Source organism: Uloborus diversus, chromosome 10, assembly GCF_026930045.1.
Source record: "Uloborus diversus isolate 005 chromosome 10, Udiv.v.3.1, whole genome shotgun sequence".
NCBI classification, from domain to species: domain Eukaryota; kingdom Metazoa; phylum Arthropoda; class Arachnida; order Araneae; family Uloboridae; genus Uloborus; species Uloborus diversus.
The window spans coordinates 86,710,152-86,832,047 of NC_072740.1; the positions used below are offsets into that span (position 1 = coordinate 86,710,152).

The 121,896-nt window shown below is 32.4% G+C and overlaps 2 protein-coding genes across 3 annotated transcripts; one reads left to right on the plus strand and one right to left on the minus strand.

The window, feature by feature from the left end:
- The first annotated feature begins 14,571 nt into the window (after window positions 1-14,571).
- On the plus strand, window positions 14,572-50,309 carry LOC129231265 (lipid droplet-regulating VLDL assembly factor AUP1 homolog). Of its 2 annotated transcripts, none has more exons than XM_054865545.1 (10): window positions 14,572-14,802; window positions 20,540-20,677; window positions 27,110-27,257; window positions 28,104-28,221; window positions 28,303-28,412; window positions 33,015-33,059; window positions 35,587-35,660; window positions 42,428-42,591; window positions 49,315-49,418; window positions 49,511-50,309. In XM_054865545.1, the coding sequence occupies exons 1-10, from the start codon at window positions 14,672-14,674 to the stop codon at window positions 49,640-49,642; spliced, it is 1,164 nt and encodes a 387-aa protein (XP_054721520.1). In that variant the 5' UTR covers window positions 14,572-14,671; the 3' UTR covers window positions 49,643-50,309. The 2 variants fall into 2 exon arrangements, with proteins under 2 accessions (XP_054721520.1, XP_054721521.1); XM_054865546.1 differs by having other exon boundaries at window positions 14,572-14,757; window positions 49,511-50,303.
- A 287-nt stretch (window positions 50,310-50,596) lies between these two features.
- On the minus strand, window positions 50,597-121,279 carry LOC129231263 (isobutyryl-CoA dehydrogenase, mitochondrial-like). The gene is made up of 11 exons (XM_054865544.1): window positions 121,091-121,279; window positions 87,784-87,884; window positions 85,305-85,474; window positions 81,443-81,552; window positions 80,564-80,778; window positions 78,853-78,988; window positions 77,296-77,393; window positions 70,605-70,757; window positions 58,982-59,084; window positions 57,257-57,309; window positions 50,597-53,089 (listed from the first exon to the last, which is right to left on the minus strand). Exons 1-10 carry the CDS (start codon window positions 121,188-121,190, stop codon window positions 57,257-57,259), a joined length of 1,239 nt encoding a protein of 412 aa, XP_054721519.1. The 5' UTR covers window positions 121,191-121,279; the 3' UTR covers window positions 50,597-53,089.
- Window positions 121,280-121,896: the final 617 nt, after the last annotated feature.

Here is a 121,896-nt window from a genome sequence, read left to right on the forward strand (position 1 = left end):
TTGTATTATTAAGTTAATATTTTATAAGTTCGTTGATATTCAAGTTTTAAAAATTATTCCTTGATATGCAAGTTTTGTTTTTGTTTTTTTAAGCTTATTAGCATAATAAAAGTTATCTTTCATGTTCCTTATTTAATTTAAAATAAAAACTTCATAATTTTGTTTAATAATCCATTGTTCCTTGAACGTTCTTCATTTTACATTGACAGGTTTCGTTAGGAAAAATGTAATTACTTCCCATAGGTGAAAATAAAAATAAAAAAATCGTTTTTAATTAGGAAAAAATACTCTATTGATTGCACTTGTCCCTTATTTTCTCAAACGGTTTTTTTAAAAAAAATCAGATAAGTGATGCTCTTGCTCCATTTTTATTGAGAAAGTGCGGCCCTAGAGCACAATAGTTTTCAAAAAAAATTTTCATTTTTTTTACCTGCAATGATTTTAACAGGCTCATGTCTTGGAAAACACACTAAAACAGGTAACATACGAAATAAAAATTAAAAAATTTGTATCAAGTCTTGTAATTTCTAGGCCTTAATAAAGTCGAACTGTACAATTTAAGGGCTGCACTTCCCCCCAACTCACCTTACACGAATTTTTCTTAATGCAACTTGAAAATGACAGAGTCAGAATGGTTCCCCCCAATAAATTTCAGCTGACGACGCCAATGGGTGAGGTCGAACCAGTGGTGGCTCGTGTCTTTACACAGCGGACCCATCCGCTAAATTAAGTTGTTACAATAATATTTATACATATAAAATGAAGAGAACTATAGTTAGTAATGCTGAACAACAAAACATAGTCCTTTTGCAGTTTCTTTATTTCGAGCTTCTCTTCAAGCGTCAAAGCTGAAATTTGTGGTTTTAGAAAATAATCCTCTAGGATTTTTTTTTTTAATTTCAATTTAATTTCAAGGTAAGCAATCTAAATTCAAAGACACCCAACCCATGCAATAAGTCATAAACAACACACAGCATTAATCAAACTACTATTACACTCTTGATACCAACACGATCAGTTGATCACGCAGCAGCATTAATTTTGATTTAGCCATGTTTCCTTATATCAAATTACGAAATTAGTAACAATATTTTTTTCTAGAAACACAAACAGTTTCCTGAATTACCAATACATTCTTCTTTTTCAAAATTAGAATTACCTTTAATTTTAATCGTGTGAAACCACATCACAATACTTAATAATTCAATTCATTTTTTTTTTTTTTGCATTTAAATAAAATATGTAATTTTTTGAAATCTTTATATGCGCTTACTTATTAACCAACATTTTTTTAATGCCATTAAAAAATCAAAACACTTAAAAACATTTCAGTTTTATAAAAAATTTATAAGACTTTTTTGTTTTCACACATATTTCAGAAATCTTCTTCGCTAAATGATCATAATAATCATTTCTAAAAAGCTGTGCATTCGTTTGCTTATCCAGTTAATTAAAAATATTATGTCGTTAATTATGTAAAAAATCATAAAACTTCCAAAGTAAATTTTGTTTATAAGGATATAGCAAACTCTCAACATTTTAGTAATTTATAAAGTGCTTATCCAATGCACAATTTCGTTAAATAACTGTACTGAATGCAAAAAGTATTACTTTGAAGCTGTATCTTCAATATAAAAAAAATCCTTAGCTATTCCAATAACATGGAAACACACGCATCAACAAAAAAAAAAAAAAAAAAAAAAAAATATATATATATATATATATATATATAGCTAATTTCGAGATCTTGAGATTAAATTATATTTTTTGCAATCGCGAATTGCAATAGGACCCTACTCGTTGGGTTTCTTATTTCTACTAATGGCTTTTATCGCAACCATAATTTGAATTCAAGATGTCAAAATTCCAATGAGTGACAGGGGCTGGATGTTGGATACTGTTTTCGTGTAAAAAGGATTGTGTGAAGTCGAGAAGGGTCGTTTAAAAATAATTCGATTCCGAGGCACATGGACACCTGATTTTATTGATTGCAATATCGGTATATCGAATACCGGTATTTCGAGCAATTTTGTTATACCAGTATTTGCTGAGGTAAAATACCGATATTTTTGGTATTAGCTGAAAATAATAAATAGTTTCAATTAATGAATTTTTTTAAATTTTCACTTAATAAATATCTTCTCATATTTTAATTTTTTTTTCTTTCTCCATGATACAGATACAAAATCGATCTATTTATGTAAAAAATTGGCTTCAAAAGCGCAAACTAATTGAATATCATTAAACAAAAGTTTATTGCAAACGCACTTGATACTTATATCATGGGCCTTTCATTAAACAAAAGTAGTGGATTGCAAAATGATATTTTCATTACTAGATAGATGAATCGTATTTTCATGCGCTTTTGTGCACCATGTTTTTATTTATTTATTTTTTTTTTTTTCATTTCCCTGATCACTCACTTTCCCTTTTGTGTAAGTTAATTTTCAGTGTAATTTTGAATGCACTTGTCCTATCATCAAATTATTCCAACCATCAATTGCAGTAATACTTTATGATTTCCTTTTTCATTATATGTCTCAACTGTATTAAATTTTGACAAAACTTTTTTCTTGTTAGAATAACAAATGGTAATTTGTTGTCACCAGTATTGGTTTGTTGTCCTGTCTCGCTATTTGGATTAATTTATACTTCGCAAGATAATATTTAGAAATTATGTAGTGCCTTGAAAATTTGCATAGAGGTAAAGCATAACACTGGTAAACAAGGTTTTTGTTCCTCAATAAGTAAGTGGTGACTTTTATATTTTAGGGGGCGTTGAAAAAGAATTAGACAATAAAAATATTCCATCACCCACAGATTTTTAAAAAATCCAAAATCTTTAAAATCTAAATTTCATGATATTTACTCAGCACATGTACAATATTGTTGTCATTTACCATATTATACCCTCCTGTTTGTGAAAATTGCAACACCACGAAGGACTAATACGAGTGAGCTGAAAATTGCAGGAAATGTAAAGTAAGGCATGATATGCAAATGATTAGAATTACAGACCGGTAGCGCATGCGTATGCTGAGCAGCGCCCACTGAACGGCGGATCAAATCGAATATAAATAGACGGCTGTAGCGAGGCGTGTATGATTATCGGTGGTTATATGCTAGAGTAAACGTTAACTGAATCTTTACTATGCCTCTTCGACGAAAGAAAGCGAAATTTGAGCAAATTTCGGAGTTTGAACGGGGCAGAATCGTCGGCCTTCGTGAAGCTGGATTGTCTTATCGTGAAGTAGCCGCTCATGTGCAGCGTAACAGCAGCACAATCATGCGTGTTTGGAAGCAGTGGACGGACGAGGGTCGGACAGCTCGGAAATCCGGGAGTGGACCCCGAAATGTGACGTCAGCTCGCGATGACAGACACCTGGTGCGCATGGCGCTGACAGACCGCACAGCTTTTTCTAGACAATTGGCAGCACAGTAGTCAACAGCTACAGGTGCTTCATTGTGTGCTTCATCAATTCGGAGACGTCTGCTGCAGCGCGGGCTGCGCGCAAGTATTCCTTTATACAGGATTCCTCTCACGCAAAACCATCGCCGCCTGCGGCTACAATGGGCCAATGCTTCTATTATTTCCTTAGAATTGTGTCACAACATTTTAAAAATTAAGCCATGCTGTTTTTCCTAAATCACTTAAACTAGCTTCAGAATTTTGGTCCTTCATAAGCTTTCTTATTTGTGGGTCAATGAAAATACCCTCCTTAATTCTTGCATAAGTGAGTGATGGGAACTGTTCCTGCAAATATTGAAATCCACACCCTTTTTTACTTCCTTTTACAAAAAAGGAAGTATTGTATTCGCGAAAAAAATTTCACTCAAAAATCAGCCTTAATTTCCATTTTTCTCACCCCCGAACGAATGTTGAGTTTTTTTTTCGACCCGACCAGACGTGGATAAGTGCCTAAGAACCTACAGACACCCGAAATATTCATTTTGACGACCCCAGAGTTAATTACAACGAATTTTCTCGTGACGTCTGTATGTACGTATGTATGTGCGTATGTGTGTATGTATCTCGCATAACTCAAAAACGGTATGTCCTAGAAAGTTGAAATTTGGTACGTAGATTCCTAGTGGGACCTAGTTGTGCACCTTTCCTTTTGGTTGCATTCGGATGTTCCTAAAGAGGTCTTTTGCCCCTTTTTTGGGGGAAATCATCGTTAATTTCGATGTAAACTCAAGTGGTGTTATAATTTGTCGGACACTTGGCGATATATCGCCAGTCTTTTGGTCGCCAAGTTTTGTCGCCAACTTGGCGACAAATTTGGCGGGTTTTTTTTAATTTTGGTTTTAATTTGGCCACTGTTGGTGATAGTTAGAGAGTAAACATTGAATCACATTAAAATAGCGAATAATGGGGAAATGACATTAAATTGGAGTCAAAGGAAGTCATGTGATGCACACATCAGCTCGTTTATACCTTGCTTTAACAAAATTCTTCATTAAACACACTATTCCCAATATTTTTTTTAAAATCAATTAGAGGGGATTTTTGTTTTTACGTGCAATATATTGTTTGCGCTCTGGTCATTTCTTTTTGATGTAATGTTCGTTTCGCCCTGCTGTCCAACTAGCACAGAAAATAGCAGTATTTTGTCTAACCTAGTTGCAGACCAATGATAATGGCAATTACTTTAAAAACTGTACGTATGATCCATTTGTATTATGTGAGTAGTCAATTTCATGAAGCAATATCTTCATATTTTCGTAAGATTCTTTCAATATCCAAAAATAAGCTATGGTAACCGATGGCAGAGTATTTCCACGCGCCGAAAGACAACTTCAACTGCTGTGATCTTGCGTAAAACCGAAATGATATGGAACGCCTAGCGCCACCTGCTCAAGGTCGCGAAAGATAAAACTTATCGCAGTGAATTCGGTTTCTACTCTCTTATTACGTACTCTATTGCTGTAATGAGTAAAAAAATATGTCTACGGATCAAATGCATCTGAAAGAAAAATGTAGTAAACTTATAACTGCTATAAGATAGCCTATATAATCCAAAACGTATACATGAAATTTCTTAAAATTGGAGAGTACAGTACATTTGTTACAGTTCTTCCTCACATCAGAATATAGATCGAAATTGTTTTAGGACATAACGTTTCTCAACATTTTTTGACCAGAGGACCGGTTTTTATTGAGGACTGTTATGTGTGTTATTCAGAGCTTTCATTTATTTTATCACCAAGATTACTTCAATGTTGAAGACAAGTGTGGACACCGGGGGGGGGGGGGCAGGAGGAATGGGACAACTGCATTCATAAGCCGAAATAAAATTAAAAATAAATTTCTAGCTTGTCCGGTAGCTGTACCAGCTTTAGACTCACTTAATTTTGAACTGCAACATCTACTGGACAAGGAAGAAATAATTTTTCACGCTTTATTACGCGTGCAGCTCTCCCACTCCTCCTACCGTCTTGTTTTTGACGATTTTCCCCTTAAATATTTTAACTATTATGCATAATTAAATAAACCTTTGAGGGAAAAAACCCCAGAAAATTATGAATTAACGTAAAAATATCCTACAAAGTAGGGGAATGTGGGGCAAAGTAAAATGGTGAAATATTTACTCTGCTTTTAGCACCCACCTATATAGTAATATATTAACTATGTAGTAGCACATGTAGTCTATTCCAATCAGGAACAAATACCGCCGAATATTAAAGTATATGATGATACAGGCAATTTTCAAAAATGTATGCTCTTATTGTAATGTTTTGTTGTAAGTCAAAAATTATTTTTGTTGTTATAAAATGATAAAGTTCTTATTTTTAACATTTTAAATATCAATTGAGACCTTCTAATATTTAGTGTTGTATTTATTAATTTAATGTTAAGCGTATTTGTATTTTAAATATTTTGTACCATTAGTCAAGTACATCCATGGCAAAATGAAATAGTTTATTTTATTTACTCACTCAATCATTTACTAAATCACTTATGTAATAATTTATTAATTATTTCATTAAAATTCCTTGATTTAGTTATTCACTAATATATTTATTCATTCATTCACTTATTTTCCCCTGGTCAGTTTCGTAGACATGCCCTCCTCCAGGGGCGTGCACAGAAATTTTGGAGCCCGTCACAAATGACTTTTTTGGGCCCCCTCCATATAGTTTACCCCTATTTTCATCCCTAGTTATAAAAATATTGAGCCCCCTTCAGGCTCGTTCCTGAACCAACAGGTGTCTCTTCTCCCCCTGTGCACGCCCCTGCCCTTCTCCCCCTAAAACTCTTATAAAACTTACACTGCACCAATTTCGAGCCGCGGACTCCCCAAGGGCCGGACCCCTAGTTTCCAATTAGGCTAGTATCTGGTTACCAGGATGTGCCAAATTCAGCTCCTTGATACATCCCGAGTAAAAAATGCGAAAATAATTATTCTCGCGTTTTTGTAGCACATTTTTCAAGATAAATTTTTGTTACTGATATGTTCCATGTTTTGTCATTTATTTAATACCGAATTCAGTATTTTGGAAGTTCTTTTGTTATTGCTTGTTTATATCTTACTTCATCTGCATATTGTTAATATCTTAAGCATGAAAAAAATAATAATAATAATAACACTTACTCTACTGTATTTCATTTTCTGCACTACTTGTGATTGAAAATAAAAAATGTTTGTTTTGAGAAATATTTCGTTACATTTATTCGTAACTTAAAACGGGTGTGTATTACAAAGTTATAATCATTTTTTAAGACTGTGCAATCAACTTCTGAAAAGACCAAAAAGTGCTTTAAATAATTTCAACCGTTCTAGAGTCTTTGAAAATTATGTAAGTTTTTGAAATTCCTTGAAAAGGTCTTCAATTTTGTCTCTTATCAAGAAAATAAAGTATGAATTGTCCAAATGGCTAGAATATTACTCTTTTGTTCTTATTTTCTGAATTTCTACACCATTTCTTTTAAACCATTTTGTACAATTTTTGTACTGTAGGGCATTTGATGAAAAGGTGGGGGGGGGGAGTGTTGGGGAAGTGATCAAAAACAAACTACACTGAAAGCCGATATGAGAAAATAACGATGTACTTCTCTTATCTCCTCTCACGTTTTTCCTCTCTGTCGATTAATGTCAACGATTTGTCGAGCAAGCAGTTTTTATTTTGATTGATCTTGATTTGCAAAAGAATGCATAACTTTTAAAAGACTTTGAGGGCCTATTTTTCTTCATATTTTCGTAGTCTCAACTACCCCCATATAAGGCCTCAAAATACAGATTTTAATATTTATTTTTCAAAAAATTTCTCGGGGGACAAACCCCCGGACCCCCTGAAATTATGGATGTTCTACATCCAACTTAAAGGGACACTCTCCTGTTATCCTTACCACTATAAGGTGAATAAAAATATAATAAGAAATTAAAATAAAAATAACAACAGTCCAAACAGTGGGCACACATTAAAAATTGAGACAAAAAACATCTTCTATTTTAAATATTTTAATGCCTGTATGTGTGTCTATATGTATATATGTGTATTAGGGTGAGCCGAAAAACAACTTTTTTTTTTTTCGATGATGGGTAGTGCGGAAAAGGTGCTATTGGTGGAACAAATTGCGCATAAGAAATTTGAATTTTTTCTGACAATTCCTTGGTCTGTCGCAACCGGGTTGAAGTTTCGAAAATATGCTGTTTTTTCATGTTTTTAGACAAAACTAGTAAAAATAGTATGTTTTTATTTTCGATGATCAGTCTCGCGGAAAAGTTGCCATTGGAGGCAGTAAACTCCCATAAAAAATTTTGGGGTGTGTGGCATTGCTCTTTCCTTTGCTACAAATGAGTAGAAGTTTTGTCAATTTTCAGTTTTTTTAACGCTTTCAATAAAAATTCTCAAATAGTAAAAATTTTGTTTTCGCCATATTTCTCTGCCATAATTCTATGGTTTAATCACATGTGATGAATTTTTAGATGCGTGGTGTGTTATAAATTAATTACTTATTGCGTATAAAGTTTTAAATTTAAAATATGCTATTAGAAAACTTAGTGCAGCTCTCTGATAAGCGTTCAAAATCAACGGGAGTAACGCAGAATTCGTTCTTAATCACTGGTAAATATTTTTAAATAAGAACGAAGTTATTATCTCTTAACTAAAAACAGTCGCGTGAAACGACACTCCTGTAAGAACATGAAAACAAAAACAAAAAACAATGGTGTCACTGCAGGTGTTTAAAAAAAGAATAAAAATAGAACTGCAATATTTGGTTTAAATTTTTCATACACAAGAAACTCCCGGTCTGGCACCTGATAAATAAGATAGAGAAAGGACTGAACCTAAGAACTTTTTGGACCAATGACCAATCGAACCCAAGCTGATGGCATGCGAAAACCTACTTGTGCTATCATTCTAGGTTACCTCTGTCATGTATTTCTACATTGACAAAAGAAAAGGAAAATACTGAAAATTTGAGCACAGGCCAAAAACACATAATTGATAGCTGTGCAACTTTTTGAACTGGACTGTGCTCTCCAGAGTTACAAGACAGCCAACCAAGGCCTATTACGTAGACTAAGTGGCTCACAGCTGCCTACAGAACTCTTTGCCTGCACTTAAATCACTCGAAACCCAAAGATGCCAACGATGTCTCGCACCGTTCGTAATATGAATTGATTTGCCCATATGATTCGCTCAAGAAACGACCAGGGTACGCAACAAAGATTTAGAAAAGTGAATAGACCTTCCTAAGAATTCACAACAATGCTACTACAGCAATGGAAACTGACGAAAACCAAGGTATGAAAACATTGTGATGAATATTAATTGAGTAAATAGATAGCAATTTAAAGAAGAAACAAGGATCAAGAAATTCGAGGTTCCAAAATTAAAATTCAGGTTAACTGAATACGACGATATGCTCGTTTGGTTCTCAACCAATGTCAGCCAACCTCGAATCACGAAATGTCTTTCGTCACAAGAAACATGAATAAATATAGTATCCGAAACAATTTTAGAAATTTAACTCCTACGCCAGCTGTGTGTAGTAAAAAGAAATACTACTTAAATAGCACGGAATTCGTAGATGGCCACGAAGGAAAATATGCTTTCATTGTAGCAATACCGCAACAGAAGTAAAAGCGCTAAAATGCAGAAATCCAACTCGAAAAAAGCTTTTATTCCCTAAAACAGTGAAGATAAAGACCCTCTGTTGAAAGTACAAGAAGAAATTTTGTGTTCATCCACACCATCTTCAGTTCTTTGTTGAGTTATGTGCTTTTTAACCTTAATTTTGAACGCAGATGCAAAAAGTTAATGAAGAGAAGATTTCAAATTTAAAATTTTATACGAAATATGTAATTAATTTATGGCTCACCACGCATCTAAAAATGCATCACATGTGATAAAACTATAGAATTATGGCAAAGAAATATGGCGAAAACAAATTTTTTTACTATTTTAGAATTTCTATTGAAAACGTTAAAAAAACTGAAAATTGACAAAACTTCTACTCATTTGTAGCAAAGGAAAGAGCTATACCACACACCCCAAAATTTTTATGGGAGTTTAGTGCTCCCAATGGTACCTTTTCCGCGCGACTCATCTTCGAAAGTAAAAAAAATACTTTTTTTACTAATTTTTGTCTACAAACATGAAAAAACAGCATTTTCGAAACTTGAACCCAGTTGCGGTAGATCAAGGAATAGTCAGAAAAAAATCAATTTTTTTATGTGCACTTTGCTCCACCAATGGCACCTTTTCCGCACTACCCATCATCGAAATTTAAAAAAAAAAGTTGTTTTTCGACCCACCTTCTAATGTGTATGTGTGTGTGTTAGGGCAATGTGCGAATCTGGGCCCCTTCCAAAAAATATTTCTGAATACGGCCTTGGACGTGTCCATTGGTAAAACTATTTATTTAAAAGAAAAATTCATTTTGCAAGAAGTTTGAGTCTCACATATTTGTTTTAAGGAAAAGCAAAGTTTTTAAAAAATGTGTTTGCAAACGTAGTAATTGTTTCTGAAATTACTGACGAGAACAGTCCTCTCTTCATCAGTTTTGGAAGTTTAATAATTTCATTAAGATAAAACCATTCATAAAACAAATAAGGATCTGAAATTTTCGGTCACTTCCAAAACTTTTTGGCCCCCGTTTCATGCTCTCATTATTAGCTCCTTCTTCTCTCGCATAAACAGCATCCCTGGAAACGTGAGCTCATTCTATTCTACAATAACAAAATTTCATAAACTTTTCAACAAATTTAACAGAATTTGTAAGAAGTAGATGCAAGTAGGTCAACGTTTTCTAAACCTCCTTCAACTTTTAGTTCATCTTCATCTTCCATAATAAAAGCCAAAGCCATGTAACTGAGCCTTGAGGAGTTGAATCTTCAATCGCTCTTTTAACCCGTGGCTGAGAATTCTTGGTTTTTTCTTGTGTTTTTCCTGTTAAGAGTTCTACTTTTTGCTTTTCTTTTCCAAATCTCTCTGAAGGTTTTTTTTTCCTCAATTTTTTATGCTGGGCCAAAGCAGGTTGTAATTTTTAGGTGTGGAGATGTATTGTAATTGAGAAACTTTTAACTAAAAACCTTAACAGAAATAAGAAGTACAAATATGCAACTACATAAAGTGTTGAATACTGTTCATAAATAGGTACTTAACAAACTCTTAGCTGATATAAAACTCCTTCTACGTGTAAAAGTCTGAGAAGTTTTAAAAACACATGTTAGCACAAAGAACACAAAACCAGTAGTGGTGCTCCTTGCAGAGAGCTATCAAAGTGCTTGGTATACATTATTGAGTCCTTGAGGCTACTCTCAAACGGATTATGTCCGAATATGATTAAAAAATGCTTCCTGAAGGTTTACAGAGAACGTTGTATCTTTTTCACCTTTTCGGCCAAAGAAGGACCCTAGGGCCAAAGTAGCCCCTTTTTACGGTACAATGTTCTTTCTTTACGGACTAATGGACCCTATTCGCAGTTTGGCAACGGTCCCTTCAGCTGTCGGTCTGCGGGTATTTTGACCAACTACGCAGTGTTAGTAGTGCTTAAAAAACTCGTTTTATTTAAGGATTACTGGACTTCATACGCATCACGAACATGCTTAGGGCTTACACAGACTTATGACTGCATGAAAATGCTGAGAAAAGGAAAAAGTAAAAAGAGAATTTTGAGTTTTTACCATGTTTCTGATGAGAAAGCAAAGAGACTTAAAACCATGAAAATACGTTTATTAAAGGGAGTATTTCGTATTAAATGAATCGTTCACCATGTTTTTGAATACAATTATTAAAGGGAGTATTTCGTATTAAATGAATCGTTCATCATTCTTTGTAAAAAATTTCAAAAAGCTCTTTTTTTTTTTAAATAGAAAGAAGAGTTTATAAGCCGCATAAAAACAAGTGTTATTATGCGCTGTAGCATAGCTTGACCACGAAAAGAAGGCGGATGTCCTTGAAGCAAAAACATCATTTGTATCATTTGTAATAGGTTGTTTGTTATTATTTTGGAATAGATAGGATTAACGAGGCCACGCCTCTTACTGTTCGGTGCTTTCTGGCAGATTCTGCCTATTACAAATGATACAAATGATGTTTCGTTTCAAGGTCATCCACCTTCTTTTCGTTGGTCAAGCTTTACCGGATTTTCGTCTGCTACAGTTTCCACAATGCACTGCAGTGACGTTTTATACCCGCAATGTCGTCAAGTGAATAGGGTCCATTTTCAAAACGATTTTCCAATTTGCTCATTTTGAAAAAGATCAGTCATCTTTACTTTAACGCGACTACGTAAAAATCACTCAGGAGCGGTGAACCATTGGTTGAGAATCCCTATTTTAGAAGACATCTAATTCAAGGCAAAACCCAAAATACCTTATAATATATATCGTCTTTTGTGACACTTTAAATTAAGAAACTCTACTGAAACTTAATTCTAAGACTTTTCTTCCTACTAAATAATAGTGATAATGCGTGATAATGGCCAATGATGAAAATCGATTTTGCGTCACCGAGCTTCTCAAGCAAGTCAGAATGATCCGTTTTGAAAGTAAACTCCTCACTTATAGATTTTTTAGGGGGATATCTTGTGTAGAAACTTGAGGCTTCGGGCAACCTTCCCCAGGATTATTTTAAAAATTTAAATCCTAAAAATGCATTTTATACTAATTTTGATGATGATAGGGAAAATTTCAAGGTTTGGGGAGAGTCCAGAAATTGTTGGGTATAGAATTTAAATATGTTGAGCGTTAGGAGAGTTGGTGGATGATTCACTATAGATTTGTTTTTAAATTACATTGAAGGCCTAAACATGTACATTTAGACTATGTTTTGGTGACGTAGAGAAAACGATAAGGTTCAGGAGCTCTGACCGAAAAATTTTCGACTTTGCTTACGTTCGACGACCTCGACCGATAGCCACCAGTCAGTGGATCACATCCCAAGTAACATAAATCACGTTACATCACGTTGCTCTGAAGCGTTGACATCACGTTACTGGTAACGTTGATAGAGCGAAAATATGTCTCGTTGCAAAACGCAAAAGCAACGGTTTTTAGTAACGTTACATCAACGGTTTCAGTAACGTTACATCAACGATTTTTGAAACGTTACATTAATCTTTATTTATCACGTTACATCACGTTGCTTTTAGACGTTGTATTAAAATTTTATTCAAGCTTTGAAAAAAAAATGTTTTTTCTTTTCTTGGTGAGAATGGAGGTGGGTTCATTGAACCCTTAATTTTTGATACAGTAAGTATTCTGCATTTTTTGTTAATGCAATTATTGTTAATATACTTTAATAAAATCTTCAATTTTTTTTTTATTTATAAAATGTCTCATGCCGTTAAAGGCGTTCGAGTATTCTCACACTGTTGCTTCATTTACAATATTTTGTAAGAGCAGTCCTGACATTTAAAAATAAACAGAGCATAACATAGCATAGCCGAATTTACATCAAGTGGAGTTCTATTAATAGTCAAAATTAACGATATTACTACAAATTAAATAAAAACTTCTTTCATAAATAAATCCTTAAAAAAATAATTATTATTATTACTAAAGAACTCCAGAAATATTTTTCGAAAGGCATGAAAGTTTTTAAAAAATCCTCTTACAGCAGTGCTTTAACAAAAATTTGCAGTATTATTACTAAAGATAATTTCAGTTACATGACAAAATTTTTCTCAAAAAATTGTTACAATTATTTCGTCAAAATCATTCTGAAAAAAGCCGATTAAATGAGTAAAAAATGGAATCATTTATCGCTTTTATAGCTTATTAATGGAACATATCCCCAAGCTTCAGCATCTTTTTAAGAAATCAATTAATAAATACTCAAATAAAAGCATCTAACATTATTCTTTCAAGCAATATTATAAATAAAAGTAACGGAGGGAAAAATACTCAAACTCCGACCAACGGCGGTTCATTAACTTCACAAAAATATGTGATAACACTTTTTTTTTAAATTAAATAAGTATATCAACAATAATACACTAACAATAATACAAAGTACTTACCGCTAAAAGTGATGAGAGATCACGATTGCGAAGCAGCAAAACAATGGCGGCATAGCAAGCCAGAAGTTGTTTACTGAAAATGGCCACTAGGGTTCGGAGGTTGCCGAAGACGAGGCAAGGTGCAACGAAAAGTAACGATAAGTAACGTTTCTTTTGCAACTGTTTGTCAACGTTACAAATTTAAGAAATTTACAACGTGATGTAACGTTTCAAAATTACACTTTTTGTAACGAATCGATAAAGCAACGTGATATCACGTTGCGTGGGAAACGGTAACGATGTTTCAACTAATTGCAACGTGATGTAACGATGACGTAACGTTTCAGTGTTACTTGGGATGACAGCTAATGCTTCATCTGCATAATGCTTTCGTCACCGATTTCTTGCGAAGACGAATAATACGCCGGTGAAAAGTACTTATTAGTCAAAAATATCACGTAGTTCAATCAACCACCTTAAACTGCGGTCGACCGGTAGATCAACCGGTGAGGATCAACGACATCGATAGCAACCAGTTAACCGGTAGCTCTCATTGAACGCTGCGGTTAGGAATCGGTAGACCAGTAAAGATCGGCGCTCACCGGTCAATCGGTGAGTAACCGGTAACTAACCGCAGCGTTCTATGATCAACCGGCTACCTCACGTGATCCACTAACCTGTCGCTACCGGTCGTGCTCGTCGAACGTAAGCATTGAGACTTTAAAAACGTGTAGGAATCCAGATGTGAATTGACACGTTTTGCATGAAACCAGCGAAAGAAACCTGATTTCTTCCAATTATTTTCTTTAAAATCTATCACGTGACTTGGGGGGGGGGTCTTTCCTTCACGAATGAAACTCTCTCCATTTTGGTTGCGTTCGACGAAACTCACCGGTCAACCGATGAGTAACCGGTTACTAACCGGAGCGTGCTATCATCTATCGGTTACCAGTTTAAGCTGTTGATTGAAGCACGTGATCATTAGCTGTCACGTGATTGGGTAACCGGTATCTACCGATTGAGCTCGTCGAACGCAAGCTTTATCTCTTTTCAATGGTTGATAGCATGTTGTTAGACACTGTAACTGTAATTGTCTTCCTCCGTTTCCCTTCAAAGTTGTTGTTGCCCTGTTGCAGTCAATTTTGCGTGCGTGACAGCTTGATTGCGAACTAGTTATCCCTGAAGTTTTAGTTCAGCCAAGAAGCATGTTTAAAAATGTCTGATATACAACAACAATCTGGTGTACCAGAAGAAGAATTACGGTCTAGTGTTAATATTGAACAGCTATTTGACATTAGCAGGTGGGCTATTTCTGATAAAAAAGAAATAACAAAATATCTCACCAAGTAAATAGAAAATATTGTTTTTTTCCGAAAAATTTCTAGATAAAAATATGTTAGAAGATTATTTTTCATCAAATAATTGCTTTTATCATTCTTGAAGCAGCTTCTCTCAGTCTTTTCATTTATTTTACGAAAGTGGTTCACTGATGTAGTTTTTCAGCAAACATATTTCTGTTGATGCAAAGTCTTGTCGATATCAGAATTAGAATTGAGAACTAAACCAAAGAATTTAATAGAGCGAGCATATATCTTGGTCACCATGTACAATGAAATATTTAATAGCTGTGACAGATGATGTTATCTGAGGTCTATCTTGGCATGTATACAAGAGAAGACAATATATTCTGTTTACAACTGTTTTGGGAAGCTCTGTTGAAAATATGTCTTGATTTACTATTTTACAGTGGAAATTGGTTCAAATCTATAGAATCAACAATAATAAAGCATATTAAAGCTTTGTTCTAAGATACCTTCTTCCTAAATATTTAAGTTTGGGGCACCCCTGGGTATGTAAGAGGACTAGAAAAGCAAAATATTTAATGATATAGCATTCTTCAACGCCCCTCCCCCCCCCCCCAAAAAAAAATCAGTATAATTTAGATCACCCTTTTTTGGTTGTTATTCAAGCAGAGTTTCCTTTTTCACAGCATGTGGCATTTTCTACAGCACAAATAACATGGGTGATTGAACTATTTATGCAAAATGAAAGTGTCTGAAATAAACTGTGACAAGCAAAAAAATACAATTTTTGGTGAAGTCACCTGAGAATTAAAATATAAGAGCATATTAACCATTTTTATATCAAAATTTACTCCTTTTCAATGCCAAGAGGTTGTGAGCTGACACCAGCTTTACATTTGCGGCAACTTCTAAACTTAATGACGAAAGCTATGCTTGTAACTCTTGTTCAATACTATTTGTCTCTAGTCAAAATGTTTCAATGCAAAAATGAATTTTTTAACTTTTTTATCAGTTTACTCATTTGCATTGTTAACTCCTCAATTAATCTTTAGTATTTCTTCTGTATGAGTCATTCTCACAGAAACAGTCATTTTCATGTCCTTGTTAGAATTTACGAATGTTTTATACATGTTTTTGTGGGTTTAAATACTTTTGAGGATAGAGTTTAACAAGATAGTTAAAAATGTAAATTTTTATATTTTATTTTAGAAGTCTGTAATGTTTGTCTAAAGTACTCAATAAGAGTCACTCTCACTCGTCCTAACTGTCAGTAAAAAATAAGCAACAATTATTTCTAAGCAAACAAACTATAAATTAACATTTTTGTGATTTTTATTTCAAAATATTGATGAATTTTAGTTAAAAAACTCACTTAAAATTAAATTTTCATTAAAAATTAGTGCACATAGTTAATTTCAAGTTTGTTGCCAGCGGTTAGTGTCATTCCCTCACAACTAGGGATATGCCTATTAATTGGCCACTTTTGCCAATTATTTATAATTGGTGGGAAACAAATTTTCCAAAATAATTTTTTTAAGCATATCATCCAACAAGAAACTATGATAAAAACATTTGTTAACAGTAAATAAATGTAATTTTCTGCATCATTATTATAACATGTAGTATGAAAGTGTACAGAGTAAAAACAAAGCAAACAGTTTAGAAATTACATAAAATTCAATAAAATTTTTAAGGATCATTTCCCCTCCCGATGCTGCCAATGAGTGTCCATATCCTACACACACAGATGCCTACACACACATGCACATACATACACACACTCATGATTGTGAAAAGCAATTTGAATTTAAAATGTCAAAATTCAAATTAATTTTTTCAGTTATTTTGTTACTTCTAACGATATATATATATAACTTCATCATACATTTTAGAACTTTCTCTTTAAATTATTGATTTTTGATTCAACAAAACATTAGTTATTATTAAATATCATTTGATTTGGAGGGAGGGAAAAAGTATTGTGGAGCAAAGTGAAACAGTTAAGCTAACTTACTTTTTTCAAAATAAACAAGTTGGAAATTTTTCTAAAAACCAACATAAAGAAAGAACAATATTTTATGATAAAATTTGCCTTGAAACATTATTTTTTACTTTTGGCAGTAAATCTATACCTCCAAAAAAGGTGGACATTTTTCTTTTTTTTTTTTTTTTTCATGGGGGCAAAGTGAAAAATAAAATATTTTTTATTCAATTATTAAAGATATTTTTGAATAACTAAATGAGTAAGTGAAAGAAAGAATGAATAAATGAAACAATAAACAAATTAATAAATGAGAGAAAAAAAAGGTCAATAATAGTGAATAAATAAGAAAATAAGTGTAAGGGAATTATTCAATGAAGGAATGTTCCTAAAATAATTATTAAATAAATACTTAAGTGATTTGATAAAAGATTGAATGTGTAAGTGAAATGAATTATTTCACTTTGCCCCACATGCACTTGACTAATTGTACAAAGCATTTAATATACAAATAAGCTTAGTATTAAATATATACAGCTATGAATATTAGTAGGTCCCAATAAATATTTAAAAGGCTAATAACAAGAACTGTACCATTTAATAATAACAAAAATATTTTTTTATTTAGAACAAAATATTAAAATATGATAATGAATTTTTGAAAATTGCTTTTAGTATCATATGCTTTAATCTTCTGCTGTATTATATTTGTTTTCCAGACTGGAGTAGATTACATGTGCTTTTTCACAGTTAAAGTGTTACCAAACAGGTGATGCTAAAAGCAGAGTTAATTTTTCACCATTTGTCCCACTAATTCACTTTGTCTCACATTCCACTACACATACTTTATTACAATTATTATTTTTTTTTTACAAACTTTTATATTTTTTCTATTTTGTTTAAATTTACACATGTATACAACATTGCAACATTTTTCCTGTATCCCCCAATAGGACTTTTCTCCTTTAGCATAGTACTTCTAGATAATCTTATAATTTTTGTAAAAAATTCTTGGTTTAAATGGTGACTAATAATTAAAAAATAGATTTAAATTTAAAAAAAAACTTTTTAAGTAGACTAATGATTACAGGCCATGCCCTAATGTTTTTACATTTTCATTTCTAGTTTCCATAATAAAATTTTAGTAACAATAATATGAAAATTGGCTTAAAGAAATTGGAGGAAATTTTGAAATTATTTTGGGAAAATTAGAAAAGTGGAGAAAAATAAATTATCTCAGCAATAAATTATTAACTGAAATTATTCAAGGAAAACTATAATGAAAAAATTTGTAGTGTTAAAAATAACTGTGATTATTAATCGGGAAACTGGTGTGATATACCCCACCCTTGGCGACTTTTTTCTGTTGGCGGCAAGAAAATGATGTATGACGACATATGTCATACATCGTTCTTAGCGATGCTTTTTTAGCGCCAAGAGGAAAAAATCAGGTAAAAAAACATGATCAAAGCACTTCAGAACACAATATATATAAAAACAACATAAAACCACAACAAAAAACATCACGAATATACGCTTCAAAAATACCAGAAACTAGAAAGTTTTTGTACACAAAGAACAATTACTAGAAAGTATTTAAAATGCTTAAATTGACAAATTACTATAACAGCTCACCAATGAAATATGTACCAATAGAAATAAAAGCTATTTTCCAACATGCATTTCATCGAACAAAAACTTTTCTCATACTCTGCTAAAGAAAAAAGAGCAAAGCGATTCAAATTGCGATGTTTAAAGCGGAAAACATCCCCAAAATCAATAACTATTTCAGCCAAAAAAGTGCTTAGTCACTCAAATTTCGATGTATGAAAAGTAGAAATGTCTCAACAGAACATCCTAAACATAAACAATACAAAAATACCATACATTTATTTGCTATCCAGACATGCTTTCAAAATACCTATTACAGTCGAACCTGTTTATCTCGAACCTGCCTATCTCAAAAGCCTCTCTATGTCGAAGTTTTTCATTTTCCCTGCATATAAAGTCCTAATTCAATGTTTTCTCCCATGTTTGTCTCGAATGAAATTTTCTGAAAACCTGTATATCTCGAATTTCGACTAAAGTGTCTTTCTTGAGTTCGATCCCCAAGGATCTTTATTAACTGGAATTTGGAGACAAAAAGCATTTTTCTTAATATTGGCAGTCACATAATCCTCCAGAATTAAAACTTTATGTACAAGAAGCAAGTTTTCTAGCAATTATATTCATTCGGAAACTGAGAGGAAGGGGACATTGTTGATTAGTAAAATTGCTTCCAAAGTTTTACTTTCGAGTCATTGCTCCAATTACTTATTTTAAGAACTTTTTTCAAAACCTCTGTATCCCGAAACCTCCATATCTCGAGTTTTTCTTCTCTCCCGTAAAATTCGAGATAGACAGGTTCGACTGTATATTTTACATAAAATAACACCTTTATATTTTTATAAAATGCTGGAGTCAACTTATTTTCAGAAATTCAGTACCTAAAGGAGGCACGTTAATAGAATGTCTAAATAATTCGTGACATCGATAAGAATTAACTTTAAGAACAAAATAACCGTAATATTTTTGTAAAATTAATTTACATACAGTAAAAATAAAGTTAAAAACTACAAGAACCCCTCAAGGATTTGTAAAAACAAAGAATTTCGGAAGTGAGAGTTTTTTTTTAATTCTAAAATAAAGAACTTACCTTTTTATGGTATAAATCCTCACACTCAGTCTAAAACAATACATCATGTGACAATGGCACGTTGCAGATACACACCACGTTGGAGTTAACTTTTAATTAACGTTCGAGTTTGGAGTAACTGCATTTTCTAATGTTTTTACTTCAAAACACAACTACTGAATTTAAACTAACACAAAATAAGCTTTCCTGTAAGGTATACTGCACGAAACAACACGTATCTCTCTGCGTGAAACCAAGTAAACAAGTTTGAACAGATCTAAGATTGCCTTCGGGTTTCAAACACAGGTTAGTTTCGCCAGGGATGCCATGCTTAAAAAATTATCGCCTCATTGGCGAGAAAAATATTTCAATTTTGTGCAAAAAATCGGATGTCGCCAAATGGGGGGGGGGGGGTATATCACATCTGTACCTTAATCGGTCCATTACCAGTAGCCGCTTAATCGGTAGTTGGCCAATTTTCTTATCAGCGCATCCCTACTCTCAACAGTTGATTTCTTTCCCAGGATTGCAACAAAATACATTTTTTAAGCAAAAAGTCTAGTAATTTACAGCTGGAAACCCACAGAAATATTACAGAATCTTTGTGTCTTAAATTTATTGGAAAGTTTTACTTGGAATCTCTAGATAAAAGCATAAAACCAGATAAGGTTTTTTGCATGCATCATTCCCTCCTATCTATTTTATAGAAAAAAAGTAAAATAGTGCATGAAATGCCCTGAACAATCATAAGGTAAACCCTTGTTTGAGAACATTTTTATGTGATGAAACTCAAATATCAGTGAGGCATAACTACTACAATAAAATTTAATGATTTTGTCCTTCCCTCACTAGTGAGGGAATAATGCTTAATTGAGGGTATAATACTGAGAGCATAATACTATTCAAAAAATATTTTCATTTTTCACAACCAATATTTTTTTCCTAACTCCCTCGCATATCTATAAGGTTTCATCAGATTCCACCCACTTTACTTAATTTTTCTGATCTTAATAAGCTCAAAATGACTTTTCATGAGAATGATCTGTATATCATTCATGTCCATTGACAAAATGTTTCAGGTGTTTTTTAGATGTCAAGTTGATTAAATGTGTGTAATATTTCAGAATTAAAGAAAAGAATGGAATCTACAAAGTTGCCTTATACTTCCCTTTTGGATTTCTTTTATTCCTCATGCGGTTAGTTGCTTACATCGTGGGGGTTGTTACTGTATCATTATTGCCAAGATCGTCATCTTTCAGATGGTATTGTATACTACACATTTCAAACATTTATCCAAAATTTTAATACATATAATGTAATATAAAATATTAAATTGAAATCATTCTCTAAAATTTTATCCACTTTTATAGTCCATTTAGCGAGAGCTGATAGTGGACGTAAACAAAGCAACGTGACAATTGGCGTTACCGCTGTCTGCTTGGCGCAGGGATGATTGAAAACAGCGCCAATCAGATAAGCGAAATGTCCGCGTGTTCAATGCGAATAGCATTGCCATCGGGCGAGTATGTCATGAAAGTAGTAACCCTCTTTGTTTACTTCCTCTATCAGCTCTCGCTGAATTGAGTATAGTTGCATTAGGAAAGAGTAAAATTGAATATAAAATTATTGAATGAGAAAGAAATTTTAAATTTTTGGAGGGGGGGTGCTAAGTTTTAAAAAAAAGCTATATCAATGCAAAGCTATATTCAAAGCATAAAAATTATGTAGATGCAGAAGAACGGTTGAAATAAGACAAGCATTACTAAAAAATGTTCCCTGGAGCTCATTTTTTCTAGGAGGTTATTGTTAATTTTGAAAAGACAAAAGACATCATAGATTTTTAACTCAAGTTTTACAATATTGTGTCTGATAAAGTGGCCGACACTTGTCCTAGTTATGTACATATTTCAGTTTTTTTTTAAAATTATAATGTTTGTTGAAACATCTCTTTTTAATTAAAGATGAATACATAGCTCTTAGTATAAAAATTTGTTTAAAAACTAATGAAAAAGAAATACTAATGAATAAGACCAGCTATGCCAGTAAATAAAAACCTGCATTTATAATTTTAATTGATTAAACTGTTCTTAAGAATCAAAATCCCTCTTTAAATTGCATGATTGTTGTTGCTTTGTGTTTTGGTCTTCAATTGAGTGCTTCAATGTTGGAATGTTTAATGGGTTTAAATCATAACAATTTTAAGGCCTCATAAATATGTCTCCCCTTTGTCAAACTCCAGCTTTTTGCTCTCTTTGTCTCTTTTAGGCAAGCCTTTGACAGAGTTGATAGAAAAGATTGGCTTCAGATTTACCTCAGCTAAAAATGCCAATAAAATTAGTCAATTTTATTGAGGTAACTCTAAAAGATGACAGCTGCTATTATACTAAATTAGCTTACTGAGGAATTCAGTATTAATGCTTTAGTTCAATAGGGAAAAGCTCTTTCCTCAAGCCTGTCCTTTCAAATTTTTCAGAGAGCAAAAGGTATGAATTCAATGCAAATCAAGAAACATACCCACATTATATGCTGACATATTGCAGCTATAATGAGTTGTGTATTCCTAATATACCCGGTAGCAGAAACTGCGAGACGCGAGACGTGCGTCGCAGATTTTTCGACGGCCTGCAGATAATTTTACCAAAAAACAAAAAGAAAGAAAAATAAATAAAAGAAAAAACAAAAACAAAATACAACTTGGCAAAGTCGTTTGGAGATCGCTTTTTGACCAAGGCGATGGATGCTTCAGCATTTCAGCTAGAAACATAGTCGCCATATTTGGTCATTCACAAAATTGAAGTAGAAAAGCGCATCAGTTCTCAAAAACAAAGATGAATCGGATGTTTTATTTTTATGCCAACAAATGAAACTAACTTAAAATGTGTAGAAAATCGTTTTTTTATTTTGTTAAAATAATTTTCTTGCGAAATAAAAAAATTTATGTGAAAATTTTACCTTATCCTCATTGCTTTGGACGCAAAAGTGCTAAAACTTTTCAACTAAAGTGTAGTCTCATGAGGATTTTTATTTTTAAGATATTTTTTTTTTGCAACAAATTCAGAAATTTATATCTTATAATTTAAATTTTAGCGTAGTCGCCATGTTTGGTCATTCCCAAGATGTTGGTACGCAAGATTCCTGAAGTGCCTACGTTTTCGAAAATGGAAATGGATGTTTAATGCAATGCAAACTGTTGAAAATTATGCAAAATGTGCTATTTTTTTCGGATAATTCTTAATTATTCTCTTTAAAATTGCAAAATTTTATATTCAGAATATTATCTTATCTTCATTGCTTTAGAGGTTAATGTGCTGAAAACTGACTCACATAAGTTGTAGTTTTTTTTTAAGGATTTTTGAATTTATTATTACTTTTATGTAATAAATTCAAAAATCTATTTGTAACCATGAATTTTTCGCTTAGACGCCTTGTTTGGTCATTCGCAAGATGGAAATAAACGATACTATTACTTACCTAAGTTTCGAAAAACAGAATTGGGTATTTACCTCAACACTAACCATTGAAGATAACATAAAGTGTTCAATAAATCATGTTTTTTCTTCTTTTTATAAATTATTATTATTATTATTATTGTTTTTTTTTTTTTTTTTTGTTGAAAAATGCGAATTATTATCTGCACAGTTGTATTTGATCCTCATTGATTTGAAGACTTTGCTATAAGCTAAATATTTCATCTAAAATGCAGTTTCCTGCCAACTTCTCATCTACTAATTTAAAAAATTTAAAAACCTATTTCATCGCAAATTTTTCATATTAAAATTAATATGTCTTGAATAATTGTTTTTCATAGTGTGTAGAGTTCTATTTATTTTTATGAAAGTAGTGAAAGCTGCTGCCTCCCAGGGACTGATTTACGGCGGGGCATTCGGGGCCCGGGGCACCAAAGGAAAGGGGGCATAAAATTTCTGTCATCATTTTTTTTTTTTTTTTTTTTTTTTTTTTTAAAGCAAAAAGACAGAGTGCAAAAAGACAGAAAAAAAAACCTCCAAAACAGTTTTATGATGGACAAATGTGAAGAAATCATATTAGACTCTAAGCAAAGTTTCAAGGTTTCCTGTTTTTATGTAATCTGTTATAATTCAATTACAAAACTAAAATTCAGGATGTCAGCCTATGATTGCATATTAAAGAAATTTTCTTGCTTGTTTGAATGCGACAAGCAAAATATTCGAGAAAGTGCAAAAGATCTTTAAAAATCTTTCTCCTGTGATTTAGAGGAATATTTTCCTGGTGAATTTATTCATATTAGTTCAATCATCGGAAAAGAAAGTTCAGTCACCGAAAAGTTAAAAAAATCCATAAACTTGGTAAATGGATACTTTTGCCAATGTAAATGGATACTTTCGCCAATTGTTTTTGACATTGAGAATCTCCAATTGTAGTGGAGAACAATCATTGTCGCTATTGAAGAGAACTAAGTGTCCTTTGCGTACTCTCATTTCTGATAGTAAATTAACTTCATTAGCTCTATTATCAATAGAAGGAAGTTTGACCGCAAAACTTGGTTATAAGGACATTATAGAAGAATTTACTACAAGAAAACAAAGGAGAAAACAAGAATGCACATTATGATTTACCTTAACCATCATAGTTTCTCCATCTGCGACTGTAAAAAAATTTCTTACATGAAAATCAAGAATTTATTTTAGAGTTTTCTTTCTATCAAAATAATATCCAAAAATAACCTTCATTTTTTTTGGCAGGGAGGGGGCACCATTTTTGTCAGTGCCCCGGGGCACCCAAGTGTGTAAATCGGTCCCTGCTGCCTCCCCGCCCCTTAATACTTTTAAACTCAGCGGCAGTGGTGGCCACTAAGTTTTTCGAGCCTAGTGGCCACTGGCCAGTTGGAAAATTGTCCAAGCCTTGACCTTTACAAAGGACTTTTGTATTTTATGAAAACTTAAAACTAATAATAATGCTGCAGATTATTTTCAACTACCCAAAATAGAGTCGCAGACTGGCTAGGAAGTTTCTGCTACTGGGCTAATATAATTCCTTTAAAATCTTAAAGTTTTTTTATCACCCTTTGACAACTTAGGAAATGAAGTAAAAGCTATCACAATGTTTAAACATGTGAAACCAATACGGATGCCATACAGCAAGCAGGCTGGCATGGCAAGGCACAAACGGCATCCACTCCAGAGCCCATCAATGACATAACACTCCTTCGATAAAAGAAGTCTGTCTCTCAATCATAATATACACCCTAAAATTTCTCGGAGTACACAGCATATTTTTTTTTTTTTACTGAGGGAGGCATGAATTGCCCTCTCCTGAATGATGGAGCTATCACTCCCTATGTTATTCAAGCTGATTCTTGAATTATGAGAGAATTAATCAGTTTAGGTGGAGAAGTTGCATTTGCCTTGAATTCTGAAGAAAAAAAAAGGAAAACACATGGCAAGATCTTGAACACGTATTCCCAAACTTTCTATGAACCTATTTGATTTCAGAAGATTTTAGTCTTTAGTTTGATTAATTACCAATTCAGTTAATAATTCAGACAAAAATATAGAATGGATTTTTAAAAGGTATCAATGTTAATAACTTACCACTGAATAAAAAATAAATTATTCTCAAAATCATTAAGAAAGTAAAATCATTAAACATATACAAGTGAAATTTGGACCATGGGGGTGGGGGGGGGGGGGTACCTTTGGAACAAAATACAAAAAAAAGAGATGGCTAGATGTATTGGAAGACCTGAAAGTGGATGAAGATCCAATGTTCATAAGATAATTAGCAGTTTTGTTTATCAAAAGATTTTGTAATCTGTTGAATTATTTATAATTTGATTTAACTATAAATGATTAACAAAATCAAATATTTCATTCCATCATGCTAAATTTTAAACAGTGGAACCTCAGAAATCTGAACCCTGGAGATCCAAAATTCCGGATAAACCGAACAGCTTGTAAAGTGACAGACTAAAATTAGATTCCAAGAAAGGAAATTAATAGCTATGGTTCAAAAGTTGTTAGTTTTTTAATGAAACCTACTTTTCCCAAACAAGTGAATACAATGTATAATGTATGTAATGTTGAATTGTGTCATTGTTCTTTTATTTTATCACTTATAATAGCACAGATAGTTAAGCCTGGTTTTTCTTCCACTCTCTGATTCTAGCTTTACCTACATTGAATTCAAGAGATGACTTTGTAGCAGTTTATTTTTGTCTAGATGTTTGAGCACTTCAAATTTTCTTTAACTTTAAAGGCACCATGTTAACGTCAGTGGCGGATCTAGACAATTGAGTAAGACATTATGGGGGGGGGGGGGGGAGGGGAACTAATAAAAATTTTTTAAAAAAAATTAAGAACTGAAGCATGTTTTTTTTCTTCAAGTAATGTGTATTGTTCAAAGAGTTTGAATGAAAGTCATAAGTGTTATGAGTACTAAGAATAAAGATTGAGAAAACAAAAAATAATTTCTACTAATATTCTGGATCTGTTATTTAAATTAAACCCTTCAGCTTTTGATTCGTTTCAGGACTCGTGAAGTATTTTCATTAGCCATTCAGGTCCTGAATTGAACTTTTTTTCCTTATAAAAGAAAGGTTTCAGAAAGAAGGATACTGAACATAATGAAGAGAAAGGTACATGAAGTACTGAAATTGCATTTGTAAATAAAATTTGAAGATAGTTAATGGATTTGTTTGTTGCTTGAGTTGTTTAATATTCGCGCCTAAGTAGGAGTGTTTGCAGGCTCTCAAACCATCTTTTATGACGTAGGGAGAAGGAATGGGGTTTGAAACTTTCCATCAAAAATTGTTCTAAATTGGAGCCTTGAATTGCTATGTTTGGTCCTGTTTGGTAGCATTAAGAGAAGAGATGGGTCCAAGAGCTATCCCTCTACTTTTCAATATTGAAGCTTCCAAAACGTTATGTAAGTGGGTCTTTATTGATGTTAAGGGACTTGAGATCGGGGGCTCTCCCACGGAATTTTTGGAATTGAATTTCTAAAAACGTTATTGAAGCATCCTTAACATTTTGGAAAAAGTTTTTGATTCCAACGATTTTTTTCGAAATTGAAGCTCAAAAAATTCAAAATTTTTGACGATCTTCAATGACATTGGAAAGAAGGGGTTGAGGGACTCTCCCCTGGAAAATTTTTGTAATTAAAATCATAAAAATTCAGTTGTAGGTGATTTTTTATGTGTTTGGAAAAGGGGGGGGGGGTTTGGTGACATTTTCCCGGAAATTTTTCAAATTGACAAACTTTTTGATGGGGAGGGGGTTGGCGCCTTAATCCCCCCCCCTGTGGATTCGCCACTGGTTAACGTTGTGCCAGACATTTCATTACCCAATTAATCTGTTATGAGCCGTTAAGGAAAAGCTTCCAACGCTGATATGTTATCAACATAAACGCTTCACACTCCGTTATACTGCACTGTACAAACCTCCAGTAATATTTCTACTATAATGGGGATTATATTATCAGGATACTATTATCAGGAGTGAAATTACTGAATTGTTAAATTAAAAGATGTTTATATCACTATGAGCTAATAACAAGAGTTTAAATAGACTATCTGGTAAAACCGAACTTTCCAGTGTCTGAACAGGGCTCAGCCCTAATTAGTTTGGATTTCTGATGTCCCACTGTACAATTTAAGTATATTTAAGAAGTGTATTTAACGCTTGAACTCTTGAAAAAACAGTCTATTTTATTTTTAGTAAAATTTCAAGTGGAATTTGCAAGGTCTTGGGGATTGTTGTAAAGATTGATGATAAGTATTTAGATGATTCAACTAAATTGCTAGTTGCAAATCATGTGAGCATTCTAGACAGAATGGCTGTCAATTCTTTCATCCCATGTAATATAGTAAGTAATTTAATTTTGTTTCTTAACCAAAATGTAAATTTATGCAGGTATTTTCATACCTGCCAACTCTACCGATTTTTTCGGGCGATTCCTGCATTTTGATCATTTCTCTTAATTTTGCATTTTATGTAAGGAACATTTTTTTTGTACTAAATATAGTAAAAAAAGAATAACAGTCCCTAAATAACAATGAAAAATCTGTCATAATCATCTACTGGATTTTTTAATCATCTACTAGATATTTTTTCAGTAGATGTTGGCAGGTTTGCATTTTCTCCTTGAATTAATTTCAATTTCTTGACATGTGCATATAAATGTCATATTTTTGATTCTAAAAGCATGTGTCATATATGTTTTATAAGGAATTATTTTCTCAGTCAAACTTAAAATCCTCAACTTTGAGGTTCATGAAATCAGTTTTAAGATGATTAGTCTGTCAAATTTTATATGTATAAATAAGTTTAGTTGGGACATTGCACACACTTACTTCCTTTTATAGAAAGTAGAGATTGGTCAAAACATTTGTACTTTATATACTTAAGCTAAATACCATTTATGTTTTTTTTTAACATTTAGAAGAAGAAAAACCCAACCTCTGGAAATACTGCAGAAATAATTAAATGATAAAAGGATTAAGTGAAATGTATTCTTAAAACATTAATTAAATTATTAAGAGAAAAACTTCCTGAAATGAATTTTTTTTCTAAAGCTCTTGAGTCTGGAGAAATTTTTTGAATGTTAAACATACAAGTTTTGAATTATTTTCATGAACTAAATTTTTTTAAATAAAATACACATCAAAAGTTTTGAGCTGTTCATTAAATATAAAAATTTTGAATGTTTTAGATTACGAATAATTTCCAAGTGGATACATACGCTCTTTTCTTTTGGAGAGATGTTGATACTAGCCAGCTGAGAGAACCACAAAGCAGTGATATTGGTATCCTGCAGAAGTGTATTGAAGGTATGTAAAAAAGCACTTATGAATAACTTTATTTGTGTTATGTTTGTTTATTAAGTACTTTAGTGCATATTTTTTCTTTAGAGTCACCTATACCCTCATTAAACTTCCCAGAATGTGCTACAACAAATGGCAGAGTTGGTATTCTTAAATTTCATCCAACTATTTTTTCATTGAATTTTCCTGTTCAACCTGTAAGTTTTATTACATTCTTTTCTATAGTCTCTATTTAGTCAGTGTTTAAAAATCTGTATACTGTTATTTATAATGCTGCTTTTTGGCTGATCCAGAAAATGTATCCATTTTTTTGAGAAGATAGTGAGAATTTAGAAAGTATGAAATCATAAATATCAAAAGGCGCAAAACAACTTTATCTCTGAAAAATTGCAATATTTGATAAAAATCCAACATGTTCTAAATATTATAAAAAATCTAAACTAGGATTACAAAAATAAGTATGAAAATTACTAAAACATCTCAATACTTTTCTTGACTGAATCTTAGATTGTTTTTCTTTTTAAATCATTTGCACCAAATTATGAGATTTTCATAGTAGTTATCGCCTATTCCCCCAATTTTGCAGGGATGTTAGTCATTGTCACACCAGGTCATATATCACTAGCACAGCCAAAATTTACATTTGGGGAGGGGGGACATTGCAGCAATGCAGATCTTAACTGCATGTAAACCTCCCTATCTGAATTAACAGTATGTGCCATAACCAAGAGCTCTGAGGGGGGGGGTTGACGCTTCATCTCCTGATGCAACTCTTTAATATGTGAAAGTTGTTTTTTTTTTTTTTGGAGTATTAATAGTCAAAAATGTAATAACTAAGCACATAGTTTCCAAACATTGATTTTTCAAATAAATGTACAGTACTTTCCTGGATTGTCTGTTGAATTGAGTGACATGGCAACTGAGAATGAACAAATTTCTTAGGTATAGACTGCAGAGTAGCTTACAAAAATCAGTGCATTCACACCAGTTTTATTAACTGTAATCTGTGCACATTTTATTTGGCATTTTGTTTTAAAACTAAGTTTGTCATCCTTTTTTAACAGCATTTTGTCGCAAAGCAATGAATCAAAACACAAATTTACTCTGAATTTACAGACTATAAATTATGTATAATCTTTCAAGAACTGTTTATTTTTCTATGTATCATAAGTTGTCATCAAAAGTATAGGTAATGTCGGACCTCCATATATCGAAGTTGAAAATTGCTGGGGGAAAATTCGATACAGTAAAACCTTTAAAGTTAACCACCTGTCCATATCTGCCAACTTGTATGATTTAGCCGTACATTGTAAGATTTTCGGGCGTTTTGTAGGATTGTACGGTCTTATGGCAGATTTGTATGATTTTTAGGTTTTTGGTTTCAATTGTATGATAAATTGCGATTATCCTGGAATCCTAAAATCACGAAAAGGACCACACTTTGCATTTTGCTCAGTTTGCAGTACAGATATCAAGATTGCAAACGGAGGAGCTAATGACATCAGACATCATATTTTCAGAAAAAACACCAACACCTGTTAAAAGTGCCATTATTAGGACATTTTGCCAAGAAGATAAGGACTTTGATGAAATAAATGCCGAATGCGTCTTCATGTTAGTTTTAGAACAAAATTTGCCAATTGCAGTTGCGGACCGCACTGGTCCATTATTCAGGAAAACTATTGTTTCAAACAAGTTTTTGATAGACAATTTTTGAAAACTGCAAAGTCAGCAACTTTTTAAAGTTTAAGTTCGAAGAAATAAAAGTTTATTCATTTACTCATCCTCAGATAAGTTTACTTTTTGTTTAATTTCTATGTCTAAAAAAGGAATTATTTTGGAAACCATAACATTGAACTTACCCGGATTTTATGGAAAATTTCTCTGGTTTTTGAAATTTCAATCTTTTTGCATCCTGCAAATATTTAAATATTTTGGCTAATCGAATGTTATTTTCGCATATGCTACCTCAGATTAGCATATTTTCTGTTTAATTTCAGTAAAAAATTAATAAATTTATTTTATGGGAAACATGCCAACGTTGGAACTTTCTCAGACTTTGTGGAAAATTGCTTCTCGTGTTTGAAATTTCAATCTTTTTGCATCTTGCAAATATTTAAATATTTTGGCAAATCAGATGTATTTTTATTTTTTAATTTTAGTAAAAAATAAATTAATTTATGAGAAACATGCCAACATTGAACTTAATTAGTGAAAATTTGCTTCTCTTGTTTGAGGTTTCAACCCTTTTGCATATTGTAAATATTTTTATATTTTTGGCAATTAGAAATTATTTTGACACATGCTACATCAGCTTTGCTTGTTTTATATTATTTTTTTAATAACTAAAAAATTAATTACTTTTGTTTTGTTTAATTACATATATACTTATTTAATTTTGCTATTTTGATTTTAATTTGTTATTAGCTAATTCTGGGTTATTACAGATTTTTTGAAAAAATTTATTATTTAACAATTGAGCACCTAACATTTTAACTTAAAGTTTGTATTTCAAAGATAAAGTTGAATTATACAATTTGTAAAGTTGAATTTATAAGTATGCCATTTTCTTTATGTCTGGTAAAATAATTAAGGTATGTAACAAGGGTTATTGGGTTTTGGTTATTCATTGGAAATCCAGTAGTGTTTGTTATGCTTTCAGCTCCCTACTTCCAATTTCCCCCCTTTACCTCAAATGTTCAAAATTACTACTTTTGTTGGGTTTTAGGCACTTGGGACAGATTACCAGAAGAGGCTGTAATCAGCAAAGAGGTAAATAGCTTAAGGAGGGTCATTGATCTTCATTGGGGTCTAATAAATTGACTAGGATCAGCCTAGCTAGGCCCCATTGCCTGTTGCTAGTTATCAACAGGCACTGGGCCTGGTGTTTATCTGTGCAATATTTTGACTTCATAAATTATTTTAGCATAAGAAATGAATTGTATGTATATCAAAAGTAATTGTCGTACGCATGTATAATTAAGTAATAGGGATCTTAGTTTTAAAAATTATTCCCCCTTCCTCTCCTCCAATTAGCTCTTTGAAACTTACAGGTGATTTTTTATGAAATCGCAATCACACCTGAATAATATCACTTCTCTAAATTTAAATTGTAATTTCAACAATAACCCATTTGTTCCCAAAATAAAACTACTTTTGTGATAATGTATGTCAACTTCTTGGGAATCTTTACAATTTGGAAATATGGCACTGTGAATCTGAACTTGTACATTTATTGACTATTACAAGTTATTCAGTAAAAGCAGGCTCAAGTTTACATTCAGAGTATTAGTTATCTCTTCTTAAGCAGCTTTTGTGAATTTTGAGGCTTGGAGACTGGACTGGGGATTTTCATAAAATGTTTTCTTTCTTGCTAATTTTTAAGTTTACTGGATGACAGTTGAAATGCCTTATTACCTTAACCGTTTAACCGCCGAACTATTGACGGAAGATCAAATTTGAGTAATTTTTTGAAATTATGGGGTTTATTAAGGGGTTTTTCGTTTTGATAATGTAATCAAGGGAAAAGTCAAAAATCAATCTACTCAACTTGAATGATTTTCACTGAAGCTAAAAAGACTAGGAATGATAATCAATCAACTAAGGGGGAAGCTTGAAACTGATTTTACTGTACTTGTGACTAAGATTTGAAATAAATTTTAAGACTCCAGAATGGATCAACGACCTAGCTACACACCCCTCAACTCCAGATTCCTTATTAGTTTTGTAGCAACCTTTAGTGAACATAATTTTCTCCCCTTACCTGCATTTTTCATGAGATAAACAGTCTAAAGTGGAAAAAAAACCTATGAATGTCTCGAAATTTTTTTCGATGCATAGTCTTTTTCAATATATAGAAACAATTTTTCTATATTGTGGTTTTCTATATATACACTTGGAAATTTGCTGGGATTTTGATATATAGAAAATTTTGATCTGTGGAAGATCAATATATGGAGGCTCGAATGTATTTCAAAAGATAATTCAGAGTGTGCTGTATTTGTTAATTATGAATTTTCTTATTTGAAGTTAATTAATTCAGTATTTTTTTTTTAGCTTTTTAAACATGCTTTGATTTTTTTTTTATTTTTAAATAGTCAGACAACTATGGTTTTGTACAATTTTCCCCACTTTTCTATGTATTACAACTACATTAAATTTGGTTTCTTAAACACTTACAAGATTTTGAAATAGTTGTTGAGTAACTACATTAGGTTGAGAATTTCTATAAAACTATCATACTCCACTTTTCTCCTAAAATTAAAACGTGTTATATTGAAGTTTTTACAATCAGAACTCTTGACCTTGTTTTCATCAACCTATCAAACAAGTTATTCTTAAATATAGCGTATTTTGGTACACAATAAATTGGATCTTCTATGAGAATATCATAGCTTTGCTTTTACTTGGCATCTTAAGTAAATGTTTTTACTTATTGACTCAACTTATTTTTACACACAAATAATGTTTTTAGACTTTTATTTTCTTGAAAAGCTGCTAGAAGCAAATATGTTAATCTGTTTACTAATGTGAAAGTCATTTTTTCCATCCCTACTTGTGCAAAATGCCCTTCTACTTTGAAAAGAAAAAGTATTTGCTGAAACCAAACTAATGCCTTTATTGTTGTAGTTCTGTTTATTTCTTTTATCAAATTGTTCTGAGAATAAGATTTTATAAATAGTTCTTATCGAAACATAATGGTATCTTAAAACTCTAGTGCTAAAAGCTAAAATTCGAGGGTTTTTTTAATTTCCTTTCAGGATGTCAAATCACTCTCTAACATTATCCATTTTTTGCAGGTACTAATAGAAATATCCCTGTCTTCTTTTGTGAATGTTCATTCTGTAAGTATTTTTTGATCAAATGAACTAAAAGAGTTGCTTTGGTACTTTTCTTTTTTTAATGAGGGCAACTTATGAACTAAATATTTAATTTTTAATTTAAAAGCTTTTAAGATACATGCAGTATTTTTATAAACCAGTGACATGTTCATTAGTGAATTATTTCCCTTGAAAGAAAGTGACATTTTTTGAAATAGTTTTCATTAGGTTACCCATGCAAAGTATTCATGCTTTATAGAGGTAATTTAAAAATTCAAATTTTTTATGACAATTTTTCGAAAAACAGTAACAATGTAAATAGTGTTTATTTTTTGCCGATGGCAGTGAAAAATAAAATGCCTCACTTTTGCAGTTTTGTGAAATATTATGCAAGCACCCCTCACCCCCCCCCCCTCTTATCCCACCCAAAAAATGCTCTTAAGAAATATTATTCATAATACATCTTTTTTTCTGATTTTAATGCTACAGTACAATTGTAGTTCAGAATCCTGCAGTGATTTAAATTATATATTTTTGGAAATTTGGATTAAAATTATTCAGAGGAAAAAAAAGTCATTGAAAGCGGACAAAACCCAGGGTGAGATTGAACCTATGATCTTTGCATTTTTAGTGAAACGCTATAACCAACAGAGCTATAAGTCTTCGCTGCTAAAAGCAATGCATACTAAAAATCAGAAAAAATCATGTTTTTTGAAAAACTGTCATGTGACTTTTTGTTTATTTTTGGCCAAAGGTGAAAAAAATATTTAAAATGATGCCTTATTTGAAATTTTATGAATTATTCATGAAGTTATGCCATCATCATTGAAAAATACCATTGAAATATAATATATATGATTTTTTTTTGCATGAGAGGGTGATATCCCCTTCAGCCCAGATCTTAGGAGGGATTTTTATTTATTTAAAAGGCAGATTTTCCTAATTTTCATAAGTTGATTTTTTTTTTTTTTTTTTTTTTTTTTTTTTTTGTGGTGTTAATTCAGTTATGCATGTACAATACTTTTTTTTTTAACTATAACAATCAAGAAAGGAAAAAGACAAATTAAATAACCCATTTCCTAAAAAAGTTTAACTTGAGGAACATGTACATATATATTTTTAAGAATCTTAAATATCATATTTTGTATTATCTTTGTTTTCCACTCCTTAACTTCATAGTAGAAACTAACTACTATGATAATCCTTGTTTATCTAAAGTTAAATTAAAAATAAATTTTTGCTGTTTTATCATAGGTGAAAAATATGAGTATTAAAATGTGAAAAACTGCCTTTTAAAGGTAAAAATCAATTTTTTGTTCATTTACATTTTAATCTGTAAATTTAAAAAGTACTTTTTTTTTTTGACATTTTTAGAGAAAAATTGTTAAATAAAAGTAATTCATACAAATCATGGCTTTTGGTACATTTTGCTTTATTCTCAATAGTTTGCAGTGTAATCAACAGTGTCAAAAATCTAATAAGACAGAGTGTTGTACAGCTGCGTAGGGCAATGATTTTAACTTTTTAAAAAAATATTTTCATCATTTCTGAGAGAAAAGATCAGTTTTTTTATAATTATTATCAAATAATGTTTTCATCTTGCTCATAAAAATGACATTTTTCCAAAATTATCAATAAAGTAGACAAAGAGATATCAACAAAGAAGTGTCTGGAGAGTTTTACAGTTTTAGTCAAGGTTTAAAAGCTTAAATATAGGTTTGTTTCTTTTAAAAGGAAGATAACAACAGATTTCAGGTCAACCTTTAGGTGGCTTGAAGCTTAACTCTACTTTGAGTAAAGATCCAATTCTACCACTTGGAGACTTTCAGTTAGGATGTTTTTTGTAACTTAACCGACTTATTTATTTCTAGCTTACCATATGACCAAACGTCAATGTAGCTGTTACGTTTGCTTATGGAGGGAAAGCAAAGTATTATGGTCATTTGCTTATATTTTTTAGTGAAATTGGAAGTTTAAAAACTAATAGTTATATATTGGAGTAAAAAGTATGGATTTCACCAAATAACAAAAGACATTAATTTAAAATTTAACTAATAACCCTGGCAAAAAAGCCTTTTATATTGAAAGCACTAAGTTCAAGTATGAAATGAAGTACTAAGGCTCTTCTACAAGTAGTTTTGTCTCAGTGTTGCTTTTTTGAACTGTTATCAGCTTTTTGACGGCCGTGTTTCGTTTTCAGAGTAAGAATTTATGAGAAAATCTCACACAAGATTTTGTATTGTGCTGGATTCCCCCCCCCCCTTTTTTTTTCATTTTGCTCAATGCTGTTTCCTTCTAATCATAAACATACTTTTATTCAAATAAATACCTTAAGAGTTTTAGTTGTGGATATTTGGCATCAGGCTTGAGCGTCAGACTTGCTCAATATTGTTTATGTCTGTGAACCAGCAGTGTATGTTAACTTTTGTGATGTTCTAAAGACATACTGTTTTTGCTATACTAAGCCAGATGTAATTTGATTTATATTAAGATTTATTTTAATACAATTGTATTTTGGTTTTGTTAAATTTATTTGTTTTGATGTTTGTAGTCTGTTCTTGGAAGTTCAGCTTGGTCAGATATGTTCTGGTTACTTTTTTTCCCAAGTACATTTTATACATTGAAGTGAGTATTTTGTCTAGTAACTTCTGAACATTGATTTAGAGAAAGCAAATTAAAACTTTTTTGTAAAGGGAGTTTCTGTAAAAAAAACTTTATTTATGACCAAATATAATTTTTTCTCTATACTTATTTTTATAGCTCCTGAAAAGTTGCTTTTGTATTTGTCCTAATATTCTGATCTCCAGAACAGCTATTTATATGCATCATTTTAAAAAAAAATTAAAAAAAAAAAATTCACACTTTAAAATGAGTAATGAGATAAATTAATCTATTTTTAAATATTGATTACAACTTCAATTTAACGATACCAGATTTAATGATTTCTTCAACTTAATGATCATTTCACTTGTCCTGATTTGACTACATTGAATGCCTATTAGGGTGGTCCTTATTTATATAAGAAAAAAAAAATTAGAATTCAACAAGTGACGCCCTCTAGTTTTGTGACACTATAATAAAAAGTAACATGTGCAAAAATTGAACTCTATCGGTCAATAATAGCACTTGCCTCTAGGACGCTGAGCTTTAACACTTTTGATAATTTTCCCACAAATCTTCGAGTTTTTACATCAGACCCAGTTTATCTTTTTTCCTAGGTTTGCAAAATATTTTTACAGTGGGGTAGCACTTTTATTAATCTTTTAAATTACTTTATATCATCTAAAGATTTTATGTTGAATAAGAATGAAATAATGCTTAAGAAACTTTCCTTAATCGCACGCTTTTCTCATTGCATCTCGATAGTGCATTTTTTCCAATAATCTTGGACGATCTGTAAAAAAATTGCTTTTGTGACTCATATTTGGTAAATTGGTTGTGAAATTCTTGGATTAATTGTGCTCCTCTTTCAGTTGTATCATTCACAACTTTCAGCATTTTAACGATCTCTTTAAGGAGATCTTTATTAAGAAAGTATTCCAAATCATCTACTGTTATCTGAAATTTGTTAAACAGTCCATCAGACACATCTTCCTTATCACAAGCAGTTTTTGAACTAGTCTTTTCCTATCTTCAAAGTTATTTCCTTCGTCCAATACGGACAAAGCTACTAGTTTATCCCCTAATTACGATAAGTGATTTATGAATTTTCCAATCGTTTTCCAATCGAATTTTCCAATTCTTCTGCATGTTTGTCATCATTTTGTACGCTGCTAGTTTTTTTAGACACATTATATTAATTAAAGGAGCCTCTAATTGGGTTGCCGCGAAAAACCATATCTTCATACAGCAATTAACTGTAAAACAGCTCTGTAGAACAGCATTAAAAGCTTTCTTTTCATGTAAGGTCACTTTAAATTGTTTCTTAAATATATAATTTTCAAACAAATTTCTTTTACCACCCTACTGGCTCAGGGATAAGCTCCAGGTTGCCGAAAACATATCCCTCTAGGAAGGACTTCACCATGAAATATTATTACAAGTTATCAGAATTTTCTGTAATCTTATAGGGAAAGATTTTCTCAATTCCACTTTTTATGAAAAATAATATCACAACTTTGTCTTTTAGAATTTAAGTGGTATGTGTACTTGATTGAAATGTTATAATTTCTGAATGATGGAGATCTTTCCACAAAATTTTGAAGCACTTAAATAATAGAATATAGGGTATAGAACAAAGAAAGGCAAGAACTTCTTTAAAGACACACTGTGCAGTACGATTTCAAGTGCATGATGATAGCAATCCAAATGTACACCAAAAATACATCACCGTTCAGTTTTTCTCTAAAAAATTGCATGCACAATTTATACGGCTGGTGTTGCAAGCCGTTGTATCAAACACTACAGCTTGAACAGTTAGCAATAAAGAGCAATCATCTAAGATATCATATACAACTGAGGAAATATCTAAGGAATTCCGAGTAGCTGTTCAACGTTGGGACCTGAAGCTATCACGGTTAGTTTATCGGCATTCTTTTTCAAGTTACATCCTGGATGTAGCTTTGTATACCAGTGAATAGCTACAAAGTCTAAATTTAAATTCCTGAAATTTGATTTTACCTCTCGAAGATTTTCTCTTGCTGTCTTAAGGGATGTACAATTGATCACAAGGTTATTTGGATTTTAATTTACTACATCTAAATAGGCTGTTAATAAACGAACAGCATCTTTATCCCTAATATGGCATTTGTCTAACAGTGATGAAAGGCGAGCAGTTATCAATAGCTCTCAAGCTTTTTTGTGTTGTGGTAGACCAGATGTAGAAAAAAAAGTTCTACAGGTTACGATAGATATCCATTTTGGTTTCTAAATCTTGTGAATCACAAGAAGAGTTTGATGATAATAAAGGCACTGAAATAGAATGTACTGGAATAGAAAATTAATTTAATGTGTGGATTTTTACATAATTCTGATCTGATTTCTTTTTTTTTTTAAATTTATATTTTAGATATGGAAAATATAGTACATTTTTATCTTAGAGTAATCTAGGATTTTTCGAAATTTATATTTTAAAAATAAAGAATTGCATAAGCATTTAGGTATGTTTATAACTAAAGAATAGCAAGTTAAAGCATAATTGCCATTACTTATGTTTATAGCATTGAAACCTTGCGACCCTATTTGCCATGCCTATTACATAGCAGGAAATTTTGCAAATCTACACCCCCAAAGCCTGGAGGAGGCAATTTGTTGTTATCTAAGATCATTCATTAATTGCCTAGGCCATTCATTAATGGCCTTTAGAATCCCTTGTGTCCATCTTGGTGGTAAGAAAAGTTCTCCTGCAGCTTGGTTTGAAACGAGCTCAGAAGAGCGGTATGCCTGACCCAAGGCCATTGATGTACATATACCCTCTGTAACAAGTAAAATTTTACAGAATGAAATTGAGAGAATGGTCGGTCTAGAAGTAGCAGCATCTATTGAAGTTTAAAATTATTTGAAATGTAAAACTTTAGAATATTTTTAAATAAAAATGAGAATCTGCAATTTTTTCTTCGAAACTCAAAAAAGGAGGCCCTGGGCACGTGTTAATATTCATGGATTGACTTAAAACTTTGCACGAATCATTTATTTGTATACTGGAACAAATTGAGGGGGTGTCGCATAAAATATCTGCAACTTCAAAAATAAGGACCGCCCTAATGCCTATGCTCCTTGATAAGATATCCTTGATTTGACCATAACTTTTTCCATTCCCTTCACAATCGTTAAATCGGGGTTATACTGTACTTGCAATATACCAAACAGATCAGTTATCACATCCAGAGACTGCAGTTTTGTTCTTTTTAGAACTCTTTAGTCTGGAATAGTGAATAACCGAGCTGGAGGCAAACATCATCTCATTGAAACTGAGAGTGCCAATAAATTGGTAAAGTAAATTTATCTCACAAGCAAGGGCCCTCAGCATGGTACAATTTGACTAAAGGCAAAGCTTAGGTACAGTAAAACCTGTGAAGTTGATCACTCTTGTAAGTTGACCGCTTTTTTCAGGCACAGAATTAGCCCTTATCATATAAATCAACCTCTGTAAGTTGACCACCTGTTTCAGTTGACCAATAAAATAGTGCACCGCAAGTGGTCAACTTACACACATTTCACTGTATTTAGCAATAAGTTGCGCCCCCCCCCCTAAGCCAGGGTAAAGTCAGAACTACATGCAATGGCTGAAGTTCTAATAAGAACAAAACTACAGTCTCTGAATGTGATAACCGAGTTGTCTAGCATATTGCATGTAGTTCTGCCTTAGCCCTGGCTTATGGGGTGGTAACATACTGCTTAATTGATTATGGTACCTGCCAACTCTAACGTTTTTTACGAAAAAAACTTTTGTTTTTTCACTAATCTTTCAATTTTTTTGGTCAGAAGATAAAATCTTCCCTTTTTCTCATTTTCTAGCTAAATTACTTTACCTATGCTTTTTTTTTCCATTCTACTTTACTTCTTTTAATGCTAATAATGGTTCAACGAAAAGTTACTTCTGCTAACTACGCTAAAAAGCTCAAAATAGTTTCGTGGAAATGCCAGTATTGTTAGTTTGGTCAATGCTCACACTTGCCTATTTTCCAAACAAAAATATTTTTAGGATATAGCTGCTTATAGCTATTTAAATAAATATAGTTTAACTTTAGAATGAAAAAGATATACCTGAATGGAAAAAGGATTTTTTCTACTCCTATTCTTTTAGTGCATGCGTGAATCATTGCAATGCACAATATTTTAGCATCCTTTACAGAAATTGAAAAATTTTCATTCAAAACCTGTAAAAATGATCTCCAAGTGCACTTTATGTAATTTCCATTCAAATTTTTATGTATTGTATGTATGTTTAAAATCACTAACCTGAAAAGAATTTTAAACAATTAATTGAATTATTGTAGGTTAATAAATGATATGGTTGCTAACAATGAATTTTTATGAAATTAGAAATGTAGGAAACAAATTTTTTATACTTGCAATATTACACAATATCAACGTATACATTGAGCCTCTGATAATGCATATTTGTTCATCTAAAGAGGAAATCAATACATTTAAATGATTTGCATAATGCTACAAATTAGAATGTTTGTTCAAAAAGTTAAACTATCACACCATTAAAATAGTTGATTAAAGTCACATCATTAAAATAGTTATTCTATCTAATATTCTTATGTCTAAGAGATTTTGCTTAAAAAATATGTTTGGCTTACATAGATTAGAAATTCTAAAAACTTTTCTTACTAAGACTTTTTCATAAGATTATATTCCTTTAAAAGTGAAGTAATTTCTTTTTGATGACAAGTTATGGTTTGCAAATATATTTTTTTTAAAGTAGAACCTTTTTAAATCATAACTCTGTTGATAGTTTGAAATGTTCCTTCAGTGCAAAAATATTTTTAATTATCACTTTTCTGAGCTTTGAACTTTTTGTCTATCAGCTTCTGAAATGGGCAAGTAATTTGGCATATCATTTCATTCGCAGTTAATCTATTTATATAGCAGTATAAAATTATCGACCGGTTTCTTTTGATTTTTAAACTTATATCTTCCTTTTTTTCACTTGAAGAAGTTGGCAGGTATGGTATTTACAATGTTTGTAAACTCTTAAGTGAGAACAATGCAACTATCTACTACAAAAGACAAATTGCATCTGCTTTTTTTTATAATTGAAAATTGATGACAATGAGGATGAACATCCAGAGACAATAACCCTTGCTGTGGAAGTAGATGATATTTTCTGTTTCGACATGGACACTGTTATTGTCCTGGTTGATTTTGCCTGGTGAGGTTAATTAAAACAAAAAAGGAGGAATTTTTCAATATTAAACTATAAAAGTAGTAGCTATTAAAAATTAAAGAAATTTATTGAACAAAACTTTTAGATTGCTGAAGACGTGTGTTTCGGTGCGAGAACTCCTTTCTCTATGCAAAATTGAGCTCATGGATCAAAAAGCATCTTGCAACAAAAGTGCGGTCGTTTTTTCATCCATAAGCTCACTTCTTTTGAATTGAAAAAGGTGTTCCTTGTTTTGCGAAATACGTGTCTGCAGTAATCTGCAAACTTAGTGCGATAAAACGTTGTTTTTAATTTTACTTTTTCTGCACAAAGGTATTTATTTCTAGTAGCTATTTATTATCAGCATGTAATCATTTTTTAAAAATTGTATATTACATACGTAACATTACATATATTTTAAAATGCATACATACCTTACATTTCTATGTATAAGCAAAAAGGTTTTGGACTTTTTTGAAATTAAATTAGAGGGTAGGCAGGATTTTATACAGATAGGTTAATTTTGTAAAAAAATGTTGCCAGAGTTCGTTGCCACTTATGTGATGTATGTGCAAGCAATAAATCACAAAATAAAGCCAAATGTAGTGAGTTCATCCTGCTTTTGTAGCTTGTTCACAAAAAAAAATCAAATAAAGAGTCTTTTTGTTTCTCACATCTAATTTTGCTTATATCATAGCCAAAGCAAAATGGGGAACAGCCGTGCTGTTATTTACTTCTCTGAAAATGCAATCACCTGCAGCTTAAAATTGTTAGGTAAGACTTTCCTCTGCTCATAGTTTAAAATGAGCAAAGAATTTAGAAAATAAGAGTAGCATAAATCAGCAAACTGAACTTTGAACTGCAAATGAATCAAATAAAGAAAATGAGATCGCTTCAGATAGGGTTACCAGCGTTGAATCTATAATCATATAGTGTATGACATTTACCTTGACAGCGAATTGATTAGAAAATATTTCCAACTATTTTACCAGCTTGCCAATATTCTCATTCTCATTGTAAATTGTTTGAACATTGCCTTTTTTTTTTTTTTTTGGTGGCTTATAAATGCATTTTTAATTTTTCGAAACTAGTGTTTGAAAAACCCGCTCTCATGAAGGCCAATCCTTGGCTTATCCAAGGATTGGCCTGCATGTAGAAAGATATGGCATATATAGAAATGCTTGTGGTATCACTATTCTAAATTTGTTCTTCCTCCACTCTCCTGTATTCAAAAAATCTCTCTCTCAGTATTTCAAAAAAATTCAGTCAAGGTATCTAGAGTTTTGAGTTCTTGAAAGTAAGCTGTAAAATTAAATCAAAAATGCTCTTAAATTATATTTACTTTACATTACCTTACATTAAATAATAAAATGGGCATACCTTTTGCTAAGCATATTGTTGGTTATTATGCTGAAGTTGGTTGTGTTAAGAAAATTCTGAAAGAAGATCAAGTAATTTATCCTTAAATTACTTTATTTTTGCAATCATTAATCACCACTTCAATATTTTCTAAAAACTTAATGAAATGTTTATGAAGCTATAAATACTGTTAAGATTTTGGTGCAATCTTTAATAGGGTATTACCAAGCATGATGAAAAATCCTGAAGAACCTGTGAATGAATTCAGCAAGAGAGTACAGCAAACTATGTCAAATGCTGCTGGGTTAAGTTCTTGCATCTACTCATTTGCTGATAAAGCAGAACTAATAAAACGATTAAGGACTTCAAGATCATCATCAGGTAGTATTTTAGAACTAACTAAATTTGATTGTTTTGAAGGTTTCTTAAATTATTCAAAAGATATTTCTTTTTGACGTTCAAAGTCATGAATTCAACACATTGAATGCCATACCAGACACTATGCTGTACTTAAACTCAGTCCTTGCCAGTCCGTAGCAATCAACGTGTTAATTCAAGCATAGAGTGAGTTACATTATATGTAAATTCATTACTGTTGAAATTAACATGTTTTGCGCAGAAATCCACAGAAAATATTACATTTTTAAGTCAAATTTTTAAGTTCGATAATTATACTCCTAGTAGACCAAATGAACCAAATCATATAATTATTCTGTTATGATAAAACATGTTTTTGTTACACTACTCTATTGCAATAATACTATTTTTGCACCTTCAAAATAATGATAAAATCTTTCATCATTGAAAACAATAATTAAAAATGTGTTTTTTTTTTTTTTTTGACGTTATGGAGGCTGAAATTTCAACAAATACAGACAGATCTGTTAACCTCAAAATCTTCTCTGTTTTAAAATTTCTTCGCTTCTCTGTATCTTAACTAATTCAAACCTACACTCTAACTTCACCTTGAGGAGGGGGGGGGGAAGCTGAAATCATTTTACCTTGAATATTTAAATTACTGTAGTAACTTTTAGATTTGAAACCCATTCAGTTCATCAAAAACTAGAGTTTTATGATGGTTATCCATCCCACAAGGGGAGTATGGGCAATTAGAAGGGTGTTATGACTTTGAGAGTTTCTCAATCAAAAGTCAGATTTGAACATGGTTATTGTGAAACAATTGAAGCCTCTTTCAGTTGATAATAAAGACATGCTTTTGGTTGAAAACAAAAGGGACAAGTTACTACATATAATAAAAATCTACCAAAATACTAATACAGTACAACTTTAATATATAGCATATAGTAATTCTTTTGACTTATGTTTTAGTTGTCGAATTTCATAACATCAAAACCTATGTATCTTGAAACTTTCTTTTTGATGCATTTTGAGGCACTAGTTCAACCATAGTTTGTACATAAAGTTATTAACTAAGAAACAAAAACAACTTGCATTTATGTTTCAAGTGGTGTTCAGGTAATTAGTGCATTTTTTGACTGCTCATTTATGACACTATATACTTGCATATCTTACTTTTATCTCAATTTTGAAATTTTGTCTTTCTGTTTGGACATACTATAGTTGTTTTCAGATACAAGGCAATCTGTGTGGGTTGCCCTATGTGTTGTCATATAAGAACTCATATAAATTAAAATTAGTCACAAAAGATTAATATTCTTAATGGAAAAGGTAACATCTGGCTGTCAGGAAATGACACTTGACTATGCCCTATTTCAGAAGTGTGTGTTTTCATGAACCTGGTGTACCCAGATGAAAATTGAAGAATGGATTGGTGAAAATAGGGGTATAATAAGGATTGCAAAGCTTGTCATTTGTAATTTTTTGCCCACTCAATGCAGTTATTTCTGCAAATCAAACATTTTAATAATAATCACATAACAAAAATATATTAGGACTGCATTTTTTCCCAAATTCAACTGATTCTAGAAATTTTAAGTATTAATAATCAAAACTAGGTAAGTGATAATATACATTTTGTTATGGTTCCTTTTAGGGAACCTATGCTCGCTGGAACATGTAATGGATCATTCAGACATTATAATACTAGACTTTACTATTCTAATTGCTACATTACTATATATATAATACTATATACAAGACAGAGTGTGTCGCCAATGCGCACATCTCCGGAGTTCGTTCCGATTTGCCATGTGCTGAGAGGATGTTTTTCCCCAGTGACATCAGTGGCTTCTGACGTCACTACGATTACGATAGCGGAGTTCAATTAGTTCGACACACCACATTCCTCCCTTTTTAATCTTTAGTAGCCCAGTCTATCTGATGCTTTTCTCGCGCGGGTGGAACGCCTAAGTGGAACAGGTGCAGCTGATGGCTCTCCTGGCATCTTGGTAACTGCCATAGGTATGGCGGCTGGAGATCCTGGTCGAACATCAGTCATCTCCGAAGGCATGGACCGGTCTCCCTGGAGATTGCTGTTGTCGTTGTCGGCTGGACCGCTTTCAGAACGTACGTCACTGGATCTTTTCCGAAAAGATGGTCGGCGCACCCAGTCGACGTCTTCAATGTCTCCCCCGTCACGCATCTGGTCGATGTGACGTCGCCAGAGTTGACCATTCACATCTACTGTGTAGTGTAGTTGGCCGTCTTTGCTTTTTACAGTTCCAAATCGCCATTTTCTATCGCCTTGACGATAGTTTCTAACTGCAACCTTATCTCCTACATTGAATCCTCTATCCGAAAATTCATAAAATCCTTTGCGAACTCTTTCCTCGACTCTGCTCTTTAGATCTGGTCTAACCAGGTCGATCCTTGTACGAATTTCTCTTTTCATCATGAGCATAGCTGGGCTTTTAATGTCGTCATGTTGGGGGCCTTCCTATATTGCATAAGAAAGGTACTCAGCTTTTGTCTAAGAGTTCCAGGATAATTTTTCATAGTTCTCAAAGACTGCTTTACAGTAAACACATACCTTTCGGCCTGACCGTTACTTGATGGTTTGAACGGTGCTGTGGGTTTGTTTTATGCCATTAACTTTCAGAAATGCCTGAAATTCTTGTGACGTAAATTGTGGACCATTGTCACTTACCAACATGATCGGCAGTCCAAAGTGAGCAAAGAAATCTCGTAAACATTCAACAGTTTTGAACGTAGTGCTGGTTTTCATGGGGTATACTTCTAGCCATTTTGAGTGTACATCAACTATTATTAAAAACATATGTTCAAATATAAGGCCTGCGAAATCAACATGAATTCTATCAACTGGAGCGCTAGGGTACTCCCATTGGTGTACTTTTACTTTAGGAGGATCAGTTTTGTTAACTGCACAATCTACACAGTTTTTTGCAACCCTTTCAATGTCCTTGTCAATTCCCTGCCAGAATACATATGATCTCGCGATTGTTTTCATTTTGACTATACCTAAGTGTCCGTGATGCAGTTCATTTAAAATTATTTCTCTATACAGCTTCGGAATGCATACACGTTACCCATACATTATGCAACCATCTTGCAGGCTGTATTTCATCTCCCTTCCCTTCAGTTCACCTCCACTTTCCAGGACTCGTAATAACAGAGTGAGTTCTTCATCCCTTTCCGTTTCTTTGGCCAAATCTTTCGCTGTCACCGGCAGCGTTTCAATTTGATGAAACTGGAAGATATCAATATCATCATGTATAGCCAATTTTTCCGAATCCGTAGGTAAACACGAAAGAAAGTCTGCATTGCCATGTTCCTTAGTTTGACGATAAATAATGTCAAATTGAAATGATTGCAGAGTCAACGCATAATGCAATAGACGTGTAGCAGCTAAAACTGGCAAGCCTTTCTTTGAGCCAAAAATTGCCAGTAGTGGCTTATGATCTGTAATTAGAGTAAACTTGGTATTTTTCACACAGAGAAAAAAATTCTTTACAGCCCATACTATAGCTAAGGTTTCTTTGTCGATTTGAGAATACCGTTGTTCGGTCGAAGAAAGAGTTTTAGATGCAAAAGCAAGCGGACGTTCTGAACCATCTGGAAATTTATGTGACAATACTGCTCCCAGTTCAACTGGTGACGCATCAGTTGCCAACAAAAGTGGAAGTTCCGGGTCGAAATGTGCAAAAATTCTTTCCGAACAAATTTCGTCTTTGACCCTTTGAAAAGCTTCCTTACATTTTTTTTATCCCATTTCCAAGGAACATCTTTCTTCGCTAACTCATGCAAAGGATAAGCCAGTGTAGCTAACTTTTTTGAAAAGCGCGAATAAAAATTTACCAACCCCATAAATGGTTTAACTTCATGAACATTTTTGGGTTCTACGGCATTTTTAATTGCTTTAACTTTTTCAGATGTTTGGGATAGTCCTTGAGAGTTTATCTTGTACCCTAAAAATTCTATTTCTTTTTGAAAGAATTGACTTTTTTCTTTGTTAATTTTTAATCCATGAGCGCGGCATCTTTCAAAAAATTCTTTTAATCTTACTAAATGAGTTTCAGCGTCTGGAGCTGCAATTCTAGCATCGTCAAAAAATAATTCAACTCCCTTTAAATCCTGAAAAACACTTTCAATAAATTTCTGCCAGATCGCCAGAGCGGCATTTACCCTATACATTAATCTTTTACACAGATAGAGTCCCTTATGTGTATTTATTGTCAACAATTTTTGACTTTCAGGGTGCATTTTCATTTGCAAATATGCCTGAGAGAAATCAACCTTGGAAAACACCTTGCCATCACTCAGTGATGCAAAAATATCTTCCATTCTAGGAAGTGGGTGTTGTTGTACTTTTAAATTCTTATTTAATGTTACGGAGTAATCTGCACACAACCTAACTTTACCATTTGATTTAATCACCAGTACGATCAAAGTTTCCCAATCCGAAATATGTACCTTTTCGATAATATTTTCGCGTTCTAAGCGATCTATTTCCTCGCAAACTCTATTTTTCAGTGCAAAGGGCATGGGTCTAGGTCTACAGAATACCAGACTAGCGTCAGGTTTTAGCTCTAATTTGCACTCGTAATTTTTAATTTCTCCCAAATCATCACTAAATAACTTTTTGTATTCGCCTAACAATTTAGAAAGACTAACATTTGTTTCAGCTTTGCAATTTTTTATTGAATTCCAATCTAGTTTAATTTTACACAACCATTCGCGACCAAAAATTGTATTTAAATTTTCTTTAACGATATACAAGTTTAATGCGTACGTAACCTCATTATAGGTAACATTTACCGTTACATAACCCATTGGAACAATTCTATCCCCTTTGTAGGTTTTAAAAATTAATTTTGTAGGCTGAATTTTCTTATTTGAAATTTTTCGGAAATTCTTCAGCGACATTATTGAAACGGCTCCACCTGTATCGGCTTCAAAGTTTACCCAATGGCCTTCTATTTGAAGTTTTACCATTATAGGTTTCCTTGGTTCTTGTTCAGGCAGTGTACACTCTTCAGACTGAATTGTGTAAATAGGCACGGAATCAGTACCTTCATCTTCAGAAAAAGCTTCTATATCCACCTGTTTTTGCTTTACAGTCCTTGAGCGTTTCGAAATCTTTTTCCCCAGGGTTGTCGGGTGACAAAAGATTCTTCAGTAAATTGTATAATTTTGCTGACAAACTTGATATAAACGTTTTCGCCCTTTTTTCTTTTGGGACATTTTGAATATCTAAGAATGCCTCGAAACGTTCTATAAAAGAATCAAAATTTTCGGACATTTCATCATATTTTTCAAAATTGACCCCTGTCACTTTTGATCCATTTGGGGTATCCACTTTAAGCTTGAGAGCTTGTACAAGGGCTTCATTCTGTTTTATGAGTTCCTGAACCAGGGCCTCCATTATTTTTCAATCCAAAATACAAAAATATATAAATTTCCTACCTTGAGCAGTCTTCGGGTAATTACCCTATCCTTTTTGAAACGAGAACTTTTATAGCACTACATTAGTGGTTTCATAACACACACTCGTCGCCACTGTTATGGTTCCTTTTAGGGAACCTATGCTCGCTGGAACATGTAATGGATCATTCAGACATTATAATACTAGACTTTACTATTCTAATTGCTACATTGCTATATACATAATACTATATACAAGACAGAGTGTGTCGCCAATGCGCACATCTCCGGAGTTCGTTCCGATCTGCCATGTGCCGAGAGGATGTTTTTCCCCAGTGACGTCAGTGGCTTCTGACGTCACTACGATTACGATAGCGGAGTTCAATTAGTTCGATACACCACACATTTACAAATAAACATTTACAAACTTCAATCGGTGAAAAATTAATTGAAAATGACTTATTTCACTCAAGATATTTACTGCAATTTCATATGAAATATACTGAAAATTACTAAAATGAATGTTGCAGACAATAAGTTTCGAAGGCTTGCTACTATGTTGCCTCTTTTTTAGCCTCATCTAGTCAACTCATCCTATAGCCAAAATGTTAAAAAACTAACATGATAATGACAATTTAACATAACGGAAGTAGAGATTTTTCCTCTTCTGTAAAACATGTTTAAAACATACATTCATATCACCAAAATATCACTTAACTAGTGAATGTGACATATATATTCTTCGTACTCCACCCATTTTAAGGAATGGACTCGTTTCTGAAATGATTGGCAGGTGCCACATTTTTGAGGTCAGACTAGACTAAAATTCGTGATATTTTCTTTTAAAATTTTTGTACAGAGAAAGAATAAAATAATGTATTTTATTTTTGTTGTTATTTTTATGTTCCTTAAAAACTGCTTTACTCTCCTGACAGCCAGGCTATGCCCATTTAATGTTAACCACAACTGAAGTAGTGAGAAGCAAAGAGATGTAAGTAAGTGGAATTTTTAAGGTTTTGAGTAAAAGGTGGTTAAAGTTGAGATCCTAGGTAGGCTTTCATTGAATTTTTTTCTAAATCTTATTGCATTGCAGCACCTACCGGAGATACTAGTACCATCTCTTGCCCCCAACATTTGCTATACTTATCTCAAAATTTTTAGTTTTGCCCTTTACATCCCTTTGCTTCTCACTGCCTCAACTGAACAGTTTAAATATATTCTAATTTGCAACAAGGAAAGTTAAGCCTTACAGTAAAATGTCTACATAATGTTTGTATCGCAATAACAATTTTCTTTGTTCAGCTTCTTCCACTTCAACAAATGTATCTAACATTGCTGCTCAAGTTCCTCATTCTTCTACAGACCAAGATATGAATGCATTATTACTGAAACACTTCCATGAAAAGGTAGTTTTGGCCATCTCAATTCAATCTTATAGTTAAATAATTAACAGCAAGTTGTATATTTCTAATTTTTATATGTTTTCCATTATTTTCAGCTTACATTAAACACAGCTGCAAAAACATTCGGCAAATCACCTAAAGAGCGAATGTTATCATATCAGGAACGAAAAACATTGTTAATTGCTGCAGCCAAAAGAAAATACATGGAAAAACAAGGTCTTCTATAAAATTTTTATTATAAATCCTCACTTCGATTAACATGTAAAATACTCATTCAAAACTTGATATTTATCAGATTTATGATGAGAACTCAAAGTATGTACAAATGGAAAAGAGGAGATCGTTTTTATAGATAAAATGTGATTTTTATACATGAATAACATATCCAAGTATTATATTTATCTTTTTTTTTTTTTTCTGTTTTTGGGCCAACCATCTTAAGCATTAAATTTATTATTTAAAACTTGTTCACCTGTAAGTTTATTTATGTATCTCCAACAAAAATTGAGATTTTTTTATTCTTATTTCAACTTTTTGATGTATTGCATAGCATTAAATGATTTCATGAATGTCTGAAAAACATCCACAGCAAGAAATTTTGATTAACTTTTTTTGTTGTATGGAACTGCAGTAAAAGATCGCTTAAATCAACTTCACTGTAACATGCTTTTTTAAACTAAGCATTTATATACTATCCATGTTTTGTTTGTGAGTTGTAAAAGTACTAATGGCACTTTTTTTATAATTTAAAAAAAAAATCAACCGTTCAAAAATAGATCTTTGGTTGAATTAATTTGAGCTTTTTTTTTAAGAAGCATTTTTTCAAAGGAAACTCATGTGCCCAGTTTTTGTTCCCAATAGCACATGTTCATTAAAGCTTGGGTTCTTCAAAATGGGATAAAAGAACCTGATTTTGTTTTTTTGTAAGGGTATTGTTAAAATGTCATTTATTTAAAGTTATAAAGATGTGTTCCAGAAAGCTCATGTTTTGCAGTTCTCCAGATATTGCTCTAATTAGTATGTATAATGACTGATGCACCAAAAACTGAATCAAACATATTAAATCACAATGAAAAACAGAACAACATATAATGCTGCAACTTTTGTTTTAAGAAGTAATCTTTAAAGCTTCAACAGTTCCAAAAATACAACTTTGATTTGTATAAGGAAATGAAAGACAATTATGTAATAATATTTAATTTTTCAGCTATAACAAAACCAGAGGAAAAAATGATTAGATACAAAATCTTAACAAAATGTATACAAAGTTTTATACAAAAATATATAAGAGATTTCTTTGAAGCCTCCAATTACCTGCCTCTTTAAGTATAAAATTAGGCATAACTCCCAATATAAGTTACAGGTTGCTCTTTTACGCCCTTGAGAAATCCTTCAATGCAAATTATGCTTTTTAAAAGAAGTTTACTAGAAGTCACATACAGAATGCAAAATTAATTTGCTCTTTGAAATGTCAACTCAAGAGTTTACTTTCAAAACGGATTATATCCACTTTTGAAAAAAAAAAGTTCTTTTTTTTTTTTCGTTTCAGAATCTCTAGTATAAGCCCTATCGACCCATGAATTTCTTTTTTCTCGAAGTGGTTTATATCTCCTGTTAAAAAATACGCAAACATTGGTTTTACCACCTAAACAGTGTATTTCCATCCCCATATTTCTCGCGAGGTATTTTATAGTAAAGTGGAACTTATCCCTTATTTGCCAGTATCCACTCATTCACTTTCATATCAAAAGGGCATCTATCCAAATTTAAATTTGCCACTTCTAATTTAAAAGTAGTTAAATAAAATAGTGGAGCGAGGCACTGGCTGAGCATTTCAAATCAAGCGTGATACCCATCCGTATTAAGAGATAGCAACGCCTTGTGCAAGTCTTTTATCAGTTATGAAAGCCCGACTTCAAATTGTGATTACTAAATTAATATTAAATAATTGATATTACTGTTAAATTGTGATCCATTAATACTTACGTTAATTGAATCGGCTTGGGTGGTTTCATTGTTCTTAATTGGATCGAAGGTGCTTTTTTTTTATGTTCAATGAGAAGAATAATATATATATATATATATAATATTAAAAACTGTTGAATATTTTGTTTCAATTTTAAAGTTTATATCTGAAGAAAATTAAGTTTTTTTGCAAAAGGGATGATATCCACTGTTTTACACCAAAAAGGAATACAGTCGAGTCCCGACTTACGCGAGGGATGCGTTCCAAGACTCCTCGCGTAAGTCAAAATTTCGCGTTGTGGAAAAATATGTGTATACAATTTTTTTAGAAGCATACCAAACTCTTTTAGACACTTGTGAACGTTCTCAAACTGCTTTAAAGCTTTCCTCAACTACATACTACAGTTTCTTACATAAATAACTAAACTTTTTTATTTGTTTAAATACAGTAAAACTGTTTTATTCAAGATGAAATACAAAGATACACAAAATGAATGTTCAACAGAAGGGAAAGACATAAAATAAAACAACACGACAGTATGTAGCAATAATAAAATGTTGCACTATAATAGTACTGTATAGTATACAGTAACATATTTATTAGTACACATGGAAGATTCACTCATATTGTCGCGCTACCGTCGACGTTTTATAGTTGTTCAAGCATCTCGAGAATGTTAGCTCCCCCCCCCCCCTTTTCATCAGAAACTTTCTTTTTCTTCCCATTTTCACAAAGATTAGATGGAGGTGCCACTAAGGTACCGTTATGTTTCATCATCTTTAATATTGCAAATGCAAAAAATCAAATAAATGAATGATGCTGAGTGACTAATAACGTGATGCGTAGACTAGTTTGATGTGGAAACTTTCGCTGTAAGTGATGCCTAAAGGTATGTAATAGTATTAATGAAATCAATATTTAATGGCTAATAACGAAGCCGATTCTTCTTTCTAAAAAATTCGTATTATAGACGAAAAATTGGAAGCTCTAAAATTCGTAACTCGTGAAAAAATCGCGTTATAGCCGTTTCGCGTAAGTCGAATCGCGTTGTAGCGGGAATCGACTGTATATCCAAAATAAAATTGGCAATTTAGGTCTGATAAAATTGTGGAAAAATTCCTAGACCTATGCCAATAGTCACTTGTTATTCTACCGAAACATTGTGAAAAATTCGAAATTCTAACAATCAGTGTTTGTGCATAAAACGTTTTTTTTTTTTTTTTGTTTTGCCAAAAAAATATCTATATATATAAAACTGGATATAATCCATTTTGAAAGTAAACTCTTCAATTCTTGGTAGATTTTATATTTTGTTAATTCTTCAAGTAATTATCGTATTGAAGAAAATGCTAAAATATTTTTTTGAAAGAACCACAAGAAAATTAAGATTAATTAACACTTTGTTACATAAGATTTTGAAATTTTATGTTACCAAAGATGTAAAATAGCAACCATAGCACTACACCATAACATGCTCACAAACTTTTTTTTTTAATTATTAAAAGCTCAAATTACAGTTATTGACTATGTATTCACAAAGAAAGAAAATTTTTAGAAACTGTACTTCTCTTTGGGGAAAAAATATGTTTATCACAGACTACTAGCTTAAAAAATTGGCTATTTGTGTATATGTTATGTGTAATTTTCCTTTTTGTTTCAAGAAAAATAAGGAACATTTTCTTCAATAGTTATGGCTGCTTTCAAGATCCTAAAAAAGAATTTACTACATGTATAATAAAAATGCAATGTGTCTGACAAAACATGTATGTTCAAAAGGATGATTTTAAATATCAATACAATGATGTTATATCTAGAAACATTCAACTTTTTTCATATAAATATTTATGCAAAATATAACAAACACTTTCAAATTAACATCCACTATTTTTTTTATTCAAACCTAATTTTTTTAACTAAATAATAGAAAAGAAGTTATTAATTTATGCATTTAAAATACAAAGCATTGAAACATAAATACAAATTAATTGGAATATTTTCCTAACACTTTTTAATTTTTAATCCAAATAAAATACATAAATGAGCATAACCGTTAATGTGAAAATTAGTAGTATTTTTCAAACTAGATGACATACAGTACTGGCCAGAATGGATGACTTTCTTGTTTTTTCCCTTTTGTAATGACGTATTATCGCCAGATGTTTGTTTTGGCTGACTGCCAAAGTGATATAGCATTCTTGTTTGACATTTGGTTAGTTTATTTGCTGTGTTTGCCGTGTGTTGAGGCACAACAATGAAATAATATCAAAATGCCTGGTAAAAGACTTTCACATGAAACACATGCACAAATAAAGATTCTAAGCAAAGAAGGATATAGTTCTTGGGAAATTGCTGTCTGATTACAATTAACACAAAAGACAACTTCCAGATCTACAAGTAATTTTAAAATAACCTTAAATTATGGATAGTCAAAGCCAAAAGGTCGTCACAAGCAAGAGCATGGATGATTCCATAATTTTGGCCGGGAAGAAGTCACCCAGAAGATCAACAAAAGCAATCCAAGCTGGTTTACGAAAGGATAGTAATGTCCCAAAGCTATTCAATGCCAGTTTAAAGTCCTACAAGCCTGCTAAAAAGCCAAAATTGTCTCCCAAAAACATTGCTGACCAACTGACATTATGTAAAAGGTATTAGGGGTGAACTGCGGAGCAATGGAAACGTGATGTTTTCAGACGAGACTCAAGTATTGCGGTTTTATGCATTTTGTAGGAACATACGACAACCTCCCTATAAAAGAGACTGTCAACGCTACAGCATTCCCACCGTGAAGAATGCTACAAAACTCATGATATGGGGAGCCATTTGTGCGAAAGAAAGATGTGGATTGTGGTTCACATGCCTGAAGGCACATCAGTTAATGGAACTGTTTATCTTCGATGTGCTAAAAGAGAAGTTGTCAATCTTTCTAAATATCAACCAGTGCACACACTTCCAACATGATGGAGCACCTTACTACCAGACTAAATCTGTTTAGGCATGGATTGCAAAGAAGGGGTTTCAGATCTTTGGGCCATGGCCAGGAAATTTCCTGGACCTAAACCCAATCCAGTACTTTTGGGTAATTTTAAAGTGCAAAGTTGCTGAGCATAACCCCACTTCACTTTGGAACTTAAGAGAAACAGTAAAACAAGTGTGGATTACAGAAATTACAAAAGACTATTGTGAAAAATTATGTATTTCCATGCCTGATCATATCCAAGCTGTATTGAAAAAAAGAGGTTTCCACACCAAATATTGAACCCTTTCTCAATTATGTATGTATACTGTGCTTATATAACTTAAAAACATGATTCCCATAAAATAAATACTTAGTCAAATGCTATTATTCTTGTGCATTCATAAACATCACAGTTTTTTGTGGTGAGTCATCCATCTGGCCAGTACTGTACACATACCAAAAAAAAAAAAAAAAAAAAACATAGAAAAATATTGTACAAATTATTTTTGAAAACTCGAAATATTTTCTCAAACATTTTCAAATATGTATGACTAACAGTATAGTATATATTTAAAATAAAAATATAATTTAAATCAGGGACTTATTCGGGGGAAGAAGGGGACTAAACATAGGAAAATATTATACTTAATATGTAGTTAGCTATCCTTTATAAAGCACACTGTCAACTTCTCTCTAATGGAAATCTACTTCTTTAAATTGACTCTTCCCACCATAATGGATGTTGATGTCTTAAATTTGTAGTCCTAACTCAATTTTCATGAATGGGTTTTTTTTTTTTTTTTTTAAATTTTGATTTAATTTTAAAGGTAGACAACTGAAGCAAAGCATCAATGCTTTTAATGGAAAAACAAAGAAACTTGTAGACAAAATTTTTCCTGCACAAAAGCTTAGGACACATTCCTGATTTTAGTTCAAACCTTTTAACTTAACAATAAAAAAACAAAGATTGATACATTATGATGCAATTTACTACTGTTTGAACTGTTAATTTAAAATGTTGAGGGTCCCACTCAACCAGTTAAAACTCACATAGTGGCGTTTACGGAAGATCCTGGAGTGTAGTGTTAAAGGTTATAATTTCAGTAAAGGCTGAACTATAACAAAAAAAAAGTAATCTTGAAATATGGGATTTGCAGATTTTCCAAAACATTGAACATGTGTAAATTAGAGCTAGTTTTTCAAAAAATAAATATAAAAAGGCTACATAAAATTAAAAAGCAAAATTTTATTGATATAAATTTGAAAACACACGTTTAACAAAATTCAGAATCAGGAAAATTAACAGCTTGCAAAAATTGTGATCAGAAAAATAAAATTTTATTCCATACAAGTCCATTTCCAAATGTATACGGGTCATTCTCCAGAAAACGTGACTTTTGAACTCAAAACAAAGTTTTGAAATTAAAAAATATTTTATTTTATTTATTTTTTCATTCTTAAATGAAAGTGTTACCTACTAGAAGTAACCATAAACAATGGTTCAGCTAATTTCCAATTATTTTACCCATAATAAAATAATGCCTTGTTCATGGAAATAAAAAAAAACTTTTAATGTTTAAAAGTCGAGACCAATTAAATATCAAAGTAGTAATTCGGTTAATCGTGCAAACAATGAGCTATTTAGATGATTAGTGAGAATCTAATATTAAGCTCACCTAATTAACATATGGCTTAATTAGCAGTTATCCTTTTAGTTCAAATGTGTGTTAAAAAAAGCATTTAGTAAATTTGAGAATACACTGGCAATTTATAATGTTGGTAGAATGCCTAGGATTGATGTATTTTCCCTCCATCAGTTATTTTCACCTCATAAATAATGACATTGATAAGGTCTGTCATGGAGGTGAGGAATTTTCCACTAATATAGGCCTAATGGATACATTTTTCGGGGAAAATATTTTGTTTCTTCATTGCTACAATCTGCACATGTTAAGCGTATGAAAACATGTTCACTTCTTTTTTTACATTAATTTACATCCCTGAAATTCAAGCTCACGCAGGTGAGAAGTCACAATATACACTTAGTTTTAATAGTTAATAGCACTTAGTTTTTAAAGCAAAATCCATCTTCTTGTTTTTCGAAAAAAATCTCACAACTTTTTTTTATGGCTAAAAATAAACAAGAAGGCTCCCTTGTATCATGGAAAATGAAATTTGATGTCATTACTGCCACATGTTAATGAAGGATGACATTTTGTGTTTAGGTAACGGAGGTGAGAATTTATTATGTGACATGACTCCTTATCCTACTAAAACAAACTAAAACACAGTATTAAAAAATTAAATATACTTAAACAATTAGTATTTAAGACACTTGTGAAAGGAATAATAAATAAGTAAATACTTTTAATTAAACAAGGTATTAAGCAACATAAACAGTCACGGAGGTGAGGATTCACATGTTGTGAAGAAAAAATATACTAAAATAAAAATTATTTTTTAAAAATTGTTGGCAGGTTTAAATAGATATATTTTTGATAAAATTAAAAAGCATTGTTAAATGAATCGTTCTTTAAAGTTTTTTCTGTGAAAGGCATGTGACAGAAAAGTTACACTTTTTGGAGTATGATCCATACATGTTTATAACGTGTCATTTTCCTTCTTTTAAAATTGTTTCTTTTTAGAAAGAACGCCAAAATATACTCGATGTATGTTTGAAAGTGGGATATCAACTTATATGTAATAAAATACTGTAAATCATGTGTTTTTACAGACATCGAGCAAATAAATTCTTTTAACTTTCAGAGAAGAGAGAACTAGGTTCAAGATTAGAGTGTTTAGTTTGTTGTCCTTTGGAAGTAGAGGAACACATTGGTTGGAATACACCGGTTGAAATAACATAATTCTATTCTGTTCATTTAAAAATGCCCAGAATAAATAAAAGTTAAATTAACTTACTCAGTTCTTCAAAATGTCACGAGATATCAACATCAGCATTACTTCACTAGTGCCTAAAAGCATAAATTGACAAACTAGTTTTAGAAATAAGCATTTAATGAATTACTTAGAATTAAAAAAACCATTAATATTGAACTTTAAAAAGATCTTTCTGCAAATCCACCTATTAGACAAGAATGCGTACAGCACTAAAATTTTTAATCTGGATCTAATGTTAATGTTCATTAATTGTTTTTATTTGAATGAAAAGTTTCTCTAATAAAACAACAAAACATAAGCATGAAATGTTTTGGCCTAGAGCTTTCATTACATGAAAAAAAAATCGACCTGAATTGAACTAGTTTCTAAAAAAGGTATTAGGCTGTAAGAGATAACCTTTACTTCAAATTTTCTACTTTTAAATCTATATTGAAATAATTCAGTCAGCTTGTATTTGTTCTTAGAAATATTTTAAACAGATATTGAATCTTTTTTCTTTAGTTGCCAACTTTGGAAAACCTTAATGTGTATAAAAGGTGTGCTATTTTGATAATAAATATGTAAATACAGTCCGGTACAGTCGACTAACAAAATACTTGAATAATCAATTTTCAAAAAACTTTTTTTTTCAAGTTTTATTGCACTACTTGTTTATTCATTATTATAACTATTTTTTACAATTACCGAAAAAAAAAATCAAAAGAGATAACAAAACATTTTTAGAGCAACTATTATTAAATTTATCATGTTTTATAGCTACAATAACCTGTCGTAATTGTCCACTTTTAGAAACGCTGAAAATTATCCTTGCATTTTAGTGATTCAAACTTTCTAGACATCTGCCTATTTTGTTTCAGAAGGAAGTCCCTTGACTTCAGAAATCTATCATCATTCTAAATGTTTTTAGTAATTTGATCAGAAAAATTTCGATAAAAATTATTCTAACTATATCTTTGGTAAGTCTAGTAAGCATTAAGAATAAATTTTTCAAATGATGTTGGCTCTCCAATTCTTTGGGTTTTTCCTCCAATTGCAGCCGAAAGAGAGTTAAACTCAGCTGCAATTGGAGAAAAATTTGCAAATGGGCATGGATAAAAGATTAACATCCAAGCTACCAGGAAAAATAAAATATGGGATGGGTTGAAAATAATGGTCAACACAAAGTTATTAATGTCTAAACAGTAGAATCAGGTAGTAGACAAAAATGAGCATGTGTTATGGAAGCAGCTGCAATTGCATTTCAAAATACAGAAATAAATGGGACTTGCACCTAAAAGCATAATAATTATTAAAAATCTTAAATTTAAGTTCGCTTTCATGCTTTAAAAACTTTTTTGCAAAGAAAGTAGGCTATGAATATAGTCATGCTTTACTAAAATTTAAAAAAAAAAATCAACTTCTAATAATGATATAAACAACTGCATTGGAACGAACTAGAAAATGAAAGTTAAAACAAAAAAAAATCTTTGGGATATACATCTTTCTTCACATTTCAATTCCAAGAGCCTTACAAATAGTATTCAAGTTTTTCGTCATATAAATCAAAAAATGTCTCCTAACTATTGATAAATAGCAAACAAAATTGAAGTTATCAATCAGGAAATTTAACTGATCAAAATCAATTCTTAGAATTCATACTAATTGTGCAAGATACCATAAACTCCATTTATTTTAAAAAGCTTTGCATAGCAGATAAATTTTTATGCATACTCAGATTTTACTTCAAAGTAAAAAAAATATACTTACCCTCCAGTATTTCATGTACTCTAATGTCTCTAAAATACTGCTGAACTGGATAATCCTTCAAATAGCCATAACCACCATGCATTTGCAATGCATGATTAACTATCTGAAAATAAAACCATCTCATTAGTACAAAGTGAGTATACGTAAAATTACATGAATTACATAAAATTCATACCATGTAAAAATTAACAATTTATCCACTAATACTGAAACATAGAAATGAGAGGGTATTTTAGCCAAAACATTTTTTATTAGTTTTTTAATGCAATAAGGTAAGACTTTATGTATTTTTTGGCAATTAGAGCTACATTGTTTTAAATTCCAATTTAAAAAGTTTTGCATTAATTAAACCGATAATAATACAGAGAAAGGCAAATGCACTAAGGGGGGGGGGGGTATGTATCCCTTGTATAACATGGTTAATTCGTTCCGTGTAGTATCGAAACCGTGTTTTACGAAACTTTTTTATAAATGGTTTTTACTCATTTTTTAACCTAATTAATCATGTACATATCATAAATTATGTCAATGTGTACCATGTTATATTGAAACCATGTTCCGTGTTATATCGAAACCGTGTTATACAAGACCTTGAAATAATGTAAATCAAGGAATGTGTACCGTGTTATATCGAAACCAAGTCATAAGGTGCAAATTTTATAATACCTGAAATTTCGGCTCAATTGAACATACAAACGAAAACTAACAACAAGAACGTTCAAAGACCCATTGATTTAAAAATAAGAGTTGTTACAAACGATAAAACTTAATTATTTTACATACCTCAAATTAAAACTGTTATGCAGAACAAGAAAAAACTTTATCTGCTTTTCTTTCTGTACTAAGAACAAAACACATTCTACAAGAAAAAAATCCTAGCTTTTCTGTAGCAATAAAGTTCATCTGAGCAACAACAATAAAATAAAATTTAAAATAAAATAAATATAATCATTCTATTTATTTTATTTCATATTTTGTTTCGACTACATTTTTCATTTATCGTTTGCCAAATTTAGCTTATGTTTAATCCTAATGTTATTTTCTTACAATGTATTGGAAACAAAATAATATTCCCCTTTTTGCTTTTAGAACACTGATGAGGAAAATCAAGTATATATTTAAAATTAAAAAGTTAGTGTTATACAAGGAAATCAAACTTTTGAGCTCAAGACAGACAATTTTTCGTAAAAGTTTCATAAAAAGAAAGTAAAAACGTATTACAGAGTTTATCATATATTTTTTAATAGTGTATTGAACAAAAATCAAATTCTTTCTTTTAAAATTTATGTTGCATCAAAACCGTGTAGTTATTAGTTAAAGTTTTGTGCCGTGTAATATCGAAACTGTGTTGTAGAAGTACCATGTTATACCAAGGACGCCTGTATAGCGATTACAAAGGACTACAACTACTTAATGAAAAAAAATTGTTATGTTAGATTTTCAGAGAATATAGACTGAACTTCAAAATTTATTTACGTAAAGCGCAAGTGAGGCAAAAATTTCGTCAGCGGTACAGTCAAGATCCTCTAAATGCCAAGAACATACACAAATGGCTGATCAAATGATTCAGAATGTATGGCCTGAAACTGACTGCCGCTTAGCTATTGTCCATGTAACCAAAGTAAGTCACCTAGAAAATCTCTGAGGCATGTATACAGAATTTTGAAGTTATATCTACATTCTGTAAAAATCTCACCGATCAATTTTTTTTTCATTAAATAGTTTAGCCATTTGTAATCGCTATATTCATTTTGACTTACCCTATATGATAGCGTGATTAATTTATTATGATGCATGCCAGTAGTTTTAACTGTATACACATAAGAAATTTGAAAACATGCAAGCACTAATGGCTTTATTGTTTGAATCAATTTGAGAAAAAGAATCTCCAAAAAAGAAAAATAATAGTGGTTAAAGCAGTTTTATGATGAGCAGATAATGATGACTTTAAAATTTTATTTTCAAAATGGATTTTACTCCACTCTACAACTAAGATTCGATCTAACATTAAATTGATGTAATGCTATGCTGGTTATTACATAAATGTACTAACTTCACCACCGTCAGGGCTGCAGTGGGACCTGAATATGCCAGTACATCATTGTAGTTTCTACTAGGGTTAACAACATTCAGAAATACCATTACACATAATAGTTATTTTGATGGTATTTAAAAATATATTTTTCTCCTAAACAAACTTATTTGTATTTCAGGTCAATAAACTTGATGAACTGTTTGAAGGATTGCTTGTCTTAATCACGTTCAGCTCTTTGCCAGTATGATACACAATTTAAGAAGCTGTTTACAAATTTAAAATGCTTAGATTTCCAGAGCCTCCAGCATGGCATTGTTGAATGAAATGACGGAAAGGGGGGTTTAACCGAACCAAGCACTGTGACCAGAGGTCTATTGTACTAATCCCCAAACAGAAGTCTTAAAACAGACCAGCAGCTGAAGTAAAATTCAGCAAACACCCAATAGGAATATCATGAATCTCTCATGTTTCAAGCAAATGATGACCAAGATATTCAAACCTATGAGCAGAAAACACTTTGCAATCAAGCAGGGTGTGAGTAATAGTTTCCTCAGTAAAGAGGTAATCTCTGCAAATTATATCATCACTGATACCCATTATAGCACGGTGCTGCTTTAAGGTATAAATACCAGTAAGAAGACCAAAAGCCTTCCCAATACTATTTTTGTTCAGAAGCCTTTTGTATTTTTGGCATGTGATCCCCAGAGAGAATCAAGTCTCCTAATTAGGATGACAAGCTAAATATGTTCAATGTCATCGCTTGATAACCTCTCTGACAGGATACTTTCTGTCACACAACAGCCATCTTAAACATACTCACTGCTTGAGCATAGATAGGACTGTGGCTGACGTGTCATTACTCGTTAAAATACAGCAGTTTGTGCAAGGGGAAAGAGTTGAAATCTCCGACTGGAGATGTTTGGTTTCTCCTACCTTCTCAGGAATGGTTGGCCCAGTGGCTTTTGCCTCCCATACCAGCCTCTTCCTCTTCTACTTGTGCGAGGGCCAGTTGCATTTTTGTGCACAAATGAGTAGTCCCTGTCACCCTACTGCAGAATCTGTGGGTTGCAGATATGCACCCTCTCCCCCTCAGTTGGTGAGTTGCAGACTTGCACCCTCACCTCCTCCAGCAAGAAGGTTGCTGGTTCTCTCCTTCAAACCAATAACCAGCTCCATAGAAGCATGGAACTGGGAGGTGGTAAAAAGTCAACACCCACAAAACCAACCTGTACGAGTGCAAGGCTAATTACAACGAGGTTTTGCCCAGTTCCTCGAGGGGTCCCGGCGCAATAAGCACCAAGCCCGTCCGTAGCACAGACGACTATCGACCGCCGCTATCAGTCCCACGGGGGGCCCGCTACGCGTACCCACCGTGAGATGGAACCTAAGGCCTACGGCTAAGAGGTGGGGTGTGTGCGGAGAAAAGTTCCTCGAGGGGACCATTTAGACATCATACAACCCAGATTCCATCCATCGATCAGCACGGTGCCTCACACCTTAGATTGGGTATCCATTTTAGTCACCTTTCAATGACACGCATGGACTACATTGGGACTATTCTGCTCCGGTTACCACACAGAGGATGGCGTTGTTAGTAAAAAAAGAAAAAAAGACAAGGTCCCCAAACTCTCAATTTTGAGTCAAAATGGTTGGTAACAGGTACATTGAAGATTCTGAAATTTATTTTCAATACAAACAGATTCAACACATTTTCATAAACATTGTCAGAACAATGAGACATTTTTTTGATAATGATGCAAAAAATATTCCATGAGGTATGATGAGTTTAATGCAATGTACCAGAGTCCTCCTGGTGAATTCAGCGGAATGTGTGGCTTTAGCCACACAATCACTATTGTTTCCAAGTCAAGGTGAAGACCTCTTACTCTACTCGTAGCAAGCCTTTAATCATTAAATGAAGGATCCACTGATAGAATAGTGGTTGGTTTTATTAGGGTTCTTTGCATAAGAGCCTTAATACGTTATACTGTGCCGAGTGAGTGTTTATAAGTCAAAAAAGGCGCCACAAAAATGAAGTTGTTTAAGGAGTGATAGAACAGTCTAAAACCAATGATTGTGCATTTGTAATTTGGCTCTGCTTGATTTCAAATGAATGTTTTAAGTAAAATGAAGTTTTAACAACATTCATTTGTTAATTATGTACTGCACCGGAGTCATCCTGGTGAATTCAGCGGAATGTGCGTGGCTTCAGCCACACAACCACTTGTTTCCAAGTTGGAGTTGTTTGTTTCCAAGTCAAGGTAAAGACCTCTTTTTCTACTCGCAGCAAGCCTTTAATCATTAAATGAAGGATCCATTAATAGAATAGTGGTTGGTTTTATTAGGGTTCTTTGCATAAGAGCCTTAATACGTTATACTGTGCTGAGTGAGTGCTTATAAGTCAAAAAGGCATCACAAAAATGAAGTTGTTTAAGGAGTGGATAGAACAGTCTCAAACCAATGATTGTGCATTATAATTTGACTCTGCTGGATTTCAAATGAATGTTTTAAGTAAAATGAAGTTTTAACAACATTCATTTGTTAAAATAAGTGCTTTGCCAATTATGTACTATACCAGAGTCATCCTGATGAATTCAGTGGAATGTGTGGCTTCAGCCACACAATCACTATTGTTTCCAAGTCAAGGTGAAGACCTCTTATTCTACTTGTAGCAAGTCTTAAATCATTAAATGAAGGATCCACTGATAGAATAGTGGTTAGTTCTATTAGGGTTTTTTGGCGTAAGAGCCTTAATAGTTTATACTGTGCAGAGTGAGTGTTTATAAGTCAAAAAAGGCGCCAAAGAAAATGAAGTTGTTTAAGGAGTGATAGAACAGTCTGAAACCAATGATTGTGCATTCTAAATTGACTCTGCTGGATTTCAAATGAATGTTTTAAGTAAAATGAAGTTATAACAACATTCATTTGTTAAAATAATTGCTTTGCCAATTATGTACTATACCACAGTCATTCTGATGAATTCAGTGGAATGTGTGGCTTCAGCCACACAATCACTATTGTTTCAAGTCAAGGTGAAGACCTCTTATTCTACTTGTAGCAAGTCTTAAATCATTAAATGAAGGATCCACTGATAGAATAGTGGTTGGTTCTATTAGGGTTTTCTGGCGTAAGAGCCTTAATAGGTTATACTGTGCTGAGTGAGTGCTTATAAGTCAAAACAGGCGCCACAAAAATGAAGTTGTTTAAGTAGTGATAGAACAGTCTAAAACCAATGATTGTGCATTTGTAATTTGGCTCTGCTTGATTTCAAATGAATGTTTTAAGTAAAATGAAGTTTTAACAACATTCATTTGTTAATTATGTACTGCACCAGAGTCATCCTGGTGAATTCAGCGGAATGTGCGTGGCTTCAGCCACACAACCACTTGTTTCCAAGTTAGAGTTGTTTGTTTCCAAGTCAAGGTAAAGACCTCTTTTTCTACTCGCAGCAAGTCTTTAATCATTAAATGAATGATCCATTGATAGAATAGTGGTTGGTTCTATTAGGGTTTTTTGGCGTAAGAGCCTTAATAGTTTATACTGTGCTGAGTGAGTGCTTATAAGTCAAAAAGGCATCACAAAAATGAAGTTGTTTAAGGAGTAATAGAACAGTCTGAAACCATTGATTGTGCATTCTAATTTGACTCTGCTGGATTTCAAATGAATGTTTTAAGTAAAATGAAGTTTTAACAACATTCATTTGTTAAAATAAGTGCTTTGCCAATAATGTACTATCCCACCAAAAACATTCTGTAAAAAACTAGCCATGTCTCGATGGAGCTGCTTGTTTATCTCTAAAAAGTAGTGTAATCTAGACAAAGTCATGACAAGTCTAAGGTTCCTTACTGCGATTTCTTTATTATTATAGTTAATGTTGTGTGACTTGGCCGTTAGACACTCTTTATACCTTAGTGGGTACAGGTCAATTTTGTTTACACGTTTTCCAAGTGGCAATTTTCCATCGTCAATGGGTAGTGGTTCTGGCGAAAGATTGGTGCAATGGTGTCATGGAGCACCTGGTTTTGTACCCTTGTGTACCCTTTAATGGCCAAGTCACACAACATTAACTATAATAATAAAGAAATCGCAGTAAGGAAACTTAGACTTGTCATGACTTTGTCTAGATTACACTACTTTTTAGAGATAAACAAGCAGCTCCATCGAGACATGGCTAGTTTTTTACAGAATGTTTTTGGTGGGATTTCACTTCTTTTTGTAGAAACATTTAATTTGTGTAATGTTCGAGTAGACTAAAGTTAGGCTAGATTAAGTTAGAAGATGGTGTCCCACTACGCTGGACTTTTGCAATGACAGTCGATTTTTTATGTACCAATAGTAGAAGGGGGCATTACCATATCTCTAATACACCTGAGGGTTCTTCATCAGATACTTCAGCTTTCGATTTTTGACATCAAATAAAGCGGTTCGCCAAGTTGAATATTTTTTGTAAAGGTTGTATGTCGATCTCTAATAGATTGGTTGGGCTCTTGTGTTTTCTAATCAGGGTCACTCCAGATCTTCAATTAGCGTAGTTTTTATAGTTTTTCCTTTATGTGGCCATCAAACCCTAACTCTGTACCAAATTTCACCTCTCTGAGTTTATGGGAAGTACTAGTTCTATTTTGATGATCATGAGTGAGTGAGTGTCATAAATGCGAAACTTTGCTTTCGCTTAACTTCGGAACTAAATGACCTACAGATTTGAAATTTCGGATTTTAAGTATGTGATTATAGCTTACTGGATGACGAAAATTTCTGCGTTCTAGTCTCATCAGAAGGTTCTCAAATAGGGGCCTGAAAATGCGGCGAAATGGTTCCAGTAAAGGATGGTACGGCAGTGTTTGCTTCGCGCTCGACTTGGCGGGGGCACTGCCGTGCCCCCAAATACCAGAGTCATCCTGATGAATTCAGTGGAATGTGTGGCTTCAGCCACACAATCACTATTGTTTCCAAGTCAAGGTGAAGACCTCTTATTCTACTTGTAATAAGTCTTAAATCATTAAATGAAGGATCCACTGATAGAATAGTGGTTGGTTCTATTTGGGTTTTCTGGCGTAAGAGCCTTAATAGGTTATACTGTGCTGAGTGAGTGCTTATGAGTCGAAAAAGGCGCCACAAAAATGAAGTTATTTAAGGAGTGATAGAACAGTCTCAAACCAATGATTGTGCATTTGTAATTTGGCTCTGCTTGATTTCAAATGAATGTTTTAAGTAAAATGAAGTTTTAACAACATTCATTTGTTAAAATAAGTACTTTGCCAATTACGTACTGCACCAGAGTCATCCTGGTGAATTCAGCGGAATGTGTGTGGCTTCAGCCACACAACCACTTGTTTCCAAGTTAGAGTTGTTTGTTTCCAAGTCAAGGTAAAGACCTCTTTTTCTACTCGCAGCAAGTCTTTAATCATTAAATGAATGATCCATTGATAGAATAGTGGTTGGTTCTATTAGGGTTTTTTGGCGTAAGAGCCTTAATAGTTTATACTGTGCTGAGTGAGTGCTTATAAGTCAAAAAGGCATCACAAAAATGAAGTTGTTTAAGGAGTAATAGAACAGTCTGAAACCATTGATTGTGCATTCTAATTTGACTCTGCTGATTTCAAATGAATGTTTTAAGTAAAATGAAGTTTTAACAACATTCGTTTGTTAAAATAAGTGCTTTGCCAATAATGTACTATACCAGAGTCATCCTGATGAATTCAGTGGAATGTGTGGCTTCAGCCACACAATCACTATTGTTTCCAAGTCAAGGTGAAGACCTCTTATTCTACTTGTAGCAAGTCTTAAATCATTAAATGAAGGATCCACTGATAGAATAGTGGTTGGTTCTATTAGGGTTTTCTGGCGTAAGAGCCTTAATAGTTTATACTGTGCAGAGTGAGTGTTTATAAGTCAAAAAAGGCGCCAAAGAAAATGAAGTTGTTTAAGGAGTGATAGAACTGTCTCAAACCAATGATTGTGCATTTATAATTTGGCTCTGCTTGATTTCAAATGAATGTTTTAAGTAAAATGAAGTTTTAACAACATTCATTTGTTAAAATAATTGCTTTGCCAATTATGTACTGTACCAGGGTCATCCTGGTGAATTCAGCGGAATCTGGGTGGCTTCAGCCACACTAACACTATTGTTTTCAAGTCAAGCGGAAGACTTCTTATTCTATTCGTAGCAAGTATTTAATCATTAAATTAATGATAAACTGATATAATAGTGGTTGGTCCTATTGGGTTTTTTGGCGTAAGAGCCTTAATAGGTTATTATGCGCCGAGTGAGTGTTTATAAGTCAAAAAAGGTGCCAAAAAAATGAAGTTGTTTAAGGAGTGATAGAACAGCCTAAAACCAATGATTGTGTGTATTATAATTGTGCTCTGCTTGATTTCAAATGAATGTCTTAAATAAAATAAAGTTTTAAAAACATTCATTTGTTAAAATAAGTCTTTTCCAATTATGTACTGCAATCTCTTTAGGCCTTATGCCAATATAAGAATTCCAAATTCCTTTTCTTTCTCCCAGAGTAGAAAGGAAGTCAACCAAAGTGAGACGTCTTGTTATCAAAACCAATAGCTCAGGCTAGCAACTAATAAATTTCCTTTTTCTTTGATCGCTCTCCAGATATTAGATCTCCCCTCCCCCCAATCTTGAAAGAAGCTTACTTCTTAATTTTGAATATATTTGAATTACTAGGGCATGCTTATGTGCAGCTGTTATCAGCAATTAATTTTTCAGAATAACTAGAACAATGGTTGAAACTTATATTGTTTGATTATAAACATAGTAATTAACTTTACTGATTTTTCATGAGTTAAATTTATTGAAATAGAACTTTTTTTTAAATATATTGAGATGCATAAGAAATTTTTTCTTCATTGGCAAATACTCTTATTAAATCAATATTATTAGGCATCTAGAAAGCAAGGTCATATGTTTTTTTTAAACTATTTAAAAACATCATCTAGACCAGCCACTCTCAACCTGGGTCTTGCCAAGCCTTTGTGAGATAATGCCGTGTCAGGGTAAATCTTGAAATTGCTGCCCTTACCCATGTTCTATCAAGTTTTTATGAAATAGTTACATGAAAAAAAAACAAAGATAGGGAATAGTTGCCATCTCTCAGAAGCTGCCATGTGGGGCAAGTGCTATGGTTTGCTCAGCCCTAGATCTAGCACTGAGTCTATTAAAATTAGACTAGACATGATGTAAACCCATTTTTTTGCAGGTACACTCTGAAAAAGTACTTCTTTTCTCTTGTTGCTGGCAAGAATTTCAGTGTTATCAAAGAACAATTTTTTTCATAATGCACATTAATTTTTATGCTGTTGCTCTCGTCAAATAGTTGTCACATATTTGTGGCAAGAAAGAGAGAGAGAGAAAAGGGTTTGAGAGTACTATTGCTGTAGCCAAGGCAGTATCCAGAATTTTTTTTCAGGAGGGGCTTGAATCCTCACATTGCCCTAACACACAAACACACATATACATATAGACACACACACACACATAAAAATGCTTAACATAGAAGATTTTTTTTTTGTCTCAATTCCACTTTTTAATGATTCCACTGTTGAGCTCTTGTTATTTTAATTTCTCATTTTTTAATTCACCTTGTAGTGGTAATGATAACAAGAGAGTGTCCCTTTAGGTCAGATGTAGAACATCCATAATTTCAGGATGAAAGAAGTCAATGCTATCTTGTATTGGCTGTTACGCACATTACGCATGACTCATGTTACAAGAATGTGCTTAATATGCTTATTTTATAAATGGAATATTAAAAAAAATCAAACTGACTTATAATTTCTTTTTAGTTACATAAATGAGTAGAAGGAACAGTAAGAATGTTTTAACTTACAAGTTAAGAAATTTATAAGTAGTAAAATACATAATTTTTCATGACTCATGTTACATAGAATTCAATGATTTAATAAACAATGATTTAATAAACAACTTCTTTCAATTATTTTAAGCAGAAATTTTAAAACATACAATAATTGTCTTCTTATGGAATGAATCTTTCAGAAAAAGTGTAATAAGTTAGCAGAAACAGGCTAAAACAATAAATATATGCTCTTTTAAAATTGCTACTAGGCGAGAGCAAATTCACCCGAATGTGTGCTCATAAAACATACGAAAAGAAAATGGTTCACCTGTTAATACAGAGAACATACAAAAGAAAGTTGGGACATTTTTTTCAAGATTTTGTTTTAAATATCTAGTTTCCATGGTTCATAGAATTGCCCTTAAGATATTAACAGTATGCAGCAGAAGTAAGATAAAAACAAGCAATAACGAAAGAACTTCCAAAATACTGAATTCGGTAATTAAATAAATAGCAAGACATGGAACATATCAGTCACAAAAATTTATCTTGAAAAATATTCTACAAAAACACAAGAATCATGATTTTTGCATTTTTTACTCAGGATGTATCAAGGAGCTGAGTTTGGCACATCTTGGTAACCAGATACCAGCCTAATCGGAAACTACGGGCCCACCCCTTGGGGAGTCCCCGGCTTGAAATCGATGCAGTGTAAGTTTTATAACAGTTTTAGGGGGAGGAGGACAGGCGCGTGCACAGGAGGGAGAAGGGTCACCTGTTGGCCCGGGCCTGAAGGTGGCACAATATTTTTAAACTAGGGGTGAAAAAAGGGGTAAACAATATGGAGGGGGGGCCCAAAAAGTCATTTGTGACGAGTCCCAAAATTTCTGTGCATGCCCCTGGAGAAGGGCAAGTCTACCAAACTGACTAGGGGAATTACCTTGGCCCTGAATTGAATTGGGAAAGAGAGAAAGAAGTCCTAATTAAGGGTCTAAATTTCAAGTATTCTTTGCAGCTAATGAGAACTAGAATTGCTTTTTCTGTATTCTTCAAATTTTCACTCATTTAATAGTTACAAAATTGAGAACAAAACTTTCCTTTTCCGATATTAGAAATTAAAAAAAAAACTTCTGTTTTATAGTACAAAACATTTCAGGTTTCGGGGGGGGGGGGAGGCTCTGGACACGGCCCTGGCTCTAGCTGTTCCATATACAACAATGTGTATCACTTCTTGAATATTTCACATCCATAAAAATTTTAGTTTCAGTTCTTTTCTGAGAAAGAACTACATTAGTACTATCGTTATTGAGTTTTGTCCATAACATTTAAAAATGATAAAGTGCAGATAAATCTGAAAATCAGATTTTGACCTACACTATTTCTCAACAATGATATTTAATATGCTAGTCCATGCATCAATTTATTTAACTCCATTTCTCTGGAATATGTATGTGTATTTGTATGCTTGCCTCCAGGGACATGCACAGAAATTTCGGGGCCCATCACAAATGACTTTTCCGAGCGCCTCCCCCCCCTCCATATTGTTTACCCAATCTTTCACGCCAATTTTTAAAAATATTGCCCCCTTCAGGCTGGGCCTGGGCCAACAGGTATCCTTACTCACTTCTCCCCACCCCTGTGCACGCCCCCTGCTTGCCTTTCAAACATTCATTTCTTAGTGAAAAGAAAGGGAAATATGCAGGCACAATTACACTTTTTTTTTTTATTAACAGTAACTAACTCTAAAAATTGTTAGCAAATGCAAAACAGTACTTACTTTTGAACATTTTTCTGTAGTTTGGTACTTTGCTATCGCACATAGTGAAACTGCTTCTGGTGTACGATTTTGAAGAGAAATTGCTGCATTTCTTACCAAAAGACGGGAGGCAACCAGATCAGCAGCCATTCGAGCCAAAAGGAATTGGTTATGCTAAATATTTTAAAGATAAAATTAGCCATATTAAAATTGAAATTATTTTATGAAAATATATTTTGAATAAATGTAACCTTTTTTAATTATTCCAACTGCCAGGAATAATTGGATGATGGAACTCTTGATGCATTAGGGAAATAATTTAAAGGGTAAAACAAGATAAGTTCTTCAAAAGGAAAATGAAATATATTTCTAAACTTTGTTTTAATATTTTTTCCTTGTAGAAAAGTGCTTCCTGAAGCCTTACATTGGTTTAAGCAGGGGCGTGCACATGGAGAGAGAAAGGACACCTGTTGGTTCGGGTCCGAGTCTGAAAGGGACCCAATATTTTAAAAACTGGGCGTAAAATATAGGAGTAGACATTATAGAGGGGGGGGGGGCTTGGAAAAGTCATTTGTGACGGGCCCCAAAATTTCTGTGCACGTGTTTGGGTTTAAGGTGTTGTACCAAGATAATAAAAGTATTTATTTTGGAATGAGACAAAATTTCAGAGAACTAACATCTTAAACCAATTTAGGGCTTCATAAAGCCATTTTCTAGGAAACAAATTGACTTGTATCAGCAGAACTCTTGAGAAATAGACATAGGAAAACATTTACACACCTTGTGTGCAGGCCCAGACTGGCCCGCCGGGCAACCGGCCATATGGTCGATGTGCCCCAACCCCAGATTTTTTTTTTCTTTTGTTCAAAAAGGTTCTTCGCAAAAAAATTATTTCCTTTTTTTTTTTTTTTGCTTCTTAAAAAATATTTTTTCCCCTTTAACTGTCGATTTTTCTACTCTCTATTCCTGACACCTCGAAATTCTTCAGGCATAAGTTTTACGGCAATAAAAGCCTTTTATCTATTCACTGAGGAACCTCAAATTATTTTGCCTTCTTTTCAAAACTTGTTTCTTTCTTTTCAATCATTGTCACTGGGCGACTTTAAAGGTTTTTTGATGGTCAAAATCCCTGGTCCCTCACTGCCTTGGACAGGTATCTTGACAAGTAACATAAATTCCCGGAACCAGGAAACGCTGATAGCTTACTCCATACCCAGAATCACCTGCGGAATTTTGACGTGGAAATTTTACATTGGTGATTTGGATGGAGGGAGGAGAGCGGGTAGACATGGATGAAAAAGAGTTCAATTTTTATCTTGGGTGATTCTAAAAGTAATTATCAGCTGTATATATTACATCATCATTTTTAATAGTAATTTAAATTTCGCCTCCTTTTTTTTCCTAAATAAAAATTGTATAGCTCATTTTGTTTCTGAAACAGTGTATTAGGACCGCAATATTTTCCATTGCAATTTTAATCATCAGTTTTCTTGCTATCGTACCTCCGATTGCATTCACACAGTTAACGAGCATCTAGAGGTGGCTCATCTTTATTTGCAGAAAGCAACATCCTGTTGCGCTCTTTTGCCTTCTAAAAAGCCCTGTAGATTTTTTCCCCTTATGCAGACAAACACCTCGTACCTGTAATCATTAATTTTTAAACGCCCAATTGCGCCCTTCTGTCATTTTAAAGTGCCCTGCAGCCATATTGTGACTCCCCTCACCCTCTTTCCTTCTTTTTTCAGGTCTTTAAAAGAATGGTTTTTGAGGGGCCCGTTTTTGTGATCGCTAGTTTTAAAATTACTTAAACTTAAACAGATATTTTGAGACATTAAAGAAACATTTTCAGATAAGAGAGCTCTTTCAATCTATGATTAAGACAAACATCCCATACTTGTAATTGTTAGTTTCTAAGCGCTCTGTTGCGTTTTTAGATACGCCCTTCAGTTATTTCGTTTCACGTTATCGCGACAATACGACAAAAATGTCTTTTTTCCAGGTTTGCGGAGTCAGAGGCGAAGAGCCCGGAGTCAGGCTGATTTTAGGGTAAAGGACGCCCTCTGTGTTGTGCCTCCCCCCCCCCGTACTGCGGCGTGCGGTTACCTAAATCCGGGCCTGCCTCTTCCCCCATTTTTCAGGTTTTCAAGGATATTTTTTTATAAGCTGTTGTAGGCGAATAGTTTCTTGAAGCGTCCGTTTTTGCCATCTTGAATTTTAAAAAGACTTATTAAAATGACATTTTGAGACAATAGAAACTTCTTGCAATTTACAATGAAAAAGTTATTGACGAACTGTGGGAAGGTAGTCAAGAAATGAGACTACTTTTATCATTGTGAGAATATTTATTAAATTAATCCTTTAAACTTTATACCTATAACCTTTTACTTTTTTGAGGAAAATGTTTCCTTTTTAAGAGGCATCATTATGTACATATATTATTAATTCATATCTTCCCTTATCTGATTCCACAATCGCTATTATTGACTTCAGTTCATTTTCTTATTTCGTAACATTTATTCAGAATTATTTATAGATTTTTCGTTATTTTCACATAACATTATGTTACGTTTTTATGTTTAGGTTTAGTCATGTTACTTTAGCTTGGGATGTGGTAATAATGTTGACCAAAAGAGCAATTTCTTGTACACTATGATACGGTAATCACAATTTTTAAGTATAATTTTAAATCCAAAAGAATCATATTTTCCTTTTATTATAATGAAATATTTAATATGAATTAAGGAAAATATACGAGCAAGGGTCCCTGAACCGCCTTCCTCTAATACAGCGTTTCTCAAACTTTTTCAGCTACGGAACCCTTAGTGCTTCACTTAAACTTCAAGGAACCCCTAAGACAAAACGCTAACGATCTGAAAGTCAAATGAAAAGTAATAATCATTTGCTATCATAATCTTTATACATAAAGGGCTAATCTCTGTCCGGATGTCCGGGGTAAACTTCAAAACTACTGGAGGGATTTTAACCATTTTTTCACCATAGATAGCTACATAATTGGGGAACAACTTAGGCTATAATTTATCGCTAAAAAACTTAGCCTAAAAACGTCGTGATCGAAAACAGTAAATGTCATGTAATTTCCACATTAAACGATTAAAGATTAAACCCATTGTTTCGAAAATTCGTTGCCTAACAACAGCAACATTAAAAGTAATCATAATGTAAATATTGAATCAAGGCCTCTCTTGAGCAAGCATGACATTGCTGTCTTAGGAATTGCATCCTCATCTTTATACATAAAGGGCTAATCTCTGTCCGGATGTCCGGGGTATACTTCAAATCTACTGGAGGGATTTTAACCATTTTTTCACCATAGATAGCTACATAATCGGGGAACAACTTAGGCTATAATTTATTGCTAAAAAACTTAGTCTAAAAACGTCGTGATCGAAAACAGTTATTGTCGTGTAATTTCCACATCAAATGATTAAAGATTAAACCCATTGTTTCGAAAATTCGCTGCCTAACAATAGCAATATTAAAAGTTGTCATAATGTAAATTTTGAATCAAGGCCACTCTGGAACAAGCATGACATTGCTTTCTTAGGAATTGCATCCTCATCTTTATACATAAAGGGCTAATTTCTGTCCGGTTGTCCGGGGTAATCTTCAAAACTACTGGACGGATTTTAACCATTTTTTCACCATAGATAGATACATTATAAGGGAGCAACTTAGGCTGTAATTTATTCCTTAAAAACTTAGTTGTAAAAAGATATGGTGGAAAACAGTAAATTTCATATCATTTCCCCATTAAATAATTAAATTTGCAACTCCAATAAATTACAGGGGGCAAAGCAGCCACTGTCTAATGGCGGATGAAAAAAGGTGAAACAAACAAATGCCATAACTTATAACTTGCTTTGACGTTTAGTGAATGACTACTTTTTCATCGTATTTGTGCGAAGCTTTCTTTTTTATTCTTCTGAAATTACATTATACCACAAACTGCTTGAGTCTGGAAAATTACCCCAAAGAAAACTCGTGGAATGGAATGCTTTACCTTTTTCTTTAGTATTGGTAATCACCGCAAGGTAGCGTATTCAAGCTTTGAAGTTGCGAATATAAAACCCATTGTTACAAAAATTCATTGCCTAACAACAGCAATAATAAAAGTATTCATAATGAAATTTTTGAATCAAGGCTTCTCCGGAGCAGACATGAGTTTAAAGTCGATTAAGCATTTGGAAACTCTACTTTTTGCATCCTTAAAGAAATATAGTAGAGAGCTTTTTTTTTCTTTTGAGTGTTTTAAATAAAGCGCACGGTTTTTTCAGTGATCTTTGTTTTTGTTAGTTCATATTTTGGAAATTCTTCAAATTTTTACATGCTTAAATTCGTGCTTTCGTTTCTAAATGAATATTTGTTCGTTCTTTATACTTATTGCTATTTTACTTTAATGGGTAAGGAAGAAGCTGGATTTTTAATCACGTCAAAGTGATATGTTTTGAGTTCTTTCAGTTAAAAAAGAAAACGAAAGGAAGTAGCGATTGTTTCTTACATTTATTTCTGACCCAGGCAACGCCGTGTATTTTTGCTAGTTACTTATATAGAAGAAAATCAGTTTCGAGAAATTTTTCATATTTTGACACAATCAGATTAAATTTTCTTTGTCATGCTGGCATGGTGATGCAAAGCACGATGACGACTATAACTACAATCTGTCGTGACATTTTAAATCCTCGATGTTTATTTTTTAAAATTTTTTTATTAATTTATTGTGGAAAATAAGTTTTGCAATAACTAATTCATGGTGGAACCCTAGGGTTCCACGGAACACACTTTGGAAATCGATGCATAATAAAATAGGTTCTTTAAACTACACTTACCTATTTACCTTTTCCAGGGAAAAGCTTCAGAACCTCCTTTCCGTAAAATCTTCAAAGTTTGTCAACAAATGAGTTTTTTAAACTTTAATTTCGAAAATTTGAAGGGGTAGAAATAATTGATTTCGATCTATTAAAAAAAAAATCGATCGGGGTCAGTCCCTGAAGCTCCATTCCTTACCCGAAATTCAGTAATTCTGGCCTATAATCGCGCTTTTAAGGCTTCAATTTCTAAAACATCCGCTGAGACCAATGCACTTGTTTCCCCTAACAACAGCAAAGAAAGTCTAAAATTGCGTTTTTAAAGCTACAAGTGTCAAATTTTTTCCGGGGGAGAACCCCTGGATCCCACCCTTTCCTTCCTTCCCCTTCCCTATTAGATCTGGATCCTTCTTTCTTTTTTTTTTTTCATGTGCTCCCTCTAAAGAAAATTCTCGTTGGTCCCTTGTTAGGAGAAACCCCTGGATACCCTACATTTTAAAGCATTACATATCTCACTTAAAGGAAAACCCTGCTCTACTCTCCTAATACCATTCCCTCTCTTCAGGTCAATAAAAAAAAAGATAGCAGGCAAAATATTATAACCCCCCCCCCCCCCCCCCCCCACAAACACGCAAGGACGACGACTCCCTCCCCCTTTGAAAATACCCCGCTAAACGCCAAAATAAAAGTTTTAGTTCTCGTGTGAACACGTATGCACCCCATATCATGCGCCCCTCTGAAGTTCTAAGGTTTGCGCCCCTTTGAGGGGTCCAGTCTGGCCCTGCTTGTGTGCGAAAAAGTGAATCGAAACAATTTATGACATTTCTTATACAATCAATTTAGAATCTAAGTACCAAGATCATCGTCTAGTATATATAACCAACAATAAGCTCTCTCACAGGGTTAACCACTCAGAATGGAGCAGTCTTTTAGAATTTCTTCTTAACTTTTCATATTAGGTATTGTTTCAGCCTGAAATGTCATTCCAAATTCCAAAAAATCCACTCTACTGGTTTCATTCTTTCTGGAATTTCAGCTATCAGAATGTATCTTTAATCATCTGCTGTTCAACATTACAAAGCATTCACGTTGATATCATTGGGAGAAAAAATAGACACGTTGAAAAAAAATGCTATCAGTACATGAACATATCTCTGCCTCCCACACACTTCTCAAAAACTCACTCTATTAGACAAAGTAAGATAAAATAGATATCGAAATATTATTTCATTTCAGAATACCAAGTGTTCCAAAGAACTATCTAAAGTAAATTCATATTAATATGCTGTAGTAAAAACTCATTAAACTCATGTAAGAAAGTTAATGAGGATTAGTAAAACATCAGTAATTAGAAGCGTAAATTGCTTCAAATAATGTTAATAAGGAAAAACCAAAACATTCTGGAAAACTATGAATAGGGAACTGAATCTTTCAAAATAATATTATCAGTTATTTTATATTTTGTACAGAATGTGGTAAGTGTTCTAACCTGAAACCTTATCTTTCATAAATTTATTTATGCATTTTTAAAAATTATATTCCTGAAAAAAATATTTGAAAAAATAAAAGATAATAGAATAAGGTTATTTTAGAATGAAAGTTGAAAAAAGTTAATAAAGAGTAAGGAAAAAAAAAGAAAGAAAATTAATCGACAATATAGCTTTTTATCAGATTGTAGTTTTTATCAGGCAATTGGAGCAAAATTTATATTTCTACATGTGAAAAAAAAAATAGTAAAGAAACAATATTTTTAGTTTTCCTTTTGTCAAAATTACGACAAATATGGAGAAACGATTACTAAATACATTCAATAATTTTTAAATACATAACAAATACTAATGCATAAATAAGTGTTTTAGTTCCAATAATACACAAAAGAGCATTACTTGAAAGTCTGATAAAGGTTTCCCAAACTGTTTCCTAACTTTTATATACTCAGTGGCGATTTCAAAACTTGCTTGAGCAGCCCCAAGAGAACATGATGCTATATGAAGTAAAAATTCATTCAGCAGAAAACATTTTAATAAAACTAGTATAAAATAAAAAAACTATATTTAAAACTTTTAGGAAGAACAAAATAAAAATGGAACAGACAATTATATTACCAATTTTTGCTAGAAAATGCATGATATATAATGCAAGAAATGTTCTTAAAGTTTCATGTCTTTTAAATGTGTGCACAATAAAATTAAAAAAAATAATAATAATAACATAAATTCAGTCAAAGAGCTATTTGATTGGTTTTTTAATACATAAATCAGAGTTATTTCATGAAATGAGGTGGAGGGAAACTGAACACAAAGAAACGAAAAAGCTTCTAAGGAGTTTAATATCAAAAATGTAGTTTTTTTTTTTTTTTAATTTCCCAAAGAAGGCAATGAGCATGAAATACCAGCAATAACTTATTGTTAATGATTTATCAATCAATAAAGGGTATGTTTTATATAAATATTTGAACTTATACAGAGGCCTAGCTAGAAAAAATTTGAAGTGGGATATGTCAAGTTTTAGTCCTATGGTCAAGAATAGAACATTTCTGCATTTTTGGGAAGGGGCATTAGTCGGAGAAACATTTATCTACTTCTTTAAAAATAGCTAATGTTTCAAAGCTCACACTTGAGTATTATATTTAATAAATATTGATGTACACAAAATCTTATCTATTTTACTTCATTTAATTAAAGAACCTTCTAAGCATCCTCACTCAACTCTGTAAGTTAAACACAACATTCATGGCTCTTAGCATATTAACAAAAAGCAAGTTTTTCTTCAAGATTATGTAACCACAAAAAAAAAAATCATAAAGCCCTGAAAACAATTAATAACATTTGATATTGTAGCCACACTTTGTTTGATATCATAAAACATATTTCATGTTTCAACAGTAATAAAGTTCAAAGTTCCTACAGTAAAAACAACTAACTGGGGGGGGAGGGGGGCACATTTACTCATAAACCATGCAGACAGAGTTTTACTTTTTTCTCAGACATCACTATTTATACATTCAATGAAAGATGCACATGCCACAGAAAATGGAGCCATAATATTTATTATTGTAATTTCCCAATCACTTACATTAAAAAATAACCAAAATTGTGTAGTTATAATCATTAATAATTATACCTACATGGGGAAATAAGTCTCTCCTCTTTTTCCTTCAAATAAATGCAAATAATATAATTTTATAGGTTCTTCAGAAATTCAAGTCCAGGTTATAACCAACCATACAGTGCATAACCGACTCGGAGCATGTGCATGCTAATCTCAAATGTGTGTTCAATGCGTTCAACAAATGTTTCAAACTGCTGTATGTATAAGTTGGGTCATTTACTCCCACATGTTACTGAAAATCTGAACATGGCTGATTTATTAGCATATTCATTTTTATAAATTACCACTCCTCAATGTTAATAATATTTCAAAACGTTCTAATGTGTCTTTACCTATATTGATTCTTCCACCATTTAATCCATGCATTGCTATATTAAAACCTTGTCCTTCTGCACCAATTCTATTGGTTACAGGAACTCGACAGTCTTCCATTATAACAGCACGAGTGGGTTGAGAATTCCAGCCCAACTAGAATTAAAATTAAATGATGTAATAACTCACTAAATAACGCAAACGTATTTGCTAAAACCACACTTAAGACAGTTTTCTTTTTACAAAAGAGGAAAAAAAAACAAATCATTTACACACAGGATCCTTGTTTAAAACATAAATAAAGGAAGAAATATTTTCATTATTTCAGCTATTAATGTAATCTAACATTACAAAATTCTGTTCTATGTTTTTTTCCCCTCTGCTGAATTATTAAAAATTGCTTCCATTTATTCCATTTAATTTATACTTACATTTTTGCATTGTATTTCCAAACAAAAAAAAATGAATAATAAATAATAATAAAGGGAAAAACCTCTAAAGATGATTTTACCAGAAATTTGAAAACTTAAATGACATAAAAAATCTAAAGAAGGTAAAGAATCTTGATCTTAAATATGGAAATCCTTCATTCCCTCTATTCGACAGCATGTCAATCAGAGCAGAAAATTTGCACTTAATGGTAATCATTAAACTGTAAGAGACATATTAAGGACACATAACCATAAGAACATGTTTCTTAATTGTTTGGTTCTGTTCAAGGCATTTTGAAACACTATTTAGTAGCAAACATGTCACTTGGTCACTCCTACAGTCATTAAAAAAACATGTTTAGATAACCCAAGTGATAAATTCTTTAAATGATTCCTGTTTGAAATGAATCATTGCCAATGGCGAAGCTTGTTTAATGCTTCTGACAGTAGAAAAATAAGAAAAGAGAAGAGATAAGAGGGTTATAATAATTCATTAAACATATCAAAGTAGATACGTATATACTTGTATGTATGTATGTATGTGTTAATAAGTGAAACTGCCTCCTACATGAAAAATGTCTCACTGTGTCACTGTTTTTAATAGAGAAATAGCTTGAAAATGTAAGTAAATGGTCTATGTAAAAAGAAGTTAGACCTAATAATAAGTCCACATGAAACTTGTTCAAAATTATAACAAAGTTGCCTGAAATCGAATAAACTGACAATAAACAAGATTAAACTTCTGAAATATGAACTTTTGCCAGCAAAAGAAAATACAGCAATTGATTCTGATAATTTGCTACTGCAATAATTTGAGATTAAAAAAAAAGTCAAGGAAATGCCCATTTACATGCAAGATGATTCAGTTCCATACTAAGAATTCCCACTGCCAGTGGCGCAGCGAAGGGAGGGGATGAAAACACCCCTCAGAGCCATTGGTTTTAACATAAATGCAAATTCTAATACAGTAGTTTATGCATATGAAAGGGGCTATTTTGATCAAAAAACGCCTTTTGGAAGGTATTTTTGATCAAAAAACCCCCTAAAGAAAGTATTTTTGATCAAATAATCTCCTCCAGAATGTATGTCTGGCTGTGCTACTGCCCACTGCTGAGCATTTTTTAGCATAATAAAAAGAAAATTGAAATGGTAATGGCAAATTAAAAGCAATAGATTTAAATTAGTAAAACAATTGTTAAATTTCTTTTAGCTGGCAATCTTCCAACATGATTAAAAGTTTAATATTTAAAACTATAATAAAAACAAAAATAAAAATAGTTACAGTAAAAAACATGTTTACTTTTTTCTCTTTCTTCCCAAAACTCAGACCTGGTGTTCCTTTCTCAATAACTAAACAGGAAATTCCTTTAGTCCCTTGATCTCCAGTTCTAACCATCACAACATAAATATCAGACTCACCACCACCACTAATAAAGGCTTTACTACCATTCAGAATATAATAATCACCATCACGTTTAGCAGCTGTTGAAAGAGAAGCTGCATCACTTCCACTACCTGGAAAAATAAATAACTTTGAATTAAAATACAATTAAATATAGCTTAATCCAATTTATATAAAACAATTCAATATTTTAAAAGATTTTTTTTTTAGTTTCACATATTCCTTTTAACACATTTACGTACAAATACTTTTGCTTCTACTACTAATATTTTTATTCAAATTAACATTAATATAAATTATTTTCAAAATATGTTGAAAGAGTATATTTATGTATCAAATAATATGCTTGCTTTCTGGAAAGTTTGATAAATTCAGACAAAACTCCAAAATCATTTATATGTAGGAAAATTAAGTCTTATGTACTTTCCACACATAACAAAATTTTAATATCTTTTTAATAAAGAAGTGTTGACTCAATGTATAAAAATTTGTTAATAATGTTGCTCAAATATTTGAAAAGGTTTTCATTGATATTTTTGCCCTACAAGAAGACAAATATTTCAAAATTTCTCTGTGAAATGTTATGTACAAGACATGTAAATACTGTAGAATGGCCCATACATTTTTTCCCCTTTTTTGAGGGGGGGGGGTTCATTAGAAATATATACAGTTCCTTGAAATAGCACATTAAAGCTGTACTGTACCTTCCAGGTTAAGAAATACCAATTGCCAACAAAACAGATGCATCAGTTTAACACATTTATCATTTAAACTTACCAGGCTCAGTCAAGCAATATGAAGCAAAAAGTTCCATAGTGGCCAATTTTGGAACCCATTTCTTCTTTTGTTCTTCCGATCCATAATGATCAATCATCCATAATGCCATGCTAAAACATAAAAAAGATGCAAACTGCATCATAATCAGGAAAAGGTTGCACATAAAAGGACTTAAAACTTATAACATCTTATGTACTATAAAAAAGCAAGTGTATGAATCTTTGTATGCATCTATCCATCTAGCTGGGGGTGTGGTGTAGGTGGACTGAAAAAAGTAAATTTTCAAGATGGAACTTCTAATAGCAAAAAAAGTTGTGTATTGCCATTCTAAACATGGGGAAAAAAATATTAATATCTTCAGATCGTGCATTGGCAGCAGTTTTTAAAAAGGTAAAAAATCAAATTTAATTTTTTTTATAAAAATCCAAGTGTTTAAAATTTTTGCTCCTGTGTTGCTTTTCTCGGATGACTAAAAATTCAGAAGCTCACACTTCTTTGAATTGAAAAAGGTGTTCCTTGTAACACCGAACACGTGTCTGCAATAATTTGCAATTTTTGTGCTTCAAAACATTGGATTACTGATTATTTTAAGAGCTAATGCACTCTCAGTACAACTTCTCAATTGAGACTGACTTTTTATCATGCAGCACAGCTATTTATAGACATCGAAAGAGAAGTTTCCACAAAATTCGAAATGTATTATAAAATATATTATTATTATAAATATATTATATTTCTTATGTATTATAAAATACGAGTAACTTACATTCACAATAGCTACATTATTTTAAACAAGTTTCTACGTTTCAATCAAGGTTTTAAGTTAGACTTAGGACTCAGTTTTGGCATTGATGTATGCGAACATAAAGTTTTTCATATAAACCTACCTTTTGCGTCTAATATTTCAAATGAATTTCTGCAGATTCACGGACCACAATCCTTTCGACTGCTTGAGAGTGATAAGGGAATTTAAGAATGCATATTTAAGCAAATGTGTTGGTTATTGAAATGATAAAATATCCTTGTTTTTCACATCACCATTGAAGTGGAGGAAAGTAAACAAGTTGATCAAGAAATTAACTTTTCTAGTTCGAAGCTTCAAATCTTAATATTATTGGAAGAAATTCTCTTATACCTATAGAAGTGTTTCTTGATGGCAATCTTTTGCATTGTAGACTCTACTGCAATCCAATTCCTTAATATTTTGCCTCTAGTCCACTACCATGACCTATAATAATTTCTCAAAAATAACAAGTAAACATTTCTTTGAATTATCAGACCCACAATGTTTAGAAGATTATCCGACACCTGACTTGCAGATTTTGTAACTTTAAATTTGTCCATGTTTCACAAATGTTTGTTCTTTTCCTTAAACTTTAATTTTATCAAACCATAGAAGTATAATTTTTAAACATATAAATTTACAAGTATCTTCACACTGTGAAAAAAATGTGTAAGGTTACCAGTATTAATTAGTGTAAAATTTCACAAATTCTGAAAGGTGTAGCATCATCGTTTAAAAAAGTCAAATTTTTGGAGGAACCTTTCACTATGATTTCAGTAGAATTCAAAGCTCATGCATAAAGATCAGAATCGGCACAGAGCAAATAAACTTTTATTAACGGAACGTAAATCAACCTTGGTAAATAGGTGGATTTATAAGGGAGGGAGCACTGCCCCCGGTCTCGGGAGGACTTTATACATAGTAACAATACACCTTTCAAAATCTAAAAAGAAAGAATTGTAATTTTTTTTCTTTTTGAATAGTTCAGAAGTGAAAATGAAGAGAATAGCGTTTTTTTTTTTTTTTTTTTTTTTGACGAGAAAAAAAAAAGCACTGTACACTGCATTATAAGTGGTAAAGGTTTCACTGTTTTGCTGAAAATGTGTTGAAAATGAAAATTTCAGATGGGAAACCATTAGGGCTATTGTCCGTTTTTCACGAGAAGGCACTTTGCCGCGCCTCCTCAAACGCAAAGTTCCATTTTACGTGGGGGTGATTGGTAAGCAATCCATGTGCTTCTAAAGAAGACAACCAGACAGCCTGAACTTGGGCATGCCTTTTAATGTGCAAAAAAGTCTCAGTGTCACTTGCTTCAGTTGTCTGTTGTCATTTTAGTTATTCTTACGTTTTTAAAAACTGCTGCTTTTACAACAAAATGCTATGATCCGAATATACCTTCTGCAAACAGAGAAATAGAATCATCGGATATCACGTGATGAGGGAGGAGTCAAGTGCCTTCTCCTGGAAAACGGACAATAGTATATAAATGAAAATATCGGCTAAACAAGCTATGCATTTAGCTGCAATACTTAAAATAATCAATGATTATTTCAGCAAATTAGAAGCTAAAACAAAGAAAAATAAGCCCCCCCCCCCCCCCCCCCCGTCCCCTCGCTTTTGTGCAAACAAAACGATTTACTCATGATTTGTTTTGTTTTCCTTTTTTTAGAATGTTCATTTCCATTTTGCGTGATTTCGAAAGCGAGCTATTTTGAGTTGTTATAGAGAGCCAAAATATTCTGACAAATCTTCTGGTTTCATATGTTCAAATGAAATTGGCTGATTTGAAATAAATTGCTATTGCAAAAGAAGTGCATGGCTAAAAGATTTTGTACAGCAAAATACTGATAAATGTAACAGTTTACAACACACTTAACGAATTTATGTAACAACTACAGAAAAGCCTGGAAAAATAGTCCAACCATTGCACAACCAAAAAGTAAAAGCTCTATAAACGATGTGTTGATTTTCAGGGGGGAAAAATAGGAATCTTAATCCCTAGCAGTTCAAAAATAAAGTTCAGATTTTCTAGAGTCATTCATTTGGGATGAAACAAGATATTGATAAAAGTGAAAAACTTTATGCTCACAATCATCAATGCGAAAATTGAGTCACAAGTCCAACTTCAAACCTTGATGGAAATGTAGGAACTTGTTTAAAATAATATAGTTATTGTGAATGGAAAGTTCTTCACAAAAACATAAGTTCTGTATATAACTTCTTCTTGGGAATTGCAGTGTGGAACACAAAGTGCAACCACAATACTTGTGGTGGGCTCTGGGTTGTTAATACATTAAAATATAATTGCATTTCCAAAACAGAGTTGTATAATGCATATTTATTGTCAAAATATTATAGCTGAAATCTAAAAGAAGATATACTGCTATATGCAAAATAAGCGAAAAACGTCTTTTTTTTTTTGTAAATTTCATGAAAATTTGCAGTTTATGCGTGAACTAAAAACTATAAAGGGATGTAAATATTTTCAAAGATAAATGCAAAGAGTGTTAAAGGAAAGCATTTAAATGGTATTCAAAAAAATTTTTTGAACATTTAGATTTTCATAAAAGTATTTGAAAATTAACCATTTTTTACCTTTTTAAAAACTTTGCAGCCCATGCGCGATCTGAAAACATAAATATTAACTTTTTTTATTGTTTTTCCCATGTTTAGGATGGCAATAACCAACTTTTTTTTTTTTTTTTTGCTATTAGAAGTTGTTTATTGACAATTTCCTTCCAGAAATAAACTAAATCTGGAGAGTAGGACTTGTGACTGAAACATGGAAGATCGCCGCTAAAATAGAGAATGTTGGCAACTCGAGAACATCCTAAAAGGTCACTTAGGAAGCTAACTTGTTTCATTGCTAAAAAAAAGGTAAAACAGTTCGGACACAATTCACTTCACAAAATATTGTTGCGAGTCTGGCACACTAGAAAATGAAGATGTGATATAATGCAGCTACATGTCTTTTTTTTTTTTTTTTTTTTGCGTGGAAACATTAGTTTTACCTAGCAATAAAGATCACACACATGCAACTTGGAAAACCATTTATTACAAATAGAAACATGTACTTACTTGTGTATAGAAATGTATGCAGTAGTGCTCACACATCCCTGAGATAAGGCTTCAAATACAATAGAAGCATCTAAACGAGTCAATCCTGAACCTCCGTACTTTTCTGATGCGTAAATTGCAGCAAAACCCAAACCAGCAGCTTTTCGCATTGTTTCAATAGGAAAAATTTCCTAAAAATGCAAAAAGTAACAACTAATTTGTACCACATCAATTAATTAAGATAGAAGCAGTAACTACGAAAAAAACAATTTATATAAAGTACACCAGGAATGCTAAAATGGCAGAACTCTTTAGGAAGTTTTAAAAAATTAGGTAGGATATACTGGAACTGCTCTTTTTAACAAAACCAAGCTTTTAAATTTGAGACATTGTAATTTCATCAAAGGTCACAATTTGTGAAACATCAAACATCATCTGCCTGCCTCATTTTCAAATAGTTCCATTTTTAAAGCGTTAAAACATGCTCAAATATTCTTCCATTTTTCCTGCAAACTCCGCTGGAATTTTGATTTTTAGTTGTTGAACTATTTCCAACCATACAATTATCAAAGTTTGATTGGCCGCAATTTCCCAACTTATTTTTTATGAATACAGTACAAATTATACTGAGGAGAATTACAAAGCCTTGCTTCAATATAATGAGCTTTTCCATCAGCGCAGTAATAAGAAACAATGTATTATTTTTGAAAATATTATACGGCACTGCATACACCTGCAAAGTTTATTTTTTATACATACACTATATGACCAAAAGTATTGGGCCACTTTCAAAAATTCACATTTTTACGGATTTCTCGAGAAATAAAAGACCAAGTGCTCTGGGGTTTCTTTCACATAAAAAGTATACTCCAGCTGTCATTTTCCAATAAAAATTAAGTCTACTATTCATTTAGGGGACCAGCAACAAATTGAGGAAACAAAAAAAGGTTTTTGATCATTTTTCATTGTAAATAGCAGGGAATAAGCTATAAATTTCAGAAATAAGTTTAAAAACTATCTGGGATATATTTTTATATTTTCGTGAAAGTATCTCTTATACCCACGGAGATGTAAGCATTTCTTTCAAAAATGCAAAATTTTTTGAAGGTTTTCGGCTCATATTACGCAGCGTTTTCCGTCAAACGTAACGAAATTTTCAGAATATTTGACAGCATATGAGAGAAGCATAATAATAAAATTTGAAGTTAAAATATTGAAAATTTATAGAAATATGAACATTAAAGCAATTTTTTTTTACTGCGCATGCGCGAAAAATAGCAATTTATAACTTTCATAATAAAAAAGCTCAAATATATCCTACAACTCGTCAAAAAATTCCACCTTAATATCTTTAAAATTTAAAAAGTTATCAGCGATCTAATGAGCCGAATTTCTATAGTTTTTGGATAGGCGACGAATGGTAAGGGGTCATTCGCAAACTGGTAATACTTTCCTATTATCGTAGCAGAGTGATCCATGATAAGAACGGATTATTTGCGAATCATCCCTCACCTAATTAAATAATCATCCCTCGCGAATCATTCGTCACCTAATTAAGAATTACTAAAATTCGGCTCATTAAATCGCTCATAACATTGAACATTTTAAAGGTATCAAGGTGGAATTTTTTTATGAGCTGTAGGATATATCTGGGCTTTTGATGATGAAGGCTATAAATTGCTATTTTTCGCGCATGCGCAGTGAAAAGTTAGTTGCTTTTAACGTTCATATTTCATTAAATTTTCAATACTTTAACTTCAAATTTTATTATTATGTTTCTCTAACATGCTGTCAAATATTCTGAAAGTTTAGTAAAGTTTGACAGAAAATTCTGCGTGATATGAGCCGAAAACTTTCAAAAAAAAAATGCATTTCTTAAATAAATGCTTATATCTCCGTGGGTATAAGAGATACTTTCACGAAAATATAAAAATAAATTTTAGATAGGTTTTTAACTTATTTCCGAAATTTATAGCTTATTCCCAGCTATTTACAATGAAAAATGATCAAAAATCTTTTTTTGTTTCCTCAATTTGTTGCTCGTCCCCCAAAATGAATAGTAGACTTACCTTTTGTCGGAAAATGGCAGCTGAAGTACACCTTTTATGTGAACAAAAAATACAGAGCAATTGGTCTTTTATTTCTCGAGAAATCTGTAAAAATGTGAATTTTTGAAAGTGTCCCAATACTTTTGGTCATATAGTGTAAATATATATATATATATATATATATATATATATATATATATATATATATATATATATATATATATATATATATATATATATATATATATATTACATTTTTAAGCATGCTACCTACGAATAACACTAAAGAAAACACAGTATGGTTAACTTATATGATAACCTATTAAAAATGCTGATGTTACTAAAATTATTATTTTTATTTTATTTTTTTATTTTTTATGATGTCTCATAGCTCACATTATCATGAAAGTATATGGTAATTGAAATCATAAAACAAAATGCGTAAAACGTACTTTTTCATCCCACTCAGACATATGTGGAAACATTTCATTGGCAGCAAAGTCTTTAGCAATTTTTTGAATCTGAAGTTGTTCATCTGATAAGCCTAAAGCAGCTGAAATAAAAAACATAAATATCACACTATATGTTTACGGAATTTTCTCATTTATGCTTTTTCAAACTACCGTATAATCCCAAAAGTACCCCCCCCCCCCCTATTTTTAAAACAAAACTTGTTGATTTCAGAAGGGGGGTTATAATCGAGATTTTTCTGAAAAATTAGCCAAAAAAATTGTTTTTAGTAGCATTAATTTTAGAGTACAGAAAAGAAATAATAAGTAAATAAGAGTTAATATTAATGAAGAGAGAAATTAATTAATAAAAACCTGTCATAATTTTCTAGTTAGTAATAAATTGCATGAGGGCACCATTTTTTTCGAAAGAAAGGATTTTGCACCTTAAGTTGGCAAAACCCCTATAATTTATCGCTTTAAAATTCATTATGTACTGAATGTAATAAGGTTACAGTAAAAGAAGCAAAATCTTAATGTTTTTGTTTCAGAATAGAAGCAAAAATCGCAATCACGGCCGCAAATTCGTTATGAAGATCGTAATTTCGAAAACTGAGCTTTGCAAAGTTCGCGAACGCCAACACAGACATTTCTTACTTGATTTAGTAAAATTTACATTTCTGATGACCCTTAACTCGTTCAATTACATTATTTCTCCTTTTAAAGAGGTTATTTTTAAGTTTCGCGCTACTTTTTAAGCAACACGTTTCCAAAATGGCGTCACGATTTCAAAATGGCGCCGAATTGAAGATCGTTCAGTTTCACAAGTCAAAACAAAAATGCTCCTTCCAAAATGAATAAAAAGCAGTAAAATTGTATGACTTTCTATTGTAATACATGTGAAAAAAAAAAAAGGCGCCCTTGCATCAAAAGGAGTCTAGACATTTTGGAAGGAATAAACTGTGAGACCATTTTTTTTTCTTTTTTGTTTAAATCAATGTGTTTTCTTTCTTCCTTTTCTTTTTTTTTTTTTTTTTTTTTAGAAAAGCAAAACTGCACATGGAGGGGGAAACTAAACCTTTGTAAATGCTTTCTAAGTAAAGCAGAAAATGTTATCCTTTTTTTGGAGGGAGTGGCAAATGAAGATGATCGGAAAATTTTCAGGTGAAGGGAGGGAGGGGGGGTATATTCAGGATTTTAAAGTGATTTCACTTTACACTAAAAAAGGGGGGGCTATAATCGATAGGGGGGTTACTTTCATGATTTTACGGTATTATTACGATGTTTGGACCTAAAAGCAAAAAAAAAAAAGGCAGCCGTGCTAGAAAATACCTTGTTGCGTGAAAACGTGTTATACCTACCCGTGGTTGATAGTTCTTGATTTTTCTTCAAGAAAATAACTGTACCTTGGGAGAAACGTAATGAATTCAAATTGTGAGACATCGTTAGCATTTTGCGATTTTTTTTTTTTTTTTTTTTTTGACACCTTCGTAATAACTCACGTGTTGAAAAAAATATGTAAATATACTACTGGTCAAAATTAATTTTTAAGTTAAACTGATTTTTCCTTAAGTGCAATGTAGAAAATGAGTTTAAGGAGATTAATACTTAAAGAATCAATAATAGTTTCGCCCCATGGAATAACAAAAGAAGTGCTGCAAAACCTCTTGAATTGCATACCTATAAGAGCGGCTACTGTAATCAAACGAGAGGCGGCCCAAAAAACATAATGATTTTCGATTTAGTTGCACTCCCTAATAATTTTTTCTCTGCTCAGAGTAACTTGAAATTCTATATTTATTTCATTTATTTATGAAGGGAGCCAAAATATTAAATTTCTGATAACCTGAATAAGTTTTTTAATATAATACATATTTTTTTAAATAAAATTTAAATAATTACTTGTGTTCAATAACTTAATCATATCTTGTCTTTAAATTAATTTACATTTTGACGTTCAAAAGTACCAGTTATATTGGAAAAGAAAAAAAAAGGATCTTATGCTTGAAAAAATGTTAGATATTTTAAACTTCCGATACTTATGTCCAGTTCTGTAGACAAATCAATATTCAGTCCACAGGAGAGGAAATTTCTGCAAGCGAGCTATCCTTACATCCACCTCTTGTTTAATGAACTGGTCAAACATAGCCTAAAATGGCATTTTAGGGATTTAAAATTCAAACAATTTTGGTAGGGTATCTCTCCCCTCCCGTCACTTGTCTAACGTCTTCAAAAATAGCACAAATGCGTTTTTTGAAAGGAGAGCTCTCGAATTCCCACCACAACACCAAAGATATTTAAATTGCATTAAAGCCTCATCGCCAAAAAAAATTCCGAGGCAGAAACACTCCCCCTCCCCCCCCCCCCCCCCTCTCTCTTTCAACCTATAGTTTAAAATTGCGTTTTTAGAACTTCAACAGGACAAAATTTTTGCGCGCAGCTCCCAACTAATTCTGAACCGTCTTCTGATGTCATTAATAACAGCTTTGGGTTTTCAGGTCCCCCATCAAGTTCAAAACATTCTCAACCTTCCCAAAGATAGCTTGAAATTGCATTTCTAAAACTTAAATGTCCAAAACCATTGAGGGGACGGTCCTTGAAACCTTCTTTCTCAAAGAAAGCCTAAAATCGACTTCAGTTTCGAAAAAAAGTCGGGAGGGAACGCCTTCTCTTTTACTCTATCATTATAAATCATTTAAAGTAGCGCTTCAGTAAAGTAAGAAATAGCAACGTCAAAAAGCACAAATTGCAGATTACTGCAGACACGTGTTTCGGCGTTATAAGGAACGCCGTTTTCAATGCAAAAAGTAATGAGGTTATGGATGAAAAGACATCCGACAAAAGTCAAGAGCAGATAAGCAAAAAACAGCCTAAAAGATAAAAATAGCGGGTTAATCAAGCACCAATGAGAAAATTATAAACCAATAAAGACCCAATAGGAATGCAAACAAAGGGCAAGAGCTCTCTCACAGGCACAGTAAAGCCGAAAGAAAGAATTCAACTGGACAAAGATTAAGCCACAAATCTAAAACAAAAAGAAAATGTCAACAACCGTGAAACGCTAGAAAGAAAAAACTGAATGGAAGAAAAAACATCAGGAAATGAAATAAACAAAAACAAAAATTTTCGAGAAAGGAGAAAATAAAGATAAGTAGAAGAAAAAGGGGGGGGGGATGTCAACCCATGAAAACAAACAAAGCGAGATAGATAAAAATGAATGGAAAAATAAAAATAAAAAAAGTTTTCAAAATAGAAAAAATGGATGGGGGAAGGACAGTGTTAAAGATATGGGAGCCAGACATTGGAAAAATACGGAACTGCTTTAAGATCATTAACTAAGTTAGAACTGTTCCTCAAAATATGGAAAGATCCCCAAAAGTCAAGATCTGATGAATTGGGGCATTTTTGGATAATCTGATAAGAGTTAAAATCAAAAGATTGATTCGAATCCCAACAATGTTGAGCAATACTAGACTTATTTAATTGTTGTTTTTCACATAATTTTGATGTTCTTTCAAGCGGAATTTTAAAACACGCCAAGTCAATCCAATATAGGCAAGTTTACAACTACAATTAATTTTATACATTCTGCAACAATTAAGAGAGTGAATAGGAACTTTAAGAAAAGAGAATGAAAGTTTATTAATAGGAGAGAACACCACCTGGAACTGGAAACATTTTAGAATCTTAGTAACCTGATAGCTAACAGATGGAAAGAATGGCAAAACAACCAAATTATTTCTAATGAAGGTTCGATTAAAAAAACTAGTTTGGGATTTATTTGAAAGTTTTTTTCAAAATGGAATCAATCAAAGTTGGCGGATAGTCTCTATCAATTGCCACAGCTTTATTAAGGCTCTTCTAAACCTCTCCGTAAAATCTGACACGGCGAAATCACGAAATCGGTGGCAACGCAGAGGGTGTATATGGGAGGGTCTAACTCGATTTTTTTTGCACTGCTAATTGGTCAGATTTCATGATGGACAGCGTCAATCACTGAGTACGTGAATGGACAGCCATAAATCTAAGCTGTGCCCGAAGGTACTGTCTTTGCGATCGGACGAGGGCAGAGAGAGCTGCGAAAGATTCGAAGGATCCTGTTCCAAAACATGTTTCCCACCCGGCCTGTTTCCCCTCCGTAAATCAGTAAACATGTGTTTTCGTTTCTAAGTGTTTCTAGAGCTGACTGCTTACGATTTCCGAGAATTTGGTATTCAGCGAAAGCAATAGCAGGGAAAGCTGTCTGCGTTGTCCACTCAAGTTCTCCCGCCAAAGGGTGACAGAAGAAAAGAAGAAAGAAGACCATGTGTCAGGAAATTAACTTATTCTGCAAACTAGAAAATTTGCAGAATGCGTAGAAAATAGAATTGAGAAATGAAGGCAGAAAAAAAAGAGAGAAAAGAAAAGTTATAATATAAATTCAAGTGCTTTATTAATCATCTAAATTTCAATATTGAACATAGTGCGCACAAATGATGAACAAAATTTTTAAAAATCGAATTTCCGAAACTACTGCACATATCACAATAAGTAATACTTGAGAATAAATAGGAACATTCTAAGGTTTTTTTTCCCTTTTCAGTTACAAACAGGGGCGGAGGGCGGGAACAGAAATTAATGTTGCGAGGGGGGAGGGGGATGTATAATAGTCATTGAGATAAAAGGCGCAATTTCAAGAACTATCACTAACAAAAACAAAAACATATTCCACTATAAATATGGATGTTCTCAGACATTAGTCATTCGCCCTGAATAAAATTTTATCAGTTCCACAATGCTACAAGTTAGAAATAAATTCCCGTTCGTTGAATCTATTTTTTCATATCAACTGATGTATTTGACTGTACTCGGGTTTTCAACGCAGCATTTCAATCCGAAGAAAGGAGTAAGTAATAAAAACTACCTAATAACATAACATAAAATCAAGTTACATGATATAAAGTGGAAACAATAGATCGCAGTCCGACGGAAAAGGTATTTCTACTTCTTTCATTCGATTTAAAACTGCTCAGGGTTTGAATTTTTTAATGCAGTAATGAAAATAATTGAGATCAATATCATTAAGTACAATAATGACACCTTGAGAACAAAAATTAACATTACACAAAAACGGTGAACTGTGCACTGGAAAATTGTTAAAAGCCATTTTATAGCTGCCGAGGACAGACCAGGCATTAAAACAAAATGTTCGCGTACATTCAAGGAGGATATGATAAAAATTCTAATTTTATTAACCCAGTATGTCGAAGGGAAACATGTTAAGAAGTATTTTTTTATCATTTCATTGAACAAAAGAACCTTTCAGTAATTCATGCATTAGAGACGTACCGTGTAGCACTTTGGTCGAGTATCGAGTTCCAAGTTCCAATTATGTTTTAAGAAGAACCACCGACACTTACGTGACGAATTTTGAACTCAGTGGTCAGTGGAAGAGTAGTATATACCTCCATGTCCACACACACACACAAATAATAGTTTTAAAAACAAAATTCCAGCCGAAATTTAATTGCGCATTATTGAAAAGATTTGTTTCTGTCAATAATTTTGACAAATAAGTTATTTTTTAAATTAAAAATAAACAAATACATAAAAGGTAATGTTAATCAAGTTGGAATTAAAACAAATTATATCAATCCATACTTCTAGTCCGCCAAACGTAAATAATGTTTAAAAGCAAGTGGAACAACGTTAAAAGCACAAATGTGCAGGAGCACTGCAGACACGTGTTTCTGCATCACAAGGAACATTTTTTCAGTGCATAAAATGTGAGCTAATGAATGTTTAATAATACGACTTTTGTCGGATGTCTTCAAATCCATAAGCTCACGTTTTGTGCATTGAAAAAAGCATTTCCTGTAATGCCAGAACACGTGTCTGCAGTATTCCTGCACATTTGTGCTTTTAACGTTGTTTTATTTTTTAAGAAAAGGTACTTTTATGCTGCAAAAATCCATTTAATAACATAAAAATTTCATATTTTCTGTACTTTTTTTGCTCCATTTTTAATAAATAAGTTTCATTAACTTTGGGTATTAAAATATAAGATTTACTCCATTGAAGCATAAAAAAATTCATTATTCTCAAAATTTGAATTTGACTTTTAAATTTGAATTGTAAATGATTGCAGTACATTATATGCTTGCACTTTTTTATTAATTGTAAAATCTGCTTTGAACAATATTCAATTTTTTACAACTACGCGGTATTGGCCGAGTTCATGATCAAAATATGGCCGAGTACCGAGTACTCGATGCGTCTCTAGCATGCATGTTGCAACAGGGAAACTGACAAAAAAAATTTTTTAAAGTTAATGACAATGTCTGAAAAATATCTACTTCACACTCTTGCAAAACTCTACCTCGCAATAATCTATTCTGTTGTGCTAGTAATTAAACTTTCCATAGCTGTAATTCTGTGATCAAAATATAAATATGCTACAATCCTACAAAGCTTTTTTAAAAAGGTTTCTTTTGGTATTTCTGCTTTATTTTCGTTCACGTGGAATAGGAATGAGGCTCTTTTCCGTTACGATTAAAATTTGTAATTAACGTATGAATGCTTGGTGTCTTTTCAAGTTTTCTTGAAGATGTAAAATATGAGCACCTAACATATTTGATTAAAAATTTATTTTAAAATGAGGGAGAAGAAGAAGGAGAAAGCTATAAAGACATATTTTTTAAAGTTTAAAACATCTTCAGGGGTGCCATTTTCAACCCCATCGCCCTCTGCAGGCGCAGCTCCAGCACGATTCCTCTGGTCCTGAACACTGGCCCCAAGTAGCCGATGCTCGTGGTCAGTAGTGTCCATGTCCTAGACACAGGCACCCTCTCACACACACAGGAACAGGAACAGTTTCTACAAACAAGTGAGTGGGGTAGTAACCAATGAGTAGCGTCCTGTCGCAACTCGTGATTGCGAAAAACATAATTTGAATTCAAAATTTCAAAATTCAAATTAATTTTGAAAAAAAATTTTTTTTTGTTTTGTTTTTTTAAATCTGGTTTCAATCTGGCCATTGTTGGTGATATTTAGAGAATTAACTATTGAATCAAATTAAAATTGCCAATAATGGGGAAATAACTTTAAATTGGTGTAAAAGGAAGTCATGTGATGCACACATCAGCTCGTTTCTTTTAGTGAAACTCGAAGGAAATGAATGAGCTCTATCGGTGTTTTTCGCGGGCTTTTGAATGGCACCAAAATCGAACTGATAGACTAATTATTTCGGTTAGAGAGAGCCATTTAATGCCATTTTCAGGCTTTAAAATTAAAATTCGAAAGGTTCGGTACTTTTTGCATTCAAAAACCCTCCTACGTTCCTTCTCGGGTGCCCAAGTACCTCCCTGCCAAATTTGGTCGAGATCCGACGGAAACTGTGGATTTGTACAGGTAACATACACACACACACACATATAAATATATTCTCTGTTTTATTTATATAGACTAGCTGCATTTCCAGGCTTTGCACGGTATACCTCGAAAATATAAGTTTTGTCAAATGACGCATGTTCAACAATCAGGCTTCAATTAGAGAAAAAAAATACTACAAAATTTCCCATCAAAACAATCATTCTCAAAGATAGAAAAAAGAAAACGGGAAATCAACAGTTCCCGAAAAAATTAAACGCAACCCTCCAGAAATACAACTAAAATCCTAAAAAAAAAGAGAAAGAAAAAAAAGAAGACTAATCGCCTAATAATAATCAAAAGGGGAAATTTTTACCTCAAAACAAAAACAGAAAACAAAATTTTATTTAGTCACAACCGAGAAAAAAAGAGGGGTAACCTTCTGAACGCTAATTTAAAATGAGATCGCGCAAACGATAATTTTCCGATTTAAAATTTCTGTACCATATATCTTAGCAGTGCTTTTTAATGTTTTCCCGGGGATTTTACAGATTTTTTTTTTTTTTTTCAAAATTCGAAGGAAATGAAGGAATTCTTTGGGTGTTTTTCACGGACTTTCGAATGGGACTTGAATTAAAGAAATCGTAAATTATTTCGGGTAGAAAGAGCCATTTAATGCCATTTTCAGGTCCTAAAATTAAAATTGGAACGGTTTGGTTCTTTTTTTTGGCGTTCCAAAAACCACCTACGTTCCTACTCGGGTGCCCAAGTACCTCCCTGCCGTGTGTGTGTGTAACGGAAACAAACTGTTGATTATATATAACTAGCGACGGTTATTCATAATTTTCAATAGACTTGGTAAATATGATACATTATGTAATGTTTATCAAATTTACTAGTTTATTCACATAATTTCCTATTCTTCGTGGATAATGCAACAAATTAGGATTATTTGTGGAGTAATGAGATCTTAATTGCAAAAACTGAACATTTTCAAGCAACACAAGAAAACTCAATCGTCTAAAAAAAGAAAAATGTCTCGGTTGCAATTAAAATTTCTAATAATATTTCAATTAAAAAACTGAAATGTGCCTTTTTTTTGTACATTACTTTCATTTCTTGCCTTGGAAAATGTATATTAGATAATAGTATTAATTCTATAAAAAAAAAGTTTATATTATTAACTATTTAATGTTTACCTAAACAAAACGGAACTTCAAATTTAATTACATATTTAGAATTCTATATAATGTCAAAGTCTTGAAAATTAAAGATCTGAAAGTAAATGCATAACACACAATAAACTATAGGGGGCGCTGCAATCACTGTCTAATGGTGGATGTAAAAGGTAGAACAAACAGTTGCCGTAACTTATAACCTGCTTTGACGGTGAATGACAGTAATTTTTGATCGTGTTTGTGGGAAGCTTTCTTTTCTATTCTTCTGAAATTACATTACACAACAAACTGTCTGAAGCCTGTAATTTACCCCAAAGAAAACACGTGGAATGGAATGTTTTACCTTTTTCTTTAGTATTGTTAATCACCGCAAGGTAGCGTATTCAAGCTCTGGAGTTGCAAATAGAATCTGACCGTTCTTTAAATAATTTGACTAAGTTTAATAATTTTAAAAATTTATTTTAATTGGTACGCTTTTATTATGTACGCTTCTGCCGATGACATCAGAAATGATGAAATACTATTCACTGTTGCCATTCGTAGAGCGTAATATTTAATTCGCATCTTTACTCAAGTGTAATGGCAACGATATGGTTGATAGCAAGCGTAGAGCGCAATATTTAATTCGCTTCTTGATTACAATAACGTGAAAACGCAATACACAGATGCGCCTTAGTACATCATTTGTGACGTCATAAAGACCACGTCTTATTTTCAAAATCGGACATGTTAAAAAATAAGCATCTGGAAATAAAAGTTTTTTCTCGCTTCATGTTTTTTTTTTTTTTTTTTTTTTGTGCTTATTCTATCAATTTCAATGACTAAAAATAGTACTTTTGACTGAAGGAAACAACCCCATTTTGAATAATCTCTGCGGAATATGTATAATCGCCAGATTAATCTCATTCTACTGCACATACACTCAGGAGTGGGAAATTTCATGATTTACTCGCCACTTTTCCCCTAATGTGGCTAGTGTATTTTAAGTGAATTCGTTTATATTTTTGCAAATTTCACATCGAGATATAAATCGCAATCACTGTACTTGGCTATATATTTTTTAAATTAATAATTTAATAAAGAAATACATAAATAAAAATGGCATTTCGAATTTTTTTCCCATTATAAGATGCGGTAATTTTCACTGATTTTTCAAACAAAATAACTTCTACATTTAAACGGGGTACTTATATTAAAACAGCATTGAAAAATATATCACCTAAATAATTTCAAAAACTTATCGAATAGAACTCGAAAGAAGAAAAAACTTTTTAGAACGAGTTTCGTCGATGTCACAGAAATACAAGACCAACACACAAAACGACAAAGAATGAATGGTCATTAGTAGGGATTCAGTAATTTATTGCCTGCCATTGAGGCAAAGCGGAGGAGCGGAGAAGCAGAAGACAAGACCCTGAAGACCCTGGGGGAGAAGAGAAAGTGGTCCCTCAAAGTGGGAGGAAATGGGTGTGGTCTGGTGAAAGGCGTGTTTTTCGCAGTTTTTCACAATTTTTCGAAAACAAGGCTTTACTCCGTGGAGAATATCAATAGAACAAATTGTCTCAGAAACAAACTCAAAATATGTTTTTAAAGAGAAATGTTCAATCTTTTGCGCTCCTTTTTCAGTTTTTCCATATCATTTTTCAAACGTGTTAAAATAATCGTTTAAAGTTTTAAAATGCTATTAAAGAAATTTCAAAATAACTACAGAAAAAATAAAAAAGCGCATATCTAGTTCTGTGTCATAGCCATCGTTTAAAACAAACCACATGAAAATGTTCCAGTAATTTCTCGTGTTATGCTTTGCATAGGTAGCAGATTTTCCCGTAGAGAAAGCATTAGCGTAGAAAACCAAGATGGACGGTATAGAAGAGCCTTAAGAAGTTCAGATGAGGATGCTAAGATAAGGCAAAGTAACTTTACTGGAGGGGCAAAGTAACTTTACTGTTGAAAGTGAGAGGGCAATTGCCCCCCTTGCCCTCTCGCACGAGCCACCTATGCCTATTTGTGATTCTGAGTATCTTTAAAAGGGATAAATAACCTCATTATTTGTGCATGAATTATATGATTAAAACATTTTCTTATGTAGGAAGAAAAATACTGCTGTGTTTTACCTACAATGGTGTTAATAATTCACTAAGCTTTAAAGAAAAAGTTTTTAAAACTTAAAAACTAAAATGTCTCTTATTTTACAACAATTTTTAAAGTTATTTATAAATCAGAGACTTTGATGTCACTCTATGTTATGTTGACGTACTTAAATTGGTCCTCACTCGTTAAATGTTAAAATCGTACTTTCAAATGTTGTCATACATACTGGGAGAGTGGCTAGTATTAATAGTAGAATATTTGAAATTTACGTCAAAAATCGTAATCTTAGGCAATATTTAATAATGATGCAGGAAAGGGAATTTGGGGTGTCCTTCCATAAGTTTTTCAACGTTGAAGTCAATTTTAAACTATATTTGGTGATATTAGGGGTCAGAGCTTCTTCCGGATTTTTTTCGAAATTGAAGTGTTAAAAAGTAAGAAAGAGGTGCTTTATGACTGATCTTGCAAAAATTTGGAAGTTGAATCGTAACGGCACAATTTCAGGCGACAAATAAAATTATTCCTACAGTGACTAACCCTGATGGGTAATAAAGCTCAGATTAGTATACGAAAGTAAAGGTAAATTTATTTTTAATTTTGGGAAAGCGTTTTTATCGATTTTTTAAGTGACAAATTCGAAAGAAGTGGAATGAAAACATACAAGTCTCATGAACCCATGAGAGAGTTTCGTGGAACCCTGGGGTTCCGCGGAACACAATTTAAGAAACGCTGCCCTACGTCATCAAAGACAGCCTAAAACCAGGGGTCTCCAACCTTTTTTGCTCACGGGCCACATTGTTAATTTTTCGTGGCAAGGAGAGCCAACAATCCAACAGTATTTTAGTTCAGATAGTTTAGTTACTGCAAGCGTCCCCACCAATGAATTAACTTCAATTTTTTTTTTTTTTTGGTAATTTTGGTTTAGTGGCATGAGTGTAGCTAGGATTCACGTTAGGGGGGGGGGGCAAGCCAAGGTACAGCGGCTTTTTGTTCAACTTTGCCCAGTGCCCTATCTTCGTTGTTTCAAGGCCAGGGAAAGACTTGAGGGTGCTGCCCTTACCCATCTTGCTTCAATTACCTATGCTAAAATTTTATTTATGAAAAAAAAAAAAAAAATGATTGAATTTACAAAATGTAAGATAGACACCAGAAGTTATAAGTAATTAAACGTTTTTTGCAGCCTTGAAAAGGACGGAGGTTAGGGGATAGAGTTGTATCCCCCGGAAATGTTTACAAATTGAAGTCTTAAAAACGCAGTTTTAAGAAAATTTTTGGTGGTGTTAGAGATGCTTGGGGGACAAGTTTCAGCGTTCCCGGAGAAATTTTCAAAATGCACATCAAAACTCGCATTTTCAGGCAATTTCAGAAAAATTAAGGGAAAGAGGGGTTGCAATTTTCTACCCCAAATTATTTTTCAAAATGTAGTCAATTTTATGTTATCTTTCGGGAATTCAAATGCTTTTCTTCCTTACAAATTAGTTTTGAAAATGCAATTTTAAATTATCTTTGGTGGTTTGTGAATTGTGATGTTTAGAAAATGGGGAAGGTCCACATGCTCTCTTCAGGAACTTTTTGTGAATAAAGCCCAAGAAGCACACTTCAGGATATCTTTGATGGCATTAAAAGAATGGTGAGAATTTAATAGTTGTTCCAGATTTTTTTTTTTTTTTTTTTTCAAAAACGCTATTCGAGATGTTTGTTGAGACGCTTAGATAGGACCCGAGGAATCTCTACCCGGAAATTGTTTGAAATTAAAATCACTAAAACATCATTTAAGTATAATTTTGGTCAAATGAGAGGAAAACAGGTAAGCGACTATCCTCCAAAAATTTTTTGAAATTGAAGTCCCAAAAATGCAATTTCCAACTATCTTGGGGACTTAAGGGAGGAAAGAGACAGTTAAGACTCTCTTCTAGGTAGAGACAGTAGTTGCTCCATCCTGCCCCCCACCCCCCCCCTCTGAGTACGATCGTACTATGTAGCGGTTTTTGAGATTTTCTTGGCTTAAATTTATGACATTCAGATATATATATATATATATATATATATATATATATATATATATATATATATATATATATCTTCGGGCTGGGAAAAATCTGCTTGCGGGCCGGATTTGGCCCACGACCCGTAGGTTGGAGAGCCCTGGCCCTAAAATGACTGGCATCTTTGATAAAACCTTCAGAGGGAACCCAAACCTCCCCTTTCACCTATCTTGATCAAAAATTGCATTTTTTTTTAACTTTAATTTTGAAATTTTCGTCTAACCAGCCCCCCTCCCGCATCTTTTTCAATCTAATGCCACAAAACAAAAGGTAAAAATGAATGCTTTCAAAGTTTCGAAAATTTCCCCGGTGACTTCCACCGACGCGACGTTTGCCTCATCTTCGTCCTTCCTCCGTTCTGACGCTCTGACCAGAGGCGGCGCGAAACGGGGTGCAAGGGGGGCAATTGCCCCCTGGTGCCGCTTCCGATTCTTAATGGATGTGACCGATCACGTGGGGTAACCATTTCACATCTTGGGGCCAAAATCTGAGTGCTTACCGGTCTTTTAACATTGCGTTCTCGCTATTCTTAGCTCATAGATTAATTTATAGTCATATTTATTTATTTGTTCATTTATTTCTTCCTTCATTTTAGCATCTACTTACTGTGCCGTTAAGTGCGTGAATAGGGCAGAATCGGGCACCAAATTATATCGTTTACCAAGAGAACGTAAGGTAAAAACGTAAAATCTGGTTGCATTGAATCGGCAGAGATGGATTAACTTCGTTTATCTCTCCATCCCCCCCCCCCCCGGTGTGCATCCCTGTATAACTCAATGTTTTTGTTTTACTTCCTTTTACAAAAAAAAGGAAGTATTGTATTCGCGAAAAAAATTTCACTCAAAATTCGGCCTTAATTTCCATTTTGCTCACCCCCGAATTAATGTGTTTTTTTTTTTTTTTTCCAACCCGACCACAAGCGGATAAGTGCCTAAGAACGTATAAACATCCGAAATATCCATTTTGACATTCCCCGAGTGAATTACAACGACTTTTCTCGTGACATCCGTATGTGCGTATGTATGTCGCATAACTCAAAAACGGTATGTCCTAGAAAGTTGAAATTTGGTACGTAGACTCCTAGTGGGGTCTAGTTGTCAACCTCCCCTTTTGGTTGCATTCGGGTGTTTCTAAAGGGGTCTTTTGCCCTTTTTGGGGTGAAATCATTGTTAATTTCGATAGATACTCAAGTGGTGTTATAATTTGGCGGACACTTGGGACGCTGGGACGATATATCGCCAGTCTTTTGGTAGCCAAGTTTTGTCGCCAACTTGGCGACAAATTTGGCGTTTTTTTTTAAATATGGTTTCAATTTGGCCACTGGTGGTGATATTTAGAGAGTAAACTATTGAATTACATTAAAATTACCAATAATGGGAAAATTACATTAAATTGGAGTAAAAGGAAGTCATGTGATGCACACATCATCACGTTTTGTATATATTTTTAACATTTATTTCAGTATTCAAAAACTCACGTTCCCCCCCCCCCCTCCAACGTACCCGTAGTTTAAAATATTGCATTTCCTGAGTTTTTACTTTTTTAGTGAGTTCTTGTTCATTTCTTCTCTTAGGATTATTTTAACAGGATTTTTTTTTTTTTTTGTGTATCATAAAGTATGAATTGTAACTTTTCCGTATAAACACGTATTTATTAAATGGACAGTTCTTTATTTATTTACTTTTCTTCAACAATATCGATAGATTTGGCCAAAATTTAAAATTCAAATTATTTCAGCGCAGTTAATACTTAAAACTTTATCGTCGATGTTTCTATTTGTCTCAGATCTGTAATCTGAATGCTTGTTTAGTGAATTCGGAGAAAATGCCAGTGAAACGAAAGCAACATTTTGAAACAAGCAACTATTACTTTTATGTTTAACAGAATTGTAAGCATGCATTAATGTGCAGTACAAAATTAATAACAAGAGTAATGAATTCATCTCTTTATATGTATTTTAAAACTTTTGTTTAAAATCTTAAGCAAATTTATTACTTTTATTCATCCTTACTATGATTTTGTGAGTTAATATGACAAATTTCTCCTTTTATTCATCATTGACATTAAAAAAAGAAAACAAACGATTATTCACGAACATTATGTTATTGAGAGAGTTGATGTTTTAAAAACATTTATACTAATCCAATGTCTTACATTTTAACAATTTTGCAATATAAAACTTGAAAAACTCACCGTATTTCGCTGTGTTATTTTTAACGAACATGTTACTTTACTTTTTATTAAAAGGCAGAAAATCTTACTTTACATTTCATTGCTTTACTCATTCGAAGTTTTATTTAAATCCACTTTGTGTATTGTAACTTTAATGCGGAAGACGATTATTTATATTTTAAGTTAATGATTAAATATAATTATAAGTTTTCAAAAAAGAATTCAATCCTTGAAATAAATAGAGAAAGATTGTTTTAATTCATTAATTTTATGGATGAAAAGAAAGCCGCTTTATTTTTAAATACTACATTTGTTTTCAATTCGACATTTCATTTCAGTTTAATAATAAAAACCTATATTCTGTACAAAGAGGAACTGTAAGTCTCATATTTATACATTTGTTATGTTAATTTAAAATTCAAAGAATCAGTAGTTTAAATCCTTGTAACATACATCTTAATTATGTGTGTCTGTTACGATTAAAAATATCTACTTTATGGTTAATAAAGTATATCTGTTGCGATTAATCAGTGGATGATTAATTATTTATGCTATTCTGATAATCAATACAATCGTAATATCTATTCTTTCAACATAAATATCCTATTTCCATGCTTTCGGGAACGAGAGTAAAAAAATATTTCGCAAAAAGATCGAGAATTATTGTAAAACATCTTTGCACATTAAAATGCTTTAATATCAAAATTAATACTATTCTTATCAAGTAAAAGTAAATACTATCCTTATCAAGTAGATTTATCCTTATCAAGTAAAAATTTTTTTAAAAAAGTTAATGTACATTCAAATTTTTGTTATCTCGAAGAATCTAGGAATATTTATTAACAAGGAGTTACTAAGAAACCACTATTTCATCATAGCCAGACATATGTCATTCCAAATACAACCCATTGGTTTTTTCAAAATATTGACGGATCTTCTTTTTGAAATGGGTCAGAAAACGAAGAGACAGAGAAATAACACGCCACAAAAGTCATCGTACACTCAAATATTTTCGAATAAATTCATGATTAAAATTATCATATGCCGTTTTATTAATATTTTTGCATTGTGTTGACCCTTATAAGTCATTTGACTTTAATGTTTTGTTTATTTATTCCTTAATATTGTGCTTATTACTGTAAAATCACTGGTAAAAAACCGCAAACACCATTCAAAATTCGAATTTCTTTCCCAGAATAGCGGTAAATTGGTTTGAAATGACTCTAAGTTACTTAATTTAATTGTTTGTATAGTAAAGTGCTTGATAAAATGCTTTAAAGAAAGGAATCGGACCGAAAACAAGGTAAGAAAAGGTCAACCGCAAGTTGACAAAGCGTGATCGGAGATTTAAAACTGAAAAAATTATGAAAAATACACATTTGAGTGCTGTAAAAGTTTCTACCGAGTTAAAAGAAAAATTTTACGTTTAATTTTCACCTAAAATATTTCGCCAAGTTCTGGATTAAATGGGGTTTCCTCCCGCAGAAATTTTCTTGGTCGCGCGAAAAACAGAAAGGTTACGCTTTTCGTCGCAAAATCAAGGATAAATAAGCTCAAAACATTCTAGAATTACGTCTTACTTACAGATAAAAATGAATGCAACATTTTTGGTTAAATTGTTGCATAATTGTAAGTAGAAGAAAAAATTAGGAACTTAATCTTAAGAACTTAGTTGAATCAGTTAATCACGACGGTGGAGGTGTTCTAGAGTGAGGGTGCATATCAGCATCAAGACTTGGTAGTTTGGAATTTTTTGATGAAATAATGAATCATGCTATTCCTTTAAATATTTTAAAAACCAATTGTGAACTATTAGCCAAAAATTTGGTTATTGGAAACAACTTTGTTTTTTATCAAGATAACGATATGAAGCACACGGTTTTCAACGTTTGCGTCTAGTGCCTCGAAAATTGTCTAAAATTTAGAAAATACCCCCTCAATCTCCAGATTTGAACTTAATGTAACGTATTTAGAGATATATGGAGGCTAGATTACGAAAATACGGCTTTAAAACGAAAATAGAGCTAGAAACAGTAAGACTCGACGTGTGGTTGAACACTTACTCAGAAATTACGCAAAAAAAAAAAAAAGAAAGAAAAAGAATGAAATCTATTCCCAGACGTTTAAAAGGTGTTATGAATACTGTATGATATTCTACTAATTAATAATTTAATAAAAAGTTAGATTATTCAATAATATATAGACATTTTATAAAGTGTGCAAAGACTTTTGTGACATAAAATTTCCGGCACTTTTTGGTTTTTGATTTTTTAAAAATTAAGTTTTAATATTTTTTAAACACTTTTCATGTAGTTTTGTTAAAAATTGATCATAGATCTTATAATTAAATACCTATTCCGAAATATTAATTCTAACCAATGGATTGGGGCCTATTTCGTTGAAAGTCGTAGGTGTACGAAGACTTTTGGGAGCCACTGTATATTCATCATTTCATTCTTTTTATTTTTGAGCTGGAAGGCTTCCCGTTTCTTTTTACGTCACTAATTTAAAGTTCTCGTTTTCAAAAAAAATTGGGGTGGGGGGGGGGAGGATATAACCCCTTGGTGACTGTTCTGCATTGGATCAATCGTCCCCCCCCCCCCCCCAATAACGAAGAACCAGCGACGCCCATGCCTGTAGCCATTGGAGTCTTTAGAAGGAATGTATAATAGTTCTGAAAGAAAAATGTGATGCTTTAATTTTTTTTAGTCAGAGAGGCTTAAAAAAGAGCTTCATTCAAAACAGACATGTTCCTCCTTTAACTTACAAATGACTTCTTGTTTTTCATGCGTTTGATAAATGTTTTTTTTTTCCATTTAAAAGATGCGGGAATTAAATTACCCATCATAAAATAGATAGCTTTCATAAGTGAATTACTTTTGAAAGTTATTTTATTTTTCCTCTAACTAAAAATCGGTATTTTTTATCTGAATCAAACAATTATCTTCTATGCCTAATTACAAACTGGAATTCTTTGGTTCCTTGTTCAAAATTATTGTAAAATTAAAATCGCAGAACTTTACATTGTTAAAGTAATAAGATAATTAACAAACGCAATAATATTTCTATTGATTTATGGATAAAGATGCAATTGAAACATATTTGCATATGTTTGATATCTTCATCCATCATTTTTTTATTAAGTTATTGACACATATAGATAATTTTTCTTTATTTCAATTTATTATAATTATAAAATATATTCATTCAGCTTTTTTTCTTTTTTTTTTTTTTTAACGAATAGCGTTTTACACAACTTTCTACAGAGAAGCAAAGTGTCCTCTAAGCTCTATGTATTGTCTGAACTCTAAATTTGAATTAGACTAAAAATTTTGTGATGCACAGCATTTAGTTAAAACAGCGATACGGGGAGTTGTCGGCCATGTTGGGGCCAAACACCGGCTGTCTTCCTAGGAATGATGTGAAAAAATATTGGACTTCATATTCGAATTCAGTTTCGAGTTATTTTGGTTTTAGTAAAAAATTTCAAAGTGTACGAACACTTTTGGGAGCCACTGTAAGTAAGAATTTAATAAATATCCGTGTGCTTAAAAGTAAAAGAAGATAAAACCAAGTTCATAGATACAAATTTTCAGGAAGCAACAAGCACGTGTTTCGGAGTTACAAGAAACCCTTTTTCTATCTTAAAGAAGGGAGTTTATGGATAACTCATTTTTAACCGACGAAAAAACGGAGGAGGTTCTCAATTCGACACGTATATTTTTTTTTTTTTTTTTTTTTTAATGTATGACCACGCATAACTTTTTACAGAACAGTCTGATTTTGATAATTCTTTTTTTATTGGAAAGGGTATACCCCGAAGGTGGTCCCATAAAAATTTTGAAAAAAAAATTCCTACCCTAAGGGTGGGAAAAGGGGGTTGATTTGTTGTTCACTCACAGATTTTTAATGTATGACCACACATAACTTTTTACAAAATAGTCCGATTTTGATAATTCTTTTTTTATTGGAAAGGTTATACCCTGAAGTTGGTCTCATATAAATTTGGAGAAAAAATTCCTACCCTAAGGGTGGGAAAAGGGAGAGATTTGTTGTTCACTCACAGATTTTTTTGTATATGACCACACATATTTTTTTACAGAATAGTCCGATTTAGAATATTCTTTTTTTTATTGGAAAGGGTATAGCCTGAAGTTGTTCCTATATAAATTTGAGGGAAAAAATCCTTCCCTAAGAGTGGGGAAAGGGGGGCGATTAGTAGTTCACTCTAAGATTTTTTGATGCTGAATTGGTATAACAAAAAAAAAAAAAAAAAAAAAAACCTCACGATGAATGAGATGCAGACTTGTATGTCTCTCGTGTGTACTCTCTTGAGCAGGTAAACGACAGTATCTGCAGAAATGAGTTTTCGAGATATTTGAAGAATTGTGCGCTGGATTCAGTACTATCAACTGGGAAATGTTGGAATTATATTTTTTTTTAGCGGAAACCAAATAAGTTAATTTGTACAACAAAGCTAACGTACAAACAATGATGACAAAATGCAAAAAAAAAAAAAAAAAAAGATAAAATTGCAGTTATAGCCCTTTACCTGCACACGGCAGTGTAGACCTCTCAATCTCTGGTACTTGTGATTAGGGTTAGTTTTCAGTGCCAGTCGTCAAACATTTTTTATATTCAGGATTTGTATGAAAAAATAGGGCGAAGTTTAGTGATGGTGACATACTATTTTTAACCGACGAAAAAACGGAGGAGGTTCTCAAATCGACACGTATATATATATATATATATATATTTTTTAAAATGTATGACCACACATAACTTTTTACAGAATAGTCCGATTTTGAATATTCTTTTTTTATTAGAAAGGGTATAGCCTGAAGTAATTCCCCTATAAATTTGAGGGAAAAATTCTTACCCTAAGGGGGGGGGGGAGAGGGGGTGATTAGTTGTTTACTCCAAGATTTTTTGATTCTGAGTTGGGTATTACAAAAAAAAAAAAAAGCTCACAATGAATGAGCTTCAGACCTGTATGTCTCTCGTGTGTACTGCCGTGGGCAGGTAAGCGGCAGTATCTGCAGAAATGAGTTTTCGAGATATTTGAAGAAATGTGTGTTGGATTCAGTAGTACTAACAATAAGAAAATGTTGGAGTTATATATTTTTTTCAGCGGAAACCAAATAAGTTAGTTTGTACAACAAAGCTAACGTACAATAGATGACAAAATGCAAATTCGTCAGCAATTTGTGTTATCGTAGAAATATCGATCACAGTAGGAAAATGCACACGAACATCTTTATACAGTGCATTATTCTTTAGGAGCCACTGCAATGCCACTTGAAGTTTACCTATATCAATTTGAAACTCCCTAGAATGTTCTAAATTTTCACGACTTTCTACTACGAGCACTAATCCAGTTTGATTAGGTTCAAGCGGAAGTTGTTCCGCCAGCTCGACCACATCCTGAGCAAAAAGGATTGCCTGCCCTTTGCACCAGACTTGGCTCAAACGATTTTGAACTTTTATTATTTTAAGAAATGGCACTACTCTGCAAATAAAACGTTTCTCAATTTCCGATAACTCATCAATTTCTGTAGGTATTGCAGCTACCGACATTTTGTTCCAATAGGTCTGGGGTGGAGTTTTATGTTTTTTAATATTGTTTGAGCATCGTGAACAAGTAATTATATTACCTAAAGCTACCAGTTCGTTAGGCAAAATAGAGCCTAAATTTTTAGTTTGCAATTTCCTACGTTGCTGAGGATACAAATTTTTTTTGCATATTGAACACGACAAGTCAGCATAAACATTAATTGATTTCTTAAAGTTTTCTGCGTTACACTGGTTTCTTCGATCGCGAGCTGCTTGTCGCATGGCGCTCAGACGAATAGTTCTCTCCTCGGAAGATTCGTGAAGTACCACCATTGCTGAACGGTTACGAGCAGCATCCAAACGCAGCATACGTTCGTCCTCAATTTCATTTGAAACTCGCTCTCTTACAGATATAAACGATGAGCGCGTTGCTCTTCACTCTCATTTGAAAGTCGCTCTCTTATCAGATCTAAACGATGAGCGCGTTGCTCTTCACTCTCATTTGAAAGTCGCTCTCTTATCATATCTAAACGACGAGCGCGCTGCTTATCACTTTCTTGCAATAACCTATCGTTATTGTAGCTTCTCATTCTAGACGGTCTTTCCTCGCGCTGACCTAAACTCTCCTGTGAATGTGTTAATGTAATTCTCTTTCTGTTTGCTTCCAACCTTTTTTCTTTCTCATTAATAGATTCTTCTAAACATCTTTTCCTCATCCGAGCAGCATTTTTTGTAGGCCTACCTATGTTAGTATATAAAGCCTGCTTTTTTAAAATTATTTATGTAACACAACAGATAATTGTTAAAATACGATTATATATATATATATATATATATATATATATATATATATATATATATATATATATATATATATATATATATATAATAGCTAAAGTAAGGTAGGTAGATATTTTAAAAGTAATCAAAAATATAAGCATACAGATTATAGCCACATTAGTAGCTTATAGCCACAAAAAATTATAAAATAAAAACTTTTTAACAAAAAAATTGAACCGCCGAAAAAACTGAAAAGCAAAAAATAATAAACCATTTTAATTAAACCTTAATAACTAAGTTCTTAAACTGATGTAAGTATACCTAAGTATATATTTTTGTAATAATTTAGAGTTTTTAATTAACCTTAATAACTCAGTTCTTAAATTAATGTAAGTATACCTAAGTAGTTTTGAGTCGGTGCCAAACAATAAATAAACAAAGATCCCTAAATTACCTAAATTTAAAGAAATAACCAAATAAAATTAGCAATGTAATGTGAAATGTCCGGCGATAAACATAAATGTTTCAAAAAATGCTCCCTCCGCACGCCATCATTAAATCATGAATACTAGTAGATCGTATACAACAAAAAGTACCTCTCGTTGGAGCTTTGAAACCTTTGGGACCTCGCACGAGAGAGGCAAACAACCAGTGAGAAAAATCTTCAGGATCATGTATGCAATTAACGGTTACAGTTGTTATGCCATACTTACGCTGAATAATACTATGACCCACAAAACCATTTATTTGAGCTTTTAACAAGATGAGAAATCCTTCTTCAGTATGATGAACAATGATATAAACATTTTGACTGTTGTATATGAGGCAAAAGCTCAGTAGCAGCCAAATACTCGACACGTGCTTCTTCGAGACCACTCGACGACGTTCGGGTTTAACTTCGTGAACGCTCGGCATTTTCCGGCGAAGGGGCGTGTCGCCATACGCCACCGTTGCGCCTCACGCTTTACAAAAATAATTAATTTGCCTGTTTGGCACCGACTCAAAACTACTTAGGTATACTTACATTAATTTAAGAACTGAGTTATTAAGGTTAATTAAAAACTCTAAATTATTACAAAAATATATACTTAGGTATACTTACATCAGTTTAAGAACTTAGTTATTAAGGTTTAATTAAAATGGTTTATTATTTTTTGCTTTTCAGTTTTTTCGGCGGTTCAATTTTTTTGTTATCGGTCGTGTTTGTTCATCAACATGATTTTTATACATATTATCTGTGAAATTTTATCAACATTAAGCTAAAAAATTTTTTAACTCTGAAAATCGATAAAAATGGGTTTTTTGTATGTTTTGTAGGAACAGTGTTAATGAAAGAGTTTTTCTTTTAAAAAATTAAATTTACTTTTGCTGATAAAAGTAATTTTTTTAAAATACTCACAAGGAAACTTATTATAAAGGTTTTTTTTTTTTTTCTTCTTTAATTGATGTTCCTGTTCGGGAACATTGACATTTAAAGGGCTAAAAATACGGTCAAAAACCGTCTCAAATACGCGTATTCTTAACGTTTCAATAAGATAACTGAAAATAAAAAGTTAGTCTCTAAATGTGAATCTAATCCCGTTGAATGCGAAGCAAACATACATAGGTGAAATCTTTTCCCCTATGAATAAAATAGTTGAGCGAATCAAGAAAAAATAGTAGTAAATAAAGCAATAAAGTAAAATATTTTCACTTTTTATTTTCAAGGGAGAATAGCTCGACTTATTTCTCAAGCAGTAGTTTTAAATTTTGAAAAAAAAAAAAAAATTATTTACTAGATAACGGACCTCCCCTCCCCTGGTATTTTGCAGTGCAAAATACCTTAGGCATTACCCTAAAAGGCAAAGAAATTCCGAGAGTCGACTGAACATCGAACACAAAATTGAATATCCATTTGATCACTGATCGTAAATATATCAAGATAATAGTGGTATAAAAAGATCAGTAACTTCATTGTTAATTTATAGCAGCGGAGTTATTATTTTTGATATATTTTGCACTAATATATTATAATATTTTTCATTTCTTTCTTTAACTTACTTTTTTCGTTTTGCATTTACTTATAAACAGTAAAAATAATATGAATAGGAAAAATGTATTCTTTTAAATCGGTTTTAATCTTTGAAAGACAAGGAAGAACAAATTGATTCATTTCTAGAAGGATAATGGCAAAATAAGCCGTACTATTCAACTTTCAAAGAAATAATAGTATAATTAACAATGCACGTGAATTCACACATTGCTTTAAAATACACCCCAAAACACCTTTTCCTTTAAAGTAACAAATTAAATCAAAACTTTATATCTTTCACTTTTATAGCGTTATATCAATGTTCATTTTGTAAATAATTTAATTATCTAGCGATAAAATATTTAGATTTTAGATTAAAATTATGCGCTAGGAAGGGGCATTCTCCTCATATTTAGGTTATTTTAATATATAAAAATCTTCAGTGCGGACGTTTGTCACCATAAGGCTTTTAAGCGGCTGGACCGATTTTGATCAAATTTTTTGTGTGTAATTAAATTGTAGCAAGCATGGTTTTGAAGCGCGATAGAAAGATTCGGAAACGTTTTTTTTACTCAATTAATTAATTTAAACATTGGATGGTTATATCTCCCAAATGATTAATATTTATTTTAACCTATTGTTGAGCGAGAAGTGAAATAAATATTTAACCCGTTGCCAAAGGACAATAAGAAAGACAGCTCTGCTTTTTGTAATGAAATTTTCTATTGTGATATGTCAATTGAGAATAGATTAAACGTAGAGAGAGAGAGAGAGTGAAGCCTTCATTACTCTCTTAAAAGGCAACGATTTTAGGTCCCGAGATATATTTTAAAATAAAGTACTGGAAGGTTCACGCAAAACGTGTGTTCTGTCGTCGTAGTTGAACCTTGTGACCGGATCGGTGCTTTAGGTTTTCCTAACCAAATGATCAGAAAGTACCGCACCCAGCAACATTTGTTTCTCGGCTCAAATCCATCTGAGTTTTGGCACCAATGTGAAGAATACTTTAAGGATTATCAAACTAATCAATCTTTACTAATATTATAAAGAGAGAGGGCGGATTTTTGTGTGTTTATATGTTCGAGGTAATCTCCGGAACTACTGCACCTATTTGAAAAATTCTTTCACTATATGAAAGCTGCTTTCTTACTGAGTAACATAGGCTATAATTCGAAAAAAATCCGATAATTAGTTCTTTTTTTATTCAAATTTAGGCCCAAATTTCACGTAAATTGCCTATTATTGGCTACTAGAAGGGTGAAAAATTACTTGCACATATTAATATTATATATCGTTAAAAAGGGTAGAATTTTCTGCGTTCTAAACAATTTATTTCAATGCACTAACTTAATTACGGCAGGAGTAATTTGCGTTTTTAGCTCGAACTTTTTTAGGCTTAGCTGAAATTTAGGCACTACTTTTTTCATTAAATCTATCAATAAAAAGTGTATTAATTGTCCCTCAGTTTTCTTTCTGACAGCATTGGAAAAAGCAAGATTTTTTACTCCACAGAAAATAAATTATGAAATTGTTATGAATACAAAACTGCAACACAAAAATGCTATCCATGATTTTGAGAGTCATTCTCTACTTTGATTTCTCCGGGAGAAGCTTGCAGGTTTTAATTTAAGTTAAGGATTCAAGAATATTTTTTATTTAGGTTGTTTATTTATATGGGTGATTCACAGAACAAGTCGAAGAAAAAGTAAAGTTTTTTATTCTGTTCGAGTGACTCCAAGTTTCGTTAGCGGTGAGTGGATGATTTAAATTTGCTATATTTTAGTGTTAACTATAGGTTGATCAATTTAACACACAATCTCTCTCTCTCTTTTTAAATGACGGCAGAGACATTTAATAGTTTGCTGTGTCCTGTGTGAAGAAGATCATGACATTTCCAGCAAGTACCACAGAAGGACCCGATTTCTTGCGGAGCAGTTTGATGATCTGTGCTGCTCTGAATGCGCACCCATCATGCAGACTGAAGGCTTTTAGCATCCGAATGAAGAGTTTATATCACTGGAAATTCCAGCAGTGTTAAATTTTATTTGCTTTACGAAAAGGTTTGTTTTTAATATATTAATTCCTGATAGAACACAATTTCTAGACATGTTTATTATTCTCACGGCGAGGTGAATTAAATCAGACTAAACCTGATTAAAAATAATTTCGATTGATTTCAATTCTATTAAATTTAGATCAGATTAAATTCTTTTTAAATGAACAAATAGCAAATGATTTGAGAGAGAGGGGAAAAAAAACAAGCAGCGAATGAATTAACGATCGAATAAATAAGTGAATGAATGATTGAATGAAAGAATGAGTATTTTTTTTTAAGAACAGTAAGGATTGATTGAAGGAATGCATGAATGATTAACTGGCTGAACTTACAATCGACCGATTAAATCAATAAATAAATGAATTAATTATAGGTTGTTTGATTGAATTATCGAATGATAAATTGAAGCAATGAATGAATCAACGAAAATATCATTGAAGAAAAGAATGATTGATAAATGAAAAGAAATAGTGAACGCTTGATTGAGTGAGTGGACGATGAAATAACAGATCGATTGATTCATTCACACATTCAATTGTTAATCCATTCACCAGGGCCGATCCTAGCAGGTGTGCAGATTGTGCACCGCACAAGGGCGGCCAAAGCAAAGGGCGGCCGCAGGCCGCATCATGTAGTTCTTATAACCAAGAAAATTTCTTCAAGAATTTCTCACAAGATAACTTATAATAAGTCGAATAAATATGCTGAATTTTAAATGTTCAATTATCAAAGTAAGTGTCCATTTTCCGACAGCATAGCATTGTTTAAGAAAAATAGAATGTTTGGGAACATTGTGCTGGTTCATCGTCCATTAATATTTACTCTTTACACACATGCTTCATTTGGATACAGAGGAGGGGAAATGAGGGAAATGGCCCCCTCCTGAAGCACGAAAGGATGCCTTCTAAAAGGAGCACCGAGGGCGGCCACTAAGGTTTACCGCCCAAGCTTTTATTGACATAAACAATGAAGACATATTTTATTTATACATAAAAAAAAAAGCTATACTGATTAGATACTCTCATCATAAGCATTTCAAACAACAAATTCTGTGTTCAATAATAGTGGATGCGTGAGAATAAAGTGGAAAATTGCGACTCCTTTGAGAGTCAAACATATATGAATGACGAACTAAAATTTTGTAATTCCCCCCCACCTTTACGGCAATTTTTTCTAGTTAAAATCCCGAATGAACTGCCCAGTTTCAGATCAGGTAGGAGGACAAGGCTCTTCCCCGGGTAGTAAATATAAACGAAGCTCCAAAACGAAGATCCAAAAGGATGCCATGACCTCCTTGACGAGACTAAAGAAGGCTTAAAACTGCGTTTCTAGGACTTTAATTTCGGAAAATTTCACTGGTTGAACCACTGATCTTAAGGACCCAATTAAGTCTCTGATTCACCCCTTCCACCTTAACTTAATCAAACATAGCCTAAAAATGTTGGCTCCAAAATGTGTTTTTAGAGGACAACCCTTCCTAATGTCATCAAAAATTGTTAAATGACATTTTTCGAATTTCTTTTTCGAAATTTTTACGATGAACTTTTTGCGATTACTTACAAAGACAGTCCCAATTAGCGTCTTTAGAGAAGCCCCTAATCCCACCCCCTCTCACTTAATTTATTGAAAAACAAAATAAAATTGCGTTTTTCAAACATCAGTTTCAAGAACTTAATTTTGTGGAAGGACCCTCCCCGAACCAATATAATCACTATACCTCAAAATTTTGTTTTTAGACGGTTCCGTGGAGCCACAGAACCCTTCCCGCTTAAACTAGCTTGAAATTGACTTCAGTCTCAAAAAACAGTTCGTGAGGGCACACTGAACCCCCGCCCGCTCTTAGTCCCATCGTTATCAAACAATGCCTAAAATAATACGTGTTTGGGATTTCAATTTCTAAAAAATTCCGGAGGAGAACTGCTTGGCTTACCGCACTAGGGCATACCCATCAATCGTCAAGATGAGGTGGACAAAAGTCGATAGTTGTATTTTTCAGATATTAATATCGAAAAATATCCGCAAGATCCGCCGAAGCTTCCCAGTTTCGTTAACGTCACCAAAGATAGTATAAAATTTCGCTTTTAGAAAAATCCGCTTGGGAGCCCCAAAACCCTTCCTTCTAAAAAAAAAAGCCTATAATGGATTTTAGTTCTGAAAAATATTTCGGTTCGGAATATTTTCACGTTTCCCCTATCGTTTTCAAATACAGCCAAAAATGGGTTTTTGAAACAATAGTGCCGAGAAATTACCGGAGGAAAGCCGCCAGATCCCATACCATCACCAAAGACAGCCTACATTTGCGTTTTAAACTGCAATTTCGAAAACTTTCGATGGGAGACGATTGAATATCCCTCCCTCTAACAACGTCAACAAAGGTAACCCAAAGTTGCGTGTTTAAAATTTCAGTTTCGGAAAATTTTCGGGAAGAGCGTCGATCCTTCTTACGCTACGGTCACAAAAAATAGCTTCAAACTGATTTCAATTTTGAAAGAATTTTAGGAAAGAACGTCAACATTACTATCTCCTGAAGTCTCGAAAAAGTTCCTAAAATTGCGATATTTGACGTCAATTTCGAAACTTTCCCCATGCACCTTGAGTATAAGCGACTCTTTTGTCCTTGCAACCGAACACAACCAAAGATTAACTAAAACTATTTTTCATACGCCAATTTCGATAATTTTCTGGGAGCAATCCCCCCCCCCCCCCCCCGCCCCTTCTCTGATGTCACCGAAGACAGACTATAAAATGCGTTTTTAAGACTAGTAAATTTTGGTATCTATTACTTTCTTCAAAGATCTAAATTGTACTTAAGGGATTTCTTACTATAAAACTTTTCTTCCTTTTTAAAGGTTCATCATTCTTCTGGTTTATTTTTTTTTTCTTTCTTTTTTAAATTAGAACTTGGTATAGAAATTTGAAGAAAGATTTATATGGACGTTAAAAATTAGTCAAAATCTGCAAATTACTTTTGAGGAGCGGCACATTAGGTCTTTGCACGCGGGCGATCGACACCCTAGGATCGGCCCTGCCATTCACTAAATCAATCATTCACATCATTTTCTCAATACAACGTTTATTCATTCAACCAACCAAACATTCCATCAACTATACAGCAATTCAATCAATCATTTACATAATACAAACATTTGATGCGAGCATTCATTCATTCAGTCCTTCCTTAATACTCTTACTGACTTTTAAGTTAAATGAATCAATGAAGTAATCAATCATTCATTCAACTCAATGAGTAAATCGATCAAGTAATGATTTAATCCGATCAGTGAAACACTCAATCATTCATTTGACAATTAAACAATATTTATCATATATTCACTCAAATAATCATTTACTGATTCATTTATTAATGATCCAATAATACAATCAGTCATTCATTCACATAATTACTCTATCATTCAACTAATTCCACCAGCTAATCAATCAATAAATATTTCATTAATTTATTCAACCAGTGTTTCAATTAACCATTCATTCAATTAAACAATTAGTCTATCGATTGATGAATAAACCAATTCAGTCATTAAAATTCAATCAATCAGTGACTTACTTTTTATTAATTTATTCGTCCACTCATTCATTCATTCACACATTTATTTATGAGTGCACTCTTTTTTTTTAATTATTTAAATAACTATTGAATTATTTAATTAATCATTCATCTATTCTTTAAGAATTTAGTCTGAACTAAATTTCATCCACTTAAATTTAGCCTGATTAAATTCAATTTGATTACTCTCACCTGGTAGAAGTCAATCTGATTACTTTAGTCCGAACTAAATTCATCTTTTTTCTTTTGTTATTCTAGTTAGTGTGAACAAATGCAATTGAACTTAATCAGATTGAAATCGATCTGATAAAGGTGAGATCCAAAAAGACATATCCCAGGTAGCCTTATTGGTTAGGCAGTAATTGAAGGGTCACAAGATTGATGTTGGCAGTTGAAGATCATCTCTGTGTACCCTAATAGTGACTGATGCATTTTAAATCAATCGTGGTCAAAGTCCTTCAAGTTTCCATTACAAACCAGTACCTCTGGATGAACTGGATCAGGTATTACTCAACTCCTGGTCTGGATCAAACCTATCTAAATGTTGACAGATGATGCTTCGATCTATTGGGTGCTGTCTCAGCTAAGACAGAGTTCTACTCTGGTGGTACTCACTAAAGGGAGGCCACACAAATCTGCCTAAAATAGGGTCGCATTGTCAACTAGGGCTTAGATTTCTGAGTAGTTTCAGAAACAACAATAGCGGCAAAAAAATCTTCACTTCTGAGCGATTTCAAGATGTGTTTGACTTCAATCATTTTCTGATGATTCAAGTACGTTTTTTATTTCAAATAAAGCTGGTCACACCTTTCCCCAAAATGAATTTATCATTGATGTCTTCAGTCACAATAACTCAGTTTTCCTTCCCATATGTTTTAAAGAAAATCTGGTTTTATATAAAACCCTTTGCCGTCCTCCACAGCTTGCTGGAATTTATAAATAATGTGCTAGATGCTTTAAAGACAAATGAGAAATTACACAGAAAAAGTTTTCTCTAGTGCTATAAAAGGTAAAGATATTCGCAATTTTTCTCATTGTGTTTAAGTGATATTGCAGTGTTACACAAAGTCTCTCACATGTTATCCTATCGTGTTTGAGAAACCATGCAGTATATGGGCTACCTGCAGGCTTGTCTTTTAAATTTGGGGGGCGGGGCTGCTTCCCCCCTGCCCCTTCAAAGACATGCTTGACTATCTATACTTGTTTTTAAAAACAAACTTTCAAACCCTGTTACTTCTCTAGTATAGATGAATGTATTTTGCATCTACTTTATAACATAAGCATGGTATAATAAAACTTATTTCACGTAATGCAAATTAGCTGCAGTATACAATACTGTGCTAGTACAGACAGTTTCTGTAGATATGGGGAAAATTTAGGAGTTGAAAGGAGATTCACAAAGAAACCTTTTTTGCCAACATGTCTATTTACAACTGAATCTTAGGCAGGCAGACATAGCATCTTATTTTTATCAACATGTCTATTTACAACTGAATCTTAGGCAGGCAGACATAGCATCTTATTTTTATCCTGAAACACAAAACAATTAAGAATGTGGAAACAACTGAAATTCAGAGCAGAGTCACACCTCCTGCCCAGAATTTCTTAAATCCATTCCCTGAACCCCCTTAATGACAAATTTGAAAAATTCAAGGGAAAATATGGATATCCACTTCTTTTTATTATGTATAAAATTACTGATATCACAGAAAAAAAAAAAACACAGCGCTGTTTTCTATCCATACTATTCCACCAAAAATATAATTTATGCTGAATGAGGATCACGAATTTTTGGAATATTTGCAAATTTACTGAGATTGAGATCTAAGTAAGCTTTTTTTTTTTTTTTTTTTGAATTTAGATAACCTTTGGGACCAAATGCGATACTGAAAATGCACTTTTACAATGTAAAAATGAACAAAACTTTAATTGCCAAATTAAATTGCTATTTTTTTCTATCCTCCAAAACATTATGATCCCCCTATAAACATCAAATCTTGGAAAGGATTTCCCTCTACACTCAAAAAAACAAATTTTAGCCCAGCTTAGTGGATAGACAAAACTAAATTTTTCTAATAAAAGATATTAACTCCATTAAATTCTGGAGGGATAAGGACAGGTGACATACTGAGGTTTGGTGCAATAAAATTCTGCTGTATTTACAATATTAGAGTTTTAATTAGTATACACAACTTTATTGTGAGAACCAGTAGTTTAGTCAATATGTCCTACAGCGGGGTTCCCAAACTTTTCCAATTCGCTGCACCCTTTGAATAATTAGAATTTTCCCACGGCATCCAATTTAATCTTTATTATGTAAATGTGTTACTGTGGAAGTCTGAAATATGGTAAATGTCAACATTAGCCAGTGAACATCAACATTCACATACCAAAGACATCAGCAAAAGGCCAAATATTTCCAGTGAATTACCAGTGAAAGTCAACATTTTCCACTTTTGGTCTTTTACTGTAAAATATTTAGAGCAAAGAGTAGATAATGTTGAAACTTACAAAAACTTCTATGAGCTTTCAAATTACTATGTTAATCAAATTGCCAATATTTTAAGATATTTGAGTAAATAAAAAAAAACTCATGTTCAGTCAAACTCATTTAAAATAAAATATAGATTCAGTAATTAATTACTTTTTTAGTGCATTTATTTAAACCTTAAAACCTTCTACTTTTTTTAAAGGTATTATAAAATCAAATCTGCTCAAAACAAATGTGATTTTACAAAGCAGCAGGCACTGCAAAAGTGACACTTTGCAGCACCCTTTGCCTCTCCTTGTGGCACTCACTTTGTGAACTACAGCTTTAAAGAATGCTTCCTTAGCCACACTGCCTTAAATTTAATGCATCCAAATAATAACTTAATCACATTGTTTACAAATGCTAGTCTGCCTTTAAAAATTACCTAAATATATTATCCCACCCATACACGACATTCTTGGATGTTTTTTTTCTGCATGTTTTGAGATTCAACATGTGTAGCAAATACTCATAAAGATAATAAAATAACTCATTGATAAATAGAGATAATAAGAAAAATTTTAAAAATAATAATAAAATAATAAGAATAACTTTAAAAACATCAATAAAGATAATAGGAGTAATTCACTGAAGGACATAATTTTGTTTTCAGCTAAAAATGAACTTTTAAGTGCATCATTCTTTCTTGAAGGAAATATATAGTTAAAAAAAAAAAAAAATTCAATGGCATGCTGACATTTAGTTGTTTGCTAGTGGAATTTTTATGCAAATGTATTTAGTAGGATTTTTTAAGTTACAGTAACGCGGTATAGATGACAACAGTTTGATCTTGCAGCTATGGTATCCCAACATATTTTAAGGAAAGAATACCTTGAAACTTCCTTCTCAACGACGAAATTTTCACGAAATTTTCAGTGGCAAAAAAAATAGCATACATGAAGCAGATAAACAGGGTTCAAAAATATCATGATATTTTCGAAAATATCAAAAATATCCGATATTTTGATATATATATATATATATATATATATATATATATATATATATATATATATATATATATATATATATATATATATATATCGGATATTTTGATATATATCCGATATTTTCCATTAGCACTAACTAAAGTCTTCAAAATAGCAAATGCATCCTCAAATGACTCTTTTTTTTTCTTATATTATAATTACAGTATGTAGACTTTAAAATAAGTTTTTTATACATTATTTATATCTAATATTTCATTTTACATTTCTATCTACTTCAATGAAGTTAATTTAGCATTAGCTGTTTAACTCCTTTTTTTTCTGTTAGCTACTTGTACAGTTAGATGATTCATCAGAAACAAATATTATGCATTAGACAGTGCACAGTCATAAGACATTTACTTTTTTTCTGAGCAATGTTTAACATTTAATTAGGCACTTTTAATACAAATTCAGATTGTTACAGTACTAATAATTTTATGAATACAAAATACAAGTAAAAAAGGAATATTGTATTACTTTGTTATATTATTGATCATTTATACATCATAAAAATATAGCACATAACTTTTTGTTTATTTTTAATAATAAATGAACAATATTACTAAGATTAATATACTTTTTATATGGAAAATACCGTAACTGAAAAAATAAATATCGAAAATATTAAACTATCATGATATTTTCAAAATAAATATCGGATATATATCGTGATATACATCATCATGATATATATCGACAGATATATATCGGCGAACCTTGCAGATAAACGATTGGTCTGATTCAAAAAATGCATGCAAATACAAACAGTAAGCAATTTCAACCCAAAATATAATGGAATGATTATTAAAAAAGTAAAATGTCAGCATTAAGTACATTATGATAGCTGACATAACTAGTGTTGAAGACATGGGTCAATTATGCATAATATACAGTTCAAAAATAATATCACAATAATGCTGAATTTTATTTCTGAAAAAAGATTATTTCATTCAAAACATCTGCAGATTTATGTAACAAAGAATTTAAACTTACGATCAATGCATGTTGCAATGTTGCAACGAACAGCTGGAAGTCGGAAAATCTTGTATGCATTGTAAAATAAACCACAATTTCGTGCTTTGAAAGCAATCATGTTCGTTTAATTATCCGTTTAAATCGAAAAAAAAAATTTATTACAGGCGAAAACACGAAATGTAAATATCGTAAAAAACAAATAAACTTGGAAAACTCTTACATTACATTCGACTGCAAGAGCGAATGAAGGAAGTGTACATAGAAAAGGCCTTTAAGCTTCTCCTCTCCAAAGAAATTAAAGAGAGAACTCCACTGACGTCATTACAAATACAAATACAAATGTGACGACCAGCAACAGGCTCTGGGCCCAGCAGGGCTGGTCCTAGTCAATTAATTAGTCCCCAACGAAGATCAATGGCCCTCTTAAGGCTATCCACTCCCATGCTTATTACCGCCTCCTCCGGTAAGCTATTCCAAGTGCCCACGACCCTGCTAAAGTAGTAGTTTTTCCTGATTTCCAAGTTAGCCTGAGATTTAAATAGCTTAAAACAATGACCCCTTGTCCTGCTTTCCCCGCAAAAATTTAATCCATTTACATCTTTCATTTTGATAAATTTAAATAACTGAATCATGTCCCCTCTGACTCTCTTTTGCTAGTCTGACTAATAATAGGAACTGGAAACACTGCAGGGTTACCATATTTGGCAACTTATCGCTCAGTTGAAAGATTCTAATTATTCACTTCAAAGATGTGGATAAAGACAGAACAAGCACTTAACTTGGTCACAGTTAAAAATGGTATAAGTAGAAATTCTTCACATTAA

What these genes read in the sequence shown, in the direction of transcription:
- LOC129231265 (XM_054865545.1), top strand. Translation starts at nt 14,672, where the DNA reads ATGTCTGATATACAACAACAATCTGGTGTACCAGAAGAAGAATTACGG. An exon ending in AGTACATTTTATACATTGAA is followed by an intron (nt 35,661 to 42,427) that starts GTGAGTATTTTG and finishes AATCTTTAATAG; the next exon opens with GGTATTACCAAGCATGATGA. An exon ending in TGAAACACTTCCATGAAAAG is followed by an intron (nt 49,419 to 49,510) that starts GTAGTTTTGGCC and finishes CATTATTTTCAG; the next exon opens with CTTACATTAAACACAGCTGC.
- LOC129231263 (XM_054865544.1), bottom strand. Translation starts at nt 121,190, where the DNA reads ATGATTGCTTTCAAAGCACGAAATTGTGGTTTATTTTACAATGCATAC. An exon ending in GCATACATTTCTATACACAA is followed by an intron (nt 81,553 to 85,304) that starts GTAAGTACATGT and finishes TTTATGTTTTAG; the next exon opens with CATGGCATTATGGATGATTG. An exon ending in AGTACATGAAATACTGGAGG is followed by an intron (nt 57,310 to 58,981) that starts GTAAGTATATTT and finishes TTATGCTTTTAG; the next exon opens with GCACTAGTGAAGTAATGCTG.